The sequence below is a fragment of the Mercenaria mercenaria genome, chromosome 7 (assembly GCF_021730395.1).
Source record: "Mercenaria mercenaria strain notata chromosome 7, MADL_Memer_1, whole genome shotgun sequence".
Classification (NCBI taxonomy): Eukaryota; Metazoa; Mollusca; class Bivalvia; order Venerida; family Veneridae; genus Mercenaria; species Mercenaria mercenaria.
In genome coordinates, this window is record NC_069367.1 from 84,028,270 (window position 1) to 84,172,448 (window position 144,179).

The 144,179-nt window shown below is 34.5% G+C and overlaps 5 protein-coding genes, 1 long non-coding RNA gene and 1 pseudogene across 9 annotated transcripts in view; 4 read left to right on the top strand and 3 right to left on the bottom strand.

Annotated features, from left to right (window-relative positions):
* Positions 1 to 8,459: 8,459 nt before the first annotated feature.
* Positions 8,460 to 29,627, top strand: LOC123553753 (uncharacterized). Of its 2 annotated transcripts, XR_008371871.1 has the most exons (8): positions 8,460 to 8,667; positions 9,390 to 9,506; positions 13,145 to 13,557; positions 14,683 to 14,746; positions 16,707 to 16,864; positions 19,358 to 19,526; positions 25,273 to 25,387; positions 27,190 to 29,627. It is a non-coding gene; the product is annotated as an uncharacterized LOC123553753 (long non-coding RNA). The 2 variants fall into 2 exon arrangements; XR_008371870.1 differs by lacking the exon at positions 9,390 to 9,506.
* A 7,109-nt stretch (positions 29,628 to 36,736) lies between these two features.
* On the top strand, positions 36,737 to 43,473 carry LOC123553751 (uncharacterized; annotated as a pseudogene).
* A 5,259-nt stretch (positions 43,474 to 48,732) lies between these two features.
* Positions 48,733 to 69,432, bottom strand: LOC123553750 (UV radiation resistance-associated protein-like). Its single transcript, XM_053548831.1, has 11 exons — positions 69,150 to 69,432; positions 68,632 to 68,709; positions 67,015 to 67,100; positions 66,443 to 66,548; positions 65,643 to 65,769; positions 64,445 to 64,620; positions 63,969 to 64,029; positions 63,006 to 63,171; positions 60,145 to 60,223; positions 56,858 to 56,949; positions 48,733 to 53,895 (listed from the first exon to the last, which is right to left on the bottom strand). Exons 1-11 carry the CDS (start codon positions 69,165 to 69,167, stop codon positions 53,172 to 53,174), a joined length of 1,713 nt encoding a protein of 570 aa, XP_053404806.1. The 5' UTR covers positions 69,168 to 69,432; the 3' UTR covers positions 48,733 to 53,171.
* Positions 69,433 to 93,060: 23,628 nt separating this feature from the next.
* On the top strand, positions 93,061 to 94,840 carry LOC123553749 (fucolectin-6-like). Its single transcript, XM_053547304.1, has 3 exons — positions 93,061 to 93,100; positions 93,796 to 94,023; positions 94,572 to 94,840. The coding sequence occupies exons 1-3, from the start codon at positions 93,061 to 93,063 to the stop codon at positions 94,799 to 94,801; spliced, it is 498 nt and encodes a 165-aa protein (XP_053403279.1). The 3' UTR covers positions 94,802 to 94,840.
* A 678-nt stretch (positions 94,841 to 95,518) lies between these two features.
* LOC123555255 (monocarboxylate transporter 12-like) lies at positions 95,519 to 104,974 on the bottom strand. The gene is made up of 5 exons (XM_045345922.2): positions 104,642 to 104,974; positions 102,769 to 102,912; positions 100,597 to 101,406; positions 98,796 to 98,846; positions 95,519 to 97,153 (listed from the first exon to the last, which is right to left on the bottom strand). Exons 1-5 carry the CDS (start codon positions 104,838 to 104,840, stop codon positions 96,948 to 96,950), a joined length of 1,410 nt encoding a protein of 469 aa, XP_045201857.2. The 5' UTR covers positions 104,841 to 104,974; the 3' UTR covers positions 95,519 to 96,947.
* Positions 104,975 to 121,001: 16,027 nt separating this feature from the next.
* Positions 121,002 to 130,040, top strand: LOC123553747 (sulfotransferase 1B1-like). Of its 3 annotated transcripts, none has more exons than XM_045343366.2 (6): positions 121,002 to 121,136; positions 123,642 to 123,857; positions 124,643 to 124,963; positions 128,254 to 128,354; positions 128,767 to 128,932; positions 129,508 to 130,040. In XM_045343366.2, the coding sequence occupies exons 2-6, from the start codon at positions 123,671 to 123,673 to the stop codon at positions 129,627 to 129,629; spliced, it is 897 nt and encodes a 298-aa protein (XP_045199301.1). In that variant the 5' UTR covers positions 121,002 to 121,136; positions 123,642 to 123,670; the 3' UTR covers positions 129,630 to 130,040. The 3 variants fall into 3 exon arrangements, with proteins under 3 accessions (XP_045199301.1, XP_045199303.1, XP_045199304.2); XM_045343368.2 differs by lacking the exon at positions 121,002 to 121,136 and adding an exon at positions 121,587 to 121,701; XM_045343369.2 differs by lacking the exon at positions 121,002 to 121,136 and adding an exon at positions 121,599 to 121,856.
* Positions 130,041 to 137,383: 7,343 nt separating this feature from the next.
* Positions 137,384 to 144,179, bottom strand: part of LOC123555254 (uncharacterized) — a 7,762-nt gene continuing 966 nt past the window's right edge. Inside the window, exons 4-7 of the mRNA XM_045345921.2 lie at positions 140,059 to 140,130; positions 139,546 to 139,669; positions 138,068 to 138,288; positions 137,384 to 137,667 (exon numbers count right to left, since the gene is read on the bottom strand). Coding sequence (XP_045201856.2) covers positions 137,614 to 137,667; positions 138,068 to 138,288; positions 139,546 to 139,669; positions 140,059 to 140,130 — 471 coding nt within the window. The 3' untranslated portion in view covers positions 137,384 to 137,613. The remainder of the gene's footprint in view (positions 137,668 to 138,067; positions 138,289 to 139,545; positions 139,670 to 140,058; positions 140,131 to 144,179) is intronic.

The window sequence follows — 144,179 nt, forward strand, 5'->3', positions numbered from 1 at the left end:
ATTATTATAAATAGTTTATTATCTGAAGTGGAATAGTTATTCATTGGAACCCCCACCCCCCCCAACACTTGTCAGTTTTAGAAGTTTACACTCAAACGATATTTTGAAATGGCTGGATAAAAGAATTGTTTGAAGGTAATATGTTATTCTACTTGGTACATATATGCAGAATTACAGGTGTAATTTTATTTCTTGTTGCCATGCATATTTCCAGTACTTATAACCAGTTCCTTGTTTCCTCAGTTTGAGTTGAAAGTTGAAGCAGGAAAAAAAATGGTGTCAAGTGTCAACGGCAAGCCAATGATCAGTATCTGGCATTTCCCCCAGAACCCAGGAAAAGTATGAGAATGTTGTGAAACAAGTGATTGTTTATTTGATAAGTATTTTAAAGTGAAAGAAAGAACCATAACATTTTTAATCATTGCGAAGTGATTACCTTTCGTGGGGTTGGGGGGGTGGGAATCTGTGTCCTTTTGTAGTCCAGTTCTTCCCACAGTCTAACCCCATTTCATCTTGACCCAGCCCATACCAATTCTGATTTGTATTCCAGATATGACTGGTTTTGTACAATATACTATATTTCATATTTTGAATTAAAAATTAATTAGAGCATGGCACAAAACACGCAGAGAGATGTGTATAGATGAATTTAATTGAATATGTTAGTATGAAAATATGTTTTTTGCATGCAATTGTACATACAATAGTAACACCTTTAATGCATTGATGAAAGTACACTTCTTTGATAAGTACATATATGTATATGATAGAAAAGGTTTGAAGCATAGTTTTTGGGAGGATGTTTTATAATATTGTTACGGATTGCAGTCTATTATTCTTAAATGGAAACGTTATTGAATCTGGAACATCTAGTGTAGAGCAGGGGAACAAAAAAAGCAGAGTATGGATTTGTATAAATTAATTCAATATGAACATAATTGTTCAAGTGAAAATATGTCTTTTAAGCATATGAACATTCAAATTTTGCTATTATAGTTAAACTTGATTAGACGTGTTTTAAAAGTACATTTCTTTGTTAAAAATGTATATATGATAGAAAAGGTCAGTAGATGCCAAGACAACTGACTTATGTCGTATTATTTGTGTAGTCAGGGATTGATTGGACTTTATTATGAAGCAGAAAAGAATATAAAGTGCAAATCATGGAAAGGATTTTACTATGAAGGCAAGGAAAGTTATCTAAATTTATACAAGTGACATTAATTAAAAATGTTACTTATTTAGAATTGATACTTTTGTGGGCAGGAAGTCTCTGTCCTGTCTATACCAATTTATTCCGATTTTCTCCTATCCAAATCCAACTTGACTGACCCTCCCATTTTTGCTAGGTTACCCAGATATGATTGTATCAAGTTAATTACATAATATATGCGCTTACTTGAATTAAAATATTAATGTGCGAGCTAGGCCAATAAATAAGCAGAGAAAAGCTGTGTATAAATCAATTTATATGAAATATGTTTAGTGTGAAATCGTGTCTCTTATTCATCCAATTGACACTTTCTATATTACACGTTTTATGAAGTGTTAATAGTACACTTCTTTCTTAGTAGATGTTGTATATGATAGAAACAGGTTGAAAACATGATTTTTTGAGACATTCTTCATTTTACTATAAATAGTTTATTATGTGAAGGGAGTAGTTATTCAATCTGGAACCACACTTGTTACAGTTTTCAGAAGTTATGCTCCAACGATATTTTGAAAAAGTCTGGGAAAAATGAATTGTTGAAAGGTAATTTATGATATTCTCCATGGTACATATTTGCTGAATTACAAGAGTAAATTTATTATTTCTTGTAGGCCATGCTTATTTAGTACATATTCTGTCCATTTTTTTTTCAGTTTGAACTGCAAGTTGAGGAAGCAGAAAATGGTGTAAGATGTCAGTCAAGCCAAAGATAGACCAGTAAGGATTTCCCCGGAAAAGTATGAAGAATGTCCGTTTGAAAAAATTGACTCTGTTCTATTTGTAGTATTTAAAGTGAAGGAACGCAGCATATAAAGTTTTTAATCATTGGAATTGATACTTTTTGTGGGGTGAGGAGGGAAATCTGTGTCCTTTGTAGTCCAGTTCCTACCTATCAGTTCTTAACCCCATTTCTCTTGACCCTGGCCCCATCCATTCCTGATTTGTAATCAGATATGAACTGTACAAATAAAATATATCATATTTTGAATTAAAATTATTAATATAAGAGCATGTCCACAAAATAAGCAGAGAGATGTATATAGATGAATGTAATAGGAAATATGTTAGTATGAAACATATGTCTTATGGATGCAATTGACCCAATAGTTACCACTTTAAGAATTGATTAAAAGATACACTTCTTTGTAAGTAAAACTAGAATATGATAGAAAAGGTTGAAACAGGAGTTTTTGGAGCTGTTTGTACTATTTGTTATGGATCTGTGTCTATTATCTTTACATGGAATAATTACTGAATCATAATTCCATCCTAGACCTGCCATTCAATGCCTGATGGTTGTCTGATATGTTTATACATAATATAGATTAACATACCTGAATAAAAATATTAATGTAGAAAATAGTATTGCATTTAAAAGGAGAAAGATTGTGAATAGGATAATTTGATATGGAAATTATTTTTGTTGTGAAAATATGTCATTATTATGTTAGTGGACACTTTTTGACACTTTCTATATTCCACACTTTATAAGAAGTAGTTAAAAGTATATCAGTATAATGGATATATTATGATGTTTATATAGTGTTTAGAGTGAAGAAAGAACATAAAATGTTAATATTGAAATTGTACTTGGTGGGGATGGGAACATTGGCCTGTCTATTACAGTTCCTTCCATTCATGCCTATCCTAGCCAACCTGATTGGGTCGTTCCATTTTTGATGTGAAATTCATGTATGATCGTACCAATAATCTCTAATTTAGCCCTATTAGAATAAAATATTTATGTTGAGCGTTTGCCCAAAAAAAAGGAAGAGGAAAATATAGTGTATAACATAGGAATAATTATGATATGTTTTCTTTGTGCTATTGACACATACTATGGTAACACTTTATACGAAGTGGTAAAAAGTACACTTCTATCTAAGTAGATATATATGTGATCGAAAAGGTTTTTAAAAAAATATCGTTTTTTGAGTGTTCATTATATTAATGTAAGGAAACAGTTCGATTACTTAAAGACAACTGATTATTAAATCTGGAAACAACACTTGTACTGGGAAAAAAGAAGTCATGTACCGTTGTTGAAAGTTACTTTTTGAGCTTTATTTTAGAGAATATGGAAAAAAAGAATTGTTTGATAGGTAAAATATTTTCTGTGTTTCAGTCATATTTGCTGACTTTGCTGACCCTTGTCGTAGAAGTGTGGATTTTCCTCAGAAAGAATGAAGACTGTGTTCACGAAGAGACTGTATTCATTTGCTTTGTGTTTGAAGTGATGAAAGAATAACAGTTTGGTACTTTACTGGAATTTATATTTTTTTTGTGGAAGTTGGGAATCCCAGTCTGTTCGTCTCCTGTCTTGTCCGTTCCGACCTGGCCCCATCCATTCTGAATGGTAATCTAGAAGTGTTTGTAACAAAGAACCTGTTTGCATATTTTGAATGGAAATTGTAACTGAAATAGTGTTTTAGAATTGGCCACAAAATGTATGCTGAAAAAAAAGCCAGTGTATATAAAAAAAATTATATGAAATATTGATAGATGAAAATATGTTTTACTTTTTTGTATGATACTTAAGTTTAGTTTATTATTGTATAAATCTAAAAGTGTGTTTCAGGAAAGTATAATTTATAAGTTATACGGTTTTTGTCAAACCTAAGGGAATTAGTTATACAGTATTATCAGGATATAAGATAGAATAAATATTAAACTGGAATGACATTTGTAGCAATTGAAAGGGAAAGCTATTAGGGTTATAAATTGAATGATAACAAATGACATGTCTCTTACATTATACTGTTTCGAAAGCACAGAAGACAAAAGATGTTGAATGTGTGACGCTGTAAATGCTGGAAATGTAAGTAGCGGCTACAAGACAAATTTCCAAAACCAAATGATAGGCACTGGTATGTATTGTTGTTTATAATTATCCTTGAGTGTTGTTAATAAAAACGGTTTCATTGATATGTTGGCCTGGTCAACACAGGTAAATGTCGACTTCTCCACTTATTTCGAGGTGGAGGATAATTGATTTGACTTCAGTGTACCAGGATTTAACTAAATATATTCCATGTAACTTTTACCATGATTTTTTAGATCCTAGTTCCTAAAACATTTAACATTTTATTAGCAGAAAAAAAACACCATGGATGAAGGAAACAGAAGGCTTAATCAGGGTTGGTGGCAATTGTCCATGCTGTGTAAGAAAAAAATGCCAGCTGGACAGATCTAATCTGCACCAAACGAACAGATGGTATCTCAACAAGGTAGATTCACGTTAGAGCAGATATATGGTCATACAAGAATGTTGAGGTAATGAAACTTAAATTCTATTAAATTATTTTTTCATAACAACGTTTTCGAATTCTGCGATAGTTAAGGGAGTACACATCAATGGAACGTTTAAACTTTGCCGGCAAATGATTCTGCCTTAGTGAACTGTTGCCGCCACGATCCGCTGTACTACCGTGCAGGCAAATCCTGGTCTGGCACTGTTCGCTATTCGTAAGTAAATTTTAAACGGAACCATTGAATCATAAGTGGGTTTGCCAATTAAATGATTGGACCAGTCCATTATAGAAAAAAACAAGCAGGGTAACGGTTTAAAGCATATTGCCATTCCAAAAAAGGTGCAGAGTTTAACTGTTACAAGTTCTAATGCTAACTGCTACAAGTTTTTTGCTTTTTTATTTTCGTTTAAACCAGGAACAAATATCAGGTATTTTAAAAAAACTGGACTCCATTGGATTAGTCTCAAATTGAATCATTCTTTGTCAATACAGGAGCTCTCGAGTTAACTTAATTTGAAACTACGTTTGTCAATCACATGATGGGCTTGTACAGGGTTATAAGTCTCTCCTAGTAATGCTGTTAAGGGGGATAATTTTAAAACCTGTCACGACACAAGAAAGGTACTTAATCTGAATTTGTAGTCTATTGGTGTTCCTACTACTTACGATACAAAAAGGTTGTTAGTATGTATGTATTTTTACTTAAGTCTGGGTGCGCAACAAAATTGTTTGTTTTGGTCTCGGTCGGAGAATTTAACTGTTTTCGGGTTGATAAATCCTGATATCAACTATTGAAAAAGCGTAATTGTATAATATTGTCGCTTAAATCTTGTTTTCTGAAATGTTGGTGGTAAGAATTGTAAAAATTTTGTCAGGTTCCACAGCCACTTTTAAGAAGATTTGACACTTTACAACCTCCTCAAGCGTTTTTGACAAAGATGATTATACGAGACTGATTTATCACATTGAAAAACTTGATTCCTCGAAACTGCATTTGTTAGATTTTTGAAATTTTAAATAAATCATACGTGTCAACTGATAAGTATAGCGTAAGGTTACTGCTGCTAAAATTAAATCTTGTCACTAAATATTGAAACTTATTGAAGATCTGAGATTTTCACATTTTGAAAATGGTGGGTTGAATGAAAGCTTTCGTATGGTGCAAATAGCTAAAAAAGGCATTAATGAAGAGTGTTTACTGCGCAATGGCTGCTCACTGCGACAGACCGGCCAAACCCAAAATCACTTGAGTAGGAAAGCTTACTTGGTAATATGCCATAGCTACAATTAGCATACAGTAAAACCTGCTGTCGCCTCAATTAACAGCCAACTGTTCTTTAAGCAGCCAGTGTCTCATTTCTTCATTCTATAAATGACATGCATTATGAAGCAGCCACAAGCGCCCTAAACAGTCACTTTTCCCCCACTCTCTTGGCTGGCAGCTTTAGACTGGTTTTACTGTACACTGATTTTAAAGAAAATGTCAGCTCTTTTAAAAATGTTGTTGTGCTTTTTTGTAAAAAATAGGGTGTTGATGATACCTTTTCTGTTTTGGTAAAGGAACAGTGAATGTAGGCAAGTTTCTCAACAATTATCTTCTTACCCTGAAAATAAAAAAATGATATGAACAAAAAAATTATTACTTCGACCTGGATAGTGACAAGTTTCCTGCGAAGAAGAATGGATATGTACACAGCAGCCAGAGACGTTCGGAGAAAGGGGAATAGCTCAACGAACATTGGAGGAGTCTGATGACAATCTTGATATAGGTTATGAAGGTTAAGTTGGTATCATTTAACAAGGTTTTTGGTTATTTAAAATGTTGTGCTGCTGTATATATTCTGTACAGTTCTGACGCAAGTGGGCACCCTATTTATCAATTTTCAGCCAATTGAATGATCAATGTTAAACATCGATCTTTTAGACAAAGAATGCAGCAAGTGAAATAGTAGCAGATATACAAATGAATGATAATACAACTAACCACTGAAATTCTGTGAAATTCATCTTCAGTTTTGTGCATTAAGGAACACAGAGTTGTGTTGTCGTTGATATTAATAATTTAATTATTGCAAGTACCATTTTAAGTTTCTTTGTTATTTTTGTAGTATACCTAATCATTCTGCCCCACTTCTGCTCTGCTACCGATTTCTTTCCACCCACTAGGAGGTCGATTTTCAATGCAGTAAATCCTAAAGCAACCAAGGGAGGTTGGAAAAAGTGGCTGCTTTCATGGGTAATTTCATAGAAAGATGGCCATTTTGGAAAATGAGATACGGGCTGCTTAAGACAGGTTGGCTGCCTAATAGAGGAGACGTGACAGCAGGTTTTAATGTATACCACTGAATACCTGGAGATTTATGAGATTTTATTTTGTTGCTTTGTGGTTATTTTTGTTAATTGTGACTTGGACATTGTATGATATCAAATTTACTAGGTTGCAATTTTACTCTTTGAAACTTAAATTTAATGCAGCTGTGCAATACAGTAGTTTTTTTATCATATCACGTTGGGACATGTGTGACCAGGCCCGGATCAGATCAGTGTGCAATCCATGCAGTTGATCATGATCTGCACTGTTCGCCCATTATGTCAGTACCTTTTAGTATGACCCAGTTTAACAGTTCATGGTACTGTTCAAATTGAGAGATGGAATTAGTCATTATAGAAATTTAGCAATGTAAGGGATAACAGATGTTGATTTAACAGAAGGCTGGAAATGACTATAATCTCTCATCATGAAATCTGTTGGGCTTTTATAAATTGCTATTAAAGTTTCATTATGCACAGAATTGAAAGAACAAAATTTAATGAGCATCATTATTCTTAAAAATGATTTTAAATAAATATATTTTAATTTTATAACATTGAATTTTACTAAGTGAATATACATCCAGTCAGTCCAAAACCACTAATATAGAGGATCATGTTTTGAAAGAAATATTGAATATATTCATTGAGAACTCGAGAAAATTTCAAATATTTTCATGAGCATGTAGCGTGAGTGAAAATGTAACCAATTCTCATTCACGAAAAACAGATTTGCTTTTTATTTTTTGCTTACCAATACTTACGTCGAGATATGCATTTTGAAATAAATTTTAATCTCAGCATGGGAAACAGACGCACGTAAACTAACATGACATCAGACAATTTTTACAATGAGTGATATGCAATAAGTGATATGGATTATATCTCACTGACAGAATACAGTATTTCATCAGTTAGCATAAAATAAAAAACTTATCTCATAAAAAATGTTGCATGTTTTTATCTCACCTGTCACGGAGTGACAAAGTGAGCTTTTGTGATCGCACTTCATCCGGCGCCCGTCTTCCGTTGTTCGTCCGTAAACTTTTACTTTAAAGGACATCTCCTCATAAAAGCGTGGCCAATTTCATCCAAACTTCGCAGGAATGTTCCTTGGGCGATGCTCTACAAAAATTGTTCAAAGAATTGAATTCCATGCAGAACTCTGGTTGGCATGGCAACTGAAAGGAAAACCTTTAAAAATCTTCTTCTCAAAAACCAGAAGCCCTAGAGCTTAGATATTTAACTTGTAGCATTGCCTAGTGGACCTCTACTAAATTTGTTCAAATCATGACCCCTGGGTCAAAATTGACCCTGCCCCAGGGGTCACTTGATTTTACATAGATTTCTACTGGAAAATCTTCAAAAAATTTTATAAACTGAGACATTTTTTCTAAATATCTCTACTTTTATTTAACTTTTTTTTTTTTAATTGGAACATGTGTTCTCTAGTATGACAGAATTCATTGTGTAAAAAACTTTGTAAATTTTTATCAAGTAATTACTGCTCTTCTGAAAAAAAGGTTTTTGTTGTCTGCTAGAAATTCAAATTTACCTCTACTTGCTAAAGTCAGCCTGCATAAAGGTTATGACCTTCCTTTCAGCCAATAACAGAATAGGGAAGTTTACATGAGTAACATCTTCATCTGACAGATGGTGGGAGATGAAAAACTAATATAAATTTTGAAATTGTTTCAGAAGATGATAAAGGAAAATTGGTAGAGGTAAAGGAGACAAATGATGGTGAAAAGTAGAAATATCACAAGTTAACAGTCAGTAAGGGAAATGACTCCAGCCAGTAACTCGACAAGTCATGAGCTTGCAAAATATGTCACAGAAAGGCGGGTTTATGGAGCTGCTGCAGATCACCCAGTCTTGCTTAAACTAGAAGTTGTGAGTATTTAGTCAAACATTTAAGTTAATCCATTAGCTCACCTGATTTACTATGTCTTCCCCATAGGTCAGGAATGCTTACTGGTTTTGCCTTCGACGTCTGTATGTCTATCCATCTGCATTAAGTTTGTCCAGTTTTAACAGGTCGAACTGCTGGCCAGATTTCGATGGAACTTCAAAGGAGTGATCAGCAACAAGTGCAGTCATGCATATTGCTAAAAATAGAAAATCTTGTCAGGCTTTCACAGGCCAAAGTGCTGGCTGGATTTCAACAGAACATCACAGGAACGATTTTTGTTTTTTATTATTTATTGTTTTCCCTTTATGTACATCATACAGACAATAATAATAACGTTACAATTAATACATATACAATTTTACCAACTAGTTTTATATATCGAATATATGTCTGCTTCTATTTTTTTTTCATTTTTATAACATGATGCTCATATACTATCATCAGGAAATCTCTTGAAATCTCACATCAGTCTCACACTCTCCCTCAAACATACACATTCTCATACAAAACAACCTCCCACGCAATCATACACACACTCACACATATCCTTATATACGTGATATCAGCAGATATAGTGTTGTATATCTATGTTTTGTATCCAACAGGAACGATCTTAGTTGTACATGTCTCAGCTATGTTCAACTTCGCTGCACAAAATGGCCACCAGAGCTAAAAATAAAAAAATCTTGTCCACCTTTCACAGGTCAAACTGCTACACAGATTTTGAGGAAACTTCACAGGAGTGATCAGTACAAAGCCTAGTTATGCATATTGCCGACATGTTCTGCTTTGCTGCAGAAAATGGCCGCCAGAGCTAAAGGTATACATTGAGGGGGAGACATGCTTTTGTGTCAAGAACACCTTTTAATGATATTTTTGTTTTCATTTTATTTTTAGCTCGACTATTCAAAGAATAGGGAAGCTATCCTACTCGCCCCGGCGTCGGCATTAGCGTTAGTGTGAGCGTTTGCATATCACCCCAAATATTTTCGAAGTCCATAGAGATATTGCTTTCATATTTTGCATACTTGTTTACCATCATGACCCCAGTCTGTAAAAAGTAGGAGGCAACTCTATAAAGCATTTTGACTGAATTATGGCCCCTTTTGACTTAGAATAAATGTTAAAATTTGCGTACCACCCCAAATATTTGCAAAATCCATTGAGATATTGCTTTCATATTTTGCATACTTGTTTACCATCATGACCCAGTCTGTAAAAAGGAGGAGGCAACTCTATCAAGCATGTTGACTGAATTATGGCCCCTTTTTGACTTAGAATATGCTTATTGTAATGTTAAAGTTTTACTCATTGCTTATATTATACTATCAAGCACTGAGAATAGTCGAGCGTGCTGTCCACTGACAGCTCTTGTTTAACACTATCATTACAATATATTTGTAAGGTGCTGCAGTCAGAGTAGCGTAATCACTAAACTGAACTTCCTTTGACACAGTTGGCAATTGTCCTTTAGACTGATTAATTGAAATGCACTTGCATGTTGATAATGGACTCAAATAAATGGAAAATACAAGTAGACAAAACACTTAAGAAATGCAATGCACAATTATATTTACTGCTACGAATCAAACACTATCTTGATCTAAATACAAGGAAACTATTTTACAATGCTTATAATACTTTCACACTTGGACTATTGCTGCACAATTTAGGGAAACTGCACTGATGATCTAATCTCAGAAGTGATTAAATTCCAAAAGAGAGCTGCTCGATTAATTCTTGATAAAAGATTTGACACCCAATCTGCAGCTTTATTCAAGGAACTTAACTGGATGAAACTTGATGACAGAATTAAATATAAAAAGGCAGTATTTATGTATAATTCAATAAAATAATGATGAAACAACACCTGACTATTTGAAAGAAAAATTAAAAAAAAAAAAAAAAAACAAATTCATTATCACAACCTATGCTCAGAGAGTAATAATGAACTAAAAGTGCCAAAACCTAAAGTAGAATTCTTTCGTAAATCTTTTGCCTATTCTGGTCCAAAATTATGGAATGAAATATCGCCTACCATCCGTAAATTAGAAACACTAAAACAGTTTCAAAGTTCATACATAAAGTGACATTCTTAGCTCAACTATTCAAAGAATAGTCCAGCTATTCTACTCACCCTGGCGTCGGCATCAGCGTCACACCTTGGTTAACTTTTTGCATGCAAGTACATACAGCTATCATTTATAGGCATATAGCTTTGAAACTTATTAGTCCCCTACTGGTTGAACCAGTTTCGGGGACTATAGGAATGTGCTTTTCCATTAGTCATTCCGAACATCTGTCTGCAATTTTGTGTCCGGTCCATACTTCTGTCATTCATGAAGGGATTTTAATATTACTTGGGACAAATGTTCCCTATGATAAGACGATGTGTCTTGCGCAAAACCCGGACCCCTAACTTAAAGGTCAAGGTCACAATTGGAGGTCAAAGGTCAACAGGGCTTTTTCCTGTCCGTTCCATAACTCTGCCATCCATGAAGTAATTTTAATATTACTTGGCACATATGTACTTCATAATCAGACGATGTGTCTTGCACAACTTTCAGACCCCTAGCTCAGAGGTCAAGGTCACACTTGGCAGTCAAATGTTAACCTGGCATGAACAGGGTCTGTTTCATGACTGGTCCATAACTCTGTCATTCATCAAAGGATTTTAATATCACTTGGCACAAATGTTCCCCATGATGAGACGATATGTCATGCACAAATCTCGGGCCCTTTGCTCAAAGGTCAAGGTCACAATTGAGGTTCAAAGGTCAACAGGACTATTTTCTTGTCCGGTCCGTAACTCTGCCATTCTTGAAGGGATTTTAATATTACTTGGCACAAATGTTCCCCATGATGAGACGACCTGTCGTGCGCAAAACCCAGGCACCTAGCTCAAAGGTCAAGGTCACAATTGGCGGTCAAAGGTCAATAGGTTTTGTGTTTTCCTGTCTGGTCAAAGAATCTGTCATGCATCAAGGTATTACAATATTACTTGTCATAAATGCACCCTATGATGAGAAGACGAGTCATGGGCAACACCCAGAACCCTAGCTTAAAGGTCAAGGTTACACTTGGAGATCGAAGGTCAAATTCAAGAATGACTGTCCGGAGATTTCTTTTTCATGCATCGAGGCATTTTGACGTAACTTGGCACAAATGTTCACCACCATGAAGCAGCATTGTGTTTAGAATTACCTCCCTTCGTTATTACTATAAATAAATTATATGGTAACATTTTTATTACTGGCTGTAGGGAAAAATCGAGACCACTTTTCTGTGGTACAACATGCATGTTACATCCAATATTTAGGTGTATTTTGACCTATCTCTACCTGGTAAAGAGTTTCTTGTGGACTTATATTATATAGAATTTTTTTTTTTTTAGGATTAATTTCCCTTTGTTGTTTTTATAAATAACTGATATAATAACTTTTTTATAATCGGCACCCCCCCAAAAAAATCATCATGCAAATTTGTTTTGTTATAACATATTGTATGTATAGTACAGTATTGTTTATCATTGACAGATATCAATTCATTATGTTATATACATGTACTGCAGTAGAGAAAATTAGGTGCCTTCCAGTAGGGGAATTTGTATTGCATGGCAATTTTTCATTCACTTGTTTTTTCTTTTTCTAGGTCAATTACCAACCTCACTGGTTCAAGTTCCATATCTCTAACATGTATTTTGAGCAAATTATGCCTTCTTTTGGACTTAGAAAATTCTGGTTAAAGTTTTACATGCAGAATCTCAAAAAATAATGCAGATATTGAATTGAAACTTCACATGTGTCTTCGGGGTTATAAAACTGTGTCAAGGCCCATAACTGTGACATGTATTTTCGGCAAATTATGCCCCCTTTTGGACTTAAAAAATTCTGTTTAAAGTTTTACATGCAAGTTACTATCACTAAAACTAATGCAGATATGGAATTGAAACTTCAAATGTTTCTTCGGGGTCATAAAACTAGTTGATAGCATCAAGTCCCATAACTCTGATATGCATTTTGGTCAAATTATGTCCCCTTTCGAACTTAAAACTCTTTTGATATTTAACATTTTGGGTGATATTTTCTTGCTTCTGTGACAATATTAGAATAGTCAAGCTTGGCTTTCTTACAGACTGCTCTTGTTTATTTTTGTTGTTGGTTTTGGATTATAACTTCACCTCATTTTATATCTTTTTTCTTTGGCTTGCTTGTTTAAATCCTGAATTGTACATTTTGTATTAATGATATTCTATGCCTGATAATGTTTGTTTAATGATGTGTATATACTGTATATAAACTCAGTGTGTAGCTCTTGAAAATAAAGTCGTTACTTCCTTACTTACTTGAGTATAATGTTGCACTGCAAGCTTAAATTGCGTGATGCAATAAGGTCACAATTTAGAAATATTATTTGAGCATATGAAAGAAACAGCAATATTTTCTGGTTTATTCAAAGGTGATCTACAACATGATTCTACAGCTGCCAATAAACTTCGGTAGAGGAGCTGGAGGGGAATGGAGTGAGCAGATTGCAGTACAGTCAAACCTGTCTATAAAGACCACCCTTGGGAGAGCCAAAATGTGGTCTTTATTGGGAGGTGGTCGTTATTCATAGGTTAAAATATATTGTAAATGTTAAAATGGGAAACAAAACATGTGTTCTTTAGAGCCAGGTGGTCTCTGTTCAGAGGTGGTCTTTAACACCGGTTTGACTGTATACACATCAGTGGCAGTGGAACAGGCAGACTCCAATACATACTACATCTGTGGGAAAAGCACAATGAAGTTCAGCTGTTTCCAGCTTGAAACACATGGTATGATTTGTCCGCGATCCGTAGACCAGAGCTCTCCCTACTGAGACAGCAGTATGTAAGTAAATCTATTACAGTGACAAGTTTACTTTCCTTCTAAAGTTAAAATACCATTTTTAAACATCCGAGACATTGAATTAATTAAAAAAATGTCTTTAAATCAGCTTGAAATGCTTGGATCTCTTTAATTATGGGCAAAATTATACCTTAAAATCAAGCAACGGTGTTTACGAATTTTAGTTCACCATATTGTAGGCCACATTTTCATTTATGACTGTGAGAAGTTTCATTAAAATATTGTATATTGTAGAAAAAATTCTTTTGATAAAAATGTTACCAGAATTGTTGTATTTTTCCCATTACAAAAAATTTCAAATCGATCTAGCAAAAAAAAAAAAAAAAAAATATGGCCAAATTTTTAAATATATTCTGTTTTGGAAAATCAGGGTTTTATAGATACTACAAATTTTTTTTTACCTGAATGTGCAAAACTACCTTAAAGTCCATAATGCTTTAAATTTTTATCGTAAGAATTTTTCATATTCATGTTATGCATACTTACATGGTTAGAAAAGCACTACTTTTAATATTGCACATGAACATTTTTAACTAGATCATTAAAGGGAGGTAATAAAAACAGTTGATTCAATAAAACATTCTAGTATATTTAGCAATATTCAAATTTTTAACAAACTTGAAAGAAAGCAATTATCAGAAATGGGAGTTAACAAGAAATTGATGTATTTATGTTCATAACAGTAGATTTTAAGACATTATGAGCCTTAAGCATGTCAGTGATAACTTCCTCAGATGTGCCTTATTTCACTGTCCAGCACTGCAGTAGTTGAGCATAATGTCTGCTGTGACAGCTGTTTCTTTATATATTTACACATAAATTAAATTTTGCCATATCAACAAAAACTTTGGTAATTGTAAGAGTTGCCTATTAAAAATAGAAATACAGATTTTATTTAAAGACGGTGAAATCGTAAATTCCAAAAATCATACCTAGTTAGATAGGTAATTAAGGTGTCACAGTTCCTAATTTGATATGGTTTTATAGCTAGAGCCAGTTGAAAGGCATAAATTTCAAGAACTTGGGCTTTATTCCTGTTCTGGTTTTCACATTTGTTGAACCTTTTGGCCTAAATGCAAAAAAGATTAATGAAATGTTTCATTTCAGCCAATGTGGACAGCCTAGGAAGTCCTCATCAAGTTGCAGTAGATTCATTGAAAAAAGAAATGGAGTAAGCTGTACTTATTGTGTTCTGCTTTACTTAATAAATATTGTGTTCTGTAAAAAAAAAAAAAAAAAAAAAAAAGAAACATCTCATTTTACAAAAACCCTGAATAGTTCCCATCATTGTTATGTGGTAGAATCTTTGCATACAGATCCAAAAGTATTTCACATCATCAATTCAATGGGGAGGTTGTAAGTTTGATGTCAAAAATGCAGAAAGTTTACCTCCTTGTGAGACACCAGTTCTGTTCTTATCCCACTGCTAGAGGAATCAAAAGTATAAACAAAGGGTCATGATGACCCTGAATCGCTCACCTGAGTATATTGAACCACATGTTTCAAATGGCAAACTGATGCTAAAATATTAGAAAGAGATTAGTAGGTCACATTTATGGTCACTGAAAGACAGTTTAAAGAAATTTGAAAATTATGCTTAAAGAAATTCTTCTCCAAAACCACTGAAATGATTTTAACGAAACTTTGCCTGGATGTTGCTTGGGTGGTCCTCTACCAAAGTTATTCAAACGGTTCCGCTTGGTCGCACATTGGGTCCCCTAGAGCAAAAAATAGAAGAATCATCAAATGACATCTTCTAAACTGATGGTCTGATTTAGAAGTAATTTTACACAAATGATCCTTATGTGACCCTCTACCAAGATTTTTCAACTTATTTTGATTCGTCAAGAAACGTGGCCGTCGGGGCATGGTCACTTTTCCCTATATGTATATGGTGGAAACATTAAAAATCTTGTTGTGTGAAACTGCTGGCCTAATTTTGAAATAATTTTACACAAATAATCCTTGTGTGACCCTCTACCAAGATTGTTCAAATTATTCTGATTCATCAAAAAGCATGGCTGCCAGGGGGCTTGGTCAGTTTTCCCTATATGGTATGTATATTGTAGAAACTTAGAAAGTCTTCTTGTATAAAACTGTTAGCCTGATTTTGAAATAATTTCACACAAATTGTTTTTGTGTGACCTTCTACAAATAGTGTTCAATTTTTTCTGATTAGTCAAAAAGCACGGCTGCCATAGGGTGTGGTTACTTTTGATCAACAATTTCTTGTAACAACATCTCCTCCAAAACCACTGGATGGATTTTCATGAAACTTTACACAAATGATCTTTGGGTTATATATAACCCTTTTTCAATGTTGTTCAGATGGTTCTGATCCATAGAACATACGGGTCTTCTTGGTTAAAATGCCCAAAGGTCAAAAATGGCATGCCCCTGTGTATGACATGTACTTACTAAAGGCTTATATATAAGGAACTTTGGATTTTTTTCTCTGAATCTATAAGTAGTTGTTCAAATTATTGCCCTAAGTTCAAAAAAGTGTGTGACATGTATATAATATAGGCTAACATAGAAGAAATTACACGTTATACAAACACACTTGAAGCCTTGTACACAGGTGAGCACTTTAGGGTCAATGACCCTCTTGTCTAAATTTGTTCTGAATGTATTGAGGCTTAGCATTACGTTTTGAGGGAAAAAAAATCAAACAACACCAAATCATAGAAGGAAAGGCTTGTTTCAAATGAACAGCATGTAAAAGATGTATATTACTCTACGAAACAAGTGTCAGTATACTAATATAAACATGAATTCTGGAAGAGGACTGCCCAAAGGGGTCCCACTTCCGGACAGTCAAATGCCTTTTAAAAACACCATTTTCAAAGAACTGTTACATAATTATGTTTGTTTTGATGCAGTTGCAATAGCATACAACTGGTGAAATTTCACATAACTAGGTGGAACACAGTTTTCAGCAATTGTTTATTTTTATTTCTTTACAAATGGCATTCATTTTCAAAGGGGGACAATTTTTTAAGAATGTTAAAAGTATCCGACGTACGAAACAGTATGGCAGAACATGTAATGGTCAGGAAAAATATTGGTAAAGATGTTGTTTGTAATATTTTTATTTGCAGTAATTATGTACATGAATTATTTTTCTTCAGAGGTTGAAGTTGCAAGGAGAGACTGATGGAAAATGACAGTGACTGGACAGACAATGATGATGGTGAAGAAGTATAGAAAACTTGGGAAAACTTTTAATAGTGGTCATCAACATGCAGTCATTGATTCCAGTATTCCAGCCAATGTATCTCTCTCATAGGTAGCAAAATGATTAAGATACTGTTTGTCAAGTTGTTTTTTTAGACTGCTGTTTCAGAATTTTTAGACTTCATTTTTTCACATTAGCCATTACCCTGCTAAATTTCTATAATGAACTTGTGCATATTTCAATTTGGACAGTACCATTTTTCTTTTAAAGGGTTGCATACAAAAAGATACTGACTGAATGGCAAATAGTGCAGATCATAATCAGACTGCATGGAGTTTGCAGGCTGGTCATGATCTACACTGGTCACTAAGGCAGAATCATTTGTGCCAGCATGGTAAGGGTTAAAATTATAAGATTAAATTTAATGCCAGCTTGCACATTTTTTTTTGAAGCTCATGAAATTCTCTGTGGAATAAATTCTTTAAGTTTAAAAAAAAATTGTAGCATGTGTAAATGTTGAGTTCTGCTCACACAGGGCTAGAGGGTGTGGACAGTAGCACTCACAGTGTAGACTCAGAGTCGGCAACATTTCAATTTGTGTCAAGTTGCGAGACCAGTGTTTTTCTACTTTTTCTATTTTATTATAGTTTTTAATGTTCAGTTCATGTGGAGAACTTGTCAGTTACTTGTTCATATTCAGTGTTCAAGGTGATTAATCACATTTGAGCAACATTTTATGGTATTTTTCATATATTCTGTTAGAGATTTATTTTAGGAATAAAAAGACCTATTACATAGACATAGATTCCTATTTATTATACCCCCACCAAACATGTTTGAGGGGGGTATATAGGAGTCAGTTTTGTAGCGTCCCATCCCGTCCCGTCCCGTCCCGAAATCTATTATCTCAGTTATTACCAAATGGATTTGATTCAAACTTAAAATACATGTTCCACCTTATCACCCACATCATGTGACACAAGGTGCATAACTCTTGACACCAAGTTTTCATGAATTATGTCCCCTTTTACTTAGAATTTAGGGTTAATTTTGCTGTATTTTCACTCTATCTCAGTTATTACTAAATGGATTTAATTCAAATTTAAAATAGATGTTCCACCTCATCACCCACATCATGTGACACAAGGTGCATAACTCTGACACCAATTTTTTTTATGAATTATGCCCCTTTTTACTTAGAATTCAAGGTTGATTTTGATGTATTTTCACTATATCTCAGTTACTACTGAATGGATTTGATTCAAACTTAAAATAGATGTTCCACCTCATCACCCACATCATGTGCCCACATCATGTGACACAAGGTGCATAACTCTGACACCAAGTTTTCATGAATTATGTCCCCTTTTACTTTAAATTTAAGGTTGATTTTGATGTATTTTCTTTATATCTCAGTTATTACAAAATGGATTTGATTCAAACTTAAAATAGATATTCCACCTCATCACCCACATCATGTGACACAAGGTGCATAACTCTGACACCAATTTTTCATGAATTATGTCCCTTTTTACTTAGAATTTAAGGTTAATTTTGCTGTATTTTCACTATATCTCAGTTACTACTGAATGGATTTGATTCAGACTTAAAATAGATGTTCCACCTCATCACCCACATCATGTGACACAAGGTGCATAACTCTGACACTAATTTTTCTTGAATTGTGTCCCCTTTTACCTAGAATTTAAGGTTAATTTTGATGTATTTTCACTATATCTCATTCTGATTGGCTTAGAGCCAAAGGGAAGTAACCTTTTTTTAACTTTTGTATGGAGTTTCTTCACCTTAAATTCCAGGAATTGGTCTATTTTTAGAAATCCTATTTTTAGATTTTCAATATTTTAGGTATTTTTCTAACTTTTTTATTATAAGTCCTATGTAAAAAGTAAATACATTTTTCTGTGGTAACATGGGTCGGTAAGACACTTTTTTGTATTCACTTTTAGTGTATCTCTAATATTAGAGATTTAATATATTTACTAGTATTACTATACTAGTATTATACTAGTATTACTTACATGTGGAAGCCCAGGATGAAGTACTCCAAAGACTAAGTATTTTTAAGATTTCTTATGGTTGCCATTCTTCTGTGACAAGACTGTATGGTGGGGGTATGAGTCACTCCTGTGACAGTTCTAGTTACTTTTTGTGAAAATTTGTAATTACCTCCCTTTTATGTAAAAGTATTTAAAAGGTAATTTATTTCTTTTGATTTCAACATAATTTCTAGTCTTGCACAACAGAGATAGACAAATTGTGGTAATAATTGTGCTTATATTCTTATGATTCCTTAGGAAAAAATGTTTAATTTATACTTGCACTAAAATAATGCTATCTTGGTTTGGCAACCAGGATAAGGAAATCAAGTTTTGTGAATACTTCCAGTGACAAGGTGATGTGTATTATGAACTCCTGAACACAAATAAGTATAAATGATCACCTGATAAAGTTTTGAATGAATTCATTAATTGACCAAAATCTGATTAACCACCTTTAAGTGTAACATATGGCCATTGTAGAGCTGAAATACTAATGAAAAAGTTGTACAACACCAATCAACAACAGATTAATTTATGTTTACAGCCCACAAGAAGCAATACCAGGAAATATGTGACATTCATCAGCCAGGTAGTCATTTACTCCAAGTGGCAAGGTTAGATACAGCCTGACACCAAAATTCCCATTCTTGGAAAAGGAGTGGATGTTTTGTGCTGTGGACACTGCAGAATCGTGGATTTGACAGTTTTAACTTGTAGGTATTATGTTTGTATTGTTATCTTTAAAATTACTATATATGTTAGCAAGTGCACTTATTAGCTTAGCTATTCAAAGAAAAGGTACAACTATTGGACACAGCCATTCGACTGCATTGGTGTCCCAATTTTTGTATGCATGCTGGTACCTCAGTAGCCAATTGTGGGAATAATATAAACTTTACACACTTGTTCACTATGATAAACTGACTTACATTGCACAGGTTTCATAACTCTGTTTAACTTTTTGCAAAATTATGCCCCTTTTTCGACTTAAGAAAAATTTTGATGAAGGTTTTGTATGTAAGCTGTTATCTCAGTACCCACTAATGGTAATTGATTTAAACATCACACTCTTGCCTTCTTTCATTAGTTGATATGCATTGTATGGGTTCCATAACCCTGTTTTGCATTTTGACAAGGCTGTTGAACAGTCAAGCATTGCTGTCCTCTGATAGCTCTGGTTTTTCATATTGAAGATTTTAGGTGTGATATGGATTTTATTTCAAAATAAATTATTCCGGGAACCATTAGAGACAGGTCCTTGATGCACTCTGTTATAGTAATGATGTTGCATCAAACAATTTAATATACTTTGTTCTGTTGAAAGTAAATTCAGAATTACTATGTAGTAATTTATAGCAGTTAAATAGGACTGTTGATGATAAGGTGTAAAAAAAAATTGTTTCTGGTAATCCCGACCGACCTTAAATTTTTGGCCCGACCCTAAATTATTTTATCACCTTGGAGAATATTTTTTCAAGTTTTTGACAAAAAGTTGCAAAACCGCACTTTATAAGCTTTAAACATGGTCAGTGATGTTAAAAATCACCTCACTGATGCTCCAAAGGCATAACCCCTTTATTTGTATTCATTTTTTAACACAAAAATAATTTCCGAAAAGTCTCCCTTAATAAAAAATAATTCCAAAAAATTTTTTTTCCAACCTACCTATCTACCCTGATTTTTTTCAGCATGCTACCGGTACTGGAAACAAAGAATTTTTTTAGGCCTAACTATATAAGGTCTGGTAACATTTTTAGCTCACCTGTCGCATAGTGACAAGGTGAGCTATTGTGACCGTTTGATGTCCGTCTCCGCTGTCAATCGTGCGTTGTCTGTCAGCCGTGCATCATCAGTCGTGTGTCGTCCGTCAACAATTTCTAAAAAAATCATTTTCTTGAAAACCACTGGACAGAATTACACCAAACTTCACAGGAATGATCCTTGGGTGGCCCCTTTCAAAATTGTTCAAAAAATTGAATTCCATGCAGAACTCTGGTTGCCATGGCAACGGAAACGAAAAACTTTAAAATCTTCTTGTCCAAAACCACAGGGCCTAGGGCTTTGATATCTGGATATCTAATATATTGTGGGAGAATGGGGACAACACAGTGTAGGTCTACCTTTGTAGAATATATTTTGGGGGAGATGAGGACAACACAATTTACCTCTGTAGAATATATTTCGGGGGATGGGGACAACTCGATGTACTCCTGTAGAATATATTGTGGGGGATGGGGACAAAATGTACCCCTTTTGAATAATATATTGCGGGGGAGGGGGTGGGGGGACAACACAGTGTACCCAAGTAGAATATAAATTATTTTCAAATGTTACTGTTAGTGTCAGTTTTGTTACTTTATTTGACTTGTTTGGTTCTGGTTATCTGTTCAGGTTTTTCATCTTGCTTGACAGGTTGTACCAGTTTTATTCAGCAGTTTGTTCCAGTTGTGTCCTGCAGCTTGTTCTGGTTGTGTCCAGCAGTTTGTTCCAGGTGTGTCCTGGAGTTTGTTCCAGTTGTGTCCAGCAGCTTGTTCTGGTTGTGTCAAACATCTTGTTCCAGTTGTGTCCAGCAGCTTGTTCTGGTTGTGTCCTGCAGTTTGGTCCAGTTGTGTCCAGCAGCTTGTTAATTCTATATATTGTGAGGGATGGGGACAAAATGTACCCCTTTTGAATAAGATATTGCGGGGGGTGGGGGGGGGGGGGGACAACACAGTGTACCCCAGTAGAATATAAAATATTTTCAAATGTTATTGTTAGTCTCAGTTTTGTTACTTTATTTGACTTGTTTGTTTCTGGTTATCTGTTCAGCTTGTTCCAGTTGTGTCCTGCAGTTTGTTTCAGTTGTGTCCAGCAGCTTGTTCCAGTTGTATCCTGCAGCTTGTTCTGGTTGTGTCAAACATCTTGTTCCAGTTGTGTCCAGCAGCTTGTTCTGGTTGTGTCCTGCAGTTTGGTCCAGTTGTGTCCAGCAGCTTGTTAATTCCCCACCACTTGTAGGAATGGTCTCCGACCATCCTTCCGTCTGTCCGTAACACTTTCATGTCTGCTCCATATTTCCTAAACACCTTGAAGGATTTTCATGAAACTTGGGTCAAATGATCACCTCATCAAGACAATGTGCAAAACCCATGAGCCAGCCTTGTCAGCTCAAGGTTAAGGTCACAACTCAAGGTCAAATGTTTGAGCCTTCCATTTTTTGTATGCTCTATATTTCCTAAACCCCTTGAAGGAATTTTATAAAACTTGGATCAAATGATCACCTCATCAAGACAATGTGCAGAACACATGAGTCAGCCGTGCTGGCTCAAGGTCAAGGTCACAACTTAGGGTGAAAGGTTTGAGCCTTCTATTTTGTGTCCGCTCTATATCTCCTAAACCCCTTGAAGGATTTTCATCAAACTTGGGTCAGATGATCACCTCATCAAAGCTATGTGCTGAACTTAGGAGTCAGCCATGCCGGCTCAAGGTCAAGGTCACAACTTAGGATCAAAGGTTTGAGCCTTCCATTTTGTGTCCACTCTGTATCTCCTAAACTCCTTGAAGGATTTTCATCAAACTTGGGTAAAAGTTTCACCTCATCAAGAGCTCATGAGTCAGCCATGTCAACTCAAGGTCAGGGTCACAACTCAAGGTCAAAGGTTTGAGCTCTGTATCTCCTAAACTCCTTGAAGGATTTTCATCAAACTTGGGTAAAAGTTTCACCTCATCAACAGCTCATGAATCAGCCATGTCAACTCAAGGTCAGGGTCACAACTCAAGGTCAAAGGTTTGAGCTCTGTATCTCCTAAACCCTGTGAAGGATTTTCATGAAACTTTGGTGAAATGATCACCTCATCAAGACGTTGCACAGAATTCATGAGTCAGCCATGTCAGTTCAAGGTCCAGGTCACAGCTAAAGGTCAAGGGTTTACCCTTTCACTATCCATAACAGTAGCGGGGGATTTAGCTGTCTTTCAGGCTGCCTTATTCAAGTTGTTTCCAGCAGTTTGTTCCAGTTGTGTCCAGCAGCTTGTTCCAGTTGTGTCCAGCAGCTTGTTCCAGTTGTGTCCAGCAGCTTGTTCTGGTTATGGCCTGCAGTTTGGTCTAGTTGTGTCCTGCAGTTTGTTTCATTTTCTGTCTGCAGTTTGGTCCATCTTTGTCCAGCAGCTTGTTCAAATTGTGTCTAGCAGTTTGTTCCAGTTATGTCCAGCAGCTTTTTCCGGTTGTGTCCTGCAGTTTGGTCTGGTTGTGTCCAGCAGCTTGTTCAAGTTGTATTCAGCAGTTTGTTCCAGTTGTGTCCAGCAGCTTGTTCCAGTTGTGTCCAGCAGCTTGTTCCGGTTGTGTCTGCAGTATGGTCTTGTTGTGTCCAGCAGCTTGTTCAAGTTGTATTCAGCAGTTTGTTCCAGTTTCGTCCAGCAGCTTGTTCCGGTTGTGTCCTGCAGTTTGGTCTGGTTGTGTCCAGCAGCTTGTTCAGGTTGTATTCAGCAGTTTGTTCCAGTTGTGTCCAGCTGCATGTTCCAGTTATGTCCAGCAGCTTGTTCCGGTTGTGTCCTGCAGTTTGGTCTAGTTGTGTCCAGCAGCTTGTTCAAGTTGTATTCAGCAGTTTGTTCCAGTTTCGTCCAGCAGCTTGTTCCGGTTGTGTCCTGCATTTTGTTCCAGCAATTTGTTCCAGTTTTATACTGCAGTTTGTTGCAGTTCCTGAATTTATTCTTCCCAAGTCTTTGTAGAAATAAATCTAAAAATTATCTTTAAAAAGCTAGACCAGGGGCCGTATTCATAAAGCATCTTAAGTGTAAGTATAAGAAATTGATTATTTACAAAAGTATTACTTAGGTTAGAAATTTATTTTAGTTAAGTATATTTGTTATTCATAAAACAACTTAATAAGTAATACTTGACTTTAAAAAAAAACAACACATTAATTTCAGACAGATACAACATGCACAATTATGTTTAAAGTGCTTTTATTCGAAAAAGAACACTTTAATCGTACTCAAGACGCAATTTTATGTTCTGACTTAAGTCATTTCTAACGTATCTTAAGTTTAAGCTGTTTTATGAATAGGATTAAGTTTTTTACTTAGACTTAAGCTGACATCACCACAAACTTGACTTAAATCTTCATCTTAAGTCAAAACTTATACTTAAGATGCTTTATGAATATGGCCCCAGAACTATATTGTGTATGGAAGCAATTAGTGGTATTACCATCATAAGATAGCATCATGCAGACTGAATGTTTATTCAGCATTCATAATAGGAAGAAAGTAAAAACAAGTAATATTTATGCATAATAGTTTTATATTTCAATTTTGATAAGTAACAGTATTCAACTTTTAAGTTTTTGTTGACATTTACCCATTTGTCTCTTAGGTTAACTTTAAAGCAGGACTTGCACTGTCATGTGGGTGGGGAGTGGGGGGGTTGGGGGGGGAGTGGAGGGGTTGGGGAACTGAAAACAGTTGACTTCAGAAGAAATTTCTTACCAGTCAGGTGATTTTTTAAACATAACTTTCTTACATAATTGTGCAGATGTTGAGTATATATCAAGACTAGAAATTTAGTTGGGAATGTTCTACATATGAATTTGACTGAAAGAAATATGTCTCAAGTCATTTCTTACCCATATAGCATCATATGAGAAAATTGTCGTCTGCTTACAGAGGATAGGTCAGTAAAAGGAGAAATACTGGACAGCTGAATATACAATATAAACTTGTTTAACCCTTACCCTGCTAAATTTCTATAATGAACTTGTCGATCATTCAGTTTCGGACAGTGCTATTTACTGTTAAAAGGGGTGCTAACCAAAACGTTTCTGACTGAATGGCCAACAGTTTAGATCTTGATCCGACTGCACAGATATATAGGTTGATCATTAACTACACTGGTAGCTAAAGCAGATATGTTTCCAGCAGGATAAGGGTTAATGGCTGGCTGGTCAATAGTCAAGTTTGAAAGACCGAGGGCAACAGTTTTGACTATTTATTGCCTAGCCACTCTTAAATGTGTTTCATCACATAACTTCAGAAATAAGTTTTTATAATTTTATCTACAAACTGTTGACCAGTGATTAATATGAGGAGAATTATAGTCTGTACTTAATTAATGGCTTACCAGTCAATAGTCAAAACTATTGCCAGAAATAAGTTTTCACACTTTAATTCCTAAAGTTTTGACTTATTTGCCCAGTATTCATGTAATGAATACAGACTTGTCATACAACATTAAATTGATGCCCTGCACTTTGTATAAGGAATCCTGTTATAGTATCACCAGTGTTAACAACATCTATGTGGAGATAACTGATCTCTGCAAGGCCAGATTTCTCTGAAATAGATCTGTATCATCTTTTCTTAGGCTTTTTTTTTTACAAAATAAAGATTGCAACTAACTAAAGATATAGCTGGTAAATTTTCTGAAGTGGAGCATACAGAAATTAATTATTGCAACATAATATATTTTCTTCAATTTCCTTTACAGGAATTGGCTAAAAAGGATGTTGATATTGATGCACTTCCTCGTAGCAACTTCAGTCCTACAGATATATAAGGGGAGGCAAAAATTATCACTGTTGACCTAGAAACCATTGACCTAAGTAAGTTTCTTCTGATGCTTTTTAGCTCACCTGAGCCAAAGGCTCAGGGTGAGCTTTTGTGTTTGCTCACTGTCCGGCGTCCGCCCGTCGTCCATCTGTCCACACTTTCCTTTAAACTACATCTCCTCCTAAACCACAAACCAATTTTGATGAAACTTCACAGGGATGATCCTTGGAAGGTCTTCTTTAAAAATTATTCAAAGAATTGAATTCCATACAGAACTGTGGTTGCCATGGCAACCGAAAGGAAAAACTTCAAAAATTTTCTTGTTTAAAACCACCAAGCCTAGGTCTTTGAAATTTGGTATGTAGCATCATCTAGTCGGCCTCTACCAAGATTGTTGAAGCCATCCCCCTAGGGTCAAATATGGCCTCGACCTGGGGGTCAGATCGTTTATATAGACTTATAGAGGGAAAAACTTTGAAAATCTTCTTGTCTAAAACCATAAGGTCTAGAGCTTTGATATTTAGTATGTAGCATCATCTAGTGGGCCTCTACCAAGATTCTTCAAATGATTCCCTTAGCATGATGTATGGCCCCCAGAGGGGTCAAATGGTTTATATAGACGTATAGGAAGAAAACTTTAAGAATCTGCTTGTCTGAAACCACAAGACCTAGGCTTTTGATATTTGGTATATTGCAGTGCCTTGTGGTTCTCTACCAAGATTGTTCAAATTATTACTCTGTGATGAAAAGAGGTCCTGCCATGGAAGTCCCTAGTTGTTTACATAGACATTTACAGGAAAAGACTTTAAAATTCTGTTCGTCTGAAATTGCAAGGCATAGGCTTTTGATATTTGGTATAATGCATTGCCTAGTGGTCCTCTACTAAGATTATTCAGATTATGACCCCAAGTTGAAAAGAGGCCCTAGCCTGGGGTCCCAGATTTAACATAGACTTATATAGGAAAAAAACTTCTTGCCAGAAAGTTCAAGCCTAGGCCTTTGATATTTGGTTATGATCCTAGCCCTGATTTGCACTCCAATGGACTAGCGGTCAAACAAAAGTCTCTTAGGACAAGACTGTTCAAATTATGCCCCTGGGTTGAAAAGAGGCTCTGCCCTGAGGGTCACTTGTTATGTGATATATAATATAGGAATAAAAACTTCAAAAATTATCAGATCATATTTCCTAGACTGTTTAAATATAATTACCTGATGACCCCATGTGATTAGGGGTCACTTGACTCACCTTGACCTACTTTCTTGTTTTTTTAAGATAAACCTTGAAATTTGGATGACATGTACAGTTTTCACACCGATTTTAAAACTGACTTTCAGTGACCATGAATGTGACCTACTGACCTACTTTCTAATATTTTAGCATCAGTTTGCCATTTTCAACATGTGGCTCATATTACTCAGGTTAGCGATTCAGGGTCATCATGACCCTCTTGTTTAAGCTTTAGCAAAGAAATTTGTTCAAGCAAGCTACTTAACTCAAGTGGGCGATATAGGGCCATCATGGCCCTCTTGTTTTCATCCATTACAGTATCAAATGAATGGATATGCAGTGGGCCTTTGCCATAGTCAATGCTTCTAGGGCTTATACTATAACTATTTTAGTAGCATTGTGTTTTGGTGAAGATAACATTTAATATTTTGTTTCATAGCTTTATATACATGTAATTGATTTTCAGTTGATGGAAATTCATTGGTTTTCAACTAATTAAAGATATAAAACCTGTTTCTGCTTTTAAAGATTTGTCTGTTTTGAATTTTGTACATTTTGTCTAAGTGCTTGTCAGTTTTACACATTTTAGAGTGATATACAGTAAATTGAGATATTTCTTTTATATAGTTATATTGGGAAGATGCCACATGTCGCACAAAGCTCCATACCACAACAAAATCGCTATAGCACAAATATCTATGTCACACCTGAAAAGGAAATTTCACCAGAGGCACAAAGGATCACCAGGATTGCATGGAATATTCAGACACGATGACCATAAAAGCACAATACCTGGAATTAAGTCCACTGTAGAGAAATTGTGTACTTAGCTTGAAAAGATCCTAAAGTGATTTTGGTAGCCGGTTATGGAAGACAATTTGATTTTCCAGTTCTTGTCTCAGCTCTACTGTGCACAGAAATAACTAGGACATTATTCAGTTTCTTCTGAAAAGTATTCTTTTACCAGTGTTCAATAAACTGTACCCTAAATAGTCATACCTGCTATGACACTACTTGGTATCCGGTACAATGCCTATAACTGACAGACAGACAAATTTACTATGAAAAACTGGGAAGGCCAGCCAAGGGTTTTCATATGTTAAAGAAAAATTTCAAGCAGTGACGTATACTCCTGATAAATTTGGTACCATAATGTTCATTATCTTAAGTAAAAAATGACAATTGTAATTGGAAATTTGAATTGTGTTATTTTACTCTATATTTAAGAAAATTAATGTATTCAAACTTGTAATTTTTTTCATTTGTTAAAATGTTATATTATAGCTTTAAGCCTTAATACCCTCTTTTTACAGTCTGCCTAAAGAAACACTTTAGTTGTTCTTGTGTATTATTTAGCCATTTCCTTGATTAAAAATACACAACAAACTTCTAGCTCAAGACTTTCCAAGGTTGACAAGTTATTACTTTCTTTGATTTTGCTTAAGTTTGTTAATTATTTTTAAATACTTTTGTTCAAAATTTATTAAGGTGTAAAACCTTTAAATAATATCCTTAAGCAACAAATGTTATCATTCAATAGTAAAGTAAGAAGAAGACAACCTTTACTGTAAGCTAGCCCGCCCGCTTAGCTCAGTAGGTAAGAGCGTCGGTCTACGGATCACGGGGTCGTGAGTTCGATCCTCGGGCGGGGCATATGTTCTTCGTGACTATTTGATAAACGACATTGTGTCTGAAATCATTAGTCCTCCACCTCTGATTCATGTGGGGAAGTTGGCAGTTACTTGCGGAGAACAGGTTTGTACTGGTACAGAATCCAGGAACACTGGTTAGGTTAACTGCCCACCGTTACATGACTGAAATACTGTTGAAAAACGGCGTTAAACCAAAACAAACAAACAAACAAACAAATTTACTGTAAGCTAATACAGCTTTCTGTCCAATGCCTGAAATGTTTTTTTGTAAATATTTCATGACTTTCTGAATAAAAATGTTTAATTTAAAACTATAAGTAAAGTATATAAACTTTTAAGGAGCAAGAAGACAAAATTTCATTTCAACTCGTGTATAAAATTAACTTTGTGATATTTTTCTTAGTGATAAGTTTCTCAGTGATAACTACACATTTAATTTTATATCTGTATAGATTTTTGTAGAGTTAATTCAGGGGTATACAAGACAATATTTATAAAGATTTTTTTATGTTTTAAGCTACCTAACTATTTATATGAGAGAAAATTGAAATTCTACTTCACTATACTTACATATTACTGAAAATTGGAAATAAGCGAAATTGTTACTTTCATGGTTTATCCCAGGCAGAAAGATCATCATTTTTTTCCTGATATTTATGTATTAGCTTGATTACACTTGTAAAGTACAAACATATAAGGGCTTACTGCATATTTAATAATTCAAATATTTTTGATTTCTGTACCACTTTGTATTTCTGTTACAATTGGATCTTACGCCTTAATAAAATTGAACTGAATTGGATTTTAAACTGAAACTGAACTGAACTGAATTTTAAACTGGAACCAAACTGAACTGAACTGAATTTGAAACAGAAACTGAACTGAATTTTAAACTGGAACCAAACTGAACTGAACTGAATTTGAAACAGAAACTGAACTGAATTTTAAACTGGAACCAAACTGAACTGAACTGAATTTGAAACAGAAATTGAAAACCAAACTGACCTGAACTGAATTTGAAACAGAAACTGAACTGAATTTTAAACTGGAACCAAACTGAACTGAACTGAATTTGAAACAGAAACTGAAAGCCAAACTGAACTGAACTGAATTTGAAACAGAAACTGAACTGAATTTTACACTGAAACTGAACTGAACTGAATATAGCTGGGTAAAAAACTATAGTACAGCTTGCAATAAGAGACCACCAAAGGGAAGGAAAAACATGTTCTGTTTATGCAACATAGTTTGTTCTTTGATAACGTAAAAAAAAGGAATTGAAAAAGTGGTCTCTTAATGCGAGTAGTCTCTAAATCAAATGTACTTGATGAAACTTATGCTTTTGTGCTGCAAATTTTGTAATGTAGTTTTGTTGTCTTTTTGATGATTTCTCTAAATAAACTTTAAACATTATTTCTCTTATTTATTACAATATGAGATTTGTGTGCAATTTACCAGTCCATTTACTTTTGCTAATACTATGTCATCATTTTCATCAAAATTTCCAGTTATCACCTCCTTTTTGAAGAGTATACTCACGATTTGATTAAGGTACTGTTCTTGCGTGGCTGTAATGGACAAAAAAATTATGTCTCCCACATCGCTGATTTACTGCTGTCTGTCCGTCTGTCACAAATCTTGTCTGCAGTCTTAAACATTTCTCGTGTAATCTGCACCAAATTTGAACAAAATGTGTCTGCATAACCATAAGTCCATGACAAAGTTCTTTTGCTAGCCAAACCACTTTGGAATTAGGACCCTTGAAAATCAGCCTATTTACTCTTGTCTGCACTCATCAGTTGAACATTTCTCATCTGATTTTCACCAAACTTTAACAAAATGTATTTACCAATAAGTCCTCTGCCAAGTTTGATTACTAGCCAAATCCCCCCAGGCACTTAATAATAATGGCTCTTATTAAACTATAAACTACCCAAAATTGGCCTTTTTATTCTTCAAAAGTATATTTGTAGTGAGTAAACAGTACATTTGTTTATGAAAACTGACTTTTTATTCAGATGATTAGGCAGTTGTGGGAGACATGTGCTTTTCCCAAAAGCAGTTCTGGTTAATAATCTAAAAAGTCTCATTTTTAGCTGAACTATACAAAGTATATGGAGAGCTATGCTACTCCCCTTGGGGTCTGTGTTGGCATCTTTCCACATCCCCTCCTTGGTTAGTTTTTATCTCCCAACGAAAGTCTGAAGGATATAGTTTTGGCATTGTCCGTCCGTCTATCCATCCGTCCAGAGCCATATCTAGGAAATGGTTGGGAATATTTTTATAAAACTTTATATACATCTTCATCACTAAGAGTTTTTCCGGCCAGCCAAGTTTCAGTCAGATTGCCCTAGTAACACCAGAGTTATGGCCCTTAGAAGTTTCTAGTGTTAACTATATAGGGTACTATAAATATGGCAATTTCTGGCTCATAACTTTTGATATAATTGACTTAGAACTATGAAACTTAAACAAACTTTAGATCACACACAATTTCGTTAAGATTTATTTTGTAAATTAAGAGTTATTGCCCTTAAATTGTATAAAAATCCACACATTTGTTAACAAACTTACATATACCATTTGGTAGCATTTCCTTATTTCTTCCATTCTTTTCCATGAACATTTATTGTAAACATGTGAAGTTGTGTACCCACACCTGGTCACCCCCACTCCTGTCCCCCCTCCCCCAAAAAAATCCTTATTTATCCTCATATACATGTTCACCACTATGAGATTGTGGGGCCCATCAGTTTTCAGTCAGATTGCCTAAGTAACACTAGAGTTATGGCCCTTAGAAGTTTCTAGTGTTAACTATATAGGTTACTATAAATATGGCAGTTTCTGATATAATTGACCTAGAACTATGAAACTTAAACAGAATTTAGAGCACTATTATGTGAATGTGTACACACAATTTCGTATGGATTTCTTTTGTAACTCCAGACTTGCTGCCCTTTAATTGTCTAAAAATCCACATATTTGTACATAACAAACTTACCATTTGGCAGAATTTCATTAAATTTCTTTCATTTATTTTCCCTGAACATTTATTATTAATATGTGAAATTGTTCACCTACACCTGGTCACACCCCACACCCCTCCCTTAAAAAAAATTTTTTTCATGCCTTATTTTAGATTTTTTTTTTAACCTTCCATGAATATTTATCAACATGCAAGTTGTACCATTCCACCTTGCATTTCAATTAACTGCATTTAATTTTAAAAGCTAAGCTTATTACAGTAAGCATATCCCATTCACAAAAAAAAAAATTCTTTAGTCAGGATCAAAGTATCATACATTTATTATATACTTTTTAATTAAACATTTGTTTTCTGTTAAATTGATTTTGACTAATGAAATTATTTGCTTCTTATTAATATCCTTAACTTTTTACCGGATATATTTTTTTGCAATTCCTCACCACAAACCCTTTCGGCGGGGGATACCAATTCATCGAATTTGCTTGTTCTAATTATCCCCCACAGATGAAATCGGGAGGGGGGTATTGAAATGGCGTTGTCCGTCCGTCAGTCCATCCGTCCGCAGCCATTTCTCAGTAACTAGCCGGTAGAGTTTCATGAAACTTGAAATAAACATGAACCAACTTACTGCGATGATGCCCATCAATTTTTTTTTGGAATTGGTCAATTTCCCTTAGAGTTATTGCCCTTGATTTAATGAAAAATGTCCGTCTGCAGCCATTTCTCAGTAACTATCAGGTTGATTTTTTTTTGGGGGGGAGGGGGAGGAGGTGTGACCAAGGCAAGGTGGTGACCAGGTGTGGGTACAAAACTTCACATGTTTATAATAAATATTCATGGAAAAGAATGAAAGAAGTTTAATGAAATTCTACCAGTTGGTTGGTTTGTTATGTACAAATCTGTAGATTTCGGTTGTATTTAATGGTATCTAACATAGAGCAGCTAGATATTTTGTGCTGCAGTAAATAGAGATATTGGGTGGCAACCAATGACTTGTAAGGTTAAGAAAACAGTTGTACAGCTATGGTCTACATTAGTAAATGTGTCAAGTGATGGAATAAACAGGAAAATATTTGCATGGTCTAATAATGCTAGTAATAGAAAACTGCAAAAATTGGAATTTTAAAGCTGTAAAATTGTTTTTAAAATGTAACTTCTGGTCCTTTGGGATCATGGAGTCCATTCAACATATGTGTAATAGAGTTTCCCTTAAGCCGGTGCTAGAGGGCGTGAGCGGTGTTGCACATTTTATTACCTCCCATGAACAGACTCAGTCAAACCGAGTCTGCTATTATTCTTCTTGGTTGCATTCTTTGCTTCCAAAGGATCTTTTTACAGATTTTATTAAATGAACGTGTACAGATTGACCAGTTTTCCTCAAGACATGAGAAATGTGAAAAATTGATTCCTAGCTATATAGACTATATGAAGACTATGTTAATTCATGACATGCAGAAATTAACCAAGTAAATGCTCAAAGAGGAAACGACAGATTGTCAATTGCATATTTGTCTGGCTTAAAGCGTTGCTTCTTGAAATAACATCCCAACAATTAGTTGAAAAACTGTAATCAACTGAAATACTGACAATGCATGTTTACTTGTTTATTTCTTAACTATAGAAACCAAACTAGAAATGTAAGAATGTCAAAATATAAATCTTTATATTTAATAAAAAACTCCGGGAGGATTTTTAATACACAGATCACAAATTTGTAGATCGAGCTTTAAAAATAAAGAACAAATGTAAGACCTATCAGACATTATTTCAAGGATTAGGAAAACTTATTGATATACACTAACATCAGACTGTCCAATATGTAACACCCAAGTGGGAGCAGGAAGTGTTAAGTCTGCTTCAAGGACATATTCTTGAACCCCCTAGAGTTAACAGGATGGCCATGGCATGCAGATTTTTATGATAACATTCAGTATGCAGCCAGTGGATGGGAAATTTTATGCAAACTTAATATGTAAAGTACTGTAAAATCATTTAATTTCGTGGGCATGAAATTTCGTGGTTTTGGTCAAAACGGCAATTTCGTGGGGATATGAATTTGTGGATTTCAACTTTTGACCATAAAATTAACGGGAATTTTACCTGTTCGTTGGGATTTAATTTCATGGATTGACACAACCACGAAATCCACGAAAATTAGTCCCCCACGAATATTAATGATTTCACAGTAATCACCATCTATTTGAAACAATACTGGTAAATTTTAACAATATTTTCAACTAGCTAAATATACTAGCCCCACTTTGCTAAAAAATTAAATGGAAATGTGACTCGCTTAAAATAAAAGCTATAACAATATTTCAGTTATATATTACTGGCCAGCATTTTGAAATGATGAAATTTCCACAAGGCTTTAAATTTATGTTAAAAACAGAAGAACCAGTTACCAAATGGATGATATTGATAAATTACATAACTATATCTTTTTAAATAATTCAATCACTTTCAGGTGTTTGAAACTCATGAAAGGTTAACAAAAGAGTTTTAACACTATGATAAAAGCCGAGAGTACACCACATGATAGGACCTATTCGCCAGTAGCGACAACTGTTAAATCATTTAGGAAGATAACTCTCCAAATGCTGCAATTTATATAGGTTTCATCCAATTGGACCAAACAGGAACTACTGATCTACCTACCCTGTATATGTTATTTTATCACAAACATAAGGCCATGTAGGGGTAGTTTTGTCTTAATTAATTTCATAGATGGGGTGATACAGAAAAAAGTGCATATTTTTTATTCTGCTTAGTTTATAAACATAGTGTTGATATAGAAAAAGTGCATATTTTTAGCATATTAGTTTTCAACTGTCCGTCCGTTAGTTTATTCGTTCGTTCGTCACAATGTTAACTTTTTGCATGAAGGCACTTCACATGCTGATAGTACTTATTGAGTACAAGACCCCTACTGACTTTGGGGTCACCAGGTCAAAGGTCAAGGTGCTGCGAGGGCATTTGTCACCATTAGTGACAGCTCTTGTTCTGCTTAGTTTAGGAACAAACATTGTGCTGAAATTGCATTTTTTTGATTTGTAGGACAAGAAATTTTAATCTTAACTCTAGAACTATAGCCATCATTTAAAATAAAATGAAATGGTACAGAATTACCAAAAATTGTTTGACAATGTTAAATAAAAAAGTCCAAGCATATATAAGATAGATTCAGCATGGCAGATATGGAAATATTAATGCATTGGACAGGATAGTATTTGTAATAAAATCTTGTATTATCTGGGGAGGTAGTGTCAGGGTGGGGCGGGGGGCATAAAAAGGGTATAATGTAGGACAAATTTCATGCTCTTAAATATAAATGTTATTTCATTAACTACTAGATCTTTCATGGTACTTCTGAATTGATTTTCACTACATACTAAGTATTGCTTCAGTAAATTCGATTAATTGAAATGACTTTAATAGTACAATGATATTTTAAGAATTTCTATATATATGTTAAAGGTGTCATTGTGAAGGTGTCTTCTGAAGCTTTTTGAACATTCCGTCTCGGGAAGCCGAGCATGTTGTTAGCTTTCTTTGATGTCCTATCAATGTGTTGCTTCCAGGCTAGACTTGACTGTATGTCTACACCTAGGTACTTTGTGCTGCGATCCTCAGCCAGAACAACTCCTTTCAGATGGTATTCATATTTCTTTGGGGTCTTTGATCTAGTGACTTGTAAGATGTCTGGGAAGGGCCCTCGATAATGTTGTAATAACTTTTGGCCCAACCCATTTGTATATATGGCATTTTTGATGTATGTGATCGTTGTTTGTGTTTCTGTATATATGTACAATAAAATATGATTAAACTTGTATTTTATACTTCTTTGATTAAACTAAGACGTTACAACTCCATGCCCCATTTCTAGGGGTACGGACCTCCTTTTCTAGAGATTTAGGGTTATTTATATCTTAAATTTTGTTGAAAATGAAATAACAAGTAAGACTTAACCAGTGTTCACTTAAAACTTGGATCTAATGGTTCGCAGATACAAGCGCACACCAGATTGTATAGGACGGATTACACCAAACCGGAAATAACTACTCAGTGTTACATGTGAAGTAGTCCAAAATGTAGTTCCATGCTATGGATGAAATCTGGTATAATGAGTGACATGAGGAGGTGACAGTTAAATTTTTGGCTTATGTTTATTGCTTATAGTACTGAGAATAGATCTAGACCATTTTCATTGTAAATTTCTTGGAATAAGTTTTATTCTTTGCGAAAAATGTCTACCTACGCGTAACTGCTAAACGGCTGTTTTCATGGGGGCATTTTTAGAGGGTGATGTTTCTCAGAACAGATTATTTTTCTTATATTCAACATAACATGTCAATATTTTTCTATTTTTGATAAGAAGACATGTTATACTAAATGAGCATATATGGTTTTCATATCATTGAAATGCTCTAAAGTGCTGAAAATGAGGTCTGAATGTTTTGTTATTAATATGAAATAAATAAGGACTTGAATTGGTAGAGTGTAACCTATAAGTTGTGCAGGGTAAAAAATTAAACTTGTTTAGATGTGGCTGTAAACAGGCTAGTTTGGCCAGATTATGATAGAAGATGACAATTTCAGTGCAATTTAGCAGAGAAAAAAAGAAAAACTAAAAATATTTCAAAATCACTGTTTTGGGTGTATTTTTTTTCAAAAATGCATATTTATTGACTAAATATTGGTATGTTTTAGGTGTCAGGGGTGAGTTTGGGTATATTTTACAGTAACAGTGTGTGATTTGAGTGCAGTTTATGGTAAAACTTGATAAAATATGGCAAAAATAAGCTCAAGCAAGGAAAAGTGGTCAAAAATGATGTCGCGACAGCTTTTTTCCAGGAAATTTGGCGCGCTAGCATACGTTACTGAAAAAGCCATAAAACCTTGAAAACTGATTGTATCAAACTGAAACTGGTATTTTTTTTCATGCATTTAGGTTACTGGTACAATTTAAGTGAAAATAACACATTTTGAGTATGAAAAATGTTTCTTTAAGGACGGATTACACCAAACCGGAAATAACTACTCAGTGTTACATGTGAAGTAGTCCAAAATGTAGTTCCATGCTATGGATGAAATCTGGTATAATGAGTGACATGAGGAGGTGACAGTTAAATTTTTGGCTTATGTTTACTGCTTATAGTACTGAGAATAGATCTAGACCATTTTCATTGTAAATTTCTTGGAATAAGTTTTATTCTTTGCGAAAAATGTCTACCTACGCGTAACTGCTAAACGGCTGTTTTCATGGGGGCATTTTTAGAGGGTGATGTTTCTCAGAACAGATTATTTTTCTTATATTCAACATAACATGTCAATATTTTTCTATTTTTGATAAGAAGACATGTTATACTAAATGAGCATATATGGTTTTCATATCATTGAAATGCTCTAAAGTGCTGAAAATGAGGTCTGAATGTTTTGTTATTAATATGAAATAAATAAGGACTTGAATTGGTCGAGTGTAACCTATACCTTTTCTTTCAAAACCTAAATAACCGAGGAACTCCAAATGAACACAGTTGCCAGTTGCCTCCCTTAGAAGTAAACACGCCATTGAAACTACTTATAGTTGCCTTTGAAACTTGAAACTTCAAAGTTTAACAAAATTTACGCGTTTGGTAGAAAGTTTTCATCTGTTACAATGTCGGCGAAAAAGAAAGTCAACATAGACATTGTCAGTGATATCATCTGACCATGGTGTTGGATCGGAAAGCGGAAAATGGAGTCTGCAATGGAATCGTTGAGCTCGGATTACGAGTTCCGAATTCGTTGGGAACCTTATATGCTAAGGCCCCAGACTCCTCCCGAGGGCCTCCCGATCCCACCAGGCTACAAGGACCCAAATAATCCCAGGTAAGACTTGTAAAAATGTTTGATCCATTTAATCGTTTTAAGATTAGACAGAGTGTATTTTCTAGGACATGGTTCTAGATTCTGACCTAGTCAACACAACAGGTCCCAGAAAAGTCAGAAATTAGCTTTAGCTAAATCTAGCTATATATAAGAGAAAAACCACCACTTTTTTTCCTATAAGTTACATAACCATGAATTAAAAACTACCAAAAATGCTAAGTACTTAGGTGTAAACATCAGTGAGGACTTTAGTTGGAAACCTCACATACAAAATGTATCAAACAAGGCAAACAATACCCTAAAATACATAAAAAGAAATGTTGAGACAAAAAATGTCAAAATTAAAGAACTGCATATAAAACATATGTTTGTCCCCAACTGGAATATTGCTCAACTGTTTGGCATCCATGGCAAAAAAATCTAACATGTGAAATTGAAAGAGTGCAGAGGGCTGCAGCTAGATACATTCTCAACAACTATGACTTTACATCAAGTGTCACTGAAATGTTATCTGTACTAAAATGGCAAACTTTAGAAACAAGGAGAAATTTCACATCCCAAATTATGTTGTATAAAATCTATCACTCAATTGTCTGTGTAGATCACAAGTACCTAATAGAATCTAGGAACCTTAACTTTCATGTTCCTTTCTCTTGTACACAGTATCACATGAATTCACTTTTTTCCTAGAACAATTAGACTCTGAAACATCCTACCATATAATGTGAAGTCAGTGTTACTCTAAACGAGTTCAGGAGTAGCCTGGAAGTACTGATGTTCTACCCTAAAATAAATGTTTTTATCATCTTTTAACCACTAACTTGTAATATAGTAGTACTGATTTTAATATTGCACACTAATTTTGTGTATCCAAATGTCCCCCAGACAGTCGCCTCCCAGTCATAGTCAGTTACTGACTGTTGGGAGTACCATGTAGATGTAGATATAGCTAGAAACAGCTATAAAATCAAATTCAAAAACAATTGTTCAACATATGACATAAAATAGTTGTTATCCCATTCAAACAGTTAATGAGACAAAAGACAAGGATTTGTGCATGGCTAGGGGTCCAATACCCAGACCTCTAGACCCAGAGTCTAGAGGTCCAGTAATCAATGTAACAGTACTATTATGTACTGTATTCCTAGTGTACAAGGTAATTGCTGGTAAAAGTTCTGATTAGTTGTCATAAAGTTGCCATTATTATGTGTTTTTCTATTCTTGGCTAGAGCTGAGATATCAGGTAAGCGACTCAATAGAGGAACAACCAGAAAATGTATGTAAACTATGATCTTAATAGAATTTACCTAATTATCCTTTTTATTACAGGGTACAGCACCTCAGGGGTATAGCTGCTTCCCTAGGACTTGACTTCAACACTGAACGTAAAACATTTGCTAGTACATTGATGGGACATACTCTGTTAGAATATGCAAAACAAGTAGATGGTGGAAATAAGCAAGATGATGTTGCAGAAAAACTCTTCAAGGTTTATATTTTACTTTTAATGTGTTTGTATACCTGTACATTTATTGAACATATGTTCTCCGTGACGATTTGATAAAAGACATTGTGTCTGAAATCATTTGTCCTCCAACTCTGATAATTCATGTGGGGAAGTTGGCAGTTACATGCGGAGAACAGGTTTGTACTGGTACAGAATCCAGGAACACTGGTTATGTAAACTGACTGAAATACTGTTGAAAAACGGTGTTAAACCCAAAACAAAACAAAAATTAACTTCATTAATCGTTCATAATTTCAATCTTCATCCTTTCGCTGCCGAGGACCCGATTACGTTATGTACACTGTATTTGCAAGGCACTTTCCTGTAAATCACCTTAGTTTTGACAGAAAAGTTTAGAGGCTTTATTGTTCACAGAAAGTATACAAAACCTATAATTTTTAGAAAGGAAAATAATAAATGCATACATAAGAACAGATTTATTCTAAAAAAGGCTTGTTTTAGTATGAAATATGCTGACATAAATGTGAGACAGGTATACCGGTTCATCATACATGTAGACAGTGAAAGGGCTGGATGGGGAAGAATCACTGTAAACAGCTATAAATTTTTGAAGAATTTGCTTGGTTTGTAAACCTATGTTTAGAAAACAAAGAAATATCAAGTACCAAATTTCCTTATCGAATCTTCGACGTTTAGAGAGAATATTGCAGTTGTTTTGTCTACTTTACCCCGCAGTTGAACCGCCGTCCACCATTTTGAAATGTGGAAATTTACCAGGTCACAAGGTCATTAAGGGCTTTCCTGTGTGCAGTATTCTAAAAAATACAACAGCAAACACAGATGGAAAACTTTCTTTTAATATGATTGGTAGCTCTGGGATAAATACGTGTGATGTCATTTGCATTGTTTATAGGTTGGAATGTTGGGAAATCCCAAGACGGGTAAACCTGCCTTGTAGGCAAATAGGCTGACATAGAAGTGGGACAGGTATACCCGTCTTGTAGGCAGCGAAAGGGTTAATTTGCCAGAACCTTCTTCAAGACCACGTATCAGTTTTAAATTAGTAGACAAGTTCTAAGGTAACTTTTTTTGAAACATTTTATAATGTCCTCGCCATTAAAAATGTTAGATAGGGATTTTACACTGTTGTGTGTGCATCTACGGGAGTTCAAGTGTACACAACATCTTGTACACTCTGTAACATTGTTATGCATTGCTGGGTTTTGAAATAACTTTGCCATAACAAGACAACATCTCATTACAACATCCAACCCCCGTGCTCAAAAGTCAAGGTCATGTTTAGATGTCAAAGGTTTCAGGTATTTTTTCTTGTCTGCGCTACAAGTACAACTGTTTTCCGCATGCAATGAAGAATAGTATGCTACAACTGTTTTCCGAATGCAGTGAAGAATAGTACGTTAAAACTGTTTTCCGAGTGCAATGAAGAATAGTACAACTTCTGATGGCGAAGGAGAAAAAACCTCTATGCAAAGACATGTTCCTTTCTGTATTATCTTAACATAACCTCTCTAGAATGACGTCTTTCCAACAAACACAGTTTACAAGAAGAATCGAAGGTGTAATTTCTGCATTGCCTTATATTTATCATGAAATTTTTTGAACTTGTAGAGGTGTTTTACTGATGCTGAACCATTGCAAGAAGAAACGTGTCTAAATGTTGCCAAGGAATGTGGGCTGGATGTTGAACAAGCAAAAGCTTTCATCAATGATGACAGAAACGTAAATGCTACATTCAAAAGAGCTATAAGCTGGGCAGAGAAAGGAATTTCAGGTAACTTTTATTGTAAACAGTTTAGCTGAAATTTAAATTCAATTACACAATAACCTCAGTCTGTGAACAATAATTTTGAGTAATGCAAACACCTGTCTACAAGGGAATATATTAGTTAAATTATAAGTTAAGTTAATCTGCAGAGCAACAAAGTCTGTTTACAACAAATACATCAAACAGAGTGCTTCAGTTTTAAATAATTATTCCTAGTATCTACATCATGTCACATAATGCTTTTCACATAGCTTTTCAAACATTTATGCGTTTTCATTTTGGATTAACAATGTCTATAATGCTGGCATCATTAATGATTTACCATTCTGTAGTATTTTATTTACAATGTAAAAATGTTTATTGAAGGAACTTTACTGAATGGCTTGTAAATCAAAATTATTACACATTTATAATTGTAAATGCTTTTATCCGATTGTTTGAAAACTTTCCAGATTAATCTAGATTACTTCCGGGAAGTAAGTCAGTAACCATGCATTCTTCTGTTGATCTGCCAACAACATGTTCAGTCTGTTGTGTGAAGAAACTAGCTTGTCCATAATCTATGCTATTTTAGTGGCTCTAATTTGTTTGGGCTAAGGTAGACAGTTAAGAAGAAACTTAGCATTTTATTTTTCAAGCCTTTCAATTAGTGTTTTATTAGAGATAAATTTTCACTGTGGACTGTCAGTTTATATAAAGCAACATGTAAATTTGATTATGGACAGGCAAGTCTTTCAGTAGTTGTTTGGGAAATAGATTTAGTTTTGCATGCTTTGTTGGCAAATAAAACACGTTTTTTGAGTTCAGATGCCTAGTAATCTAGCCAAAAAGGCCGAATTAAATATGACGTATCTGAACGAAAAAACATGTTTTATTTGCCAACAAAGCATGCAAAACTAAAATCTATTTCTATTCTAACATGTTCGAATTACACCAGGAAGGGATACTAAACTGAAATGTGGTTTTAAATACTAAGAAATAAACCGGAATAGCCAAAAGTAGGTCATTTTGCGAAACATGTTCTAATCGACAAGACAATACACTGTAAAATCCTTCTTTGTTTATATAAAAGAAAATTTTACAAGTGTTAGAAATATTAAGATGGCATCAGAAATAATTTTTTTCAAGTTTTAATTTAATAGCCCATCAAAATGTGCTGTTAACACAGTATATTTACTGGTTCTGTATGGTAGCACAGACTATAAACTAGCCATTATAGAAAAGGGGTCATTTAAAAGGTTATTCTGATTTTACATTTATAATTCCAGGAGTACCAGCATTCTACCTTAATGGTCAAAAAGTGTTTTCTGGAGCACAAGAGCCTGAGGTCTTCAAAAGAATGTTTGAAATTGCCGCTGAAAGATTTCCTGTGGAAACGCCTACAAGCAAATCATGAAATGTGAATTCTGAATGACTTCCAGGAGGAAATAGTCCAACTTGAGACTTTTCCTTGTAACATAAACTCATTTTACTTTACAATGGGTAATTCATGGGAATTCTTTTTTTTTAAGAAATGAAGTATATAAAAGCAGTAAGTCTAACATTATAATATATCTGGCTCTTCTGACTCATTATGCATTTTACAAGACCTCGGTTCAGCTCTTGGTGTTTGCATTTTATATCAATATGATTGAATTAGTTTTGAACATTTTACTTCAGCAATGGCAAAAATTTGCAGAATAAGTGTTATTTTTTAATTTTTATAATGAAATGACCTGGTTTTTAAATTTGATGAACTCTGTATTTTAGCACTCTTCCAAGATGAAAATTTGCATTTCATGAAAAATTAAATTAATGAATGAAAAAGGAAAGAATGAAGCTTTTTTTATACTAATAAAGTAATACTGGATTACAGAAACACAGTCAACCAACAGTTCATTGAAAATTGTATCTTAACCAGAATATATTTACCTAGTGCTTAGTTACCTTCTGGTCATAATGGCACACCTAAAGCAATAATAGCCGAGTATGTCATGGAAATAAGTGTGCCATTGTAGTCAGAAGGCTGCAGTTAGTGACCTTTCTAGTACATTGTTTTAAGAGGTCTACATCATAATGTGCAGTTGTTCCATCAGGGACTGGAAGTGTATCAGTTACATGTGCCAGTATTGCTAGTGGAAGTCAGCTGGTATTGATAATTTTAATGTAAAAGTTTTACTGTTTATAGTAAGGCTGTGAGTTTCGTTATTGGGAGGCTGCATTTTTGGAATGTGGCATTCCCTGTTTGATATTTATCCGTTGTTTTTTTTCAATAACAGTCAGTAATTTCCAAGTACATATATCTTTAAATCAGTGATAGCTGTCTGTTTCAAGGTTTTTTTTGCTTGGTTTCTTGTTCCTCGCTATCCCCTGTGTTGGAAAACCATGTTCAAGCCTGTAAGACCCTCTTAATCCTCTTCAGGATGAGCTTTACTAGGAAAATTAGTGAATTTGTTTCATGATTGTCAAATCACCACAACATTCAACAGTTAATAGTGACATTAAAATAATGCATTTCAGTGCTCTTAAAAGCTTTCAAAAAAATTGCTTTTTACATTTTGAATGTTTCTGATAAATCTTGCATTATAATTTATTGCTTTCGTTATTGAAATATGTATCAGGAGTTTTGTGCACAAAAATGTGACCGACACAAGTTTACAAAGACAGACAGATGAATGGACAGTGTTGCCTACCCATACAATTACCATATCCATTTACTTTTTCCTCTGATGGTGGTAGAGCATATTTCCGGGACAATGTGGGTTGTAAAGCAAATTTCCAGGATGATGAGGGTGGGGGGAATATTTAATGTTTGTTTTATAAACGTGTATACTTTATATTGATATATATATGTATTAATGTTTCAAATGTGCCATTAAATTTTGCTGATTTTAAAATTGAAAAATGTATTAATAGATTTGTTATTTGTGATTGATCAAGATTTATTTATAGAATGTTAATGCCCTTTTATTATTGAGAAAATGAAGAATTTTATGAAAAGATTAGATAATCTTGTAAAATTCTGATGTTATATTCACTCATATAAATAAAAGGTCATTGCATTACAAGCTTAAATGTTATGACATTTTTTGTGGGTTAATCAGTTTTGTTATAATATATAAGTGTTACATGTTGAAAATCAGAATGAAAAATAAATATACAAAAATTATTTTGCTTTTTTGTGAGTTCCTTGTTTATTAAATATTAAAAAGAATTTGCCAGAGCAGCTTGACTGTAATGCCTTATATTACAACAATATTTTGATAAACTATACTGTATTCAGTATATTGTTTTAAATGTGTTGGATTTAGAAGTGCTGGCTGTGTTACTTGCCTTAGCCAAAGGCCCATAAAAAATTGAATTATTACTTGAACCTTCACAGTAGCTGTTGTATTTAGCATTTTAGAGACTGATCTGGTGATCAACTACTGGCAGTTGTATTTGACATTTTTAGAGACTGATCTGGTGATCAACTACTGGCAGTTGTATTTGACATTTTTAGAGACTGATCTGGTGATCAACTACTGGCAGTTGTATTTGACATTTTTAGAGACAGATCTGGTGATCAATTACAGAAAGTTGTATTTGACATTTTTAGAGACAGATCTGGTGATCAATTACAGAAAGTTGTATTTGACATTTTTAGAGACAGATCTGGTGATCAATTACAGAAAGTTGTATTTGACATTTTTAGAGACAGATCTGGTGATCAATTACAGAAAGTTGTATTTGACATTTTTAGAGACAGATCTGGTGATACAATTACAGAAAGTTGTATTTGACTTTTTAGAGACAGATTGGTGATCAATACTGGCTGTGTATTTGACATTTTTAAGAGACTGATCTGTGATCAACTACTGCAGTTGTATTTGACATTTTAGAGACAGATCTGGTGATCAATTACAGAAGTTGTATTTGACATTTTTAGAGACGATCTGGTGATCAATTACGAAAGTTGTATTTGACATTTTTAGAGACAGATCTGGTGATCAATTACAGAAAGTTGTATTTGACATTTTTAGAGACAGATCTGGTGATCAATTACAGAAAGTTGTATTTGACATTTTTAGAGACAGATCTGGTGATCAATTACAGAAAGTTGTATTTGACATTTTTAGAGATAGATCTGGTGATCAACTACTGGCAGTTGTATTTGACATTTTTAGAGACTGATCTGGTGATCAACTACTGGCAGTTGTATTTGACATTTTTAGAGACAGATCTGGTGATCAATTACAGAAAGTTGTATTTGGCATTTTTAGAGACAGATCCAGTTATCAAATAAAGAAAGTAACTGTTGCACAGAAACCTTTCTGTTGCCTCAAAATTATTAGGCAATTGCTAAGAAAGTGATGCTGTATTTGCTGGTTGGGAACATCTGTATAAAAAATTATGCATTATTTCTGCAGCCTGAGAACAACAATGGTTGTCTGCCTTCACATCTAGTTTACCTAGTGAAATTTTACAACTGTAAGCCAAAGTGTTCATAGGTCACTGACCAGACACTGATCAGTTTAACCTTGACATAGGCTCCAAATAAATATGTGTCAATGCTGTCCACAGTAAATCACCTGTTTAAGTATAATGCCTTAATAAGGCCAAATAATTCTACATTCATTTATCAGAAACCAGACTGTCTGCGGACAAACCTACCAACCTGCATTTTGAAAGCATTAAAGCATACACTTTTCTTCTGAAGCATGGGCCTGAATAGGCAGTTCAATGCTCATTTCACTCGAAAAGTCATTTTAATATCATAAAAAAAACAACAATCTTCATTTCATATTCACATTTAATTTACTTTAAACAATAACAAATTGCACATGTTCCCTCAAAATTATTATTCATGATACACTGCTGATAATTCTTGTTGTTCCAAAGCAAACATCCCCATCAATAATAGAAGTTTTTTTTCTAACTTTGAAGGCTTACGCTAGATTCCCTGTATATAAAATTGGCAAATTTTTTCCCAGTATTAGAATTTCTTCAAACTTTGGATACTGAAGCACAATCATCTAAGAAACAAAACAATGTACTTTTTTTTTGAAAATGACGTTTTCAGGGGAAGATAACTTTTTCAATACCAGTGACCTATGATTTTATTGAATTTTTTTGTTACATAGATAATTGTCTTTCAATATCCTAAGTTTGAAGAAATTCTATTTTTGGGAAAAATTTTGCCCTGAATTCTAGTGAAAGCCTTTAAATTATTTCTACCCTTCTGTTATCTAGTAAGACACTTTGTAGTGTTTCTCATATAAAGTTAAATCATTTTAATACACTGGAATAAAATTGTTAAGTTTTGGCAAATACTGCTAGTTTACTGGGACATTTATTTGTCTTAATAAAATTATTGAATTTTAGTTACTTGTTTTTTGACCATTGAAAATTGTTTGACAGATAGAAATGACCACCACATTTACAACAAGAGCTGTCACAGGAGACAGCGCGCTCGACTATTTCGATGCTGGATAGTGAAACTGGGCACATCTGAGGAAACTAGAGCTGTCACTGGAGTGTTTAATGACTCCAATTGTGGATGAAGATATTGCACAATAGTCTATGTCAAAAATATCAACTTAAAGTAATAAGAGAGGTAAAGATAAAATGTGTCAAAACACTATATAAGTATATCCTAAGCAAAAAGGGGCATAATTCATTAAATATTGGTGCCAGAGTTATGCAGCTTGTGTCATATAGTGTGGGTGATGATGTTGAACAACTATTTAAAGTTTGAATCAAATCCATTCAGTAATAACTGAGACAGAGTGAAAGTGCATCAAAACATTAACCTAAAATTCTAAGTAAAAAGGGGGAATAATTAATAAAAAATTGGTGCCAGAGTTATGCACCTTGTGTCATATGGTGTGGGTGATGATGTTGAACAACTATTTTAAGTTTGAATCAAATCCATTCAGTAATAACAGAGACAGAGTGAAAGTGCATCAAAACTTTAACCAGAAAATCTAAGTGAAAAGGGGGGATAATTCATGAAATACTGGTGCCAGAGTTATGGCCCTTATGACAGATGATGTGGATGATGATGAGGAATAAGTATTTCAAGTTTGAATCAAATCCATCAAGTGATTACAGAGATAAGTTGAAAAAAGAGAAAGTGCACCAAAACTTTAACCAAGGTGGGGACGCGGAAAGACGCCGACGCCGGGGCGAGTAGGATAGCTCTCCTTATACTTCGTATAGTCGAGCTAAAAACTATTCCCCATGAATACTTCTGATTTCACAGTAATAAAGTTTTCCAATATTTTCAGTAGCCACTGACTGCAACCTAAAAGAACACTTTCATATCTGAAAGGTAGATTTTTTGGAGAAATAAATAAAAGATCAATCAATTCATGATCAAGCACAAAAAATACTAATTTACTGTAACTGCAGTTGTACCTGTCTGTTAGGATTCAACAGAAACTTTGAGAATCAGGTTTTCAACATTTGACATTTCACTTCAATGACTGCAAAATGTACATTAGGATAAGAATCACATACCTGTAACATATATCACAATTCAGAAACCTAATATTTACAATACTTTCCAACTTACACAAAATTAGGTATTGAGTGGAATCTATTCTCAGTAATAGCCCTGACACCAGTGGCCCCAAATGCAAGACATATCCCATCCCCATCTAAACTACCTACAAACAAAGTTCCACCACTACAATTCATTCCTAACTAAATCTACCGAGTGGAAACTATTCTCCTGTTTTAAGTGAGTGACTCAGAATTGTCATGATAAAAGCTACCTAAACACAAAGCTTGTGGATAAAAGATGAACCCAAAGAGACTGAGCAGAAACCATTTTCTATTCTTAGTACCAGTGACCTTGACTTCAACATCGGCAGCCCCAATTACAATATCAAATGTCACAACCACCTAAGCTATATAACATTTGTAACAATTTTTTTTTATATTTTCTACTATTTTAAGAGAAAGACCTAGACCCAAAACATCCAAAATGTAACTCAAAGCTCCAGTTTTTGTCTCGTTAAAAGCTACCTATACACCAATTTTGGTGACAATAGGTCCTTCCAAACTAAGGTTTAAACATAATATATGAAAATGATTTGTTTGTTGCCATCTGACCAAAACAATTATTCATACCCATAATAGAATATTTTTGTCATTTTTCTCTGTTCACATGTTATTACATAATACTTGTATTTTGTAATCTGTGTCTTATCTCTAATATAGTGTATGTTCTGTTCTGTTCAAAGATTTACTGAAACATTTGAAAACCTGGTTAAACTAGAAATGTGTCCATGGGACACAGATGCCGCCACTACATGACAAAGGACACAGATCAACTTTGGGAAAACAATATGTTGCTATTTAAAAAAAAAATGCAAAAAATAACCATATATAATGTAAAGGGCCATAACTCCTACAATACTGAATGAATCTGAACACGAAACCCAGTGTGACACAACATTAAAATGACCAATTTTCAACTAAATCAGGGGCCATAACTCCTATACGACTGAATGAATCTGGATGCAAAACCCCAGGTGCACATCTGCACATGCTGACCAACATTCCTGTAAACTTTGGTGACTCTAGATCAAATACTTTTGGAGCTACGCGCGACACAACATTAAAATGACCAATTTTTAACTAAGTCAGGGGCCATAACTCCTACAAGGCTGAATGAAACTGGACGTGAAACCCCAGGTGCATAACTACACATGCTGACCAACATTCCTGTAAAGTTTTGTGACTCTACGTCAAACACTTTTGGAGCTAGGCGCGTCACAACACTAAAATGACCAATTTTTACAGTCAGGGGCCATAACTCCTACACGACTGAATGAATCCGGAAGCGAAATCCCAGGTGCATAACTACACATGCTGACCAACATTCCTGTAAAGTTTTGTGATTCTACGTCAAATACTTTTGGAGCTAGGCACAACACAACATTCTCGGAAGGACGGATGGACGGACATGGGCAAATCTATATGTCCCCCACCTCCTCCAAAGTGGGGGCATAAAAATGGTCTCCAAGCACATGCAAATTTACACTTGGGAAGTGGGAAGAGAATTTTGGCCTTTATTCTGTGGTGGTCTTTGGCATAGGTATGACAGTTTGTGAAAGGTGAATACAGCAGTTCAAAATAATTTATGATGATATAGGCATAGTACTCACTCTAATACTGCAGTAAAATCAGAAACTTTGCTAGGCATTTATTTCATAATATTTGCTATCTGTCTGTATTCATGAATATATCCATGTAATATATTCTCTTGAAATTGCTAGATTTTGTTATGAATAGTCCAAAATGTTTCATGAGATTCCAGTTTGAAAAATAAACTTTTCATCTCGCAAAAATGTCTGATTTTACAGGGGAGATATCTGGCAGAAAAATCATTCAAAATATCAAAAATTTATATTTAATACAGGTAAGACATACAACCATACATTTCATTAATTTTATTGTCCTATGATAACTCTTTTTTCAAATTCTGGGAGGGAGAATGACAACAGTTTTCATTTAACCTTTGTGACCACAACAGACCAAGATCAGCCTGCATATCTGTGCAGGCTGATCATGGTCTGCACTGTTTGCTATTCAATCAGTAAATTTTCATTGAACACCCCTTCGAATAATAAAGGTATTGTCCAAATGAAAAGATGGACAAGTTCATCATAGAAATTTAGCAAGGTAAGGGTTAATTGCAAATACAACAAGGGAGACATGTGAAGAGGTAGATAGAGATGAGAAGCATTCACTGAAATATTTCAGTCACTATTATAAACGTTTGAGGGCTCTGATAGCTCTATCCCTCACTTGCCGTACTTCTGCAAACTTGACCTTGCTTTTACAAAGACAACCATTCTGACAAAAGTTCACAAAATCAGGTAGAAAATCTGACTCAGTAGTGTTAACTAACAAGGTTCATTTGGCAAGGCGACATATTTTTTTTCACCTCAGATATATGTTTTAAACTTGACCTTACCTCAATAAAGACAAACATTTTGACAAAATTTAATAAAGGTAGGGTAGAAATTATGTTAACAAATGTTTCTATTATTTGAAACTGTGACCTAGTTTTTGTGTGTAATGTTTCAAAATTGAACTAGATTTCATAAAGACATTTTAACCATGTTTCATAATGACCAGGTTGAAGACACAGCCTCCTTGTTTGTTTTGGGTTATGCACTATTTTTTAACAGTATTTCGGTTGTCAGATGACCCAACCAGTGTTCTTAGATTCTGTATCAATACTAACCTGTTCTATGCAAGTAACTGCCAACTTCTCCTTGCTAAACAAGTTTTTTCTTTTTAAGATTTGACCAAGTGACACTAGCCGTAGACCAAAAATGATCCAGTTCTTCAAACTCTTTCAAGATTTTCTAGAGATATACATTCTGACCAAGTTTCATTAAGACTTGGTAATAATTTTGACATCCAAAATGTAAGTAGTGCAGACAACAAATGGGTATCAGAATAGCTCACCTTGAGCACATTGTGCTCAGGTTGCTTAACTCAAAAAACATAAAGGTGCAGTGATACCCCTCTCCCCTCTTTTCAGTTCATCAACTTATTTATTGGATTAGACTCTGAAGCATATTTTTGTTGCACAATAAGAAACAAGAGGACCATGATGGTTCTGAATCGCTCACCTCTTCCCACATGACCCAGTTTTGAGTATGACATCGTTTTTTCTATTATTTGACATAGTGACCTAGTTTTTGAGCTCATGTGACCCAGTTTTGAACTTGACCTAGATATTATCAAGATAAAAATTCTGACCAATTTTCATGAAGATCCATTGAAAAAAATGGTCTCTAGAGAGGTCACAAGGTTTTTCTATTATTTGACCTGTTGACCTAGTTTTCAAAGGTACGTGACCCTGTTTTGAACTTTAACTAGATATCATCAAGGTGAATATTCTCACTAATTTTCATGAAGATCTCATGAAAAATATGGCCTCTAGAGAGGTCACAAGGTTTTTCTATTTTTATACCTACTGGCCTAGTTTTTGACCATACGTGACCCAGTTTCGAAACTGACCTAGATATCATCAAGGTGAACATTCAGATCAATTTTCATGAACATCCATTGAAAAATATGGCCTCAAGAGAGGTCAAAATTTTTTAATAATTTTAGACCTACTGACCTAGTTTTTGACCGCAGTTGACCCAGTTTCAAATCTGATCTAGATATCACCAAGATGAACATTCAGACCAACTTTCATACAGATCCCATGAAAAGTATGGCCTCTAGAGAGGTCACAATGTTTTTTTTATTATTTGACCTACTGACCTAGTTTTTTATGGCACGTGACCCAGTTTCAAACTTGACCTAGATATCATTAAGGTGAACATTCTGACCAATTTCTATGGAGATCCGTTCAAAAGTATGGCCTCTAGAGAGGTCACAAGGTTTTTCTATTTTTAGACCTACTGACCTAGTTTTTGACCAAGATGAACATTCAGACCAATTTTCTTACAGATCCCATGAAAAATATGGCCTTTAGAGAGGTCACAAGGTTTTTCTATTATTTGACCTTCTGACCTAGTTTTTGAAGGCACGTGACCCACTTTCGAACTTGACCTAGATATCATCAAGGTGAACATTCAGACCAACTTTCATACAGATCCCATGAAAAATATGGCCTCTAGAGAGGTCACAAGGTTTTTCTATTATTTGACCTACTGACCTAGTTTTTGATGGCATGTGACCCACTTTCGAACCTGACCTAGATATCATCAAGGTGAACATTCTGACCAATTTTCATGAAGATCTCATGTAATATATGGCCTCTAGAGAGGTCACAAGGTTTTTCTATTTTTAGACCTACTGACATAGTTTTTGACCGCACGTGACCCAGTTTCGAACTTGGCCTAGATATCCACAAGATGAACATTCAAACCAACTTTCATACAGATCCCATGAAAAATATGGCCTTTAGAGAGGTCACAAGGTTTTTCTATAATTTGACCTACTGACCTAGATTTTGAAGGCACGTGACCCAGTTTCGAACTTGACCTAGATATTATCAAGGTGAACGTTCTGACCAATTTTCATGAAGATCTTGTGAAATATACAGCCTCTAGAGAGGTCACAAGGTTTTTCTATTTTTAGACCTACTGACCTAGTTTTTGAAGGCACGTGACCCAGTTTCGAACTTGGCCTAGATATCATCAAGGTGAACATTCTGACCAATTTTCATGAAGATCTCATGAAATATATGGCCTCTAGAGAGGTCACAAGGTTTTTCTATTTTTAGACCTACTGACCTAGTTTTTGATGGCATGTGACCCAGTTTTGAACTTGACCTAGTAATCATCAAGATAAACATTCTGACCAACTTTCATAAAGATCTCATGAAAAATGTGACCTCTAGAGTGGTCACAAGCAAAAGTTTACGGACGGACGCACGGACGCGCGCACGGACGGACGACGGACACCGCACGATCACAAAAGCTCACCTTGTCACTTTGTGAGAGGTGAGCTAAAAATTAAAAGTTGATTTACAGTTTACAATTAGATCTTCCAATATTTTCTACTGAAATGCCTGTGATGATACTGTCCTATTGGCAGATATATATATATATATAGCTCCAAAAAGCTCCCTAAGATTGCAAAATACCTTAACAGTGAATGAATTACAATGTACAGCAGAATGACTAGAATGTGAATAACCAACGTGAGCATTGTAGTTTAAAAGTGACCGACATTGTGACTGAGCAACAGACTGGGAGATCTCTTCGATTCATAAGATAACTTTCTGTGTGATAAAATAATGGAAACCATTCTCTCAGTACTCTGAGATCATCACTTTATATCTTAGTACCGGTATACATACATTGGTAATCACTACTATCTCTATTGTTAGCCACTCTACTTACAGAGTATTACTGTAGATTCAGTGTTTTTATCACCTCAGTTTTATTTCCAGATTTAACAGCAGTTTTTTCCGTTGCTAAAAATTATCAACTTTATTTATTTACTTTTCAACATACTGCTAGATAATACTCATGCTTGTTACAACTTGTCAGGAAAAACAGCAAAAAATACAAGTACTGCAAATATTGCCAAATCTTCAGTTTAGCTATACATGTATATTGGAAAATCATATATTTTATAATTTAGTTGCACACAAAATGTTGTAGTTTTGGCTATCACGACTTATTTGTGGAGATTAAACTTCATGGATTTTAAGTTTTAAAGATACCCATACTAGTATAAGCTGCAGATAAAATTTTGTGGATTGACAGAGAGGTGAAATTTTTAAAAAATCTATCATGAATAACACCGATTAGTCATTTCACAGTATATAGAAGTGATTAGTAAATTAATGTGTACCACTAACTTTCACTTTCTACCTTCATAGCAATTACTACAGGGTCCATATTCATCATAACAAGTCACGTAAGTATAGACTTTATAATCTAAAATGCTTCATTTTCAGTTTACTTTACTCTTATTCAATAACAACAGCTTTTAATGAAATTTGACATAATAAAAGATAACTCACGTTGTTACAAAACATAACTAAGAGGCATTGTTTAAGATATCATAGCTACTTCAATGTATAAAGATTTAATATTAACCCTCATCATGCTGTACACAGTTTATTCTGCTTTTGCAACCAGTGTAGATCTTGATCAGCCTGCACATCCTTGCAGATCAAGATCTGCACTGTTCGCCATTCAGTCAGTATCTTTTTGGTAAGCACCCCTTTTAACAGACAATGGTTCTGTCCAAATTGAAATATGGACAAGTTCATAACAGTAATTTAGCACGGTTAGGGTTAAAGCTTACATTTTAGACTTAGGACTTTGATGAATCTGGACCCTGGTTAAATGGAAGGCCAAAGCACATTAATATGTTCTACAAAGCATCATTTTACGTTCTCTTATATAAGATTTCTGCAGAATGTCCATTAATATTTTCTGCATGTTCTTCAGTTGAAGCTGTGGTAGTTACTTCTGATGCTATAGCACTATTTGTTACACTGGTATTATCACAGACTGAATCACTAGGTGGCGCTTTACTACTCTCTAGAGTATCCTCCCCTGATGAGAGTTCTTCACATGACCCTAGACTGGTTTTAGAATCTGCACCTTGCATTGTGGAATGGTTTACTAACAACACATCATTTTCCCCACTTAAATTGTTTTCTGTACTTATATTGTTTTCTCCACTGCCGGGGGACGGAGAGAGACTAAAGTTTCTACTGAATGACATCATTCCATTGGTTTGTTCAGTAAATGAACCACAACTTGAATTATTTGCTGAATCATTGTTAAAGGTAGTCATTTTAAGTTTGAAAAAATTGTCATCAGATGCTTGAAACATTTCTTCATTATCACTGGGACTGTGTCCTGTTCTTTTAGTATTATCATCTGTCAAATGAACTGGACTGTTTTCTTTATTTGCAGACTTTGAGTCCATTTCGTCTCTTTGCTTGTCTGTTAAAAGTGCTCTCTCTAAATCAACTTCCTCAGGATGTTTAGTACTGTTTTTACCTCCTGAAGCTAGAGAGCTTACTGTTTCTGTTTTTCCATTAGAGGGTATACTCAAGTTGTCTTTGAACTCGAGTTTAGTCTTTCCCATCTCATGGCTGTCACTAAAAGAAAGTAATTTGTACATAAATTAAGATAATACACAACACCTGAGGATATTTTAAGTACATAAAAGTAGAATTCACTATGGTAGCATCTGGTTCCATTCATTTTATTAACAGGACATTGGAGTTTTAAGCAAAACTGTATGCAATTTATGGTCTGAAAGTAAACATATTCTAACACTGAAAAGCTTGAAACATCTGAGCCCACTTTGCATCACAAATACATAATACATAATAAAAGGAAACAAGAAGATGCTATTGTAGAAAAGCGCATGTCTCCCCAATGCATAGTCATATAGGCAAGAAGTCAATAGGGGACAGGAGCGAAAGTCAAAGAGACACTGATGGTTTGCTGCAATAGGAATCATCTACTTGGCATGTCCAATCATCCCATTATGTTTCAACATTCTGGGCCTGGTTGTTCTCAAGCTATTGATTAGAAGAGTGTTCTATGTTCAGCCATCTGTGACCCTGACCTTTGATGGAGTGACCCCAAAAACAATAAGGGTCATCTACTCTGTAAGTCCTATCACCCTATGAAATTTTAGGTTCTAGGTCAAATGGTTCTCAAGTTATTGGATTTCCATTTTCTATCGCTGCTACTTAATAGAGTGACCCCACAATCAACAAAGGTCATCTACTCTGCATGTCCAGTCATCCTATGAAGTTTAAACATTCTGGGCCAAGTGATTCTCAAGTTACTGGCAATAAATGGCTTTCCATGTTCAGGCCCCTGTGACCTTGATCTTTAACAAAGTGACCCTAAAATCGATACGGGTTATCTAATCTGCATGATCAATCATCCTAATAGGAAGTTTCAACATTCTGGGTCCAGTGGCTCTCAAGTTACTGACCGGAAATGGTTTTCCATGTTCAGGCCTCTGTGACCTTGACCTTTAATAGTGTGGCCCCAAGATCAACAGGAGTCATCTACTCTGCATGTCCAATCATCCTATAAAGTTTCAACACACTGGGTCATGGTTCTCAAGTTATTGATCGAAAATGGTTTTCCATGTTCAGGCCCCTGTGACATTGACCTTTACCAGAGTGACCCCAAAATCAATAGGGTTCATCTACTCTGCATGATCAATCATATTATGAAGTTTCAATACTCTGGGTCAAGTTGTCCTCAAGTTACTGTCAGAAATGGTTTTCAATGTTCAGGCTTTGGTGCTTTGGTGGAGTGACTGGTTGTCTACTCCATAAGCCCTGCCACCCTATGAAGTTTCAAGGTTCTAGGTCAAATGGTTCTCCAGTCATTGATCAGAAATGAATTTTGACAGACGAATGGATGGAACAACGGACAGGGCAAAAACAATATGTCTCCCACAGTGGGGAGGAGACATAATTCATCATATTTTACAACTCTTTTCAAAGAAATGAAGCCCAAAGATGCTTAATTGAATCAAATCCTTATAAAAAATTCATTTTATTCCTGTTCATTACTGCAGAATTAATAAATGAAAGAAAGACAGTCAAGGTGATAACACTATAGGCCATTTGAAACAGAACCTCTAAATGTTTTGTTAAATTCCAGACAGTTGCAAATTCATTAATATGGAAAAACCATGAAACACCTGAAATTGCAGTTATTTAAACTTGCATTTGGTCATAAGCAAAGCGTTACAGATGTCTTACCTCCAATAATAATTCTTTTGTACAGGAACTGGAGAAATTAAAAACTTTTTTTTATGAAAAGAAATTATCCCATGTCAATAATTGATGAGTGTTTTGATAAAATAAAGTCAATGTCAATGGATGATGCATTAGTTAGCAGTAAAACAGATGAAAGTTCTAATAACTTAATTCCTTTTGTATGTACTTACAATCCAAGTCTACCTAACATTGGAGAGGTTCTGAACAAGTACTGAATCCATACAACTTTTTTAACAGAGAGAGTGTTCAGGACCTTTCTAAGTTCAGGCCTATTGTTGCGTACAAGAGACCTGCTAGTTTAAATGATATTTTGGTTCATTCAGCTATAACAAGACCAAGTATTTATGGTCAAGTTTCTAAATGTAACAGTGCTTGCTGCTCACATTGTTCGACTATGTATGAATCTACAATTTTTACATCTTCTGCAACTTTGAAAACCTACAGAATTAGAGTCTTTCATGTAGTTCAAAAAATGTAACTTATGCTAGTACATGTAAAAGGTGTAATTTTTAGAACATTTTAATTCTAACCTTCACACAATTGACGACTATTTATTCATGCCCATAGAATACATAAATGGTAATTGGAAACATCTACTTAAGAAAACTTACTGGATACAGTTTATCCAAATGGATTATTTGTACTTATAATCAATTAAGGATTTTTCAATCTATTTTTTTTTTACACTTATTTTTCTCTATAATCAGTTATATCTATAATACTTTTGAAATATAAAATACAGTAATAGGCATTATAAATGTTATTTTTCCAGACTTTAATATCCTGTTTGCTATCTGCATTTTCTCTGGAACTAATGCATCTTCATAGATCCTTTACATTGTGCATTTTCTGTATTATATGTATAATGTATTGAATGTTAAATTATGCCATGCTGTTGCATACTTTTTGACAACATTGTTACGACGTTGTGCTCTGCATCAAGTCATCAACGTTATTCATTGTAAACATTATACCCCTGAATTAAATAACAGTTTGAAGTTGTTCTTTCATTTTCATTTATATTTGGTGATAAGAAAATACTAATTCTAATGTTTTGTGCATAAATGCAAGTATTCCTCACAGATTTTGTAGAGAATGCTGCTACAATGTCTCTTTGGTCTGTGTGTTTCCTTTTTACGCTCGTAAGTATAATTCTGCTTTTCTACACTTAATTCATTTATGTACAACAGCCAAATAACCATAGAAACATTCCTGGATGACTTACCAGTCCAATTTTAAATTCAGCACTATGTAAACAATAAGAGCAAGATCAAAAATAAATAAAACAAATTGCTTTGCTACTTACAACTTAATGCCCAATCTTGACTCTAGGAGAGTTTTAATGTTTGGTAGTGTGAGTCTTAAATCGGTGGTCCCAAGCCCGCAGTAAAATCTCAACTGAAATGATACAGGCAAGGTAAAACTATTTTCACTTCTAAAAACTTGGAAAAAATTGACAACATTATTTAAATAAGCATACAAAATGACATCACACTTGTAAATGTTTTGACAACTTTGCATAGGAAGTGGTTATCTGTACTGACATAAAAAGAAATTGAAAGAAAGTTCTAAGAGGCCTGGAATTCGTAAGGTACAAATATAGTTGTAATATCATGAAGTATGTAAGAACTGTCAGAGAAAACAGCATGCTCCAATACTATGATTTGTTTGTTTGTTTGTTTTGGGTTTAACGCCGTTTTTCAACATTATTTCAGTCATATAACGGCGGGCAGTTAACCTAACTAGACTGAGTGTTCCTGGATTCTATACTAGTACATTCCTGTTCTCCGCAAGTAACTGCCAACTTCTCAACATGAATTATTAGAAGTGGAGGATGAATGATTTCAGACACAATGTCTTTTATCAAATCGTCACGGAGAACATTCACCCTGCCCGGGGATCCAACTAGCAAAACCGCGATCCGTAGACCAATGCTCTCCCTACGGAGCTAAGCAGGTGGGCTCCAATACTATGATGTTTGACAGTAAACCAGAGCATATCTGAGGAAACTTAAGCTATCACTACAGTGACTTATGTCACCGATGTGGAGTAGGATGTTAGACAAAAGTCTAAGTCAAATCTGTTTACTAATAACAGAGATAGAGAGGAAGTGCCATTGAAAGGCGCCAATGTAGTCAAACAAGCGCACAACCAGGTAGAGCAAAATACACCTAAAGCTGTATGCATATCAACTTTGCCAAGGTCGAAACATTCCAAAAGGAAAACTACCTAAAACAGACTGACGGATGACCAGCACCTTCACATAATTTTCCCACATGATCACTTTGTATTACACTGACCATGACCTTTGATGAAACAAGAGGGTCATGATGACCCTTAATCGCTCACCTGAGTAATATGAGCCACATGTTTAAAATAGCAAATTGATGTTAGAATATTAGAAAGTAGGTCAGTAGGTCATATTTATGGTCACTGAAAGTCAGTTTTAAGATCGGAGTGCAAAACTGTACATGTCATTCAAATTTCAAGGCTGTATCTAAAAAAAAACAAGAAAGTAGGTCAGTAGGTCAAGGTCACAGTCAAGTGACATATTACTTGGGGTCATCAGGTAATTATAATGAAACAGTCTTGGAAATAGGATCAGATGATTTTTAAAGTATTTTTCCTATATAACTAACATAATAACCAAGTGACCCCAGGGTGGGGCCTCTTTTAACCCCAGAGACATAATTTGAACAATTTTGGTAAAGGACTACTAGACAATGCATCATACCAAATATCAAAAGCCTAGGTTGTATGGTTTCAGACAAGAAGATTTTTAAAGCTTTTTCCTATATAAGTCTTTATAAAACATGGGACACCCAGGGCAGGGTCTCTTTTCACACAAGGGGTACAATTTGAACAATTTTGGTTGAGGACCATAAGACAATGCTATAAACCAAATGAGCCGCGCCATGAGAAAACCAACATAGTGGGTTTGCGACCAGCATAGATCCAGACCAGCCTGCGCATCCGCGCAGTCTGGTCAGGATCCATGCTGTTCGCTTTTAAAGCCTATTGGAATTGGAGAAACTGCTAGCGAACAGCATGGACCCTGACCAGACTGCGCGGATGCGCAGTCTGGTCTGGATCCATGCTGGTCGCAAACCCACTTTGTTGGTTTTCTCATGGCGCGGCTCAAATATCAAAGATCTAAGTGTTGTGGTTTCAGACAAGAAGATTTTAAAACTTTTTTTCCCTATATATGTCTATGTAAAACTTGGGATCCCCGGGGCGGGGCCATATTTGACCCCTGGGAAATAATTAGAACAATCTTGGTAGAGGACCACTAGATGATGCTACATAACAAATATCAAAGCCCTAGGCCATGTTGTTTTGTACAAGAAGGTTTTCAAAATTTTCCCTATATAAGTCTATATAAACCATGTGACCCCTGGGGCGGGGCCATATTTGACCCTAGGGGGATAATTTGAACAATTTTGGTAGAGGACTACTAGATGATGCTACACACCAGATGTGGTTTTGGACAAGAAGATTTTTAAAGCTTTTCCTTTTGGTTGCCATGGCAACCAGAGTTCTGCATGGAATTCAATTCTTTGAACAATTTTGAAAGGGGACCACCCAAGGATCATTCCTGTGAAGTTTGGTGTAATTCTGCCCAGTGGTTTTCAAGAAGAAGATTTTTTTTAGAAATTGTTGACGGACGACGCACTACGCACGACGGACATCAAGAGGTCACAACAGCTCACCTTGTCACTTCGTGACAGGTGAGCTAAAAAAAAACACAACTAAAAATCAAGATAAGGCAATGGCGAATATTCTTTTTTAACAAACAATCACTATAATCTTAACATTATACAGAGGCAAAAAACAGTTGTTTTTTTACTTATAGTCACTTTGACCTTCACCTTTGACCATATTCCTCCAAATCAGTAAATGGTCATTCACTACCCATAAGCAATATGCCTGACAAATTAACAGGGCCATAGATCAAGGGGTTCTCAATATATTGAGCAGAAAAGTTTTTTTATTAACAGTGACTGTGTCCTGGATTTTAAAACCAATAGCTGTTATGCACTGCCTATTCAAAATGTGCTAACCCTGTTTAGACACTAAGTGAAAAATGTTTTTATGACAGCAATATGACCTTGATTTTTGACCCGCTGACCTCATAATCAATAAGAGTCATGTAATGTCCATGTACAAAACAGTTTTGAGGATCATAAATGAAAGTATTCTGAAGTTTTTAAGCAGAAACAGTTTTTGCACTAATAGCCACCGTAAGATATTGCATGGGAACGCAACTACTAGCAGACATACAGAGATGATCATAGTACATACAGACGACTTAAGCTATAACATAATACACCCCTTCGGGACTGAACTTAAAATATTCAGACATGAAAGTTCTTACAATGTGCGCATATCCACTGCTTATAGATGAAGTAAACAAAGTTTCATTTTAATTGGATGGAAACTGTGGGAGGAGTTGGGTACAAATAGAAGTGTGACTGACATATAGTCAGTTCAAACACTATATGCCTCCAAGATTTCCAACACCCGGTGGCATAAAATTGCAAGCCAAGACAAGCAAACAGTGTAATGTTTGTTAAAACTTATCAAGTAGCTTACCTGGCTTATGTTTTTATTTAACAAGAACACGCCATAATTGAACTGGAATTTTTCTTTGCCTTTGGCATACAATGGGAATCTGTGAACAAAGAAAATTTAGAAGTTACCTGCGTTAACAACATCTGTCCAACGACAGTATGCTTAACTATTTGTAACTTGTTAATATAATACTATATTTCTGTACAAAAGCTTTACCAAAACTGTTTCAGTTGAAAATGACACGAGTTTAAAAACTGTCTGTCAGATATCCAGGATCTGGTTCAGAGTGGTTATTTCATGATGCTGAAGACACATGGAGAGTTAGAAACCATTCAGTACAACAGTTCATGCAAATTTCAACCGAAGTTTTCTAAGTGAAAAAGGGGCATAATTTTGCCAAAATGTAAGCCGAGTTATGATACCTTCCATATGTTGTCATCTTATAATTCCAAAGATTTGTATAGAGATTGAAACATTTGGTCAAGCAGTTTTCGAGAAACAGTCTAATGAGTAATATTCTTCATGTTAAAAAGCAATATAATCTTGAAAAAAAAGAAAACAAGAGCTGTCTCCGTAGGATGACACATGCCCCCGATGGCACTTTGAATGAATACTTATGGCCAATGTTAGAGTTTAAGACCTTTGATCTACGGAGCTGGGTCTTGCGCGCGACACATCGTCTTACTGTGTCACACATTCATGCGTAGTTATTTTAAAATCCATGCATGAATGACAAAGATATGGACCGGACATGCCCATCAATGCACTATCATGAAAAATGATCTTTAACATCTAAGTGTGACCTTGACCTTTGAGCTACGGACCTGGGTCTTGCGCACTGCACGTCATCTTACTGTGGTACACATTCATGCCAAGTTATTTGAAAATCCATCCATCGATGACAAAGATATGGACCGGACACGCCCATCAATGCACTATCCTTTAACGTCTAAGTGTGACCTTTACCTTTGAGCTACGGACCTGGGTCTTGTGCACTGCACGTCGTCTTACTGTGGTACACATTCATGCCAAGTTATTTGAAAATCCATCCATCGATGACAAAGAAATGGACTGGACACGCCCATCAATGCACTATCCTTTAACGTCTAAGTGTGACCTTGACCTTTGAGCTACGGACCTGGGTCTTGCGCACTGCACGTCGTCTTACTGTGGTACACATTCATGCCAAGTTATTTGAAAATCCATCCATCGATGACAAAGATAAGGACCGGACACGAAAATTGCGGACAGACCGACAGACAGACAGACGGTTCAAAAACTATATGCCTCCCTTCGGGGGCATAAAAAGCCAGAGTTATGAAACCAGCTATGTGAGATCATCTCAGGATGTGATGAAAGACTTGTGATGAAAATGACAGCATTAATTTCAGTAAATAAATGTGCTTTCTGAGGTGCTTACATGCTATACTTTCACAAAATGTTAGTGTTAAGGTAGTTCTGCACATCTGATAAACCGAAAGTGATGGCGTAACATAATTTATCTGGAAAACGTAGAATAAAGTCTGGATTTGGCTTACGGAAATTAAAATCATTTTTTGATTTAATCCAAACCTGTGAGTAAATTTATTACAATGGCACAGTTGCTATATTTCGAAAGTTAAAATATGAAATTAAAACATATGAGATGTTAAACAATTCAAAATAATGTCTTAAAATTAGTCTGAAATGTCTTGTCCACTTTAATCCTGGTCAAGTATCTCAAAAATAAGTAAGGACCTATACATTTTATTTCACCAAATTATAGGCCATGTGTTTATTTATAACTATGAGAAGTTTCATCAAAATCTACGTTGTAGAAAAATTTCTATTCGCGAAAATGTTATGAAAGTTGTGATTTTCCCATAGATTCCCATTATGAAATACTGCAGGAGGTTCAAATTTTTCAAATCAGTCAAGCATAAAATGAAGCACAAAACCCTATCTTTTTATTTGCTGAATTTTCTAGGTATATTCTGAATTTTTGAAAAATCAAAGTTTAATCAAAATCTACATCGTAGAACAAATTTTGATCCAAATGTGCAGAACAACCTTAACAAGGGGCATAACTTTGCCAAAATGTAAGCAGAAGTTGTGTAACTTTCCCTATGAGGTAACCTTAATTAAAGAGACATGTGATGTCTGGAAGTATATTTGGTTTCTTAGTTTCTGGGACACCTGGGTACAAACAAAATTTTAATCTAAAATTCTAAGCTAAAAATGGGTAAATTTGACAAATTTAAAGCTCAAATTTAGGTTACAAGTCCTGAGGGATCATCTGATGATGCAGAAGACAGTTGTGAAGTTGGAAAGTATTTGGCCCACTAGTTTCTGAGAAACCTTCTTGCATGCAAAACTTTTGTGATGAGGACCCCGGCACAAACAGCAACACAAACCTCAATACAAGGGTGAACATATGAAAAATACCATATCAAACTACCAGTGTGCGTATGCCATAATACTTTTACCAACACTACTACAAAATTTGACCGCAGTGATCTTGATCCTATGGGTAACCTGACCCTCATCAAATAATACTGGCCTGATACAGAGAACAATACTTATGTGAGGTTTGATAATTAAGAAGAAATAGCAAATTTTAGAAGCTTACCATAAAACCTTAATCAATACTATTACAATATCTGACCCTGGTGACCTTGACATTTGCAGTACCTGACCATGAATCATATAAATGTCTGTCCCCACTCAACAATCCTTGTAAGAGGCATGGTGATAACAGTTGCAGTAGTTATGAAGATATGGTGAAATCAAGAAGTTTGCCATAAAACTTTAACATGAAAGCAATGCAGATAACAGGGCGAGTAAAATAGCCCTATCTATAAATTTTCTTAAAAAATAAAGCTAAAAATACACTAAGTGCTTACGTTTTGTCTTTAGCTGTTAGTTTGGAATGTATATGGTCAGTTATAGAAGATCTAGATGAGTTATGGTGCATTGGATATCGTAATGGAAAATCTAAAATATGTGACATCATTTCAACCAGGTGACACGTGTATCCAAGGGCAACAGCAGTTCTCATGTCATCTTGACCTGCAACAGATTTTCAGCATCAAGCATCATATGAGTTCTTTCAAATGTAAACACCCTTTGCATCATTGAAAATAATATGATTTTAAAGATGATTAATTGAAACAAAAGCTGTCAGTTGACAGCGTGCTCGACTATTCTCAGTGCTTGATAGTATAATACTTTAACATTACAATAAGCATATTCTAGGTCAAAAAGGGACCATAATTCAGTCAAAATGCTTGATAGAGTTGTCTGCTCCTGTTTACAGACTGGGGTCATGACGGTAAACAAGTACGCAAAATAAGAAAGCAATATCTCAATGGACTTTGAAAATATTTGGGGTGGTACACAAACTTTAACATTACAATAAGCATATTCTAAGTCAAAAAGGGGCCATAATGCAGTCAAAATGCTTGATAGAGTTGTCTGCTCCTGTTTACAGACTGCGGTCATGATGGTAAACAAGTATGCAAAATATCAAAGCAATATCTCAATGGACTTTGAAAATATTTGGGGTGGTATGCAAACTTTACCTTTTGTGTGACGCTAACACTTAACGCTCACGCTAACGCCAATGCGAGTAGGATAGCTCCCCTATTCTTCGAATAATCAAGTTAAAAATGATAATCTTGAATATTTTGGGGTAGATCATTAGTATGAAACATAATATTGCTAGATGTCAGAATAACATTTGTTTATTATTTTCAATATATACTTCAAGGTAAACTATCTATTACTTTTTTTTACTTATTTCATTATGAAGAAGAATTGATTATTTGAATTTCTGACAAAGGAATAATGCAAAATAAATGTTTTACCATGAAATTGTTCAGAATTTGGCAAATACACAGAACATATACACAACCTTCCATCCTTTGTCTGAAAAAATAAATAAAAAATTCTGTACTAAATATTGCGACTCATGATACAGTGACAGGAGACCAGTCAAAATTCTTCAGCATTTGATTGGCTATTTCTGAGACCATAAGATATTATGACCAATACTGACCAATGGAGAGGCTGAACAGCTAGAATGGTCTCCAAACTAAATATCTGTTGATTAGAATAACAAATAAGAGAAATAAATCTTAATCTAATACCTTGTATTTTTTATCACAGGATCCAAATCTGCCTCTTTCCTGTCAAGTTTTTTTTTTACTATTCGATGCCATGTTAATAAAATCAAATGATGTGCACATTTTATATATATATTTGTAACTGAAACAAACACTAAATATATGGAAATAAGTCACCAACAGGTCATCATGATTTCATGTTATTTCAAATGACAAACCTCTGTAATTGGATATATGTAAGTTGTCAATTCACTGATCAGCTGTTTTCTACGTATCAAAAGCTGATAGTTTTCCTTGATATAATTTTCACGAATCTGAAAGTAAGTTTTCTTCTTTTCTTCATGGTTTTCTCGATTTTTCTCCAGTTCATGGAAAGATTTTTTCAGATCATGACCTTGTAAGAGAAAAACATCCATGCTTATTAATAGCAAAGACAACTGTAATTTTTGAATACAATCTTCAATTTAATTTTTGCCACCTGGCCCTTATAAGAGGGATCAAATACAACTATAATACTATATGGTGTTCTTTCTTTTTTAAATACATCAACAATCCTGTCAAAACATACCTTACAATGAAACACAGACATCAACTCTCACAAAAATATCTATCTGGTGCTTAGAATATACAGCAATAATGAAAGAAATACAAATGAAAGCAATCCAGATCTGATACATGTACAGTCCATGCTAGCAAATAGTTAAAATCACTTCAATTAAAAGCAAGAAATGAGAAATGTTTTTTATGTATATTTATATTTAAGCAATGTGAGGGCGTATCAGCTAGTATTTTAACATAACAAATGAGACTTTTACAGCAGTTGATAATGACCATATACCAAAAGTGCCATTTTGACAGCTGGATCCTTTGTCTATAAATAGGGGCTTCTATACTCCAGACCACCCCAAAACCTTTATGTGATGTACCCCTGTGATTCAAATGTGTTTCAAGACTTCAAGGCTGAAGTATGAATTAGAGTGCCTTAAAGAGGGTAACAGTGAGGTAAGATTTCTACACCAGATATTTGGTTACACTCTTCGTTTTAAAGGAATTATTTGAATTACAGTAAAATCAGATCTTTCTATGAGGTTAAAAGGTTCTGAACTTTTAAACAAGGTACTACAATATTTTTGATATAAAGATATCTTCTGAAACAGATCTATTGGTACAAATATTAGCTCTTTCCCAAGTATTTAATGAAATGAGAGGTATAAAAGATATTCCTTCAGGGAAAATCATACAGAGAAACCTGTCACCTGAAAAATGTGAAATTGCCAACAAATATGATAAATAATCAGTTAAAAGTCAATAGACAACTTCAGACGAGTTCGCTTTAATAGGTACCCCATATTCTCATTCCTCCGGTCCCCAAAAGGCAGGTCTAAAACCTAAGATGTTACATCAAATTATACTCACTCCTTTCATCTATAGCTTTCAGGCAGTTGTCATAGATATCTTTTTGTTGCTGCAATTTGTTCATCTGCCAGGCAAGCTCATTTTTTAACTGGCCTACTTTCAAGACAAGATCCTCCCTAGCAGCCAACTTTTAAAAAAAACAAACAAACATGCTTTTAGGTATTTTTAAACATCTAATCCAAATGTCTGAATGGAACAAATTACACTCCCAGTGAGTGCAATGTCAAGCATTTGCCATTTTGGTATTCACAAGCATTTATTTCTTTTTAGAATCAAGTAAGCATTCATATAAAACATACCGGTATAATATTAAATAATTAATATGACTGTTGCTATAATTATACTTCAGTATTACACAACAGTTCCTCAAGAATCTAATCATTTACTATTACTCCACAAACCTTACTTGACAAGGCACATGAATCCTCAACTCATTGTCTAACCTCTCAATGTGTAACTCTGCATGGCAAGACCAAAGGAGTTGGAACATTCCTTTCACAGCATAGTCTGGCAGACTTACAATAGGAAAATAAATGTACATGCAATGCCCCTGATCAGCTTTTTTCAATAGCTAAACTAACAGTCTCGAAGAAAAAGACCAAACTTTTTTCCTTCAAAAGGTACAGACTGATGATGATTGAAGTCATTTTTTTTCGATGCGATAAGCTCTGCCCAGCCAGAAAAGCTAAAAAGTCCAGAAAAATGCCAGACAAGTCAAGAAAGTCTACATTCCTTCCATGCTCCTATGAAGCAAATACTAGAATTTCCCACTGAGTTGACAAGAAGTATTACTCACATACCTTCTTGGACTTTTCTTGAGATGAGAGGAGTTTATCTTCTATTGAATTATGAACACGTTTCACAGACACTTGCATTTGGCTGATGGCACGCAGAACTGTGTGGATTCTGGAAACGTTAAACAAATTTATCGATGAAGTCATTACATACAATCATAATAGGATAAATTTCCCTTTATTTTATGGTAACATCTAGCTACAAAACAAACATATAAAATTTCTATTTAGTACACAAGTACCTATAAATAGCAAACAATAGCAAGAATGACCTTTGCCTTCTAGATCTGTACACAATGGCAAATATTTGTTCTGCAGTATTTGAAAATACATCAATGGAGAAATAAGATATAAATAGACCCAATTTTGTGAAGGACAGACTGTTGGATTAACATTCACCTTATCTAAGTACAACCATTAACATTCATGTACGACTGATTTTCATACATTTCTTGGCTCAAACTATTCATATCCCCTTGAAATATCCAGTTGGGTGAAGCCACAACTTTAATGGCCATAAAATCAGTGATTTCACAGTCACAGGTAAGAAAAAAGAAATACAAAAGCAATATGCTTACCTTGACAATGAATTTATGTTATAAGAACATCTAATCGTTGTTAAAGGATCTACCAGCCATGTGTCTATATCTGGAGGAATACTCGTCTAAAATTGGTGAAAAAAAATGTTCAGCCATTTCACCATTTATCAAAATGAACATATTTTTTTTTATCTTTTATCAGAAACTTGTATCATTCTTCGAAAGTGCAACAGAATAATGTTTACTATGGCCAGCTATGCATTTTTTTTGCAGCAGCATTTTTCTTGGGGCATTCCAAGAGTAATACAACAAGAGCACCGCCTTGCGGGTGCTGACGCTCATCTGATTTTTTTTGTATAATAGAAATATTGTCCTACCCATGATTTTCTAAGTCTAAAAAGGGCCATCATTCTTGCAAAAAGCAGGATAGAGTTATGTTTCTTGATGTACAGTGTCCACTTATGATGGTGAAAAACAGTTGCAAGTTTTAAAGCAATAGCTTTGAAAGTTTATGAGAAAAGTTGACTTAAACATAATATTCAACCAAGAAAATGATTTTTCTAAGTCCAAAAGGGGCAATAATTATTGCAAAAAGCAGGATGGAGTTATGTTGCTTGCTTTACAGGGTCAGCTTATGATGGTGAACAATAGTTGCAAGTTTTAAAGCAATAGCTTTGATGGTTTAAGAGAAAAGGTTGACCTAAACATAAAACTTAACCAAGAAATCTGATATTTTCTAAGTCCAAAAGGGGCCATCATTCTTGCAAAAAGCGGGATGGAGTTATGTTTCTTGCTGTACAGGGTCCACTTATGATGGTGAAAAACTGTTGCAAGTTTTAAAGAAATAGCTTTGATAGTTTAGGATAAAAGTTGACCTAAACATAAAATTTAACCAAGAAAACTGATTTTCTAAGTCCAAAAGGGGCAATAATTCTTGCAAAAAGCAAGATGGAGTTATGTTTCTTGATGTACAGGGTCTGCTTATGATGGTGAACAAGTATTCCAAGTTTCAAAGCAATAGCTTTGATAGTTTAGGAGAAAAACTGACCTAAACATAAAACTTAACCAAGAAATCTGATATTTTCTAAGTACAAAAGGGGCCATAAATCTTGCAAAATGCAAGATGGAGTTATGTTTCTTGCTATACAGGGTCAGCTTATGATGGTGAACAAGAATTCCAAGTTTCAAAGCAATAGCTTTGATAGTTTAGGAGAAAAGCTGACCTAAACATAAAACTTAACCAAGCAACGCCGACGCAGACGCCGACGCCGACAGCCGCTCAAGTGATGACAATAACTCATCATTTTTTTCAAAAAATCAGATGAGCTAAAAATGATAAACTGTTATCATTTAGATGGGGTTAAATACATTTTTCCAACAGTATTTCAATAATTTAAATAAATGTGGTATAATAATAATTATAACAATTTAATTTGTGTCAGTTTACTAATAATGTTTATACTAGAATTGAACTCTTCTCCAAAAGTAACTGAAACTGCCCCACATGACTCCATGGTGCTGTTTTCTGTGAAAATAATGTGAAGAACATATGTCATATCTGAGTATCAAACGGTCAATCACTTCATTCACTCTTGTATCTACTATAATTATCGTGGATGAATACATTAATGAATCACAGTTTAGGAAAGTGATTACCTCTGGAGCAACAAAATACTTGTCAAACATTCCTATCATCACCATATTTGGAATATTCTTGTATTTGTCTTGCTGCAGCTGAAATAAAAATAAAAATAAACCACACGGCATTGTTACCACTGGCATATGACACAAATACTATACGAGTACACAAATAATGATGTCAATGAAAAATTGAAATAAAGAAAACTATACATAAAATTATCAAAACAAAATGTAATTAAAAGATCTTTAACTCTGTACGTTATTGTCCAATTACTATTGCTTATATCATAGTTACATGATTGCTCACACTGTAGTCATATGGTCACACACTTACAGAGTGTTTGTATCTGGTCGAGTTCACACAGGCAGAAAAAAACAAGGTCCTGACCAATAATTAGACCCCAGACAGTCTGTTCTTCAGATGGACACATAACCACATTGCTATATCAAGGAGGTAGCTGCCAATTGCATGACTGTTTGAGGTGGCCTAACTACATACAAGCTACTGAGTATACAATACATGTAAGATTTACCTTGTCTGAGAAGAACATGAGGCCAGACAAGTTGATATGCCAGTCTATCAACACATGTGGAACAGCTTCTGTAGAACTTCCATCCTTCACCCATATACGTAGATAAACATCTATATGTTTCAATCAAGGAATATAACATTAACTAAATGCTTTCAAAATAAGATAGCTATGTACTGGTACATCATATGTCAATAGCAACAGGCAAACATATTTTCTGAAAATCATTTTACACACAAGCATTGGTTTGAGATAATATAAACTAAAGATACAATTCTGGTAAAAATTACCATTGCTGATTTATTTTGTTGGTTTAACACTGCAGACTGTAGAATAGTGATCAGTCAAGGTCACAAGTGGGCAAGCAAAAGGCTCAAGTTATTCAGTATTTCACCTGATCCAACATAACAAGAGCTGACACAGGAGACTGCGCGCTCAACTATTTCGATGCTAGGTAGTGAAATAAGGTACATCTGAGGAAGCTGTCACAGAAGTGTTTAATAGCTCCAATATGGACGAAGACATTGGACAAAAGCTTAAGTCTTAAGTATTAAGTAGTAACAGAGATAGAGATAAAGTGTATGAAAACATTAAATAAATATAAAAGGGACATAATTTATGTAAAATTTCAGCAAGAGTAATGCACAATGTGTCATATCATGTGAATGATAATATGAAACAACTATTTGAATCAAATCTATGTAGTAACAACTGAGATAGTGCAAAAGTGTATTAAAAATTGAACCTAAAATTCTAAGTGAAAACAGGGCATAACTCATAACATATTAGTGTCAGTATTATGGACCTTTCGACATATGATGTGCATGACAATGTGGAACTAGAGCTATCACTAAAGGTGATGAATGTACCCCTCGCATGCACTGACACAGTACATTGCAATCTGACGCACACAAGATTGCATAATTATGTGGACTGTATGTATACAGTATAGTAACAAAAAACAAAGTCCCATAACTATGCAGAATATTTATCTAAAAGAACGTAACATGCACCATGCACAACTAGGGTTGGTACTGATCATTTGTGTGAAGTTTCATTAAATTGTGTGCATGGGTTCAGAAGATTAGGCGCGCACAAGATTGCATATGCAGACTGTATGTACATAGTATGTTAACAAGAAACAAAGTCCCATAACTCTGCAGAATATTTATCTAAAAGAACGTAACATGCACCATGCACAACCAGGGTTGGTACTGATCATTTGTGTGAAATTGTGTGCAAGGGTTCGGAAGATTAGGCGCGTAAAAGATTGCCTATGTAGACTGTATGTAAATAGCATGTTAAGGAAAAACATAAGTCTCATAACTCTGCAATTTTTTTTTTGAAAGAACCTAACATGCCCCATGCACAACTACTGTTATTACTGATCACTTGTGTGAAGTTTCATTAAACTGTGTCAAGGGGATGAGGAGAGATGGTGCGCACAAGATTGTGTCTATGTATATAGTATAGTAACAAAAAACAAAGTCCCGTAACTCTGCAAAACATTTTTCTGAAAGAACCTAACATGCCCCATGCACAACTACTATTGTTCCTGATCACTTGTGTGAAGTTTCATTAGACTGAGTCAAGGGGATGAGGAGAGATGGTGCGTACAAGATTGTGTCTATGTATATAGTATAGTAACAAAAAACAAAGTCCCGTAACTCTGCAACTTTTTTTCTGAAAGAACCTAACATGCCCATGCACAACTACTGTTGTTACTGATCACTTGTGTGAAGTGTCATTAAATTGTGTCAAGGGGATGAGGAGAGATGGTGTGCACAAGTTTGTGTCTACGGACAGACAGACGGACAGACAGACAGACAGACAACCTGAAACCAGTATACCCCCCCTTACAACTTTGTTGTCCGGTGGGTACAATAACCATTTTAAGTTTGCATTTAATCCATACAGAAACAACAGAGATATGGTGAAAAAGCATCAAAACTTTAACCTGAAACTCTAAGTAAAAAGGGAGCATAATTTATAAAATATTCATGCAAGAGTTATGACCCTTGTGCTATATGATGTGGGTGATGATGAGGAGTAATATTTTAAGTTTTAAACAAGTCCATCAAGTAATAAGAGATAAAGAGAAAGTCAGGGGAAAATATTAGCAGTCGCCCAGTCGCCCAGTGCGACCAAAAAATCGGCTGGGCGCCTAAAAATCCCAAGTTAGGGGCCCAGGAGGCGACCAGGGTGAAAAAATGTTTTTTTCCATAATTCGGTGGTTTTTTGCCTCTTTTCGTTTTTTCACAGTTCTCTTGGGAACTGAAAGGAATATAATGAGTTGCTCTGTCTGGAATATATGTTTATGTCTACTGGGAAATGGATTGCAATAGTATGAATCATTCAAAAACGTAGCCGACTCCATTTAGAAATGGAGGTCTGTCAAGAGAAAGTCCGTTATACCGGTCTATACCGGACACGTTTAAACTGCGACGCCATGTGACCCCATGTGCGGCGCAATGCTTCCTCCCAATGTGGCGCAATATTTGAAAGCGTGGTTCGCAAAAGTGGCCATCTGTTTTCACTGTTGCATGTGCTTCATTACTATCGGAACCACAAACTTAATTTACACATCTCGTGTAGAGATGCCGATGAACTGCTAGCTTTTTGGAACGAACTTTAGACATACCACGCCGATGCGAGTTATCTCCCTTGTAATGGCGGCGCCCTATGTGTGATGTACGCGAAGCCAGTAAACTTAGGAAAAAATGTGCCATTTTCTTGATGGGGTTAATATGAAAAAGGCAAAGCCTCTGAGCGAGCGTAGCTTAAACGGCAAAGAAACTATTCACTGCTTAAAACAATTCCGAGAACCTATTCACTTGAAAAGAAACAAAAATTTAGTGTCATTATACCTGTAACAGCGGATATCATACGTTGCAAAATTTATGGAAAGCCGGTGTCACGGGGACGTCATTACCTGTTTGTGGCGTTCTTATTGCTTTATGCTTTTTTATGATATTCTATCCCATTTTCTGGCCAATGCTTGATCTTTTAAAAGAAAATCATATTTTTTTCTACCAACTGGAAATCTTTCTTGCATTATTTTTGAGTGATGGATAATATTCAGCAATCAAATGAAGTTCTGTATTCACTGCCAACAAAGCATTTCCTGTGAGCACCTGTCGTCTAGGGACACGCACTTTGTAAAATAAAAGCAAAATTGAAATTATTTCCATAACATAACTTTTTTAAAAATAAAGACACCTAATGAACATAGAGATTGTAACTCAAATATAAAATTAAAAAAAAAAAAAACACAATTTTCCCGACTTTGACGGAAGTAGAACAAAATGGCGGCACCAAAAATGGCGGCGCCCAGACAAGAGGAAAATTTTTCAGCTACATCACTTTGCCCCATTCGGCACACCTTTGTTATATTCGCCTACACATTGCCGTAAGGCGAGCCACGCGCTCGCAATTGCGCTTCGCGCAATTGCTCGCGAGCTATGCTCGCTACTAAGCCCGCTGAAAAGCAAGTACAAACGGCGGCCGAAAAGCGAAAATATTATCAAGATTATGAAAAAAAACAAAAGGTCCAGGAACTTTAACAAAAAATGGGAAGAAAACAGGCTCTGGTTGCAAAATACTGATAATGGTCTCATTTGCAGTTTTTGCTGTTGGGGGACATGAGAAACATTTAAAGTTGAAAAGTTTAACACTGTCACATGTTGAATGTATTTTGAATATGTTTATTTTAACCTGTTGAGTTTTGAAAGGTTTTAATTTATTTTCCATTAAATACAATTGTACAATTACATAAAACAAGCATTAGCTTGTATCAATTAATCCCCTGTAAATGTTGATAATCAACTGAACATACATGTACCCGGTTTGTATGAGAGCAACCTGAAATGCAATATTTCACTACAGATACCTGACCGTATTAACTGGGCCCCTAACTTTTGGTCTGGGCCCCTAGTTTTTAAAAGTTAGGGGCCCAGGTGGCCCCTGGCTGAAAAAAGTTAATATTTTCCCCTGGAAAGTACATCAAAACTTTAACCAAGGTGCGGATGAGGAAGGTAGCCGACACCGGGTGAAGTAGGACAGTTCTCCATAGTAAGGAAAACAGCTCGGGAACACATATATAAGCCTTTGGTGCTCAAGTAAGAAATAAGTGGTGTTTCACTGTATTTTCGACAGTGTTTTATTTATATATCATTGAAAGTTAAATTTAAATTTAGAGTTTTCCCAAATACCCTTTAAACCAGTTTTAAACCCGTTCCCCAAAAAGTTACGGGAAAAATTTTTCCCCCACACAGTTCAGAGTTATGAGAACACATGAACTTAGACACAATGACTTGGTCAATTATCATTGAGGACATAATATCTGCGCATTAAGTTTTAAAACCCTTTACCTAAGGGGGGCCTAAGGCTCTACCAGTTGTGAAAACAAAGATGGATTTAAACCTAACTGGGGCCTAATGCTTACCTTTGGGGGCCTAACTAAAAGGATTTAAACCCTAACGGGGGCCCCTTAATGTTCCCAGTTGTGTTAACAGAGGGGACAACCAAAACGGGGCCCTAATGCTCCCCAGTTGTGAAAAATAGATGGACTTCCCCAAACGGGGGCCCAAAGGCTTACCAATTGTGCTAACTGGGAGGATTTAAACCCTTTAACTGGGGCCTTTTTTCTCCCAATTGTGTAACTAGTGGACTTAACCTAACTGGGGCATATTATGCAAATTTGATGGATTAAACCCTAACTGGGGCCCCTTATGTATACCAAATTGTGTTTACAAGAGGACTTAACCAAAAGGGGGCATTATGCTTACCAATTGTCCCTAACTAGAGGGAAACAAAACCCCTAACGGGGGCCCTTTGCTCTACCAATTGTGCTAACTAGATGGATTAAACCCTAACTGGGGCCTTTGCTCCCCAATTGTGAAAATAGATGGATTAACCTAACTGGGGCCTTATGCTCTCCCAAATTTGTGCTAATGGGAGGGAAAATTAACCAAATGGGGCTAATGCTCTACCTTTGGGTGCTAATTTGGAGGATTTAACCTAACGGGGGCCTAATGCTTCCCAATTTGGTCCCAAAATGGGGGAATTAACCCTAACGGGGGCCTAATGCTCCCAAGGTGCAAATTTTGATGGATTTAACCAAATTTTGGGGCCAACGCTCTATCATTAAAATAATTTACAAATTTTAAACCCCTTAAACTTTTATTTCAACCCCCCCCTTTTTCCCCCCACCATTCTTAAATTTTTTAAATAAGGGGCCCCCAAACCCCCTTTAAACGCATTTCCCCCTTCTCTTTAAAAAAAAAATTTAAACCTTTTGGCTCCAAATAAGGGTACCTAAGTGACAACAAGATTCAAACCTTTAAACCTTTTTTTCCAAGAATTTCCCTTTGTGCCCCAGGCAAAATTTTGGGCCCTTTATTGGCCCCATGAACTTTTTCCCTTCCCCCGGCCAGGAAAATTTTTTCCAGTGAAACCCCTTCAAAAACAAGGGAATGAAGTTTTGCTATGAAATAAAAAGGGCTCCACGGGAAAGGGACCTAATTTTCCTACTGCAGTATAACAAATAAACTGAAAATTTTTAAAATAAATATAAAAAATTTTTGTAAAAATTATACAATATGTTAAACAAACACTTGGAATAAAATTTTATATAAAAAAACCTTTTAGTTTTTTTTCATTTAGCATTTTTGGCCAATTAAAAAAAAGGTATCATATAAGTTATTTTTTAGTAAAAAAAAAAAAAAAAAAAATTTTATGGCCACTTAAAAAACTCTTTCCCTGGTGGGGGATATGTAAAAATTTAAAACCAAACCCAATTAGATGTAATTTTTAATGCTGCCCCCACAAAAAAACGGGTTCGTTTTTTCCCCTACGGCCTGTAAAAAAATAATTTACTTTTAAGTTTATTTTAGTAAAAACCAAAGGGAATTTTTCTAAAAAAAGGGTGCCTAAATTTGGGGGAAAAACATTTTTAATTTTTAATCAAAACCCCCCATGCATGAAGAAGAAAGCCCCAAAAAAAAAGTCATTTTAATTGGCATTTGACCTCTAAGTGTGCCCTTTGGGACCTTAAAACCTGGGGGGCCCGGGTTCTTGCGCATAAAAACCCATTAGGGTTAGTAAAATTTTGGGGGTTTTAACCAAAACCCCTCTGCAAAAAGAAAAAAAAGTTCCAGAAAAAAGTTTTCTTGTATCGGCCCTTTGGTTTTAAGGGGGACCTTTGCCCTTTAAAACCTAGGGCCCGGTTTCTTCCCGAAATGACACCCCGCAAATAGTGGTAAAACATTTGGGGCCAAGAAAATTTTTAAAATCTTTTTTGCATGGCCAAAGTATATACCCCTGACAGAAAAAAATGTCCCTTTTGCCCCTTTTGATCCCCAAAGTGTGCCCTTGCCCTTTTTAAGCTAGGGTTCTGGGTTTTGCCCCCAGGACACTTTCGTCTCATAAGGGAAAAAATTTTATGCAAGTAATATTAAAACCCCTTGTTTGGTGATAGGTTCGGGAAAGGGGACAAAAAAAAAAACCCCTATTGACCTTTGACCCAATGTGACCTTTGACTTTTGAGTTTGGGTTTGGGGTTTTTGGGAAATAAAACGTCTTTCTCTCATGGGGAAAACTTTGTCCCAAAAGGAAATATTAAAATCCCTTCATGGAGGGCCCAAAATTTATGGCCCCGGACAGGAAAAAAGCCCTGTTGCCCTTTTAAACCCCCAAACTGTGACCTTGAATTTTGAGCCAGGGGTCTGGGATTACTGAAATGAATTTCCCCCTTTCATGGGGGGAACTTTTTTCCCAAAGTGATATTAAAACCCCTTTAAAGAATGCCCAGAGTTAGGGAGGGGGACCCAAAACAGACCTTTTCTTTCCCATTTTAACATTTTGACTGCCAGTGTGCCTTGCCCCTTTTGAGCTAGGGGTCAGAAAGGGGTGCATGACAAATTCTTATTATGGGGGGACATTTGTGCCAATTTATAAAAAAAACCCCTTTCAGGAGGGCGATTTTGGGAAAAGGACAGGAAAAAAGCCCGTTGCCCTTTGACCCCCAAATTGTGATTTTCCCCCAAAAGTGGGGGTCGGGTCTTGCCCATGACATTTTGTCAAATTCATGGGGAAAAAATTTGTAAAGTTATTTTTAAAATCCCTTCTGGATGAAAAGATTATGGACGGGACATAAAATTTTGGGGGACGGACGGAAGATGGAATGACAGACGGAAAAGGCATTCCTATAGCCCCTGAAAATGGTTTAAACCCAGTAGGGGCTAAAAAATGGTATTGCTTCAAGTAAAATGCTGGAAGTTCTTTTTAAAAAAATTTTTAGCAGGTTAAAGGGTTTTAAGTGTTTAAAAAAAAGCAAGGATCATTTTGTTTGATACAATCACTTCTTAAAATTAAATGAGGTCAAAACTTTCCCAAGATGGATTCGAAAAAAAAAGAGAAAGGACCAGTATGAAATGAGTATAACTCCCCTTAAAATTCATACATTTGTTTACATAAGGGTAATGGGTTTTAGAAAAGGGAATTTTTAAACTATGAAAATGTTTCCCTGAAATTATAACTAAAATTTAAACTGTAGTAGGGTTATCCCCCTTCCCCCAAAAAAAAAAAAAACAAATAACAGCTAGAGGAAAGGGGGGGGAAAAAGGGGAAGATTGCGGGAAAACTAAAAAATAAGCCCCAAAACCATCACAACAAACTTTAATATATTTCTGATAAACTTTTTCCCTGTTTTTTTCCCCGTATGAAAAAAAGAAATTTAAATTTTATAAAACTAAAATTAGAAAGGTACATAAAAGTAAACCCTGTTATTTTTCATTCTTTTAAAACTCTGGAAAAATACAACAGAACTAAATCTTTATTTTAAAAATTACTTTTTTTTGTGAAAAATCATTTAAAATTTTTTCTGTAAAATTTAAATTTTATAAAAAAGGTCAAAAACTTCAAGGGCCTACTTTAAAAATTTTGGGCCCCTTTCCTCAAAAACCAGGGGCATCATGTACCTTTTTTTGGGTTTACAAAAAATCACACGATGTAAAAACGAAAAAAAACACAAAAACCCTTTTTTTTAAAATGGGATAAAAAAATTTTTTGTAAAAAAAACATACACTTAAAATTTATTGAGGGCATATACCTTTCAGAAATTTTTAAAATGAAAAAGAAAATTAAATTTCCAGCCGGGGGTAATACCCTTTTCCCCTTAAAAATTTTTTTCACTGTAAGTTTTTCCCAGACTTAAATTTTTGCCAAATTGCCGCAGTCGCCGCTTTTTAAAAAAAAGAGCACAAAACTACATGTATATATTGTCGTTAGTTTCTTTTGGGTTGTTATACTTTTTTTCCCAACGATAAACTCGGCAGTCCCCAAAAAGTAACCCCTCAAATTAAAATTTTTTAATTATTTTGTTCCCGTATTTAATACACTTTTGCACAAATCCATTTTGTCTCAGGTCATTTTTGAGAATTTTTTAAAAAAAAATTGGGGAAAAAAAAAGGGGTTCGCTTTTTTTTAAATTTGGGGTTGGGGAAAAGGGTTTCATTTACTGTTACTTTAAAAAAAAAAAAAAAAAAAAAATTTTTCCCTGTAATTTGTAGTCAGAACTGATTTGGATTTTTTGTAAAGGGGAATTAATTCCCCTTTTTACATCAAAAAAAGGGAAAAAAAACCTTTTTCTGTGGGGGAAAAAGATTTAGGTAAAAAACACGATCAAGAAATATATTTAAAGAGATAAAATAGTAAAACTTAATAAAATGAAAAATTTTTGGGGGTTTTAAAAACAAAAATTTAAAACACATTAAAAAATGCCAAAAATACTTTTGGTTTTTTTGGCTAACTTTTTTTCTTTTTTTCCTTTCATGTCCCCCTTGCACTTTCCAAACCAGTACACTGCCCGTCCCGTTATCAATCACGTGACCCCAAGCAGACCCTTTGTAAAATTTTGTGAAAATTTTTTAAGGTGCGTTTTTTAAAACCCAGTGAAAAAACTTTGTGTTTTTAACATTTTTAACTAAACATCAATGGAAGGGAAAAGGGAAGAAATGGATATTTTTTCAGGATTTAAATTTTTCACTAAAATATTTAATTTTTTTGTTTTGGGTTTTTAAAAAAATCGTCATGTAAAACCCTTGTGGGGTTCACCACAGAAAAGGTTTTTTCTTGTTGTAGGGTGGGGAGGAAAATGGCTGCTGAATATAATGACCTTGCCAAAAATTTTATCCCCAATATTTTTTATATTTTTAATTATTTGGGACTGTATTTTGAAAAAAGGGAAAAATTGGTTTATCTACCGGGATATTTCGGTATACGAATACCCTTCATTAGCCTCACGGAAAATGATCATGTTTTCTGGTCGGGGGGGTCACATGACTTTGAGTTGTAACGTTTTCCCAAGAGAAGGCTGTAAAACAGCTGGAAGCCCCAAACCAGCTGTTTAAAGTTTGCTTTATAGTAGGGTTTTTCTTTCACCTGCCTTTTTAGATGTGGGGTCTCGGGCATAAAAGTAAAAGGAAACCCATGACACCCATGCCCCAAATCGTGCAGGCAACTGATAAAGGGCAAAGTGATTTTAGCCGAAATATCCATGTTTTACCCAAATAATTTAAAACCAGATTTGAAGATTTTTTATATTTTTTTTGGACTGGTGATATCCTTCTGGTACTCTAGGGGACAACATAAAAATATAAGGAAGTAAAATGGTTTTCCCCAAGGGGTCTCATTTTTTAGACTATAACTGCTATCGGGTTAAAATAAACCAACGGGTTTTGAGAAAATGGTTTTATTCAAAGTATGAACAATCAAAGAAAGGGACAACCCCTTTCGTTTCCTTTAATAAAACACTATAGGTAAATCCTTTTCCCCGGTTTTTAGAACCATGCAATAATCCCACGTTTCGGGTTTTTCCCCCCCCCCCCCCCGGTGAGGGGTTAGGGCCATCATAATTTTAACATGCCCGAAACTTTTGCGGAATGTTACAAAATTTATTTGGGGTTTAATGATTACATTTTAGGGGGAAATTTATCATAGATCCTTGTGTAAAATCTCAAATTTTAAAAAAAACCCAAACCTTTAAATTTCCTTTTAAAATTATTTTCAATGAAACTTTGAAGTTTTGTAATTTTGGATTCCTAGCAGGGGCAGTCAAAAATCTAATTTGATTCTAAAAATAGTGTTATTTTTACTTTGAAAGTCACTATATTTTAATGTACAAAAAAATTGTTTTAAAAAGGGGGAAGGGCGGGGGTACTTGAAAAGGCGCTTTTTAATTGGTCATTTGGAGCCCCTGATGTCATAAAAAAAAGTTTTTGAATTATGTATTATGGTAGTGTTTAAGTTTTCCCTTTTTTTAAAGGGTTTTAAAAAAAGAAAAGTATATATATAAAAAAAAAAAAATTTGCAGATTATCAAAAAACTTTTTTTGTAATAAAGGGAAAGAAAAAAAATCCCAAAATTTTACTTTGTTTTTGAATTTTTTTTTTAAATTCAAAAACTGTGCTTCCTTTAGTCGTTGGGGGAAAGAGTTTTGTTTTTGTAAAAAAATCGGTTGTTTTTTCTTTTTTAAAAAATGATAAGAAAAAGATGGGGGGGCAGAGGGCCGAGTGTCCATTTTTTTTTTTAAACCCAGTGATTTTTTTAATGGCTTAAAAACTTTTTAAAACCCCCAAAAATAATATCAAAATTTTTAAAAATGCAAATTTGTATAAAAAAAAGGCTTTTAAAAGTTTCCTTTTAAAAAAATTTTCAAATTTAAAGGAAATTTAATTATGAAGCTTAGCTTCGGGTTTTTTTTTCAAAAAGTCGGGAGCATCCTACGCCGCTTTTTAAAATCTTTATTTCATTTAAAAAAGGTATTCATTTTAAAAAGATATTCAATGGGAAAATATGAAAAACGAATTTTCAAAAACCCCTTTTTAAATTTTTTAAAACCCAAAATTTGAGCAAAAAAAGTTTTTAAAAATTCGGGTTCCCCTTCTTATACAAAAACCCGTTTTTAAAAAATTTGTTTTACCCCCCAAACCAGTTTAAAAAGGTTTATTATGTGTAAAACGCCCTGGCAAATCCCCCTTATACAAAGGGGGTTTTAAAATTTTTCGGGGGAAACCTTTCTTTTATGCAAAGATTTTGTTCCCGGGTATAAAAAATAGTTTTTTTAGTTTTTGGAAAAAGTAAAAATTTTTCAAAACCCTCTTCTTCGGGCAACAAAAATTAGTAATATCCCCTTTTTGTATCTTCTTTGCCCCATTATTCCCCCACTTAAACCCCCAAAAATTGGGAAAAAACATTAAAAAAGGAAATATATGATATTGAATATAACCCTTTTTGTCTTTACATGCAAAAATTTTGTTTTTGGATTCCTAAACAGTCATTGTGAAATTTAAAGGATGATTCCCCCATGTGTGAAAACCTAATCATGGCTGCCATTTTTTTTAAAAAAATTTTAAAAGGCCCTTGTGTTATTCGGGCCCCGTTTTATGTCTTTCCCAACCCAGGGAAAATTTTCCCCTTCAATAAAATTTGGTTTAGGAGAATTGAAAAGACCTTTTTTGAAAACCCCCCCAAAATTAAATGAAAATTTGGATATTTTAAAAAAAAACTGCTTTTGGACTTGTTTTTTTGAGGCATTTGGTTAGAAAACCGGAAAAGGTTCCCTAGACTCCCGAACTTTTTCGTCCGGAAGGGTTCTCTAACCCAAAAAAAACGGATGGCGGGGGAAACCCGGAAATTTTTTTTTAAATCCCAAATGCTGCCAAAAACCCTTTTGTTTCTTGGTAAGTGTCTTGCATATTATTATCTTCCCGTAAAACCCGGGGGTATAATGCGCCCCCGGTGTATAATGCGCATCCCTTTTTGTCCCCAAAAAAGGGGGGGCCCCCCCAAAAAAAAAAAAAATTTTTGGGGCCAAATTTTATTTTTTTAAAAAATTTTTACTAAAACACCGGGAATAAATTTTATCTCCGCGGGGGGAGAGCACCCGGGTTTCTCACGGGTACTACGATTTTTTTTTTCTCGAAAAAAAAACCAGTAAATTTTTGTTTATTTTGTTGTTTTCCCTTTTTTTACTATTTTGAAAAAATAATAGCAGCGATTCAATATTTCGGAAGGGTATCTTTTAAAAAAAACGGGGTTCCAATTCAAAAAGATAACAAAAGGTGTTTATAGGGTTTTTGGGCAAACATAAAGCCAGTAATTACCGGCAATTAACGTGTCACCCCGTGGCAATCATGTTTTTCACAGTTTGATCTTTGTTTAAAGTTAATTCTCGATCTTTAAAAAATATAAAAATTTCTGTGAGTAAAAACATTTTTTAAACAAAATACTTTTAAATTTATTGAAAAAATTTTGTTTGAAAGAAAAAAAAAACAATTCGATCTTTTACGGAAAAGTAAAGGCCCAAACTTAAAATTTTTGCAGAGACAGTAAGCCCCGGGAGAGGTTTTCCCTTTTCCAAAAAAGGCGAAAAACCCCAAAAAAAATTGTTTTTAAGTTTGGGGGAATTTTTATACCGGGTATTATGCGGGACCCCGGTTTTGGAGGTTTTGGCCGGGGGGCCCAAAAAAATGGCATTATACATGGGTATTTTCGTAATTAATTTTACTTTTCCCGAAATTTACTGGTTTACGGGTTTAAAAGGGGTACTCGCCGCCAAAATATTAAACCCTGTCTGCCCTATTTGGAAAATTTATAAATAGTACGAAATAAATGCGTGAAATACACTTTCGCAGTTTTTAAAAGTTATTAAATTTTTCTTTAAAATTTTTTATTTAAAAATTTTTTAAAAATTTAAAAAAATATTTGGGTTTGTATTTTGGAATTTCATGTTTATAGATGAACAAAAATTTAATTTTAAATTTCCCCTTTAAAAATTTAAAACCGATTTTAAAAAAAGGTTTTTAACACCTCGGCATTTCACGTTCAAGAATGTAATCAATTAATTAAAAAGGGAAATTTTTAAAAAGTTTTTAAACGGTTTTTTTTATTGGCTCAAACCTTTTAAGGTTTTTAAAATTTCGGGGTTTTTTTCGGCTTTCGCCTTCATTGTCCAGTTTTTTTTTTTTCCAAAATGGGGCGGGAAATAGGCCCGGGGAGTTTACTTCTGGGGACACAGAAAACACAAAATAAATAACAGGGGATAGCTTTTTGAAAAAAGTAAAAAATTTAAATTTAAATTTTTAAGATAAGGGAAATGCAATGTACTAAAAGAAAAGAAACAAAGTGAATTTCGCCGTTTAGGGATAGAAATAAAATTCCCGGGTTCCCCAAACCTATGCCAAAGGGATTTTTGGGTAGAAAAACGGTTCCCGGGTGAATAAGTTCGCTGTTCGGGAACCGATTGTAGCATCTTCACCTTTTTTATGAAGAAATTAAAAATGTGGATTAAGGCAAATTACATGTTTTTTTGATTTTGGCCCTTTTTCAATTACGAAAAAACCAAAATGTTAAATTTTGTTTAAAAACAATTAAGTGATGTCAGAAATCTTGCGGGGAAAAATAGTAAAACGCATGTAAAAAACAGAGGCACGGGGGGAAATTTGGAAGGCCCGAAAGATATAGGAAATTGGGGGTATTGTTCAGGGGCTTTATATTTGGGGGAAACCCGCCAAACCACTTTTTCCTTATTTAAGAAATACCAAAATTTTCCTATAATGTCAAATGGGGCAAAAGCAAGCGTTTTGACCCCTTTACATTTTTTCCCCTAAAAAAATAAGATGACACCCTTTAAACCCCTTTACACTTTGTCCCCATTTTCAATTTTTTTATAGTGAAAATTTGACCCCTAATTTTTTTTTTTTTATTTGCTTTTGGGTTTTAAATGAAAAAAATTTTTATTTATATGTTTAATGTGCAGTATTTATAGTTTGCTTTTTTTCAGTTTTTTTTGAATAATTTACAGTATTCTGGTCAAATATTTTTTCATTATTTTTTGTTTTAAAAAGGAAAAGGGAAAACAGAAAATAAAACCCCAAAAATTTTTTTAAAATTATTTTTAAAATTTTTTAAAATAAAAAGAACATAAAAAAATTTTGTAAAAAAAAAGATTTAAAGTATAATAGTAAGTAAAATGCTGTTTTAAAATATAGAATGACTTTGAATCAAAGAAAAAATTTATTTCCAATTTTTTGTAAGTGGGGGAATTTGCAAGTAATTTAAGATAAAGACGGACCCATAGAAAAAAAATTTTCAGTCGGTAAATGTAAAAGGGTTTGCTTATACTCTATTTTACCCCTTTGGGTTTTATTAAATCTAAATGAGGGCAAAATGATATTTTTTGTAAATTTTGGGGTATTGGACTGCATTTTCAAATTAATGTTCTGTTTACTCATTTAAAAAAATTGAATCTGACTTATTTATTTGGGGGGTTTGTCGGATTACACGTATTTTCCTTTTGTTTGTTAAAATTTGGAATGAATGCAATTATTTTCCCCTAAACTATAAAATTATAAGATTTTTGGGACCCAACCCCAAAACATATTTTATCACACAAAGCAGTGTTTATTAATTGTTTTTATAAAAGGGTTTTTTTGCCCTTTTTTTAAAAAAAGTAAAAAGGGTAAAATTTTGCAAAAAAGATTTTATAAAAATTTACTAAGTTTAAAAGTATTGTAGTTATTTCAGTCAGAATTTGATAGAAATTTTAAAGGGTGTGTTTGTTTAAATTTTTTCCTGTAAATGAAAAAAAATATTTTTGTGGTTGGGGTAAAAAAATTTTTTACTAAAAAGATTTGAGCAATTTAAATTAACACTTATTATAATAGCTTTTATTTCAAGTTTAAATTTTTCAAAGTATTTTTTTAAAAAAGATTTTTCCAAAATTAAAAATAATTTCAAAATAAAAATTTTTTAAAAAAACATCAATTACAATTATTCTTTAAAAAGATTTTCAATTTATTATCATTTAATTTATTTTTTTAAAGGCTCTTGAACTCCCTAAAAAGGGTGGTGATTGGTTAAAAAAATTACTGGGGTGTGATAATTGGATTAAACTGACTGTTTAAAATGAATGTGCCCCCAATTACTCTAATTAGGTTTTCAATTCAAAAAACCTGTTACCTAAAGGGGGGCTAACCCTTCCAAAATGTAACTAGAAAGGTTTTCCCGTAATTTAATTTTAAATTTTTAAAGGGTTATCCCGGGTAATTTTTTTTTTGGAAAAATTCCCTTAAAAACAAAATGTCTTTTTTTATCTAAGTTTAAATATATTTAAAAGTTTTGAAGAAAAGTGATTAACTTTACAAAAAAATTGAGGGAAAAAATTAAGTGATTTAATTAATCATAAAAAAATTTTAAAAACCTTAAAAAAATTTTTATACTGATACAACTTTTTTTGAACCCGTCCATCATTCGTCCCCGTTGGGGGACGGTTTGCCAAAAAATTCCCGGGGCGGACAAACCCTTCATCAGCTGATAAGCAAGCACTTGGGTTTCCTTTTCCCACGGGGGCGGGACATCAAGAGAGCGTTCCAAGTCCCCGGGGGGGGACCGCGCCCTGACCAGCTCGCAGCCAGGGGGTTTTCTTCCAAAACCTCTGGGACCCGTGGGGTTTTGCTTTAAGTTTGTGGCGGTCACGAGAGGAGTGTCTACAGGCAGCCTGTATGCAAAAACAACGCTGTGAGTTTGGCACGGGCCTCAACCGAAAGCTGGGGGGCAAAACAGCTAGATTTTAAAAGGTAGTTCCATTTTTTCATCAGGAAGGAAAGTTGGTATCAAAACCTGTTTCTCTTGGGCTCTCAACTGGCCAAATGATCAGAAACCGTCATAAGTGTGTGTTTCAATGGGGCAAACCGTTTTGGGCTTTGGGACAAGTACAAGGGCCAGAATTTTGTGTGAAGACTTTTTTGCCCCGGTTGGTTGGGGGGTCTATGGGGCCCTAAAGAAATCTAAAAAATCAAAAATTCCCCCCCCCCGCCGTGCTTAATAAAAGACTGACTAGTGTCTTCATTTAAAAATAGTGTACAAAGTGGATTTTTGGGTTTTTTTGTGATGTATTTTTTTTTATTTGTGTCTTTGTTTTCTTTTTTATAATGCTAAAAATTTATGTTTTTTTCATGGAAATTGTGTACAAAATGTACTTATTAATGTTTTATGAAATTTTTGGGGAGTATTTTTTTAATTGGGGTCGTTGTTGTCTTTTGGGTTTTACTTTTTGTTTTTCGTATTTGTCTTTTGGGATAATGTTTTTATTTATGTTTTTTGTTTCATGTAAATTTGTTTGGGTTAAAGGGATTTTATAAAATTACATTTATGAAAAAAGTAGGATACCAGTAAATGAGAAGTTTCGAAAAGAGAGTTATTTTTTATTTAATTTGAAAAGAAGTTTTTTATATCTAATTACTAACATGATTAGTAATTTCATCTAAATAAATTTTTTAAAAAAACCCGCAAACGTTTGTGAAAAATTTTTTTGTTTAAAATACTAACACCAATAAACCCAAATTTTTTCACCTACTCATAGCCTTGAATTGTAAAAGTCCCTCAATACGCTTTTTCCCGGACTTAATTCCAAAATTAAGAAATTAAATGCAGAAAAAAATTTCCCTAGCCCCAAAAAACTAAGGGGTTTAAGTGTCAAATAAAAAAAAGGGAGGGGTTTAAGGTTTTCACTTTAAAATAGGGGTCAAAGGGCACTAAGGGGCAAGGTTTCATCTTTGGTAAAAAAAATTAAGGGGCCAAAAATGTCAAAAGGGGGCAAAAAACCCTTGAAAATTTGGGGAATTGAAAATATTTGGCCCTTTAAAAATTTTCCCCACCGCTAGGGTATAAACCCGATTTTATTTTTTAAGTGGTTAAAATAAACAGAGTTTTTGACAAAAGATCAGGCCCCAAAAAAAATCAGGTACTGATGCCCCGTGACAAAAAAACGGGCAGGGGTTAAAAAAATTTCAATCAATCAAAAATTTATAATTTGCTTGCCGAATTTTTCCCGATTTTTTTGGGGAGGGTCATAAGGGACTATAACATATACCCCATTTTTTCATTGCCAAATCATTTCTACAATTGCGATTTACGCAGAGACTCTAGATTTTCAAATAGGAAAACTTGCCCCTTTTTTCCGTCCGCCGTGATGACCTATAATAAGTCACGTGATAAATCAAGTGACTGAATTTTTGCAGTTTTTAAAAAAACCCCCACCCTACTCTACGTTGGGATTGTCTTGATTTTAAACCCAAAATTTTCTGAAAAGTCATTCCCAAAAGTGGAAAGGGTTTTATGGAAAAAATTTTTTGTGATAATTTACATTTTTTCTTTAAAACTTTTTTTAATGCCCACAACGGGCCCTTTCTTAGCAGATTTCCTTTTTTTTGATTTCTTTTAGAAATTATCTGGATATTTCGGGGAATTTTTTGAAAAGTTTAAATTTTTTTAGGGTTTTATTGAAAAGGGTACAAAATTTTCGTTGGGTTGTAGGAAGTTGCCCCAGAGCCCCCTTTTGCGTATACCTATTTAAAAGGGTTTGCTTGTTGTTTTCCAGGCGCATTCTAAACTTTTTAAAAACCCAAAACCCTCAACCCCTTGGGGACGTTTGAGTTTTTGGGGCTCAAAATATAGAGAAAGAATTAAAATCTGTGATAAAAATTTAAGTGGGGAAAAAAACTAAAAAAAAAAACTTTGGGAAATTTAAAAAGGTCCCAAAAATTGAGGGTTTGCAGGATAATAGGGCGAGACATTCAAAGGGTCAAATGCGGCTGAAAATGCTTTTAGGGTAAGGGGGGTGGGGAAATGGGGGGTTTGTTGGGGTTCCCTGGTTTAAAAGGTTTCGGAAAATAGAAAACTTGTAATAGTCAGTGGGTTTCAGTAATTAACCCATAATCAGGGAATGGTCAAAACGGAACATCGGGTATTGGGGTAAGGTAATTCGTTGGGATAGCAACCAGATCATGATTTAACTTAAGAAGAGGAATAATAGAATCTATAACGCCTTAAAACAGTCGGGCGAAGTTTTTTGGAAGGGGCATAACTTTTACAACCCAAACCCTATACCCCTTAATTTTTTTATGTCGGGGCAGTTTGCTATACATAGTAATGTTGTAATATTTAAACACCGACTTTAAATAAAATTTGTTTCTTTATCAGTCGTCGTCAAAACCCCTTTTTTCCCCGTAAACTTCAATTTTCTTTTTGGGGGTTGGGGGCACCATTTTCAACCCATTTTAACTTTTTTCACTTTATCTTTAACCAATTCTCAAAACCAAAAAAACCCTTAAAAAAACCCAAATTTAAAACTTTTTTACATAATTTTTTATTTCCCTAATTAAATTTAATATCCACCCCAATTTGTGGTCTTACCAAAATTTAATTAATTATTTAAACAAAAATTTTCCCTTTAACAATTACATTATTTTAAACCCCCAAACCCCCCTTTTTAAGAAAAAAAAATTAAATTCAAAATTTTATACAAATTTCTTCACAACATTAAAATCCCCTAAAAAAAACCCCAAAAATTTTTTTCACTTTTCCCCCCCCCCCCAAAAACCCATTTTTTAATTTCCCCGGGGGGTTTACAAACCCCGTTCTGAAAAATGACAGTAAATTTCCCGGGGCTTTTGTTGAGCAACGGGGCCTTTAATTTTAAAACCCCCCGTTTTCGGTTAAGAACGCCCGCCCTTTAAAAAACAATTCAAGGGGAAGGGCCCGTCGACCCCTAAATTTGGGATTTTAGGGACTTGGGGTTTTTTCGATACTGGACAGCCCCCTAAATTTAAAAATTGCTAAGGGGCCTCCCCGGCGAAATGATTAATGTCGCTGACTTCAAATGCCCCCAAGATGCGGGGGCCGAGTGAATTCTTAAATGATGATGCCATCCGTGGTTACGAAAGGGCGGTTTTGTTTAAACCCTGTGCCCGCCCCTGATGATAAAATGCACGGGGGGACATATGGGGTCTTCCTCCGCCATTAAAAGCTGGAAATTCGCCATATGACATATGATAGTGTGACGTCAAACCCAACAAAAAGGCATGCTTATTTGTGGAGTATGTTTAATCTGGAACAACTGATACGTATTAGACCTTCCTGGTTTAATTAGAAGCTCACATAATTGCAAAAAAATGGAAAACGGACACTCCTGTGCGTGTTTATTAGACCATTTTCTGTTACGTTTAATCAGTGGTACATGATGAAAATGAAAGTCACGATTGTCAATTGAAAATAAAATCTTTAGAAAGATACTATATGCTTTCTCAATTTAAGAATTATTCCTTTTCGGCCGCAAAATAGAGAACGATGTTGCGCGCGTCAGACAAAAGAATTTATAATAAATAATGATTTTAAAATATCAGTTGTCTTTTAGTTGTTCAGACTCCGCAGAATCCATAACCATGCCCTACATTCACACCCTATAAACGTCTGTATTCACCCCTCTTCCTGTTGCGACAGATTAAAACACTAAACTGATAGGTAAAAGTTGAAAAATACCATTTAAAAGTGTCTGATATGCTTTGATGGTATGTATATCTAAATTTTATAGGAAGTTGAACATGTTTCTTAATCATAATGTGTTAGTCTGATTAACATATAAAAGTCACAAACAGGTAAATAGTTTTCCCTATATATTCTATATAAAACTGACATTTTTTAAAGAGCTACCAAACATAGCTAGACCCATTTCAGAGAACAAATCCTTACCTCATTTTCAGAGTTATGATAAAACTGATATAAAATTAAGAGAAGTAGGGGTCATAAATTATATCTTCTAAGAGAGATTTCTCTCTCAAGATTGTCACATTAATTTTGCTTACTGTAAAAGCACAGCAAAATCACACTACTGTGACCTGGAAGTACTACTCACACTAAAACTGAGCTTCACTTCACCAAATACAACCTGCTCTCCCATTTTCCCTACCAAAATGTCAAAAATACATCCACGATGAAGTTAAAACAGAAATTAGCTTTAATTTAGACCTCTGTTGCCATGCCAAGTGAAAAATAAGGTAGCAGGGTACACTTCGAATTTCGGCCCCGCAATATTTGTAATAATTAGAACTTCGTGATTTTGAATGTCTGTTAATTAAGGTGAGAGATGATGATTGTTAATTCTTTAGAAAATTTAAACAGCCGATACATGTAAAATTCTGATGTCAGTTGTAAAACAAATTGCTGCTAGCTTTGTATGAATCGATGAGAGTCACCTTGGCGCGGGAAGTTCAAATCACAGAAGGGTTCCGTGCTTGTTGATTGATACTCAAGAACATTTTTACTATTTTGTGAAAAAAAAAACACGAGATGGATGGGTCCCCATTCCGTTTATATCCTGTAGTTCAGTAGGGGCTAAAATTGGACATTGTTCCTGCAGCGGGATCATTGCAGGCTGTTCAAAGAGTGCAAGATTGATGATTTTGGCATGCTGTTTTTAATGGATGGTGTAAAACTTTCGTTTTGATAACTTTCTGTATTCTTTTATGAGAGTCCTGATCTTGCTTCCTGACGTATTGACATGACAAAATGTTTTGGTTTGATATAAACTGTTACAAAAGTGCATCAATAATCTACATGTATATCAATCTAACAGATGTGGACTGGCGTGTCTAGTAATCATATGTCAATGCTAATGTACTTTCTGACTTTACATAACAACTTAACAAATCAAAATAATCTTTTATTATTTTACACAGTACTAGTTTGGTAAAATAAAGTAAAATGATTGCTTAAATCTCCAATTTGTTTATAACCGTCAATGAAAGATTTCATGACTGCATGCATGTTTGCTTGAGTACTGTACAAATGTTTGCGACTTTCGTAAAAGAGACTGTATGCCTGTTAGCAACTGACTTATTTATAAAATATCGACTTTTCCCTTGCTCCTGTAGTATTTCTTCATAATATAATCCGCAAACGCAGTTTGAAAGAGGTAGGTATATAGGAGTCACCATGCGGTCTGTCTGTTCGGTCTGTTTGTATATGTTTCCTCATAAATTTGGTCGTGCAATTACTTGAATACTGTTACATCTATCTCTCTCAAATTTTACACACACACACTCATCGGCAGTATGTAGTTAATGCCCGTCTTATTCTTTTCCTTTTCTCTTTAATGCGACACTTAAAGGTAAAACAGGTTTTTGGTGTCCGTGCCACAACTTTTTTATACATTAAGGGATTCCATGCTGGTCGCAAAGCCACTATGTTGGTTTTCCCATGGCACGGCTCATATTTCAAAAGTATTTAAATACTTGCAGATCTGTGAGGATCTCTCCTATACTGGAACACTTAACCAAATCATTGGAAAGCGACAGACTTCAAGCCACCAATCACGATGTGTATATTGCTGCAACAACGATCTTTGTAACAAGAACTGCACATGTAAAGTGAAAATCGTTACATTATCTGTGTCATTTCTCTCACGGATACTATAAGATTCTTTCACTGGTTATAGGTGCAGATGGGAATTTCCGGCCTCGAGGGTAACTGTTCAGGCGGTAACGAGGTTCCTACCGAGTTACCGCCTAAACAGTTACCCGAGAGCCGGATATTCCCATCTGCACCTGTAACCAGTGACAGAATTTTTTTCTTGCATACCGATATCAAGATATAATAATAAAAATAAAATCAGTCGAACGGCTTTCTTTTCAGAACTATTTCTTATAGTAGCGTATTTAAACAAAGCGCGGGAAATCAACGTCCGTAAACAGGAAAGACGTCATGACGTTTCAAAGACAAATAACAATGTTTAGTTCCGGTGTTGTTTTATCAGTTCCAGCGTAACGTTATGAATTTTTGATAAAATAACGTGCTTTGAATCGAGAAATATACTACCAGGAACAAAGAGGAACTGTCAAGGTATTGGATTTTTATTCCGTTTTTCGAAATAAAATATAAATAACTACATAAGTCTTCTACATATATGTAGTTCGTAATACGTCATTTAAAGCACGAGAGTCATCTTACACCCCGGGGTGTAAGATGGATTTTTCCAGCACCGGTAAAAATACCGGAAATCCCCGTCTGGTATGCAAGAATATAAGATTCTTTCACTGGTTGTAGGTGTAGACGGGAATATCCGGCCTCGAGGGTAACTGTTTAGGCGGTAACGAGGCTCCCAGCCGAGTTACCGCCTAAACAGTTACCCGAGAGCCGGATATTTCCATCTGCACCTATAACCAGTGACAGAATCTTTTTCTTGCATACCGATTTCAAGAAATAATAATAAGAATAAAATCAATCGAACGGCTTTCTTTTTAGAACTATTTCTTATGGCAGTGTATTAAAACAAAGCGCGGGAAACCAACGTCCGTAAACAGGAAAGACGTCATGACGCTTCAAAACAAACAACAATGTTTAGTTCCGGTTTGGTTTTGTCAGTTACAGCGTAACGTTATGAATTTTTGATAAAATAACGTGATTTGAATCGAGAAATATACTATCAGGGACCAATAGGAACTGTCAAGGTATTGAATTTTTATTCCGTTTTTAAAATAAAATATAAATTACTACATAAATCTTCTACATATATGCAGTTCATTATACGTCATTTACAGCACGAGAGTCATCTTACACCCCGGGGTGTAAGATGGATTTTTCCAGCACCGGTAAAGATACCAGAAATCCCCGTCTGGTATGCAAGAATTGATTACCTTATACCTATAATATTTGTATTATTACTTGTTTGAATTTTCTATTATCTGCTTGACAAACCTTTGCTTACATTTGTATTTAATTATTGTTAGTGACTCTTATCTGTGCAACGGAACCTTGTTCGAATTATCTTTGTAATTTTGTATCTATCTCACAGAAACTTTCTCCCATTGTCTGTTTTATCACTTATAATATTGTCATTTGTCAATTTCACAGACCCGTGCTGACATTACATGTATCTTTGTTATAAATTATCTGTATTATTTCTTGTCGGTCTCAATTACCTTGGTTGAAACGAGAGTATGTGTATTGCCATTTATCTGTATTACCTGTTATCAGTCGATTGGACCCTTGCTGACATTATCTTTGTTTTAACTTATCTTTTTATCTCTTATCTGTCTCACAGACCCTTGCTGACATTATTTTTGTTTTAACTTATCTTTTTATCTCTTATCTGTCTCACAGACCCTTGCTGACATTATCTTTGTTTTAACTTATCTTTTTATCTCTTATCTGTCTCATAGACCCTTGCTAACATTATTTTTGTTTTAACTTATCTTTTTATCTCTTATCTGTCTCACAGACCCTTGCTGACACTTTATACTTTCATTTATCAGTATCATAATCATTGTTATTGATATGAGCCCACCCTCTTAGCTCAGTAGGGAAAGCGACGATCTACGGATCGCGGGGTCGCGAGTTCGATCCCTGGCAAGGCGTTTGTTCTCCATGACGATTTAATAAAGGACATTGTGTCTGAATTCATTCGTCCTCTCGTCCTCCACCTCTGATTCATGTGGGTAAGTTTGCTGTTACTTGCGGAGACCAGGTTTGTACTGATACAGAATTCAGGAACACTTTTTAGGTACGCTGCTCGCCGTTACATAGCTGAAATACTGTTGAAAAGCTTCGTTAAACCAAAGACAAACAAACAAAATATTATTGATATACATTTGTATATTTCCATTTATCTTTATTGGCTTTTATCTGTCTCACAAATGCTTGCTTTCTCATATTTACGGTATTTTCTCTTATCCGTGTCGTCTCCAATCTGTGGCTTAGGCACTTGACTACTTTATTTGTATTATCACTAATCTGTATTGTCTCCTGCCTGTATATCAAACCATTTTCCCCCGATTATCTGCATTATCATATATCTGTATGGTCTCGTATCTGTGTCACAGACCGCCGCCTGTTGGACTTGTGCTAATTTATCACTTATCTGTATTGTCTCTTATCTGTTTCACAGATCCTTGTCCTTAACACATCTATGAATTCATGTATTGGTAGGTTCCAATAAAATAAGCCAAAATTCGCAGAGAAACACAATAAACAAAATTGTGAGTCTTTTCCATTGGCAGGCTCACCAAGATGAAATGAAATGTTTCAATTTGTCGTGTCGGAGTGTGCTGTATTTGTTGGTGAGTTTGCGTCTGTGCCAAGACGAAAAAGAAATGTTTCGTTGTCTGACCTTTGCACGCTAACACAACGAAATGTGCTAAAATAGCAGCGCGCACGTTTCATTTCGAATGTTTCGTTCAGTCGTAAGTTCTACGCTTCGTTATGTCACATTTCGTGTTCGTGCGGGAGCCAAAAAGACACAAAAACTTTCAAACGTTACATTCGTGATGGCACGTTGGCGCTCGCGCAAGGACAATACAGAAATATGCGCTTAAATGCCGTGCGCATCCCAACGTGACCTAACGATATACTCCAAATCAGTCACAATAATTATTTACTTAAGATAAACAAATACACACAAATTATGTTATACAACGTTTACATAGATAGAACACATGTAGCAATTGTCCATTTTTTTCAAACATGAAAATGCGCTTAAGATCCCTTTTATTCTGATATTTTGATAATAATATAAAGTTAATCGTTTGACTACAGCTAAGCATCCATTTGGTTGTGTTCGTGCCATTTTAGAAATGGACCATTGACAACACTGCTTTCTTAAGCTGATCTCAAAATCAAATTTTATGATCTTGAGACGAACAATGCAATCCAAATGGCCGTGATAAAAATAAAAATTCCAAGAGATATTCCAATAGGTTTGGAGTAGTAACATTGGAATACATTTTATTTGCTTTGAGATTCATCTCTTTTTCAGCGTTTGTAAATCTAGCCTTACACAAACCGGCGTTCGAGAGCTCTGTATACCAAGGGGTGTATGGCACGCCGGAACTTGCAGTGGATGGTAACCGTACAAAGGACTATTACAAAGGATCTTGTATGCACACCCAAGGCATGCACTATCCATGGTGGGCGGTGGACTTACAGAATGACTATAGGATAACAAAAGTTAAATTGTATGAGAGAGACGATGCAGGAGCCGACGGTGAGTTCAATATATTAAACGCCTTTAGATATCTTTTTCAAAATAAAAGGTAAAGGTAAAGTGTCTTGTTCAACGTGGATAGTCGACGAAAGACCCCACCTGGAATGGATGGAACAAATTATTTCCAGCCGAGCCCACGACAGACGTCATATTTACCTCCCCAGCATCTAGTCTAGGCTGATACTGCTGTAAACGGTACCAGTTTAAATATATCACCCAGCACTGAACACTATGCTGGCGTTGTAGTCCAACCTGCTAACTACTGCACTACTGACTCCCTTAAGTAATTAAGAAATCTTTTTTAACAAATAATATGTGAAGAAACACAAAATATATTTCGACAATTGTTTTCCGTGTGCTTACATCTAAGTAAAAACAAATTATATTTAGGATCATTATCGAACAAAGTTGTCCTAGCTACTTTCAGCCGATATCCGCCGATCATATATATCAGTATTCTTGCAGCTGCCTGTCGGAAACAATATAGGGGTGATATCGCTTTGATAAATAGTTATACATTCTTAGACTGTAGATGTTTAATTTTATAGGTCGTTCTTTCCATCTGACTATCCTTGTCAGCTCATACAATGCTACAAGGCTGGATAAAGACTCTTCAATGTTCACTAAGTGTGGCTATTATTACGGCCACTCAAGCGACGGGAACGCCATTACTATTGACTGTCCAAGAAACACACACGGGCGCTGGGTCCGTGTTCAGCAGAGTGATCCTCATTTCGAATATTTACATCTTTGTGAAGTCGAAGTATATGGATTCTAGATGAACTTCAAATAAACTAGTAAAAGCAAATAATCAAAAGGTTGTTTGTTAATTATCTGTGTCTTGCATTTCATGCAATTGTTCAACCAGTAGTTTGCGTATTCTGTTTGTTCAATCATTGGGTTGCGTCCAATCATACCCGGTTACATTTGTTGCATATGAATCAATATGCTGAGAATTCATTCAGTTGATTGATAAAATTGGCAATGCCTCACGAGAATTTTCATAGGTTTAAATACTACAACATTTCAATATTTAACATGTGTCACATGCATTTTAAACATAAATATCATTTTTTGGAGAAAAGCCCAATATAATCCGAATCTCTGGCTTTAAGAAAGGTAATTGGCAAAACATGTAGTTTTCTTATGGTATGTAAAGTTTTAATTTCATGTTGTTGCTGCTGGACCATAAAGATCTATAAAAAATGAATGAAGTGTTGTCAATAAGTTTAAAGTCCTGTATTGAGTAAGTGGCACTGAAATGAAAAGGGAAATTAGGAAAATTCAATAACCATCCTCTAACAGATTTGAGGCTCTACCAATCTGAGGCCTAACAAAGATGTTATTTGTGTAGGGTAACCCGATCCTATCTAGAGTTTTGTTTTCACGTTTTAGCAAAAATTTTAATGTTAGTGAAAAGCGTGTTTTGAAGAGGAATAAATTCAAAAGGACACTATACTAATCAATGCAATTTCTTTATTAACTCTAAAACTAACTATGCTAGTTTCTAATCTATATAACATTGACATTCCTGATGTCCCATCAAAGGAACGAAAATCGACTTATTTACCCTACCTACAAAGTTTGGAGACGTTATCCTAGACAAAAAAGCCTCATAATAAGTAAAAATATATTTTGAATATTCAATTAGTCTTTGACCTCCTAAGTGTGACAATGACCTTTGAAAGAGAGGTCTAAGCCTTGCAGGCGTAACAGTCTTGCTATGGCGCATGCTGGTGTCAAGTTTGAATATACATATTTCATACATAAAAAGGAACCGGACATGAAAAAGGACCTTTAAATCTTGACCTTTAATTGTGAACTTGATTATATAGCTGAGGAGAAATAGGTAGTGCGTTTAGAAGTTAATAATATTTTGGCCAAAATAAGTCACATTATACGTAACCCCTTCGATTAGATTTTTTGAAAACGTTCTATCAAGGTGGAACAACAACCCAGCATGCAGTGGTCTCTCCTATATCTTCATTGTGTTATTCAATTAGAGCCACCAGAAAGTATAACATTTATAATACAGATGTTCCACACTTAAAACCGAGCACGCCCATTCTTTACCAGTATATTCTATAACTGATGATATCATTCACTTATAATAAGATAACTGATTCAAAAGAGAATGTATGTTACTATGTATGTTACTACAGCATTATTACTCTAAATAAGTCCTGAGCCGAGTCACCGTCGTCGTCTGTAACTTACTACATATTTCTAACATCACGACAACTGATAAAGAAACGAATATAGGTTACTGATGTAGTCCAGTATAAATGTACAAACACATGCGAGGTCACGAAAACGAATAAAGGTTAAATTCCCATGTGAATCAGAGGAAGCCAGAATGTCTGGAGACCTATTGATCTATTCGGCTTAACCTGCTGCATATCTTTATCAAACGCCCATAATATTTCGAGTTAAATTGTACACTTTTGGATATTTCCTAAGCGAGAAAATAAATAATTCTTTCAAGAATTGATTGCACATTAGCTGTGTAATACAAATAATTTTTTCATATCTATAATAAAATGCTAAATACATGTTTTATAACGTGGCATACCTAAACAAGAGCTTTAACATGAGTATTTGATTTATTTCAAGTAATAAAATATTTAAAGTAGCCAAGTTTGCTTTCCAAAATTCAGTATAACTGTCATTACAAAAAGATGATTATACTTTTGTATTTGATCTTTTTTGTAAAATCAATCACTTTTCTAGTATTTATATAACATAATAACGCAGTTATGGTCTTCTTTATAAAAACACAGATAAATGACAAACAAAATGGAAATGAACCTAGCTAAGAGGTATAAGTACATAGAAAAAAGAAGCAGATAAACAATTTCACTCCAACGCTTTGTGTTTTAATTGACATCTTTATTTTTCTCTTAGAAAGTCATTTCATAATGGTTCTAAATCTTCTCCACATTCCTACTTAAACCGTTGACATCCACGTGATTTTCTTCCAAACTTCTTTCTTTTTGTAGGAGTTCTAAATTTACACCAACTTCTTCAACAATTTCGTCTTTATTATCGTGTTCATTCGCGTTTTTACTTTCAGTTTCTATTTTACTTGATGACAGAAGCCCAAGAAAACTGCCAATCAGCAAAACAAAACCTGTAAAAAAAGAATATAGAGAAATACTTCGTTTGCATGACGCCAAAAATGCATTACGATAAAACTAGTTTGCATATCAGGATGCGGCACGTTCAGTAATTGCCTGCATTCGATTGTACCAAACATTTATAGAAAGCTGCTGTACTACCGAAAGCATTGTTCCAGTGTAATTAAGTTTGGAACACACATTTTGTTTTTTGTTTGTTTTGGGTTTAACGCCGTTTTTCAACAATATTTCAGTCATGTATCGGCGGGCAGTTAACCTAACCAGTGTTCCTGGATTCTGTACCAGTACAAACCTGTTCTCCGCAAGTAACTGCCAACTTTGGAACACACATAAAACTTTTTGAAAGGGCGTATCATGAATATGTGAACTGTCACGTGATCGCTCTCAGTTGCATATTTAACACGGTATTGGTACAAAGGAAATGTATTTATATTAACCATGGAAAGATTATATTTTGGTATAAACTATACTGGTGTAATAATATTAAAGACGGCATTTTCCACGAGATTGCACGCGCAAGCTGACGTCAATGGCAAAAACATTAATAAAATGGCGCCGATCAAATAATTCTTTCAAAAATTTGACGCGAAAAATTAAGAAAATATCCCCATTAGATTACAGGTTAAACTAAATTTTCTGATGGTAAAGATCAAAACTAAATCAACACGGCTGTATAAGTTTTCGCTGGATTTAACGACATTTTAAATAAAGCCGGGAGCTGTATTTTCATCGAACGGTAAATTACAATTGGACGTAGGCGGGTCTTTTTCACAGTCCTATTTAGATACTGAAATGATCGATATCCTGAGATTTATTTTGATTTCTGATACGCGTGGAAGGCACACCACTTATTTTTGTAGCAATCTTCTTGTAAAAATACAAATTTAAGATTTGAATGCTATTTTAAGCATTTATACGGGTATAGGTTATACCAAACTGCGACTTCTTGCAAAGCATCCAAGCTATCGCGATTCATGGATTTGCAAGAAGTCTCAATGTAGTTTACCCGTATCAACGCACAAAAACTAACATTTATTTAATAACAAGAAGACCCATAGCATAGATTCAGATCTCTATTAGAAATGTGTGCGATATTATTGTTTTGAAATTATGAAGTTATTATCATTAAATATTAAAGTTGCTTTTAGAAAATGGAACAGTTTCTAATTTCATTATAATTTCTAGCTTTACATTTGCATTCGAGGGATACTGGGATACGTCAGCGGCCTGTCCCAGTGCATAACTTCTAATTTTATTAATTTCTAAAATATCCTGGTTGTGCAACCGAGATGGCTAAAGGGACCTAAAGATAATTTAAACATATGACTTCTAAGAAATTTGAGGTAAATACATACTGATTAGTGTATGCCTTCGTAGTTCTCGTATTCATATCATTTTATAATTTGATAAATTCAAACACCTTTCTTAGTTGAGCAACCTGGATAGGAAAATCAATTTTTTAAAATACATCCAGTGAAACTTATATGTACTTATTGAACACAAATACGTGTAAGTGTTATGTTGTTAAACTTTCGAGCAAATCCATTACTTGACCACAATTTTATAAATGGGTTTTAAACACAATCGCTACTTGCACGAATAAATGGCTGATAAAAATATCTAGTCTGAACCTACCTATTATCATGAAACTAAATTCGTATGATCCTCTTAATTTGAACAAAATACCTGAAATGAATAAAGAATAACGTAGCAATTTACAGAAGAAAATGTATGATACATATAGTACAAGAAAATTTGTAAATATTAGTATAATAGGGAACAAAACAATACATCTCTTTACAGAATCAAGACACTCGACTGACAATTTTTCTCTAACCAGGCTGATTCATTGAAATCTGTAAAAAAAAAAAAGAAAAAAGATCACGTTGAAGCGTTGTATGCAATCAAACTTGGACGCGAAAATATAACAACACTGAATCCAAGTATCGGAAGACATTTTATACTTTTTACAGCAACATGACCCCGGTCATGCCAGGCCATGTCTAAAGTTAATTATTTCATGAAAAAGTCATCACGCTGCCAGGTCAGTGGCTATTTGTGTATTTAATGTTTTCAGGTGAGGCCGATACTGACTTGAAAGGGTAAGGATTACCGAACTTCTTCCACCCATATCTGCCGAGCCCGATAACATTGACATTAAAAGATTAGTCTGTTTTTCTGTTTATCGTGTAGCTCATATTACCTGCCTAGAACAACACATTTCCTTATCTTATTACGTAAACATTGATTTCTTAAGCAAATATAAACAGATTCAGATTTTAGGGATTTGAACATTTGTTCCCTCCGAAAACATCTGACGAAACAATACGGCAGCCATGATGCATTGAATTTAGACACTATCATTATCTTTCTGATATTTTTTAAAAACGAATAACAGAATGACCTCCTACCTGCGTAAAAATGAAATATAAACCTCTTGAAAATATCAGAACTTGCATTATTCGGACATTTTTGATATTTGACTCAGACAAATACATGTCGAAGTACTAAAAAGTGCACTTCCAAACACAGTCTGAGCGGCTTTGAACAATCTCTAAAATTACAATGTTCCAAGAACAACAAAGAACATAAACACTTTTGCATCAAGTAAATCTAAAATACAAATGCCTTAAATTTTGCACAGCTTTAAAAAGTGAACTTGCATATTGTCTCAAGAGCATTTAACCTTTTCGAGAATCTATCTATGTTAACAATAATTATTTGATGTCATGATAAACGTTTCATAATGACGTCATTGAGTACTATTGTCAGTTCGATAAGAATGAAGACATGCAGATTTATTGAAAATTACTGGTTGAGGTTACAGAATCTGTTTTGAAAAGACAGTTTTAACTTAAACAACATTGAAAAACTGGTGTGAAAAACTAGTTCGTGACATGAACGACCGCAATCAATGACTTTGCTTTTCATCAACCAACTAATTATTGGTACCATAAGCGGTTAATTTAGTGTATTTACAGTAATTAAACCAAAGGAAACTAATCTACTGGAAATACTTTACTGCAAAGTATCGAGAGTACAATTCTCCTTGCTTAATTAAAATCCAAACACCTTCCTATATCTTGACGCGGTTTTTGCATTGGAATACACTACCCATAAAACTTGGAATTTACAGACGTTTTTATTTTAAAGGTAAGACTGTCGGAAGTCATTCTCTTTGCAGAATATTGGTATTCTATGCGATTGTGAAATATATTGGCCACTTGTTCACTAACAGTAAATGAATTATGCATATTTCTAAATACTGTTTGGATTAGGTTAATACATAAACAATCCTGCTTGAGTTACTTCCGCTATTAACAAAGAACGGAGCCATTCAACGACTGTATAGACATTCAGTTGTTTAATGCTAGATAAAATGATAGATTTTGTTGGAAAAACATTTACAAGGATAGAGTGGTAGAAGTCTGCCTACCTGTAAACGGTGGTCCAGATATTACACCCACTCCACATGAGAAATAAAGCAGACCGTGAGCAGCTGACAGCCTCTCCATACCAATGATCCTGATTATTATTGGTGTCATTAGAGAGTTTGGTCCTCCGGTATAAAATCCACACAAAGCAGCAAATATAAATCCAGCGGAGGAATATTTACTGTATAAAGGTAACAATATGGTAATTATACCGATCACACCTAACATTCCCACATGTAACGTCATACTATCAAGTCCACCATTGCCGACCGTTAGTGCTGCAAGAAATCTGCCTAATGTATTGCACAAACCTAATATTGTCATGACTGTAACTATGGCGCTATTTCCTAAACCTCTATACAACATGTACTTTGGTAGATGCATTGCACACGCTGACAACAGAAAATTCCATGTAAAGGTACTAAGTAAGAAGAGTATAAGAGGTATATTGGTAACTAGATCAAAACTAAACTTTCCACTCAGCCTTTTAGAAAATTGTCTAACTTTATCATTGGAATCTAGATAGTCACCATGTATATGAGCACGTCTTTTGCTTCGTTTTATTTTGATTTCTTCAGAATTCGTCATGCAAATTAAACCACACACACACACATGAGACACAAATCCACTCACTATTAGAAAACTTCCTTTTAAGCCATAGGTTTCCAGAAGTGAAACAATAAATGGCGATGCTATAAACATGCTGATTCCAATCGTTGTTTGAGATAATGCTATGACTATGTTTCTCCACTTTCTGAAGTAATATGCCAGCATGATAGGAAGTGGAATAAAGGCAAAAGAATTCCCGATACCTACAAAGTAAAAGGCAAGCTTAGACATACAAATGGCTTGAATGGAAACATCTGTCATATCAATTTTAGATATACCAATGGTTTGAATAATAATCATTAAACTATTTACATTCCAATGAATGTTTGTCATATGAATCTTGTACACAGGAAACATTTATTGATTAAACACGAAACATTTACCAGAAGATTTACTGATGAATCTTACTGGCGTTTATCAACGAGGTTCAGGATACCAAATACCTACAATTTAAAAACAGTTTATGCATTATAATACATGCCTTTTTCTATAAATCAACTACAATTAAGGCATCGCCACAGTCACAAATCAGTATCAGTTCATATTTTCAGGCCAAGTATTTTTCTCTTGAAAATTGCACTAAAGCCGTAACAGCCGGTCAAATTATCATCAACATAAGAAGCATATGATGATTTTATAGTACATATGCCGCTTCTAAAATGTTTAAGTCTCGTTTAGACCGAAAGTTTACCCTTAATATTGAAATCTTACATGCAATCAAACTCCAATATAAAAAATATTACAAAGACAAAATTTAGTTCATTTCAAAGTACAATATGTATACTGCAAACTCTTACGGATTTTGGTCAAAATTGTTCCTGGTTATTGCATAAGACACAAAAAGACAACCCCATGTAAATTTAATTTAAAATGTTGTTTGTACATGCATTATTGACCACAGGTAGCCAGGTAAACCTATACATAATCCTATAATATCACCTGTTTATATACATGTAAATTATGTGTGAACAGATAACACAAATTGGATAAATTGATGGTGTTGGGATTTTTGTGTATAATTCAGTAATCAGGTAAAAATTTCAAAATAATTTCTTTAGACTTTATTCTTCACAGTCTGCTTTACAATTGGCTGTAATTATCTTTTAAATGTATTGAATATACATTGAGTTTGACTGCACATAGAATTGCAAAATTTTGTCATTTTGACAAGAGAAAAATATCGAATAAAGGCATAATACAGGTAGTGAAATGCACATCCTTTTACTTGCATATGTTCATATAGATATTTAAAACATTATTATGACAAAATTACTGACTTTATTGTTACCACTTAGTCATCTTTTATTTTATGAAAATTTGCATGTAAAATTTTGAGTCAAATGGCTACCACTGTGGGCGATGCCTTAAAGTACACAAATTTATAAGTATTGCATGGGAACAGGCACCAGTCTTGTATGGGAACAGGCACCAGTCTTGCATGGGAACAGGCACCAGTCTGTCAATATTAGTAAGCGTGTGCCTCTCCTTAACAAGCATCGATGACAAATATGCATGAAACACGTGTACCATATTTGGCTTTAGACACACGACATACATGTACTTACCTCCAATAATTCCAAATGTAAATATAAGCATATCGATGCTGTTTGCAAAGAAGCTGATGAAATAGGAGGAGCTAAGCAAGAAGCCACCAAATACGATACATAGTCTGCAACTATACATATCCATGGCAACTGAAACTATTGGACCTGTGAAAAGAAGAACAAATCATGTTACTTATGACTTATTTTATCCTACCTTCATGTGAAATAAAAGGCAAAATCTAGAGGTATAATAAATTTCGCTTAATTAGGTCAGTGACGAAATAAAGTTTTGTCGGACTTCTTTTTAGAAATTTTTCAAAACGACGCCATCTTCTTTTTTACAACTACTAAAACATATTCATTTAACGACTGAGTCTCAACGATATTTATGTAAACGAGATTTCAATAAGTACGTGAGGCCGGTACAAAAACAATGCAAAGTTGCAATTACCACAAGAATTTTTTAACGCAATCCAGAACGTTTGTGAATGATTTCCATCAAGAAATACTTAGCAATCCTATCAGACAAAAAGTATAACATTAAAGCACCCTGGATTCAATGTCATGAAAATATAACAAGGAATGAGCTGGCGGGTGCGCAGGTAAAAGCTGCAGCGATCGAAATAAGTTCAACAGATACAAGATTGGACACAGAAAAGAAGGATGCAAATGAGGTGGCTGTAGCATAAAAAAGGAACAACAAGAACAAGCTGTTAAAAAGTGCTGAAAATATCCGAGAGATTTAGTTGATAGGCCGAAGAGGTGTTCTGCATCATCAATCAGCTATTAAGTGGTCACGCAAGACTGAATCCTCACTGGTCAATGTTTGATACTACAAATTCAATAATTTGCAGCGGTTGCAAGGTAGCAATAGATACATGTATTTCACTGTACCCTATTTACAAAGCAGAGAGGGTCACTTGAAAGAGACATAGAATTAATACTGTGCTGGGAAAACGTTAGTTGTTGCAACATATCCATGGTCTCCCTCGTAGGAGGAATGCCAGGTGTCCGAATAGAGGAAAGGAGGGGACTGATAGAAGTACACCAGCCAATACGAATTTTGATAACTCTAAAAGTTAATAGTCCGTTCGCTAAATCGCTTGTTAAAGTTTCGAAGAACTGGGTCCAGATCGTCGAGGAAACGTGGCCTGGCGATATATTCGATCCATGTCTACCGTTTGATTGATGCGAATATGTATACGACTGGCAACTGAACTCAGGAAAAAAAACTAAACTTGGCAACAAATGCGAGGTATTTCATCATGTTAAGCTGTACACAGAAGTCAGGTACAAAACATAAGGTTAGTGTTAATTTTTCTTCTTTCATTTTAAAATGTTACTGATATTTAAGAGCTTTTACCAAATTTTAGACTATTCTAATTCTAATTGGTATGTAATTTAAAATGATTTTCAATCAGAAGGTAGTATAGATAAAAAATAATGTTACTGTCTTTATAAATTCAGATATAGCTTTGTCAAGGAAAATATATTAGTCTCGGCTTAAGCCTCGACTTCTATACTTTCTTCGATTTACCTAATAAAGTTAAATTTAATACAGAAACTAATTATGATATTCTCTATATATGCACTCAAAGGTTGCATGCATATTTTCAGCACAGTCGTATCAATATGGGTTTTGTAGACAATTTTTCATCAGATCAGTATAATATACTGGTAGAGACAGGTGTTGCTTCACATTCATGAGTACCGTGTTCGATTCGCATCCGCCATTTAACTTACTTATTCTTTTTTATTGAAGAGCTTTTGGTTTTTAATTCACTTATATTTTTAGAGTTATTATATACTTTTACTGTGATTATTGCTTTATTTTAATACATGTTTGATACATGATTGTTCTGAACCATCAATTAGCTACAGTAACAAGTTTTACCTAACAGGCAGAGTAAGCCAGCATGTAGGGCTCCTATCATCGTAGTCTTTGCTAAATCTTCATTGTAATGGTCCAACAGAGCCACCAGAAAAACTCCATTCATGAATGTTGTTATGCTTACGAATGCCATTCCAGAATATACCGCAATTAGAACAAGCCACGACCATCCTTTGTCAACATCGTCTTTAACTAAAGACATTACGTGCAACTGTTACTGAAATTAAACAAATGTTGGTTTAAAATATTACTGATTTAAATTCTAAATTAGACATGGGTCAATTACCTTGAACTTAAACATTATGCCAGATCATGATAGCTGATAACACAAGGATTTTAGGCTACTTGGGTAGACAAATATGTGGCGCATTATAAAAAGAATCGTTGGCTGATGTTGCACCATTATCTTAGCATGCCAAGATTTAAAATAAACCTTTATTTGATTTGCGATTTACCTACTATTAACCCTTATCATGCTTGACATGACAAACTCTGCCTTTGCGACCAGTGTAGATCATAATAAGCCGGGCCTGCACATCCGTGCAGTCTGATCAAGATCTGCACTGTTCGCCATTCAGTCAATATCTTTTTGGTAAGGCCCCCTTTTTAAAAATTAATGGTACTGTCCAAATTGAAAGATGGACAAGTTCATTATAGAAAGTTAGCACAGTAAGGGTTAGGATAAAGATTAATTTATAGAAAACATGATCAAAAAATAAAGCCTTATAGATTTTGAATTTTTGCAACAAACATTCCAGACAACAGAAATACCGTTTTCTTTGGATAAAAAACCGCTCTGCATTCTATTCACAGATTACTCATAACAACTACGTAATGATATATTTTTATCTAAATAAATAATGTTTATCTTTTTCTACAAACAGCAATAAAAAAAACGGTCAAAAAATGTACGTGGTTTGTAAAACACTACATTTTTTTACAATTTAGCGAACTTTAAAAAATTATATCCATTCAATAGGTATACAGATACCAAATAGGAAAATGGCGCGAAGAAAATGGTAGTCGCGTAATCATGGCGGATTCAAATATTTACCAGTTTTTTTTTTGCTCCTTATAGTTATTTCCCTTGTCTCATGTGCACAACTGAAATCACGCATAACATTTAGAGAGCACATTACCTACTATTAACCCTTATCATGCTTGACACGACAAACTCTGCCTTTGCGACCAGTGTAGATCATAATAAGCCGGGCCTGCACATCCGTGCAGTCTCATCAAGATCTGCACTGTTCGCCATTCAGTCAATATCTTTTTGGTAAGGCCCCCTTTTTAAAAATTAATGGTACTGTCCAAATTGAAAGATGGACAAGTTCATTATAGAAATTTAGCACAGTAAGGGTTAGGATAAAGATTAATTTATAGAAAACATGATCAAAAATAAAGCCTTATAGATTTTGAATTTTTGCAACAAACATTCCAGACAACAGAAATACCGTTTTCTTTGGATAAAAAACCCCTCTGCATTCTATTCACAGATTACTCATAACAACTACGTAATGATATATTTTTATCTAAATAAATAATGTTTATCTTTCTCTACAAACAGCAATAAAAAAAACGGTCATAAAATGTACGTGGTTTGTAAAACACTACATTTTTTTACAATTTAGCGAACTTTAAAAAATTATATACATTCAATAGGTATACAGATACTAAATAGGAAAATGGCGCGAAGAAAATGGTAGTCGCATAATCATGGCGGATTCAAATATTTACCAGTTTTTTTTTGCTCCTTATAGTTATTTCCCTTGTCTCATGTGCACAACTGAAATCACGCATAACATTTAGAGAGCACATTACCTACTATTAACCCTTATCATGCTTGACACGACAAACTCTGCCTTTGCGACCAGTGTAGATCATAATAAGCCGGGCCTGCACATCCGTGCAGTCTCATCAAGATCTGCACTGTTCGCCATTCAGTCAATATCTTTTTGGTAAGGCCCCCTTTTTAAAAATTAATGGTACTGTCCAAATTGAAAGATGGACAAGTTCATTATAGAAATTTAGCACAGTAAGGGTTAGGATAAAGATTAATTTATAGAAAACATGATCAAAAAATAAAGCCTTATAGATTTTGAATTTTTGCAACAAACATTCAAGACAACAGAAATACCGTTTTCTTTGGATAAAAAACCCCTCTGTATTCTATTCACAGATTACTCATAACAACTACGTAATGATATATTTTTATCTAAATAAATAATGTTTATCTTTCTCTACAAACAACAATAAAAAAAAACGGTCATAAAATGTACGTGGTTTGTAAAACACTACATTTTTTTACAATTTAGCGAACTTTAAAAAATTATATCCATTCAATAGGTATACAGATACTAAATAGGAAAATGGCGCGAAGAAAATGGTAGTCGCATAATCATGGCGGATTCAAATATTTACCAGTTTTTTTGCTCCTTATAGTTATTTCCCTTGTCTCATGTGCACAACTGAAATCACGCATAACATTTAGACAGCACATTCACAATGAAAATGATTTGAGAAAACAGATAATAAATGCATTTGGACAGTGAAAAATAATAATCCCGCAGGATGTGACCATGTGTTGGATAATACATTAAAAGCTCTTTAAAAGAAGATGTTATCAATTATGTATCTCTATTCAATACAATGCTAGAAACTGGAATTTTACCAACAAAATGGTCCGAAGGTATAATTATTCTTTTTTACATTATTGAGTTGTATAAGCCAACTATCTACTAATTGGGCCTCCGCTAGGAATGTGGAAAAATCTGCAGTGAATATAAATGGGAAATTGTTCCAAGTTATAAGGAACATATACGCAAACATTAAATCATGTGTCTTTCAAAATAACAACAAATCTCTATTCTTCACATTTAACTGTGGGGTACGTCAATGGGGAAATTTTGTCCCCTGAACTTTTACTGGTTCTTAAATTGATCTGAAAACCTGTCTTGAATCCAAGGGACACAACAGAATTAAACTCAGCGACATAGAAAGTGAAATTTATACATTTTTGAAAATTTTAATTTGAACTACTCTATGCTGATGGTACAATTTTGATATCTGATGACCCCAAAAACTACAAGAATGCCGAATGATTCTGTACATTATTGCTAAATTTGGAAACTATAAATCAATATAAATAAAACTAATGCGATGGTTTTCGGGTCAAGAAATGACGACAATATACCACTGATATACAGTAGACGCAACTTGACCGCGATGGTTGACCTTAGGCTGATTATTCATATCGGTTATTTCATTATAGAAATCAAGGGTGCTTAGAGTAGCCGTGTATATTTATATGGAATTAGTTTGTATACAGTGCAGTATCAAAGTATATATACTTACATTTGATCAATTAAAACTTTCCAACACACTAATTTATATTTACACAAAATTATATTTCCTTTTTCTCGTGCAGCTCGTGTTTTACGTACAGTCCTTTTCAATAATGGGTTGTGCCTCATTATGTATTATAATGTAAAGGTCAACCATCGGGGTCAAGTTGCGTCCACTATACAACTGATAAAATCGTACAAGTACCTTGTTTACATTCCAAAATATGGCGTATAATGTGACTGGTTAATACCTCGTGCGGGGGAAAATAGATATGTTACATGGTGTAAGGGAAGCAAATATTGATGAATAACTGATACGGCCTACGACTACAAATACAACTCTGCCTACGGTATGTAAATTGGTGTTCTTATTTACTCTTTGTTTGGTATGTATTGTAATTATGAATAGTGATATATAAATATATATATATATATATATTTATGTTCTGAAACAGAATTTACATTAAAGTATACAAAACATATATATGTAATAACATTATTTTAGATTTACCCTATGACACAGGCTCCATAACCTCTCTTTAAATTTCAGTTTGTTTAGTTCTGCCCATTGTTTTCTCGTTTTGGGCAAAGCCATTATTCTATCTGGGGACAATACGCCGCTCTTCATGGAATTGCACTCTGTGCATAATTGAAGGTTCCGTGTGCACTGCCGTATGAATACATCTCTTGATGTCTCTAAATTATATTCTCGTACTTTTAACGTGTGTAGATGTTGAGTTCTGCTCAACCCGGTGCTAGAGGTCGTGAACGGTAGCTTGCATTTCCACTACCGTCCACGAACAGGCTCAATGATCAAACCGAGCCTGCAACATTTCCATTTATGTCGTGTTGGGCGACCTCTGGTTTTTCACTTTTTCTATTTTATGAAGACTGCAGCATCCGAGATAGATAGCATTCAGATTTCCTGAGAAAAAAATATTATTACAGTATAACCATGCCTTTTTATTACCTCTACAGAACTGGGTCGATTAGCATATCAAATTTACAAATATATGCTTCAAATACCAAATTTTGAATCCAAATGAATCCAATGTATAAAACAGATATTCTTACTCGGGTTAGGAGACCAGGTATATGGGAATACCAAGATAACATCATAATAAAGACACTGCAAAACCAAGTACAACAAATTCTTACAGACCAAAATTCACGATCCTGGCACACCTCCATACAAAATTCAACTAGAGGGTTGATTTATTCAAGTTAAGTTTTAAAAAATGCATGGAGGTAGAGCAATATTTGCTAAACCTCAAAAAGTCTGAATACAATTATCTCCTTAAATTTAGAACTGGAAATAACATTTTTCCTTGTGAAACTGGTAGATAGGATTATATTCATTTTGAGCAAAGAACTTGTTTTTATGCAACATGATTGACAAAGCAGAATAACTTCATTATCTTCTAAAGTGCAGATGAAAGATAAAATTTAATATTTTAAAAAGTAATCCTGTATGTTTTTAAATATAAAAAGCCTCTAACAACAAGTTCTAAATACTATATATCGCAACTCTGTAAATTGTAACAATTTTACTTACACTAGTTATAAAAAGATAATATTAGATTGTTATATTTTCCTATCAAAATTAGATATGAGCTACAGTATTTACAATATGTTTTAAAAATTGTAACGCTTGTTTAAAAATATAAGATTCTTTCACTGGTTGTAGATGCAGATAGGAATATCCAACCTCGAGGGTACCTGTTCAGGCCTAAATAAAACTAAAGGAACCAGCATGGGAGCCATCTGGTCTATCGCGTAATGGCTGCCAGGTATTTGAACACTAATTTTTCACTTGGCATGGCAACAGAGGTCTAAATTGAGGCTAGTTTTTGTTTAAATTTCATCGTGGATGTATTGTTGATATTTTGGTAGGAAAAATGGGAGAGCAGGTTGTATTTGGTGAAGTCAAGCTCAATTTTAGTATGAATAGTACTTCCAGGTCACAGCAGTGTGATTTTGATGTCAGTTTACAGTAAGTAAATGTGACCAGAGAAATCTCTCTTAGAAGATACATGACCCCTACTTTTCTCTTCATTTTATATCAGTTTTATCATAACTCTTTAAAATGAGGTAAGGATTTGCTCTCTGAAATGGGTCTAGCTATGTTACACTAGTTATAAAAAGATAATATTAGATTGTTATATTTTCCATAAGAACTCCATCCTTCGTGTAACACTTCCTCCCCCGTGATAATACGTACTAATATAACTTCTGAAAATGACTTTTCTGGGCTTCGCTTGTGAAACTTGTAGATAGGATTATATTCATTTTGAGCAAAGAACTTCTTTTTATGCAACATGTTTGACAAAGCAGAATAACTTCATTATCTTCTAAAGTGCAGATGAAAGATAAAATTTAATATTTTAAAAAGTAATCCTATATGTTTTTAAATATAAAAAGCCTCTAACAACAAGTTCTAAATACTATATATCGCAACTCTGTAAATTGTAACAATTTTACTTACACTAGTTATAAAAAGATAATATTAGATTGTTATATTTTCCTATCAAAATTAGATATGAGCTACAGTATTTACAATATGTTTTAAAAATTGTAACGCTTGTTTAAAAATATAAGATTCTTTCACTGGTTGTAGATGCAGATAGGAATATCCGGCCTCGAGGGTACCTGTTCAGGCCTAAATAAACTAAAGGAACCAGCATGGGAGCCATCTGGTCTATCGCGTAATGGCTGCCAGGTATTTGAACACTAATTTTTCACTTGGCATGGCAACAGAGGTCTAAATTGAGGCTAGTTTTTGTTTAAATTTCATCGTGGATGTATTGTTGACATTTTGGTAGGAAAAATGGGAGAGCAGGTTGTATTTGGTGAAGTCAAGCTCAATTTTAGTATGAATAGTACTTCCAGGTCACAGCAGTGTGATTTTGATGTCAGTTTACAGTAAGTAAATGTGACCAGAGAAATCTCTCTTAGAAGATACATGACCCCTACTTTTCTCTTCATTTTATATCAGTTTTATCATAACTCTTTAAAATGAGGTAAGGATTTGTTCTCTGAAATGGGTCTAGCTATGTTTGGTAGCTCTTTGAAAAAGGTCAGTTTTATATAGAATATATAAGGAAAACTATTTAGGCTATTGTGACCTTCAGACGGTAACGAGGCTCCCTGCCGAGTTACCGCCATAACAGTTACCCGAGAGCCGGATATTTCCGTCTGCACCTATAACCAGTGACGGAATCTTTTTCTTGCATACCAATTTCAAGAAATAATGATAAAAATAAAATCAATCGAACGGCTTTCTTTTTAGAACTATTTCTTATAGCAGTGTATTAAAACAAAGCACGGGAAACCAACGTCCGTAAACAGGAAAGTCGTCATGACGTTTCAAAACAAACAACAATGTTTAGTTCCGGTTTTGTTTTTTCAGTTGCAGCGTATCGTTATGAATTTTTGATAAAATAACGTGATTTGAATCGAGAAATATATTATCAGGAACCAATAGGAATTGTCAAGGTATTGAATTTTTATTCCGATTTATAAATAAAATATAAATCACTACATAAATCTTCTACGTATATGTAGTTCGTTAGTTTCCATTTCAATCGTACACAACTAAAATAACAAGAATTGTCATATGGCATCGCTCTCGACTTTTTGAAGCCACCCTGTTGAATTCTAGCTTACATAGAAAGTTTTAAAAGGGGTATGGTGTTGCTAAAATACTAACTGAATTGTTAAACTTGCCACGTGACGCAAAGGATATGCGGGTGGAAAATCTGAAAACATTTGGTCAAGTTATTCCCGAGAAACATGCAAAACTATCACAAAATTTATATGTTCAAAGGTAGTATAATTGTGATAAAGTAAAATCTATAGTTATGTAACTTCCCAGTTGAGGTAATCTTATTATTCAAAATACATGTGTGAAGTATGAAAGCATCTGGCCTTGTATTTTTAGAACAAATATAACTTTTATTACGCGGACGTCGCCGTCGAAGAAAGGGGAACAAAATAGCTTTACTATTTGCAAAATGTTAAAATAGACGAGCTAAAGCACAAAGACAAATATAGTCGAATGTATGTGTATACACATATCAAATTACAAAAGAACTCAAATACATGAATTAATGTACTGGTTTAACGTGATTCAATCTTATAGCCAGTGAACTATAAATCCGTTTTAATACACACTTTACCTGCTTAATTCCAACTGCATTTGGAAATAATAAGTAAATTGAAAATTAACAAATCCAAATAAATATAAAAACTGAACTAATCTGTGAAAGAAAAACACACTTAATTTGCCACCATTACGTATATTTCCTTGTCAGTCAATAGATATTGTATATACTATCGGTTAAATTATCAATAACACGTGTAAAGAGAAAAGTTTTATGATTAAAACTTAAAGACCTACCACAACCTAGTGACCTACGTTTTCCTCCCACTTGAACTTCGTGCAAGTCATTCTGATTGTACTGGTATAATACAGCTCTACTACAAGATGCCAGGTGGACAATTTATGCCCTGCCTGAATACGTGTTTTCACAATTTCATCTGCATTTTTTCAGTCATTTTCTTTTCATTAAACTTGAAAAACATTGATAAATAACTATCTTACAGTATAGAAACAAAATATGGTCTAAACTCACCTTTATCTTTCAAGATATGTTCATACTACTATATTAATTTAATAATACGGTATATTTGCTAAATATTCATTAACACTTTGTCTTGGCCTTGTATATGTCACTGCCATTTTGTGACGGGATACTTGTTATTTCTCATTTTTTCATGAACACTATGTATAATTTCCAGCATGGAAATACAAAAGAATACAGTCATGTTGTGGCGCGTCTTTAACACTATGAATGGTTAAATACAATGGTTTAAAGACCCACCACGACCTACTGACCTACCTTTATCACCCACAAAAACTTCATAAAAATCATACTTATAATGCAGGTAATCATTTACTAGTAAGTCGTCATCTAATCTTTGTAGTTATTTTACCGCGTTTTTTCTTCTTGCAAATCACGATTTTCTCATGTTTTTACTATTTAAGTGATTGTTAACCGATAATTTTTCAATCGAGGTTGAATATTTGACAGCATAGCAAATATTTTGATATTTTGTTTATTCCCTGCCATCCACCCTTACAGACATGTCGGTTCTAGTCAACATGTTTTGAAAGGCCATTCTTAGGACAGAACTTATACACCTTCGTAAAATGGGACCCCAGGTGGCTATTCGAAAATGTACACGTCTTACGTTCATGTTATTTTGGTTGTTACTCTCTCTCTCTCTCTCTCTCAGTGATATTGTGTGTGTGTGTGTGTGCACACGCTTGTGTATATACCAACGGCAATAAGATATACTGGGCCAGTACAAGAGGTACTGTATAATAACGTGTGTGTATAATCATGGTATAAGCTGGAAATCTGCACATCCGTGGCTTAATTTCCCTTTTTCCTGAAAAAATAGTTTTATACTTCCTACGGCCATCATATGCTACGAAAAATATATACCCTTCTCCGAAGGACATGACATCACCAGCCGATCATAACACCAAATAAACCGCAGCATTTGTGACAGGAAAGGCCGTACCGGCGACAGTAACCATCAGAACAAATCAACACCCGTTACAATATTTTCAAATTTATTTACATAAGATGATTATTAACAATGAATAGATGATATGAAAAAAAAAATGATTATAAGAAAGAAAGAAAAAAAAATCAAAGTTCAGTATCACCAGATACAAAGTTCCGACACTTCCATTTGAATGTGACGTGGCACAGTTCTTTCATTTAATTGTAATCAAGTCCCTTTAAACCGTGAATACGTTGATTCCGTTTTGGTTCCCTATGGTGGTAGGTGATTGCATCCCTGAGCTGACTTCTGAGGATAACAAAAATCATCGTCTTTGCGGTTTACGGCACAACCATGGGACGAAAGCTCTGCGCTGGGAAAATCACATCCAGGCGAGTGAAGACAAATGAACCTCGGGCATTGTACTTCCGGGTTATGACATCACCAGGAAAAATCGTCTGGCGGAAGAAACTAAAATATATAACATATGGTAAGCACCATAGCAAAACAAATAAGTCAGGCATAAAACTGCTCCTTTGGGTACACCATATCTCCGTAGGCTCCCATAAATAATACGTGCTACTTATACAAAACATATGTGCTACTAAGTTCAGACGTCACGTGATTAAAATACGTCACTAGTTACTTCCATTATTACAAAAATTACTTACTTAGAAGACTAAAGTCAAAGTATGAAAAAGATATGAAAAGTTTATGATGAAACATTATAGATACGGACATGATAAACTGCAGCTATTATTTACAACTACAAATTAACAAAATTCAATGTAAATCAAACGTTATATCATAGTTGGCATCCATATAGCATCAAATGCCATACAACAAAACGGACATTGTATGTACATGCTATAGACTGGCATAATATCTCAAATTACAATAATATATTAAATACACAGTACTAGACTTGCCATATAGATTTATACATTACAGACAGACAGATACCTTTATTTTCTATCAGGTTACACACATGAAAATTACATGGTATAACAACATGATAACAAATACATTGTATGATATGTACAAACTGGGTGGTTTGAAAATTCAATATTATATATAGATATTAACTTTTTTTCTGAAGATGTATAGTAGATCTAGCATGAATAACAATTACATCAACATAAATAATATTTTTGTTATCTACAGTTTACAGTACAATGCAATATCGGCGTTCCATAACAACACAATTTTTGACGTAAGTTTTTAAAACAGAGTACTTTATAAATATCATGTTACAAATTTCAGTACAAATTTAACATCTTATATAAACGAAACATTTTAGATTCCTCTTCGAAATAATTTACAAAAGTCTGGAAAATTCAATAAATTATCCTGACATACCGAAACTAGCTAAAATCATATGCCGAAAAGTAAATGTTACAGAATTCTGTAGAATGCACAAAAATTTACCAAATAAAAATCGTAATGCAAAAATCATACAAAAATCTAACAAATAAATTTCTTACCTCGATCGAGCATAAATTTCTAGCAAGAAAAAATAATCAAACATAGATTCGTCTATAATGTCGGAAGGTGGTGTGCGCAAGGCATATCTAGTCCAGTCTATTTGAAGGGTATTCTCCCGCCAATTACTAAATTTCATGGGATTCACGGATAATCCGTGTGCTATGACTATTGTCATTTTCACGGGATTCACGATATAGCCGGGAAATCTGACTATTTTGGCGCGGATTTTAATTGACAATTTGAAGCCCATTATAGTGCACACCCTATAAACGACTGTAGCCCCCCTCTTCCTCTTGCGAGTGATCAAAACAATAAACAGACACGCGAAAGGTAAGAATCGTCTTCAAATTCATTATTTTGCTTTACACTGTATGTGTATTAAAGTTTAACGATAAATCTAACATAAATTTGTGTATATGGTGATATAATAGATGAAACTGACAGGTAATGTTTACAAAATGTTGACTGATCACACTCATTGCATGAAAATTCACTAGACCAAGTCACGAAACTGATGAATATCACGCCAAATTGATTTGTAATCCAATTATCCATGATGCTTTCTGTAATATGTATGCATACTCCATAAATTTATGTAAATAAAATGTTTCATATTTATTGCGTTTTTGAATGAAATTGATTTTTATCTAGTCTGTGTAAAAACATTAACTGTATGCCGACTTGCCAATTTTGATATTTGATCTGAACGAGTATTTGCGAGTGATACTGTATTCCATCTTGCGAGTACAGTAGGCGATTTATGTCCTTTAAAGGCGTAAATGAAATTTAAAAAAATGCATACAAAATTGTCTCTTTTAATCAGTCGTCATGTTTGTAATGTCATTTAATGTCGAACCCCTCGTGCGATGCTTGTACTAATCCATTGGAGGCGGGGATGGAGTGTCTGTGACTCGCTATCCTACTTAATTAAATAATTAATTGAATGCTTCAGCGTCGTTTACATGCAAGTACTCAGTGTTGGTTTTACACACATATGTCACAAACTGACATACGGGCCTCAATGTATCTGTAGTGTAAATACAGGTATTGCATCATCTTTTCGTAAATTTTTGAGATATTGAGGTAAATGTCAGATTTTACGCATAAAATACCTCTCATGTTTTCTGTATTTCATAAGTTAAATTTCCATTTCAATTTCATTAAATTCGGTTCAGTAACAAGAAAGCTGGTATTTTACAAACTTTAATAATTCATGTTTTTATCCCCAAAACCACTATAACGGGCCTTAAATTGTAAATTTCAATCCGCGCCAAAGTAGTCAGATTTCCCGGCTATATCGTGATTCCCGTGAAAATGCAAATAGTCAGAGTACACGCATAAGCCGTGAGTCCCATGAAATTTAGTATTTGGCGGGACATTACCCTACAAACAGACTGGACTAGATATGCCCAGTGCACACCACTTTCGACATTAGACGAATTTACGTCAAAATGATATTATATTCATGCTAACTTTTGTATTACGTTTATTTCGCATTGCATCGTATTAATTTGTGATTGTAAATAATAGCTGCAGTTTATCATTTCCTTATCTATAATTTTTCATCATAAACTTTTCATATCTTTTCCATACTTTAACTTTAGACTTATTAGTAATTTTAGAAATAATGGAAGTAATAAGTGACGTATTTTAATCACGTGACGTATGAACTTAGTAGCACATATATTTTGTATAAGTAGCACGTATCATTTATGGGAGCCGATGGAGGTATGGTGTACCCAAAGGAGCAGTTTTATGCCCTTACTTATTTGTTTTGCTATGGTGCTTACCATATGTTATATACATGTATTTTAGCTTCTTCCACCAGACGACTTCTACCTGGTGATGCTGTCACGACCCGGAAGTACAATACCCGAGGTTCATTTGTCTTCACTCGCCTGGATGTGATTTTCCCAGCGCAGAGCTTTTGTCCCATGGTTGTGTCAAAAACCGTGAAGTCAGTTCAGGGATGCAATCACCTGCCATCATAGGAAGCCAAAACGGGGTCAACGTATTCACGGTTTAAAAGGACTTTACTTGAAGATATGTTGTATTTTTGTGCTACTTAAAGTTCAAAGTTAACGGAAACATCTGTGTCAACGAACAGTCAGTGTTAGAACTTTATACTTCTTAAAAGAGTTACTGAGCTCAGACTTTTTTTCTTTCTTTCTTATAATAAGATTTTCTTTTTCACTTTTCATTTATTCATTGTAAATAATCATTTTCTGTAAATAAATGTTTAAATATTGTAATGGGTGTTGATTTGTTCTGATAGTTATTGTCCCCGGTACGTCCATCCTGTCACAACATATACTATCATAAAATATGAATTAGAAACTGAAAGTATAAGCAGGGTCCCTACTATTTCATGCAAGAAATTAACCGTCGATTCCCTACGGAAATCACGGTTACCTGACGATTTTAAAATAAATATGAGATGAGACAGAAGGGGACTATAGGTTGACCCCCGTCTGTCTGTCCGTCTGCAACAAAATGATCCTCTGATTTAAAAAAAACAAAGCTATTTCACCCACAAGTATCCTGCGAATAAACGTATAAATAGAAAAGGATAACGAAAACATTACAGGAAAATATTAGTAATTCAGAGTTTACTTCATGGTAAACCACTTCCTCAATAATAACATAAACATGTTATCGTTACAAATACCGTGCGCGAGTAGTACAGCCGTTATGATTACTACCTGTCAAGATTTACTGCTATTTCTCAGGTTAGAAATAATTTATATTTGATAGTGATAACACGTCAGGAATCTGTCCTTGCGGATTTGACCTGGTGACCTAGTTTTTGAGCCCAGATGACCTAATATCAAACTCTTCCAAGATTCTATTGATGGTAACATTATGACCAAGTTTCATTAAGATTGGACCAAAATGTGACCTCTCAGTGTTAACAGTCAAATTGTTGACGACGGACAAGAACGACGGACGACGGACACAGGGTGATCACAAAAGCTCACATTGAGCACTCCTTGCTCGGGTGAGGTAATAAACCCTCATTTTTTCCTCTAATGGCACTTCTGCTTGTAAAATGGGAACTTATTTCATTCGCAGAAGTTTCATGTTAAAGTTCGTGTGTTTATGGCAAATACAAAGACAAAACTAAAATAATAATGTTTACTGTGCGACGCTGTCAAGAAAGCTATCCACAAAGGATTAGTGGATTCAGTCTGGCGCCGTTTCACTCCAAATCACCCCATTCACTGTTAATATTTTCACACCTTATTATTGTAGTTGCAATTATATAGTGGTTTCAATGGTTTGAAATTCTAGAAAGTATAGAATTGTATGCGACACATCGTCTAATTATGGTCTCATGATGGTGAACATTTATGCCAAGTTATTTCAAAATCCCTTAATGCATAAAGAAGTTACGCCACTGACACAAAAAAGCAGACCATGTTTCACCTTTAAGTGTTACTTTAAAAAGATAAAGGAAAATAATAAGGGGGGTCGGGGGGAGGGGGGGGATTGGGGGTGGGGGGGGGGGGGGACGGGGAGACTCCCCCAAGGAAAAATAGGACTATAATGATAAATCATTAAGTTTCAAATGATTTTGTTTTTGGCACCAACAAATTGATCGGTTTATTTTGAATCTTAGCCGTACTTTGAAATCAGATTAGGTTTGGAAAAATGAATTTATTTTGAAGATAAATTAGCCAGAAAACGTTGGTATGTAAACTTTTCTGGTGGAAGATGTAATCAACCCCAACCTCCCAATTCCCAGATTCCGTAAATTATTGCTCCGGTTATAAGTGCCAAAGTACGAAACTACGATGGGAGGGGTGCGAATTTCAATCGGATCCGAATGTTACGCGAATGAAAAATACATTCCTTTTGAATGTTTTGAAACAACTAAATGGTGGGTTTTAACAGGCCTATTTTATTACATATATATGGGAGTCAGGGCGTAGCGCAGTAAATTCTGAAGCTACTTAGCGGGAGGATGTGAAAAAGGGCAGTCCTCTTCTATTTGCGTGGGTCAGTTGAAACTCCCCACGGGTAAACAATATGGGAATAGAAAAAGAACTTGTGGCTTCTTGTGAAAGCGACTGGCGTAGATCTATAATGCACATGACAGGCACGTTGCTCAGCACACTAATATACGCACAGGCATATCGTCATTTTTCGACAATATAAATATAAAAAAAGAAATTCAATAAATAAAATTTGAAAGCTAAGGGGATAAGATATAAGATGAAATGTAGATTCAAAGAGGCTTTTTGCACACATTTAATGTTGAAATGTGATAGAGGTATACAGTACATCCTGCATTAGCAGTCACCTACAGGTATTAATTAAGCAGCCACTTGCCAAGTAGTCAATCTAGAAACTTCCCAAACTGACATCTATTGTTCCGAACGAAAAGCTCTAAGATATCGTTTTGATACAGTTATGGGCAACACCTTTGACCCTCATCCTTATCTGATACTACAATACTGGAGCTTATTTGAAACTGAAGAGTGAAGATCAAAGTTTATACTGGTATCTACAATGTATGACTAACTTATTTGAGACAGACATTATGGATATATTTAAAGCTGTAAGACTTAACGTGTACTGCTATACACGAATATACTTTTTTTAGTATGATAAATATATAATTTTTTATTCGTATAAAATACTCGTACAATTTTGAAGCAATGGTATGTGTAAACGTGTAGGCCTAACAAGAATTTATCATTAGGTTCAACACATCTGACCTCGTACAAATCATTTACCCTCGAGCTTCAATGATCTTTCTATTACATATACTTACATTTGATAAGTTAAAATTTTCCAATACACTAATTTATATTTACACAAATGTATATTTCCTTTTTCTCGTGCAGCCCGTATTTTACGTACACTCCTTTTCATAATAGGTTGTGCCTTATTTAAGAAATAATTCATAGCAAAAGAGTGCTTTAACACTATTTATGTACGATGGGTGGATATACGTCGGGCGTAATAAGTTATTTGAACGACATATCACCACCCCAGTGTATAGACAGTGTTAAAACCGTAGATTGATATAGAAGCGCTCTTTCTTGGTCGCAACTATAACGTTGACGTCACCGCACGTTAATGTGACGTCATTCTAGCGTAAGAGTGTTTTAACAGAGGCAAGCATATTAGAATATGTATTATAATGCAAAGGTCAACCATCGGGGTCAAGTTGCGTCCACTATACTTTTGTGATAAATGATTTATTTTCTTTATTTAAAGTCATTGATAAAAATGCATTGAAATAAATGGCCCAAAAAATAATGATTACTTCACGAGGTTATAAAATTTCGTTAAATAGCGATAAAAATATGTGCTTGAGATATATTTTCCTATACAAAACTCTATCGTCAAACGTTGCGGGTCGTGTTTATTCAAGGGGAACTACTTTTGCCGTTACTACTGGTTAATGTATTGGAATGTTGGTCATGAAAGACATCATTATTACATATCTAATTAGGCCTACATGAATGGTCAGTTTAATTCAAATATTCCTACACTTTAGGTGTAACTAACATAGTTACAAGTTTTCCTTCATACGCTGTAGGCTGCCAAACTGGTCCGCCGAAAAAAAAGTTATCGAAAATATGCTATAATGCTTTCTGTTAATGTGTATTAGATTTTTCGCTATATATGCGGGTATGAACTATATAAGAGCTTTAATATTTCGATCTTTTCAGCACGACATTCATGTTATATTTTTTTAGTGCTACTGTTTAGCTTTTCAGCTTGAACATTTCGGCTACTCCCGCTTTCATAGCTTCAGGTATTGTTTAATCACCCCGTGAACATGGTTCCCGCCTACCAATGTCTCTTGTCAGTTTCTGTGTTCGATATGCAGGCTCCTTCATTTCAGATCTCCTCTCCGAGTTAAAACAAAATCGAATTTAGATCACGGCAATGTCACGTTTAACGTCTCTATAAAGCTTGCACCACCCTTCCTGGATCCGCCCCTGTGCATAGCATTTAGAACAGATAATGATTTCACTCAAGCAAAAATGTACAAAACGATAACATATACTACACTTGATCACTTGATTGCTCTTGTTACAAGTGTTAAAATGTGTAACGGTCTTGAGGTACATGTGCAGGTAGGAAAATGTTTTGTAGATATGGATTGTATGTGATGAGGTTAACTGCGTAATATACATCATTACTTGGATTTATAAAGAAATAATAACAGTATTTTTGTATATAAAACAGCAATTTTTCAATAAATGTAATATAAAATTGGTTGTCAGCCGTTCAGTGTCTAAAGCAGATTTTACACAGCTACTTACTGTGGAATTAAACACAAATAGTGCCCTTACGGCTCTTCTGGTGAACGATTTGTACAATCATCCGTATTAATCTTAGTTTGAAATAGTGTGTGAATCCCTGACAGTGTAATCCGACTTGTATGAACAAAGAGCCTTCTTCATTAATGAAAGAACGACTTACATATAAATCCATGGTATTGACCTTGAATAAGAGAGATAATTTATGTATAGCATCACGTTTACGTTGGACGATATTTTGATCAATATGCCCTACAAAGATGTATCAAGATGAGCAGACGTGACCTAACATTTGTCGATCGTATTTAAGGGGACGCATATTGCTACATTCACAGTTCATACAGAAATGCGGAAGGGGTGCATATTCAAGAAATCAATGGTGGGAAAATAAAAAACATATTCCTAAACTGATATAATACTGATGGACACCTGTAATATTCAGTATTTTGTGGATAAGGATGTGGTACTATGAATGTAATAGGAAAACAGAGGTCTTTGTGAAAGTACATTCAACACAAAATATTAAGCTTTTGTGTAAGGAAAAAACAGGTTTTTTACAATAACAGTGTTCCAAATAATGTTGAAGGGATGAGATTTTCTTTCTAACACACCAGGTTTGCTTAAACATGTAAAAATTTAACGCCACGTCAGCTCATTTCGGGATGGACGCCATATTTCTCATTGATAAAAAATGTAAACAAACAAATCAGAGTGGGATTAGCATTGCAAGTGCATAACATGACATTCTACACAATGAATACCTTAGAACAGATATCTAAGATGCTACACAGGTCAGGCGGGTTAAATGCATAATGTCGATCACTTGAAATTCATCTTGAAGGTGGTTGATTTTAGTTTATTTACATGGTTTTTAATTTTCCCACGACTTCTCGGCGATTCACTGCAAATGTATTACTGCGCCGGACGAAAGGTAACTCTAATAAACAACGGGAGACAACTTAGGTGTCAGCACGTGTACGATTTTTCAAAAAACATGTCGATGATTATAATTTCTCATCAAATAATGAATTCTATTCAGATATTCGTCTTTAATATTATAAAATTATTAATTTCTGTGGACATTTGTCAAAAAATATTACTTACAGTGGACTACTTTGCGCATTAAACTGGTTTCCGATTCATTTGTGCGGCACTTCCGTTATACTTTTTGACAACAATAACAAAACACAAAATGAGTCAATAAAGTCACTTATAAACCGACTGCTACTTAAATCATTGTAAGTAAAGTTGTTGTTACAACATTATACATGTTCGTTACGTTATGAGATAAAGTTTATCTTGAACTGCATAATCCATTAATTACGTTTAGATGATATTGCATTTACAACTTATTTGACACCGTTTTTTACGTGAATGACAGCATTCTCGTGCAACTCGTGCAAACAGAGTTATGAAAAGTATGGTGGAGAATTCAAGGACACATTATAAATGACATTAAAGTGAGGATAACTGTATATTCGTCCAGTTTTGATCATTGACATTCCTGCTGTGTATTAGTATCTTCTGTGAACAAGATTAGAATGTTACTTTTGCACATATACACATTGATTGGACCTCTCAACCAAATTTCATACCTTATTTTAGGGATTTTTAAGACAATACATTTTCAAAAGTTTGTTGAATGTGTTTTTTTATTTAAGTGCATTGTAGTTCATGAATACAAAGTTAAAAATTAATAATGGCATCATTTCTAGGCCTTTATTGTAAGCCACTAGATTTCTGTAACGATAAATGTTTAATGTATTAAGGGGAATATACTCTTTTAGTTTTGGAATGTGGCATTCCTTGACCACCGTATCTTTACTTATGCACTACTTTGTAAACAAACTAAATAATGTGTTTTAGCTCACATATGCTAAGTGAAAAGCAAGACAGTGAACTTATTTCACATTCTTTCTTAAAATTAGAATCTGTAGGACATTGATAAATGTTTGGACAAGGTGAAGCACTATTATATTCGCACCAAAATGTCTTAATTGTTGACTTTGAATGTACACAAGAAGTCTTATGTAATTCAACAATAACTTTCTTGTTTCAGTTTTTCTCATTTTTATTTTAGTGAGCAATCCTTTGTGTACTTATAACAGTTGAAACAGTATTCATTTCATTTACCAAAACCTTGTACTTTTTTGCAGGTAAATTTTATAATACCCCACCCACTTTTTTCTAATTTCAAAGTATGCGTCCCCTTAACCTTTTATACGACAGTGTGTAATGATATATATTCAATGTCCAAAAGGGATAACGTCATAACAAAAAAAAAAGTTTTACTTTTTTGAAAGATATATTTTAATATAGATTGCTACAGTTCTGAAGGGTCACTAAAGATGACGGACGAAGCTTTCTCTGTAGTGGATGCGAGTGGATGTAAGCTTTGCGAGCAGCTGATGGTTGATGGTCTCCAGATGCCGACATTCGGAAAACCGCCGGGTATAGCCGCCGCTATCATTAGAAACATTCCTGATATAAAAGTGTGCGAAGATGATGTAATGTTGTGTACCTTTCCAAAATCAGGTATTATATTTGAAGTGTTTGCTTAACAGTTTATAAATTTACAGTGGAATATGAAACATTTGCGTAGTATTGTAGAGTAACAATGTGCATAAACTGTATCAAGACTCTCATAGCTAAAATACAAAGATGTTCATGATCTATTGTTTTGTATTTTACCACAGACATCCGCCTCTGTCAGCCTTTTGAAACAAACTGAACGTAATTAAATATGTCAGTTATGTGTTAATAGTGAATGAAAATTTATCAGCTGAAGATATTGGCTGGCATTTGGCAGGAATAGAGAGTTTGTTTGTTTTGGGTTTAACGCCGTTTTCAGCAGTATTTTAGTCATGTAACGCCGGGCAGTTAACCTAACTAGTGTTCCTGGATTCTGAACCAGTCATGACAAACCTGTTCTCCGCAAGTAACTGCCAACTTCACCACATGAGTCAGAGGTTGAGGACTAATGATTTCAGACACAATATCGTTTATCAAATAGTCACGGGTACCATATGCCCCGCCCGAGGATCGAACTCACGACCCCTCGATCCGTAGACCAACGCTCTACCTTCTGAGCTAAGCGGGCGGGCACCAGGGATAGAGAAAGGAGGGGCGTATTTACATGTATAAAATGGCAAAAGAATGACAGCGACTAGCTACAACAGTTCTCTGTTCCTGCCCGAGTTAAAATACATAATCGTAGACGGTTCATCCACACATACAGCCACACTTTCTTTGTCACAGTAAACAGTTTTAATATTAATTAAAGTTAATGTCAGATATAACTTAAAAACCGTAATTTACAGGGACGAATTGGGGATATGAGATTATGACAATGTTGCTGAATGGGAAAGCAGAGATCAGCCCTACCATGAAATTGAGTAAAATGTTAGAAGTTATACCAGAATCTGAGTTGGAGAAATTACCTTCCCCGAGAATTCTAAATACTCATGTGCCACTCAAGTGGCTACCAAAACAACTAAAAGAAAAGAAAACGAAGATTGTGCTGATTGTTAGGAATCCGAAGGACGTGGTGGTGTCGTACTATTATCATGCTTGTGGACTGAAGATGTTTAACTACGATGGAAAATTTGGAGACTTTCTTAAACTTTTTCTTGAAGAAAAATGTAAGTGATAAACAGGCTTGTTAGTAATTACTTGCAAAAGTTATGCATTAAATTAGCATAACTTAGAAAACATTGGCATTAAATTAGCATTAGCATTACTCATTTTTGTCAAAATAATGCATTAGTTTAGCATTACATAGAGTGCATAAGCATTAGCATATACTCTTTGTGAATCATTGCATGTTATAATCACACACACTATTTGTTTGCTTTTTTATTTAATCATTTTAATTGTTTATTTCATAGCAGCAACACATGACTTTATTACATTTATCACTTGTAATGAATCAAATCTATCAACTAGGGATTAATTTGCATGAAATACTTGAGTTTCCAACCCTATGCAAGTAGACGCATTGGAAAATTGGATGAAAAATGAGACCACAATATTCTTCTAAATTGAAGTAAAGGGTTCGTGAGCATTTTAATTGTAAGAGAACCATGTTTAATGATTCCCTCACAGCCTAATTTGACATGACATGTAAAAGCTGGCTGCCTTAAGGTCTTTCAGTGGTATATTGTTAGTTAATAAAAAGGTGTCAGAAGATAACAATAAATTCTGTTTGATTTTTTGGTTAAAAAATTAAGAATGCCACACTTTAATGGCTATTATGAATTTGTAAATAACAGCATACGTATGTATTATATTTTTTCCAGTGATGCAGAAAATAATGCCTAAGTAATACTAATGCTTAGCATTAGCATAACTAACTTTGCCATTAAAGTAGCATTATTAAAAATGTGGCATTAATCATTACTTGGCATCATTTGAAACAAATAATGTATTACTAATGCATTAGCATTAGCATTACTACAAGCCTGGTGTTAAAGCAGCTCATAAGTTTATTAGTCCCTAGTCTTGGCTGCCAAAACTCTAAATGCCGCTTTTTCATATTTTGTGTTTTTTCATAGATGCGGCTTTAGAGTTTTGGACCAAGGCTACTATGAAACCATACCAAAATAAAAAGTCGCCCAACTTTTCATCGCAAACGTAGTCAAACTGAAATTCTGAACGAAAACGTATGGGTATCTTGATAAAGTAATTACTTGTATATCAGTTAACACCATTTACCAAATTCTGCAGGCAAACTTAAAATAAAATCGTCGATTTTTACAAGTCACTTTTAGATCTGCATCATTTAGGTGGCCATTGTTGAAGAGCTGCTGCGAGATTCTCGCATGACGTCACCGCGTGAACCGCTAAGAAAATATACATGTAGAGCACCTTGTAAACAAAAAATAAATGATACATACTAGTAATAATAATAATTCAAATCAATTTCAATAAAAAATTACCCTTTTTCCAACTTTTTTTGTCACCGGGACGCTGATGCAACTTCAAACACGAAGCGGCACATGTTAATCTCTCTTAGCGGTTCGCGCGGGTGAAAGGTCAGTCTCGTATTTAAAATTTGATTTAACCATATTTTATTGCTCATATATACATGCAAGTAGATACATAGAATTGCAACAATACAAAAGCAAATGGGTTGGACAACAAGTTCTAACAACATTACATTAAGCCCTTCCCAGTAGTGAAAATTACAGAAAAATACAAGAATGGCGACACAGAATTGTTTACATGTGTATGCAGTTAATAATTTGAATGTTATTTATCATTTAATCTTAGTTTGAAAGGTACACATATTTGAGAATGTAAAAAGTAAAATTTATTAAATGAAATTACAGGTATACTGAAGCAAAGGTACTGAGATCCTATTCGCCCTACCGGTCACCATCCACGGCCTCGTGCCCAAGTTACTGAATTCCACCTAGTATTAATAGTGAGCTACAGGGTTTGTTGTTATATATACTCGGAACAATTAAATTGTGTTGTATTGAGATAAGAACAATCATTCTGTATTAAAACGATTTGTCAGTTTGATAATTTTTTGTACAGCTTCAAAAATAACTAAGTTGTCCTCGTATCGTAGGTTTTCGCGGCCAAATAGTAGAATGTTAATATTCAGTGGATGATATGGTCTTGTGTCGCGGCCAAATAGTAGAAGGTTAATATTCAGTGGATGATAGGGTCTTGTGTCGCGGCCAGATAGTAGAAGGTTAATATTCAGTGGATGATAGGGTCTTGTGTCGCGGCCAGATAGTAGAAGGTTAATATTCAGTGGATGATAGGGTCTTGTGTCGCGGAATAGAGTAATCGTCTGTTCTTTAAATAGTTTACAGTGGAAACAATAATGTTCAGCGTTTTCAGTATTCGAACCACACTGACAGTAAGAATCTTCTCTCGTATTTCAAATGAGCAAGATGGCGGCGTAAAGTAAAACGTTTCAGACCAGTTCGAAATTGTGAGGTAGTTCTGCCTTCAGTTATGGGTTTTGATGCGTATGATATGGCACAATGGTAGATTTTACTATACATTAACGGATTAAAAAGTGCTGCTGCCGATTTCTTTTAAAATGTACAAACGCGAGCGTGTCAGATTTCTGGCACGATTATTGGTATTATTTCCCTACGGAGTACACTTCAGCGCTCCCGTCCAAATCCAGTATATAAACCAAGAGCGCTGAAGTATCTTAAGCTAATAAGTCCCCTACTCGTTGCGCATTAGCATAAGCATAACTAACTTTGGTATCAAATTAGCATTATTTTTAGCGTTACTATAAGCCTGGTGTTAAAGCTCATAAGTTTATTAGTCCTCTACTGGTTGAGACCAGTTTCGGGGACCATAAGAATGCGCTTTTACGTCTGTCCATCATCCGTTCGTCCGTCCGCAATTTCGTGTCCGGTCCGAAACTCTGTTATTCATCAAATGATTTTGATATTACATGGCACAAATGTTCCCAATAATCAGCGACGTGGCATGTGCAAAACCCGGACCCCTAGCTTAAAGGTTAAGGTCACACTTGCAGTTCAAATGTCAACAGAGATTTTTTCCTGTCTGGTCTTAAACTTAACGATCGATCCTTGAAGGGATTTGAATATTACTTACCACAAATGTACCCCATAATAAGACAATGTGTCATTCACAACCGTCACACTTGTCAGTCAAACGTTAACATGGCATGAACAGGATCTGTTTCATGTCCGGTCCATATCTCTGTCATTCATCAAGGAATTTTGATATTGTTTGACACAAATAATCCCAATAATCAGATAACTTGCCATGCGCATGACCCAGAGCCTTAGCTCAGAGGTCAAAGTCATTCTTGGAGATCAAAACAATAAGGTTTATTTCTTTTCAGATCCTTGACTTTGAACAGTATATTTTCAGTTTTGAATAGTATATTTTGATATCTGAAATAGTAATTGTCTATTTTATCATTTTGCAGTACCATACGGCAGTTGGTTTGATTACATACTCGAGTTTGAGAAGGCTATAGTAGGGAACCCGGACATGATTCATTTGATATATTTCGAGGATATGAAAGAGGTAAGTTGTCATACCTCAGTCATGATAGAAAGAGGTAAGTCGTCATACCTTAGTCATGATAGAAAGAGGTAAGTCGTCATACCTCAGTCATGATAGAAAGCTAACCACTTTGGTCAAAATATTATATACATGTATGCATATTCATTTATAATTATTTGCCTGTAGGTTAATTAGATATAGATCTTAAATGCATTTTAAACAGTATGTGATGAAAAGTAATATACATTCAAATTTGTACTGTTTAACCATTCTTTTAAATTTCGCTCAAAAAAAAAAAAAAAGAAATGCAATGGATACGTGCAAAACCATAACTTTTTGCATTAAATACATCAATGCATTATCAGTTGTTCTTATTGTCGAATGAGCAGAACATTGACGTATACTTGTGAGTATTATTTGTCTCGTTCACTAGAATGGGTTAGAGGAAATTAAGAATTTGGCAAAATTCTTAGATGTTAAGGCAGACGACGAACTTATTGCCGCAATAAACGAGAAATGCAGTTTCAAGTCATTAGCAGCAAGTAAACCGCCTCCACCAAAAGACAGAACAAAAAACAACTTCACTTTATTTCGTAAAGGTAAAAAATAGTTTTGTTTATTAAATTCTTCTATTACATATATTCATATTTCACCTATTATAACGTTTACAACAGAAAGAAGAAGTTAATTGCATGTTATGTGAAGGAAACCCTACGGGATTAAAATTAATACCTAAGACAGATATAATTATGATCGGACAAATGGCATACGTATTGTCAAGTTCCTACGGTAGAAAAGAAGGACACTAATGTAGCATATTACTGCCAAACGCTATTTAACTTACTTTCGTCTTAATTAGATATCCACTTGAAATCTATAATATCTATCTGGTTATCTAGTTATCTTTCCGTGCAAAATTTCCGAGCAAGATAAATAACATAACATGAATTGTGTCACTGCCTTGTGTTTTACCAAAGATGCGAACATGGTACAAAAAGCGTCATCTCTTTGCTCTAAGCATTAAAAAGAATGAAACTGATTTTGTGTCTTTAATTCTCGTGGTGATGGGTACCATTAGAAATGATGGGTCGTGAATGATAACAATGAGCGCAAAACTGGTTTCACAATTGGTCTTAAATTATTTGGTATTTAAAATTAAAATTTCATATTTCAGGTGAAATAGGAGACTGGAAGAATTATTTTACAGTTGCAGAAAGTGAAGCTTTTGATAAAATATTCCAAGACAAGATGAAGTCAACAAATCTCAGATTTAAATATGAACCTTCAAAGAATTAAATGCAAAATAAATGAAGAACATTTAGAATTTTGACCGTGTTTGTGTCATCTCGGATCTATCACTTGGAGGAACTTACACCAAACTTCAGAAAAGTGATAATGGCCAAGCTTTATGAGCATGTCTTGATATATTCCAGATTGGTGATTTTCAGCGGAGTTGTGATCCATCATTCATAAAAATTTATTATGTTTATCAACATTCATTGTTTTCAAAGTCTTTAAGAGTTTCTCTCAGTTTTGCATATAGGGTAGACAACGCATTTCTAGCACATTTCTATATTTGTACATAATTATGTGCTTTCAATAATAGGTGTGGTGCAAGTTTTGAATGTGACTTTTATTTTTATTGATATCTGTTTCATGACGAGGAAAATGTATTTACTAATAAAACCACTAATAATCAGAAAACAATTTACTTACTGAATCAATCTTGAACAGACAATGACAATTTGGGGGTGATCTATGTGCTGCACGTTTCATTACCTCCCATAAACCGAGTCAGTCAAACTGAGTCCGCACTATTTTACTTACTTGTATTCTATGCCCCCAAAAGATCTTCATGTGTCATATAGTAAAGGCCATTTATGGCCGAAATGCCAAATAAAAGAAAAAACTCGCAAAGAATTGATTTTTTGTGTAAGTATTTTACAGGATGTATGTAACAACATATTAAAAGTATAGGAAAGTATCATGATGCAAAATGTCTATTTTGGTGTAAAAATGTTAAAAAAATAAATGAAACTGTGGATTTCTGGAATCGACCCATAGCAACAGAATTATGCATCTTAAGAGATCCAAATTTGGTACAACATTAGATTACTATATTGTACAAAACGTAGATTAATTAGAAATTTTGAAAAAAGCAAGATGGCGTCCTAAATCCAATATGGCCGCCATAAAAAACGACATTTAAACCAGAATTATCATTATTTTATGTCAAATTGTCTCATATCATTGCTTTTACATACAATAAGTTGATTATTGTTATATGCAGCTTAAGATGGAAAACATACTGCCAGAAGATTCAATACGGGGCAATAGTGAAGTATACAGACAAAATTTTTGAGTCATTCAGCAGTAGAAATTGTCGTTAAGCAGCGATAACTTCCTTATTTATTAACAAAACATATAAGAGTACAAGTATTTGTTTTCTTAGTAGGATCATTTCCCATCTTTTCTTAGTAGGATCATTTCCTATCTGATAATCATGTTTTTGGGAAAAATTACATTGAAATTGTTTACAGTTCTGTTTTCACTAAATAGAAAAATGGCGCGAAATAGATGATAGTTGCATTATGGCGGATTCAAATAGTCCTCAGGTTTTGTTTCATTATTTTCTTTTCAATTCTTGCTGAAATCACATGACAGATCTATGCTTGATCTGTAGGTAGCCTTTTCATAATGAAATAATAACATTACAGAATTTGCCATGTATACTTAGATCATACACCACCTGCACAATCTGGAGTCTCGATCATTGTTAGCTAATTTTGTAGTTTGAGTGTTTGACTGTAAATATTTTCCCACATCAAACATGACCCCGACTTTTTATATATCTTTATTCAGAACTGAAATATTCTTTAAGAAAATGTAAGTTACAGACATTTTACATTTTCAATTGGTCCTGGTGTGTGCTGCGGCCATTGCAAATACGTGAATTTTATATAGAATAAAGAAGAACAGCTATTTAGTGTGTTGTATGAGGTTAATTACAGTGATAACTTGATTTCATCATCACACATGATGTTATATACAATAGTAAAAGGGAACCAACTATTTATTAGAGCAAGTACACATGTTCTTGTTGTAAAATATGTTAGAATTTGGACCTATCAGAAACAAGTTATAGCTGCAATTAAAATACACCTCTGCTAGGTAAGTTAATAAGACAGATTACAATGAAGTCATTTTCTATCCAGCGATTGCGGATTCAACTTATAATTTATCCAAGTACCTTAAATGAGCTATTGCAGCTACACTGAAATGGCAGATAAATTACACAAAAGAAGATTTGAGACTAAAAAAAGAGTTGCAGTATTGTAACTAGGTGTCAAGCTTTACGGCCAGCACATAGAAATTAAACCTTTACGGGATAGACGATAGCAAATACAGGCTGAGCATTGGAAAGCTGAGACAACGACGTTTGGTTTGGTAATCTTTTGAGTCAGTAAGAGAGTTCCAGCTCACAGACGGGGTTCAACATTCATACCAATATGGTGGTTTAATGCTATATGTTATAGCATATAAACACTGAGCATCCAAGAGTCAGGGCAATCTTACTGAGTTGCAACTTGAAGTTGAGAACATCGGCTGAACATCTATGTGAAAACACATCTGTGGATGTCTCTGAATTATTTTTTTGTACTTTAGCATGTGTATATGTTGAGTTCTGCTCAACCCGGGGCTAGAGGGCGTGGACGGTAGCATGCATTTCCACTACCGTCCATGAACAGGCTCAATCATACCGAGCCTTCAACATTTTCGTGTTTGTTGTGTTGAGCAACCTGTGGAGTTTCCATTTTTTTCTATTTTTGTATGTTGTCCATTCAAAGACATTGTCTGATGGGAACTTCAACAAAAAGACCTGTCAAATATAGCATCCCAAGCCTATAGAAGTTTGAGCTGATTATCATTAGTTGAAGGTTGTTAGTTTGAAACATTGAGTGATTTTTGCCTGATCCCTGAAATTATCTAGCTCATAACCAGGGATACAAATTAGCAGGGGCCCAGTAGCCCATGGCTGTATAAATTTTGGGCTGGGCCCCTAAATTGTTTGAGAAAATGCCTATATACCTAATGTTAAATATTTATTTTTGACAGTCTGGGTCCCTAAATAAAAATAGCTAGTTTATATCCCTGATAACTGATTTATGAAATATTGGAACACAAATCATTTAGGCGAGATAGTCAGAGAAAAAAATATATATGAGGTATATGGTTTCACTAGCTCTACGTGTTTTAACAAAAGACATTCTACATAGTTTGTCAGTTAGTCTGAGACATTGTCACCTTAGTGATTGGACCTATTTCAATGTTTAAGATACTAAAGGCATAGGCACTCTCCTGGGTCATATAACTCTAATTTGACATACATAATATTGATATATATATGCTACGTGGACGTGTTGTTATGATATAGGTTTCTTTGCTTTTGCAAAGCATATTTTTGTAAAATGTTATCAATTTATGTTCTTGGTAAAGGTTATAACACACTTCATAGCCGTTCTTCTTTATTCTTTACAAAATCCATATATTTCCAATGACTGTGGCACACATCAGGACCTATTTTAAATTTTTATAACTCACATTGTTTTGCAGAATATTATATAAATACCATATGGCAGCGTGTGTGACATTGATATTGTCAACCCGAGGGCAGAATGTCACCCGAGGCGAAAGCCGAGTGGTGACATTCTGTTCCGAGGGTTGACAATATCAATGTCACACACGCTGCCATATGGTATTTATTTTATTATACCGAACAAAACTAAACACAAAAAAATAAATATGTTTTTGATTCATTTAATTCAGTAGTTTCATCTTTAGCGCGGTAATCAGTTGTGTACACATTGAACAGCGACGTCATTATCATTACAATATGATATTCTGTACAAGGGAGGCAATCATATGGCTAAAAAACTGAAGTAGTTATTTGCCCTTATATGACATTCAAAATATCAGTGCGGTCACATGACCTGACAGTCACTTTCGCTTGGTCACGTGTTAAAAAGATTAAAAATGTTTCTGACAGTCAAAATATCTCCTTTTCGGGTAATGGGATTTTACCATTGTAGACAAAAGTGAGGTATAATAATGTCAAATACTAAATATAATGAAAAAGAAAAAAGCATGAGTCATGTTTGATGCAGAAAAAATATTTTCAGTCAAACACACATTTTTTAAACTGCAAATTTTTAAATCAGCTAAAGAATGAGACCCTTAAATTGTAGAGGGTGGTGTATACATGGCAAGTACTGTAGTGTTATCATTTCATTATGAAAATGCTACCAACATGTCAAGCATAGATTTGTCATGTGATTTCGGCAAGAATTGAAAAGAAAATAAGGAAAATAGTTCTACAGAGCAAAAAATAAAATCGAGACTATATGAATCCGCCATTATGCGACAACCATTTTTCGCGCCATTTGCCTGTTTAGTGTCTTTATGCCTATAAGATAAACTTGTTTCTCTAACATTGTGCTAGTTTCATTTGAAATGTACAAATAACCCAGATGCATGTAAAAACACAAGGTTATAGTCTGATACCAACAGGGTCTAAGGTTTTATGGTAATTTCAGTAACGTATGACAACTCGTCAAATTTTGGCAAAAATAGCTGTCACAACATAATTTTCAATCAGTTATCATAACTGTAGCCTACTTTTGCCCTGTTCTGTAATTTTCTACTCGGATCTGTATACAAATTACACATTTAAGCAGTAACTGTTAAATATGTTGGTTGTACCTCTGACTACTAGAAATCAGTAATATTTAGGATACCAATGTGCAGTTTTTGAGAAACAATACTGTACAACCAAAACATTAAAAATGTGATATTTTTTTGTGTTGTATCAATATTTAACGCAAAATTGCAATAATTTTGTCATTTTCTATCAATTCTGGTCAAAGAAAACCTTTCCCATGTGTCCAGATTTCATTTTTTACCAATATGCCCTTGTATGTTACAGCACACTAAATAGCTGTTCTTCTTTATTCTAGATAAAATTGTCATATTTCCAATGGCTGCAGAACACATCTGGACCTACTTTAAGTGTCTGTAACTTACATTTTCTTGAAGAATATCCTCAGTCCTGAATAAAAATCAGAAGAAAAGCGGGGATCATGTTTGATGCAAGAAAAATATTTTCAGTCAAACCATTTTAGAGCCATTTTCCTATTCAGTGTATGTATTCCTAAATGATCTTGTGGCGGCCATTTTGGGATCGGGAAGCCATCTTGAATTTGTTTAAGACTGAAGTTTGTGCGTTTTGAAATAAAATGTTATGATGTATGTTCTATGATGCTGGTCATCTTTCACACTATTTGAAGTTTTTGAAATACTTAAAACGGTTTTCCTGTATAATGAAAATTTAATGGCGGCCATCTTGGATTTTGGCGGCCATCTTGGTTTTTTTTAAATAATCTTGAGCTTAAATTTTTTTGTGTTATAATTCTCTACTAACATGCAAAATTTCGCTTTCTTAATGAAAACAATGAAATTATTATGGGTCGATTCCAGAAATTCATAGTTTCAATTATATTTTTTAACGTTTTACCCCAAAAAATGCATTTTGCACCATGATACTTTTCTATACTTTTAGTATGTTGTTACATACGTCTTTTAGAATGCTTACACCAAAAATCAATTCTTTGCGAGTTTTTTCCCCTATTTTCATAAAAGGCCTTTACTACATATTCGTGTCTCCCACATATCAGGGAAGATAAACTGATTTAGAGCTGTCCGCATAATAATTATCTGTCAGTCTGTTTGTCTGTCTGTATGTAGTAGCAACACAAAGTTTGTCCACTAATCTCTTCCGACACCACAAGGCGGATTTACACCAAACTTAACAATACAAATTGATCATTTCCATATCGTCAGCATGTTCAGATTGGATAAAAATATTATGTTTTACCAAAAACATAGGAGTGATCAGTTCCAAGCTCCATTATGCATATTGTTGGGATATTCAGGTTCATCGATTTTCGGTGGAGTTATGGTCCTTGATTTGTTGTAGTTTACATTTTGCGATACCTGTCGTAGGAATTTGCACCATACTTCACAAAAGTAATCATGGCCAAGCTTTATTGTGCATGTCTTAGATATGTTACAGGCGGAGTTGTGATCCGTCACTTCATCAAATTGTATGGTGTTCTGGCAACTTGTTAAGGGCGGATTCTCACCAAACTTTTCAAGATTGATGAATGTCAAGCATCATTGTGCATATTTTCGGGGTCATTGATTTTCAGTGAAGTAATTACCATTGATTTATTTGTATTTACCTTATCCGCGCAAACATGTACCATTTGGCTGAAGTTCACCAAACCTCAAGAGTGATCAGTGTGAAGCAAAGTTATGTATATCATCAAGATGTCCCGGTTCAATGACTATCAGCGGAGTTGTGACCCATGATTTGTTTAGTTTTGTCATGTATAAAGGTCAAATTCCATTAGTGGTTATCGTTGGAATGTTATGGTTCAGTGACTCTCTCTCTCTCTCCCCCCCACTCTCTCTCTCTCTCTCTCTCTCTCTCTCTCTCATATTCTGCAAATGAATAAGAAATCTGTCCATATCCCTTTTAAGTCTAGGGGAAGTTGGTCACACGAAGATTTTTGATGAGTCACAATTTCGAATTTCTGAGCAGTGTAACGGATTTCAAAACTAAATCTTATTTATTTGCCGTCATCCAAAACGAAAGAAAATTGGCATTTCACACTCTCTCGTGCTGAATATCATAAAGCGCTACTTTGCCACAAACAAGTGACTAAAATCCGAACAGATCATGTAATAGAAACTAAATATACCATATTATATCTTAGATGTCAAAGATATTATGACGGGCCATTTTTCTATACAGTGCATTTCTATAGTATGACAAATTTATTAATTGGAAATTTGGAAAATGAACATTTCAAATCACCACGAATCTGATGAGCTTTGTATAAAATAGGGATAGCCCAAACCTCTGTCTCGTTTATTTTATCAAGTATAATAAATACAGCGGCTATTGTCATAAATGTATTGCTTGCTATATTTAGAAGTATAACATGTTTCTTCTGTCTCTAAAAATAAAATAATCATGAACAAAGTGAAGTAGATATATATTCTGTAGGTTTATATTACGATTTATTCATATATGAAATTACCAATAACGTGTGAATGGATACAAAGTGCCACTAGAAATGGATAGAGGAGTTGAAGCTAAAAAGTAGTTGTAATATGGTTAAAGCAAAAAAGAATAACTCACATCTAATGATCAGATAATATGCGCATGTCCACTTCATGTGTACGACGAATACCAAGTTTCGTTAGTTGGAAACTGTATACGTAGGTGGAGTGAAGTACACAAAGTACAGACGTAGCTTACTTTAGCTAGGTCCAAAAATGAGCATAAATTATTAAATCTAAAACTAATTACCAGACATTTAAGTTTGAACAATTAGTGCATGTCCACTCCATACCAATAATTTGCGCAAAGTTTTATTTAAACTGGATAAAGTTCTTGGTTGAGTCGAGTACACAAGGTACAGTTCTAATATAGCTATTAAAGTGTAGCTATTAAAGTCCATAGAAAGGAGCATAAAATCTCGGACATGAAATTCCTGATAACGAGCGCTTGTCAAATTCATGTTGATGGTGTATATCATGTTTTCTTTGAACTATATAGAAACTATGAAAACTGCAGGAATAGTTAGTTGCGTACACCGTTTTTAAGTGTTGTAGGTCCAAAACTGGGGTAAAACTAAAACAATTAATATAGAACATGAAAGTCCGCACAATATGCACATATAAAGATTATCATTTGATCATGCATACCAAGTTTCACTTAAATTTGGTAGAAAACTGTTGCAGAAGTTCAGTACACAAGACATTGTTACGGACAGACTGACGGATGGACAGTTTAAACACACTATTCCTCCCAGGTCTTCAACACTGTGGACCTAAAGACGGAATGTCCACTTGTTACCACACTTGTGACATTGGGCCTATTGTACAAGAACTGATATGAAATTAAAAAATAAGAAATTACAAGAAAGTTCTCATATTGCAGTTTCTTGAAACGTTAAATGATCTCACAAATGCATAATCTAAAATCCAAATACTTCAACTTCACAAAGATGTAGAAATTCATAGTGAAGATCGCTCTGCTGAACACGGACCCAGCGTCCGTGTGTGTTTTGGGGACAGTCTATGATAATGGCGTTCCCGTCGCTTGAATGACCGTAGTAATAACCACACTGTGTGAACAAAGATGAACTTCTGTCTAACTTTGTGGCGTTGACTGTGCTGACCAGAATTTTGAGGTGAAATGAACGACCTGAAAGACATATTTATAATGTAAAATTTGAAATAAACTCTAAACATCACAACAACTATCGCCAGCACTATATTGAATATTTCTGCTGGAGTTCTATAAACCTGCCCGCTCGATTACTTGAAAAAAGAAGAGATTTTACGAGTTCTGACCGAGAGGGGGCGAGAGTTCTCCATAATTATCTAGTGCATTTGCTACCATCCACCCTAACCCGTATACAGATACGAACACATTTTAGGAAGATGTCATTTACTTTTTGCAGAGAACATCAGAATACACGTAAGCTGAAGTAAGTGATCAACCTTACAACGCCAAAAAGATTGTTGAAAATACAAATGTATATATTTCCAAAACAAGTAAACAAACGGACTAAGGTCTGAAACAAAGAATATTACACAATTACCATCACCGCCAGCATCATCTCTTTCATACAGTTTGACTTTAGTAATCCTATAGTCATTTTGAAGATCCACTGCCCACCACGGATAATGTTCATTTTAGTATGTGTGCAGGAACCCTTGTAGTAGTTTTTGGTCTTGTTGCCGTCCACTGCAAGATTGGCTGGACCATTATAGTCCACTGAACTCTGGTAAGCAGGCTTATGAAGGGCAAGGTTCACAAATGCTGAAACAGTAAAAGAATTGTTTTAGTTTATAATGCATTAATAATTAATCTTTCTCGATTACTTGAATCTTCTGTCTACAAAATCCTGTACTGATGTTATATTATGTTGTAACGACAGTGGGATCGCCATTTTCTTGTTCAGCGATTTACATGTTTTCCACTTCTCATTTTTAACATCTAGTCAGCTGTTATTTAAACCAATTCTTTCTGCTGGTAAAAGGCTCTTTAAACTACAAGTTACAATCCAGTATAATACAGACTGCTGCAATAAATGTGTAATTCAAGAAGGTTTGTACTGTAATGACACCCTGCTATAGGTTGCACGTTAGTAAATATTAAATAAATTTATATAAATAAAATAAAATTGTTCTTTAATTTAAATGAACTATTCTATCTTCTCGGTGCTGTCACACATAGCATGGCTAATTTCTTAAAACAATTACTTGCCGATCTTTAATTAAACAACATCAATAATATAAGAAAAGTAAGGGTCGTGTATCTTTTAAGATACATTTTTGTAAGAGACTGACAGCTAAATTAGAAACTGAAAGGTCTACAGCTTATATAGAGGAGCAGCTGCCCTACATTAGACACGCAAAGTTCAATTAACCTTTACCCTTAAACTTCTAAAATGGACCGGTCCATCATTCAATTTAGGCAGCACCACTTGTCACTAAAAGACCTTTCTAACGTAAACGTAAATCGGAAACGGAATACTGAATTCGTAAATATTATTTTCAAATAATGGTCTAAGGGAGATACTATTGCATTACTATTGGATGAAATTGTCTCCCCTAGACCACAAATTAGCCTAAAATTTTACGAATTCAGTATTCCGTTTCGTAATTACGTTTACGTTAGAAAGGTCTATTAGGAATCGATGTTCACTGAAAATTTACCGACTAAACAAAGCAGACCATGATCATCATGCACGCCGGACATGCAGGCTGATCTTGGTCTGCACTGGCCGCAAAGGTGAAATCACTTGCTGCCAGCAGGCTAAAGGTTCAACTGTGAAAAGGACTGAATTATTGTTTGCCCATTTATCTGATGAGCACTTACCAGGAAAGTAATTCACTGCTGGACGTCTGCATGATGTAGTAAATATATAGAAGCGCAGATTGAGATACCAATTAAGGCAAACACACTTTTCCAGTAAGTATCATTTAAATATTTGTAAGTAAGAAATTTTGTTTCAGTAATTATAAAAAAGCGTTCGCCTAATTGGTTTTTAAACTAGTTTAAAACGAGACATACACGTGCAGTTCCGATTGCACATGTCACCGTCGCAACAATACGAGCATCTTGACTCTTGACTGGACGTCTGTCGTCTTCCAATGATTTGATTCAGCGTGCCTGTGTACGATAGATCCTCGCAGACCTGCAATGAGGATTTTGTTGGGGTAATTTTTTTTCCACATGGGATACCTAAATAGCTGGTAGCAAAAATAAAACTCTATACGATTCAATAATTATCTCATGCTCAGACTTCATATAACTAAAGCAGTTTGAGCTACAATGATGCATTCTGTCTATAATAGTCCTGATTGAATGTTTCAGGGTATTATATTTATCGAATTAGAATAAAAAGCAGCTGCCTTGAGAAACAAAGGAATAACATTATCCTTAGCAAAGCTGTAATGTTATTCGGATAGACTAAAGTTGTCTATGTTATATCTATTGTAATATTGTAAATGAAGTAATCTAAACGTTTTCTTCTTTATGATTTATGAAGTATGTTATTTTAAAAGTTGGTTGGTAAGTGTTTACCCCTATATCTTCACAGCCTGACCAGAAATAGAAGTCACCATGCGGAGCTATCACCTCTTGTACACTACAAACCTGAAATATTATGCAAGAGCCTTTATTTCATCTTCTACACGTTTCCCGTACAGTAATATACCGAGGGTCATCGCCATTCGTTGACCTGGTGTATTCCATATAGGGTTAGTGGTCGTCCTGAGTATAATTTCTGAAATTGCGTTAGTTTTGTCGTAACTGCTGAATTAATTCGTTATATTTTTAGTTTGTTGGTGACCATGTATAGCATTTACGCTATCTCAAACTTGAGGTTAGGCGCACTTACATACTATTCTTTTCATTTCTTTATGAAATGGGCATGACGCACATAGAAAATACGCAAGGACCTGTATGTAAGATACGTAACTAAATTATATGGTAGGACCTGTACTGTGCATACCGGAACTTTATTTAAGAACCTATCGCTTGTATTATTAAGCTTTATAAGATACATCCAATTTTTCTCTAAAGTATGTTTTTTTTCGCAACGTATTATTTCAATAAAATTGTACTTGTATTTTATCAGCATTCGACAGTGTTGGAAATCAGTCCAAATTTCCACGTTGATTAAATATTTTTAATCATGACGAAAGTCAGATGCATCAATTCTGCTAAAACAAAAAAAAAACATAAAAGAAATGAACTATTTGTAGAAAAACACAATCCCCGTATTATTTGGCATTTTTTAGACACAATGTCAAGGTTGTCACAATTCCATGTGAATGGAAGGAAAAGCTAAAAAATGATAATCAATATGATGAGGCAGAGACATTATTTGCAACTATTCAGAAAGTTAAAAAACCAAATAAATTACTATATAAACAATATCAGAGAAAACAAAACACAATGACAATAAACAAATCTGAAATTAAATGGAATAGTGTCTATGAAAATTTAAATTGGAGAATGATATATAGTGCGACTTTTTCTAGTTGTATAGACTCAAAATTAAGGGTTTTCCAATTTAAATATCTTTAAAGGATTATAGCAATTAATCAGTTTCTGCATAAATGCAAAATAATCGAATCTAGCTTATGCGATTTTTGTAACATGGAGATAGAATCTTTGAACCATCTCTTTTGGGAATGCCAAATCGTACAAGACTTTTGGTCATGTATGAAACAATTCTTAAATAACAAAGGTATAGAATATACATTAAACTTCCAAAATGTTTCATTTGGTTCTCAAACAAAATCTCCAACTCAACAGATAATAAATTACATCATAATCTTAGCAAAATACTTTATATATAAATGCAAATTAGGAAATCAAAATCCATGGATTGAATCGTTTATCAATTATCTCAAAACAATGAAAGAAATTGAAAAGCACATAGCATTAAAAAAGAATAAAATAACCAGCTATAACAAAAAGTGGGATCGGCTGCCGCTATAAATTGCGACATTCCAACATTTTGGAGATCTAAGTAAAGGATACTGTTATTTTCTTCGGACCATTTTAGGTACCTTTTTTTTTCTTGAATTATCTCTTTCCAACTCATACTCTAACTCTCTGACGCCTTTAGACTCTTATCTCATAACAAAACATCATACTTTACACGCCCAAAACCGAATCATCATACAATCATAATATATTGAACTACGTACTGATGTATATTTGAATGTTCTTTTAGTTTTTTGTTTATAATCATATTATATTGAATTACGTACTGATGTATATTTGAATGATTTTTTTTCTCTGTTCACTGATCTATTCAGAAGTATGATTCTATATATGTATAAACGTTATGTGTGTGTAAAGTTTTGAATAAACGGGCTATATTCTTTGTAGCTCAAAACAAACCCCAACAAAAAAAAAACAACAAGAAAAAACCAAACAAAAAAAAAAAAGAAATGAACTATTTGTAGAAAAACACAATCCCCGTATTATTTGGCAATTTTTTAGACACAATGTCAAGGTTGTCACAATTCTGTCTAATTTGAAATCAAGTCGAGATTCAGAATATTTCTTGGGCATAAAAAACAACTGTCGTTAACGTTCACGTTATTGACGATCTATTCATGAACCGTCGGCGTCATGATTAATCCGCGCATCACTGATAGAACTCAGATTCAAACGAATGTGTAAATTTCGTGAAAAAAATAAATGAATGTTTGGACCTAATTTCCAAGCTCCGGGTCAAAAAGCTAATCTGGGCTGTTTGAGGTCAGACAAAACGGGAACGCTTGTCCTTTACGTATATTCAGTTCAAATTTGCACGAACATTGAAAGGTTTTAAGACACTTTTATGTCTGGACTAATGCTATATCTGTCCATATTACGGGACAGATCCAACTAGGATGAAGGTTAAGCTGATTTTTATCTCACGATTTAGTGTCATACAACCTAAACTCAACACTAAATCAAAATGCTGCGAAATGCTATGTAAATGTATTTACATGCGTTCTACTCTCCCGGAATTTCTCAAAATTGCATTTTTATGATTTTGTTTCACTTATATCAACTCAATTGGTGCTCTTTAGTTAAATCTTTACTGTGTTCTTTAGGTTTTTATGACGCCTGGCTTATGCAAAATGTAGGAAATGTTGATATGTTTTTATCGATTGTAGAAACCAGGTTGAAAGATCATTTTGTACAAAACTGGTCAAGTAGGCTAGAAAACTCTAGTGGAGCGCTTTTCTATAGACAAATTTCATGTTTTAAATTCCAGCCATACCTCAATTTGATCAATATTAAAAATTTTTATTGCGAACTAGCACGTTTACGAGTATCTTCTCATAGATTGCATGTAGACACTGGTAGATGGACTAAGCCAAACAGTACACCTATAAATGAAAGAAAATGTTATGCTTGTGGTTTGTTAGAAGATGAATTCCATTTCATATTAGAATGCAATGTATATGCTGATTTAAGAAAACGTTTCATTCCATCTTATTATTGGAGACGACCAAATATGCCAAAATTGATAGAATTGTTAAATACTGATAGAGAAAAATTAACACGTAATCTTGCAAATTTCTTGTATTATGCTTTTCAGCTTAGAAAAAACAATATGTACTTAGTTCGTACTTAAGCAGTACTTTACTTGAGCAGTAAAAACATTACATGAATGTTATATGGAATTGTATAGGTATATGTTTTCTCATGTTACATGGTAAAATACATGTAAATGCAAGCGCAGTTTGAATTTGTAAGTTTCAAACGTATTCTCAACATAACAATCTTTCATTTCTGAGATCCAGCTGTTGACCTTGTATTTCGTTTCGTCAAGATCAACATAGCATGGACATTAAGTATAGGATAATGTTTTGCTTTGCAATATATTTGTATCAATTATTCAAACTGTCTTGCATTCTTCTTGTTGTTTTGAGTATAAGAAGCTGTACACGCTTTAAACATAAATTGCGCCAGTAACATGATAAATAATTTGTCGTTTGTCTAAACTTGTATATGTATACACTGTCTGTATGGTTACTTATGTATAATTTTGTTTTGTAATTCTAATGTTGTAATATTAGAATGTACTATTTGTGCAGAAAATTGAATGTTAACAACCTTCTCCGTTTAAATAATTGTCTCGCCATTTTCATGCTTGTAAAAACCTCATGGGCCAGCTGGCCTAAAAGAAAATTGAAAATAAACTTATCAAACTTATCCAACTTATCAACGTTGTTTTAACCATCCCCTGCCCGAATTATCTAGGATATATCCAAGGATCTGTACACTTCATTTCTAAACATTTGTACGGATTTATTAGACTGGTTAGTTAAGATATGTGTAAAATACCTGCTAACTTTCGTAAAGACAATGTTATGGGAAAATGAATATTTAGCGTAAATTTAAAGCTGATGAAACAGCAACAACTATGTTGCGATGAAGTCCGACTATTTAGAAACTACACGTGACGAGGTAGTGCTGTAATATCAAAATGAAAACTAAATGAAAATATGATTGCACGGGTTGCACGGGGAAAATATTTTGTATGGTTGTTTTGTTTTCCGCATGCTAACTTTGTTTAAATGTTCGATCAAAGACAGACACCAATAAAGCATAAAAATATTGCACTAAACATATAAAACGATATTGACGCCTTCCTGTCGTCTGTTATTTCAATAACTATAATTATGTAG

Excerpts from the sequence above, each read along its gene's own strand:
- LOC123553750 (XM_053548831.1), bottom strand. Across the intron at positions 60,224-63,005 it reads CTAACAGCTAAAGACAAAAC|ATTCCCATTGTATGCCAAAG; the intron begins GTAAGCACTTAG and ends CTTTGTTCACAG. Across the intron at positions 53,896-56,857 it reads TCAAGATTGGGCATTAAGTT|TGACAGCCATGAGATGGGAA; the intron begins GTAAGTAGCAAA and ends ACTTTCTTTTAG.
- LOC123553749 (XM_053547304.1), top strand. The coding sequence starts at position 93,061 with ATGTTTCAATTTGTCGTGTCGGAGTGTGCTGTATTTGTTG. Across the intron at positions 93,101-93,795 it reads GGAGTGTGCTGTATTTGTTG|CGTTTGTAAATCTAGCCTTA; the intron begins GTGAGTTTGCGT and ends TCTCTTTTTCAG. Across the intron at positions 94,024-94,571 it reads AGACGATGCAGGAGCCGACG|GTCGTTCTTTCCATCTGACT; the intron begins GTGAGTTCAATA and ends TTAATTTTATAG.
- LOC123555255 (XM_045345922.2), bottom strand. The coding sequence starts at position 104,840 with ATGTCTTTAGTTAAAGACGATGTTGACAAAGGATGGTCGTGGCTTGTT. Across the intron at positions 101,407-102,768 it reads TACATTTGGAATTATTGGAG|GTATCGGGAATTCTTTTGCC; the intron begins GTAAGTACATGT and ends TTTACTTTGTAG. Across the intron at positions 97,154-98,795 it reads ATTTAGTTTCATGATAATAG|GTTTTGTTTTGCTGATTGGC; the intron begins GTAGGTTCAGAC and ends CTTTTTTTACAG.
- LOC123553747 (XM_045343369.2), top strand. The coding sequence starts at position 121,781 with ATGTGGTACTATGAATGTAATAGGAAAACAGAGGTCTTTGTGAAAGTA. Across the intron at positions 121,857-123,641 it reads ACAAAATATTAAGCTTTTGT|ATTGCTACAGTTCTGAAGGG; the intron begins GTAAGGAAAAAA and ends ATTTTAATATAG. Across the intron at positions 128,933-129,507 it reads CTTCACTTTATTTCGTAAAG|GTGAAATAGGAGACTGGAAG; the intron begins GTAAAAAATAGT and ends TTCATATTTCAG.